The sequence below is a fragment of the Pieris rapae genome, chromosome 13 (assembly GCF_905147795.1).
Source record: "Pieris rapae chromosome 13, ilPieRapa1.1, whole genome shotgun sequence".
Taxonomy (NCBI): domain Eukaryota; kingdom Metazoa; phylum Arthropoda; class Insecta; order Lepidoptera; family Pieridae; genus Pieris; species Pieris rapae.
This window is the reverse complement of record NC_059521.1, coordinates 10,073,666-10,190,506: the sequence shown is the minus strand read 5'-3', so window position 1 is coordinate 10,190,506 and position 116,841 is coordinate 10,073,666. Positions and strand designations below refer to the sequence as shown.

General features: G+C 32.1%; 1 protein-coding gene across 7 annotated transcripts; it reads left to right on the top strand.

Annotated features, from left to right (window-relative positions):
- The first annotated feature begins 3,636 nt into the window (after positions 1-3,636).
- LOC110998317 (fasciclin-2) lies at positions 3,637-100,329 on the top strand. 7 transcript variants are annotated; one of them, XM_045630645.1, is made up of 17 exons: positions 3,637-4,066; positions 89,192-89,354; positions 89,702-89,862; positions 90,152-90,276; positions 90,875-91,015; positions 91,133-91,267; positions 91,457-91,764; positions 92,225-92,346; positions 92,593-92,743; positions 93,028-93,220; positions 93,554-93,828; positions 93,901-94,048; positions 94,155-94,347; positions 96,891-97,086; positions 97,297-97,365; positions 97,824-97,844; positions 98,119-100,329. In XM_045630645.1, the coding sequence occupies exons 1-17, from the start codon at positions 4,000-4,002 to the stop codon at positions 98,246-98,248; spliced, it is 2,598 nt and encodes an 865-aa protein (XP_045486601.1). In that variant the 5' UTR covers positions 3,637-3,999; the 3' UTR covers positions 98,249-100,329. The 7 variants fall into 7 exon arrangements, with proteins under 7 accessions (XP_045486601.1, XP_045486600.1, XP_045486602.1 ...); XM_045630644.1 differs by having other exon boundaries at positions 97,261-97,365; XM_045630646.1 differs by lacking the exon at positions 97,297-97,365.
- Positions 100,330-116,841: the final 16,512 nt, after the last annotated feature.

The following is a 116,841-nucleotide window of genomic DNA, read 5'->3' as shown; positions in this document are numbered from 1 at the left end:
GAGTTATATATATTAAGGTTATATGATTTAGGAAACACACTTATTTTATTTACAAATAAGCATTAATTAATTGAATTACCAAAATGTCAATGTGTGCATTTATAGCCTGCATTTATTATTATTAGACAGTAGAGCTGTTGATTTAATAATTTCCTAAAGTTCAAACCTTACAATGCTCTTAAAACTGAGTTCGAATTACATACCTTGTAACCGATCTATTGATAGTCGGTCAAGGTGTAACTTGTATTGCTATTATTTATACACCATCTATATCAATATCTACAATATATTTTATTCGAAGAAGTTGGCTTCTTGCAAATTAATATTGTATTTTTCAAGGAAAGGAAAAGAAAAAGAAACCTATAAATGAAATACTAAGGTTAAAGTGCAAAAAATGTATAAACATAGCAACAAAAATCTGATAAATGTAACACTGACAAATGTTACAATTGCCAAACTTATTCTAAAATTGATTTGAGAATTCTTGAAAGCTGTCATTAATTCTAGAACCCATTTATTTAGCTCTGCAAGCTATCCTCGTTTCATGCACGAACGATGATGCGTGTAGCTTTATTTAGGATTATAATGCGATACCGTCTACCTTTACGATATTGGTGATTTGAGAAGTCGCCAGCCTGTGAGTAATCCGCCGGGACAGATGGGGGCAAAAATTCATCCCTCCTAATGCCATGGAAACCAAACAAGATGAGATCAAACGATTTATTGCTAATGAAGTATTTTAGCAACAAATTTCTTATATATATCTGTTACATGGAAGCAATGTTTCGTATTTCTTACGCAATATTTCGAAATTGTATAAACAGATAACAAAAAAATAAAATGATATATTAAATGTTATATAATAACGATATTTCTAAAACGTTTTATTAAACTGGGCTGGAGGCTAATCTGGCGACAGTAACACCGCCAAGCACAATTCACAGTGCCGAGCTTTGCACTGAAAGAAAGTTCGATCTTAAATATTGTATACGTGTAACATGATAGTATTCATTTTTTATTGTAAATGTGAAGTATATATTTTTCCCATCAAATTGTCATAAAAAGTTCAAAATACATTGATTTATTTTAAGCTACTAATCATTAATTAAAACGACTTATTTTTTTGGATGTCAATTGTCATTATTTGATTGACATTTTAATAAATGGCACAGTCAAGTAGTAATCTTTCCAATTGCTAAATAGAGCGATTATCAACAAGGGGTAGTTTTTTTAATTCTATTTGAGCGTTCAAAACAAGGGCCGATCCCCTTTCATTAAATTCAGCCGGGGAATAGTTTTGTCCAATTTTCGATAGCAGTTTAATTCTGAACTCGACTTGGTTCACCACTACCAATATCCCACAAAAACTGATTTTAATTACTATCGAACCTTTTAGTCACGTTTTACCGTGTAATTTGTATTGGGCGAACGGCTAATTACATATAATTTAAATGACGATTTTTTTTGTTGACATTGGCTAGAAGTTGTTTTACCTGTTAGGTAACCTGCTTCGAAATCTTTAGTATTTTTTGAGAACATATTTGTTAAGACAGAGACACAAATAATGTAAACTTTGAATTCACTACACTATGATTCACAATGATTTTGTGATGATCCTTGTGATTACGAGATGGTGATGTAAATTATATCAGATATTGGGATCAATCTGTTTTCAGGAACTTGTTTTTTTTTTAAATTATAATCATCAATATGCTCACCGCTAGTGATATATGCAAGATATGAAATTTGAATCAAAAGGTACGTATAGAGGTATATTGCGCCTATAATTATATTAATTATGCATAATAACCGTTACATAAAATAAACAGTGTAACATATAACTATCAATTCTTAATGAAGCTATTGATAATTATATGTACTCATTTCTGTGATGAAATTATCATAGGTATTTGTATTAATTTGTTGTATGGTTATTATAATTAATTGTTTAACCCACTTTTGTTCGGCTTTATTTATATTCAATTAATAACTTTATTATGCCACTATTATTGAAACAAAAAGGTACTACAACAGTATAATTCAAAGTGATATTCTTATTATTCCAAAATGTCTTATTAGTATGTCGCCATCCGTAAGCAATAATATTATCTTTGCGGAGACGGTTCACCTGTTCACATCGAAATTCCATAGATCATCAGCGTCAGGACATGTGACCTGATCGAAAATTCGTAAGACGGATGGAGAGTAGACCGCTGGCGCGGTGTATTTAATCTTAATATATATATTTCTTGTGTGCGTGTGTATGTGACTGAACTCCTCCTAAACGACTGGACCGATTTAGACGAAATTTTTTGTGTGTGTTCAAGGGGACCTGGGAATGGTTTAGATTCACAATTTTGTCCGCTGGACAATGTTTTTTTAATTTATTAGTAGTTGTTGATTTTGGAATGTTTTACATTGGATCCGACAGACGGCGCTTGGTAGCGCAGTGTCAAATTTTTAATAATATTCGAATTTTAATTTTAGTCTGACCCGACAGTTAGCGCTGCGATCAAATTAAAAAAAAGTTTTGTTATCATTGTGTTATTGTAGACCATGTGCTGGATCGTTAGATATTGTCATAACATTTGAATAATAATTTTCATCAAAATGGTCCAGAATATTGTAGCTTATTAAAAAAAGTTTAAAATTTTCAAATTAAAGACGTGTAGACAGGACAACGTCTGTCGGGTCCGCTAGTGTAATATAAATTGTCATGCTTGTGTACGATAGCGCAATAAATAAATATTGTATTCTATCACATAAATGATAGTACTTTTATACTGATAATTAAAGCAATTCGTGCAAAATTATTCCCTAACCATTCCAAAATATCAAAAATGCACAACGTTAATATTCAAGTTTTCACTTCTGCCTGCACTCCCGGAGTGCAAAACGTCGTTTTTTAAACTAAGTCAATCAATCAAATTACATTTGTTTAAGGTTACTAGCTTTATTTAAAAAAAAGAAACATACGAAGAAACGTATCTGCTAAATATTGGGCCAGTAAAAACATTCCAATTGGACTACAGCCGGTAAAAAACTAATAGATGTAATAATTTATTAAAATTAAAAGGATACTTATGTCCATATGAGGAGGTCATTTTATGAATGAACTCAATTAGAAAATTGCTCGGCGCTCGTGACTCATACGATATTGAACTGGATTAGTCACAAATCGACTCTCCCTTTTCACACTACAATACTAAGAGTGAATTCAAGAGTGTGATTCTCTTATCTTGCAAATAACATATACCAATAAATAAACGCAAAAGAATATCATAATAAAAATCCTAATAAAAAATTAAGTTGAACATTTACACACACATTAGATTTTTTAAATTAATAAATTAGGTCATGTATTACACGGAATGGTAACAGATGTACTCTGTTTTAGTAAAAAAAACTTTATTTACTGAACACAATACCTACTTCGATTTAGTGGTTAAATATTTTCAAAATTATATCATATTGTCGCTCTGAAAAGGTAAAAGTTATAAACAAGGATAAACAACGAAATTTAAAAAGCCTTTTGATCCTTGTGTTTCGCAGGCTCGAACCGCCAACGTCTGACGCCATTTAGTTCCCCTTTCTGCCGCTTCCTGCCTAAATGCCGCGCGCGGCGTTCTTCGCCGTTCGCGTCAGTTAGCCTCCGCGCTCGTGGAAGTTGGTTGTGTGCTGCTCCCTACTTCTCGTCGGATTTAACTGTCGAAACAAGTTAAACTGTATGCGATCTTATAAGAACTTTATTTTATAATTAAATCATCGTGATGGACGTACAAATATCATTTGCCTCACCTCATATTGTATTTTTTTCATAATGTTAGAAACTTTTGAAGTGAAGTAGTGTGTTTTATCTTTGCGAACGTTACGCAGGTGTAACAAAAACTTTGTGCATTGTTTTGTCAAGAGACGTTAACTGTTGAAGAGTCAGAATTTTCAAATTTGACTCTTCTCTTGTTTCTATTGTAAACCTGTAACGTGTTGAAAAGAGACAAAATGAGGTCCTCTCGTGGAAGGACGACAGGTGTGGCGGCGCTCGCGCTTATGTTGGCAGCACTAACAGGTAACGTACTTTTATTAAGTATTAAAAAACCTTATTCGAATAAAGTGCTCATTTTATCCCATAATTATTTTCTTGTAAGATACACATTCGTACTATTTCGTACGATACCTAAACCGGTGCGTCATATCTGATAACATGATAACGAGTTTTATGTTGGTGGTACTATATTTGAATGTAACACGTTTATTTATTGACAAGATCTTATGAGTCAGTTCACGCTGTTTGTATGGTAAAGAATTTGTATATTTGTTTAGGTATATTGTTTTCGTTGGAGTTATTTTGATGAATGGATAATTATGTCATAAGTTCGTGGCTTATTATCTGCGTAATCAAAATTTTAAATTAATACACAGTAATGAAAACGGGTTTAAAATCGATTTTAGTTCTTGTAAATCAAAATTTAACACTGTGAATTATTTATATTCAAACAAAACAGTCGGCGAAAATGAGTATAATATCCGTTTCGCAATGACCATGACGATAGGCGGTTCGATTTTCGCGATTTAAAAGAACTCGATATTTAGGCCGTAATAATCATAATTTCTTATTGCAATTGGAATTTAATAGGTACTTGATTAACTACGGATAGATGTTTTGTCGAGTCAATCTGTGCTAAATTACCGTGAAGCGTGCAAGAAACAGTTCATCGGAGTATCTTAGATTTCTCATTACGAATTGCAAACAGTTATCGGCGCTGGGGATTATTGTATATCACGTATTCGGAATTGCGCAAATTGAAAGATATTTTTAATTGATTTATGTTTGAAGTAGTCGCGAAATATAACATTTGAAACCCGAAACAAATATTTATTTTGACCAGGCTTGGAGAAACCTATGTATGTTATTAAATAAATTCCTTCAGTCGCGTCTATGATAGCCATAAATTACCTATGATATTTTTTTTCCTAAGACTTAAATGTAACAATCGTTAAAGAGGTCGTTAAAGACATTGCCAACGGACACGGAAGCCTCGCGGCCGAAACTGCGGGCTGATTTTGGTTGAGCCATTCAATTTTTAAATTTTATCAAAATTTAATGTTCTTTCTTCAATGTCGACTAAAGCCATCATCAACCAACGAATGGCTGAATCTATTATCTATTACTAATAGATTCTCACAGACACATATTTAGAAAGTACAGGAGTAGAGAATTAAAATTATCAAAATCTTAAATGATCCGAGCCTCCTTATTCTTGCTTTACTAATAGACATTGAGGAGCTGTTCCAAGCACTCGAGCAAGTAGAAACATTGGTCCCGCAGAGAACAGAGCAAAAACCTTTGAGCAAAGGCAAAGGATTGATGCCTTGGAAATGTGGTGCTGGATGTGGATGTTAAGAATATAGTGGACCGGTAAAAGCACCAAAGTCTTGATTCTTACTCAGCTCCATATTAAAACCCGTTCATCAACTAAACGCCACCGACGCAGAATGTAACACAATGCGTAGGGACGTCGAAGCTCATCGTTATTGGCAACACCGAAAGCAAAAGATTGAGTGGACGTGCGCCGACAAGATGGACTTATCAAGTCAAAGACACATCGTCTCAGATTATAGACCGTTATAAAAGAAGTGCAGCACCGAAATAGATGGAAGAAAATTTCGCTTCAGATCTTAATATTCAGCTGACCACGGTATTCAGGCACGAGTAATCGACTTAAAGAGAGATTCTTACTTAATATGAAATCATCTGCAATTAATATCTATCCTAAGGAAATCTCTGTTAAAGATAACTGATTAAGTTCACAGAAAACACTACGATATTCTTAAAAGAAAAGTTTAAGCAGCAAACTCGGCAGCTCTAGGCTTTTTTTGACTACATATATAAATAAATAATATACATGGTTAGGTACTAAATAGAAATCCTATACTGTGTCGGTATACTACTAAATGTAACATATCAACTACTAATGTATTGTAGTAGTAGATATGCTACATTTACATAACTACTTTATTTAATGTTAAGTGAGTTCTCATGTTCTTGGGAGCTGTCATTGGGGACATTTCTTGGCATTAATATATTTAATATACAATACGTCAAAAATGTTACAATAAGTTATCTTTATATATATATATAATGAAAATGGTCTTCGTTTGAGGCTCAATCACGCCTAAACCACTGATAGTATCGACATGAAACTACCACCATTCGATGCGAAATTTTTCCTAGATTTTAAACTATAAAATATAATATTGCCAATGTATTCTCCTTTCTCCAAACTAGAAGATCTGATGCGGCATTTAATAAACCGTGCCTAACGATTTGAAGTATGGAGAGTATGTATACAGTAATTGCCACATTTAAGCTGTGAATGTACCACATCCTACATCTACATACATTCCAAACAATTTAGTCGAATTTAACACATCTGTCGTGTCATTAGGCTCGTTGAAGCGCATTACAGAAGTATTAACGGCGAGATTGGCGTAATGGGATATACTGACGGCTCTTCACAAAGTCATGACCATTTCTGATTATGACCTCAAGATTACTAGCATGAAGCTGGTACTTGAAAGTTTCACGGGAGATATACATTATAACGGAGTCTCAAAACATTAACAATAATAATAAACCGTTCCAAGAACTCATTTGAACGTTTACTTGTATATTAATGTTGCTAGGCCTCGTAGCTATTATAATTACAATTGCCTTCTGCATCGGCCTGACTGTGTGGAGAACGATTGGTCAATCCTCTCTGGGTACGGTGAAATTTAACTGATGGGTTGTGGATGTCGGAGGCCAAAGAAGTTAATTATCCCTCAGAAAAATACCCTGGGCTGTTTAAGTATAGCGATTGAATTTATTTTTGTGACGTCTAAACCTATATGTGACCCATATTGTGTACATATTGTGTACTAAACAAATAATTTAAGACAATCGTATAATTAATTTCAGCCTGAATTTAACTGACTTAGTTGGGCCAATTAAAGTAAAACAAAAATTGGGCCCATTTTTAATAGATATATTTTGATAAAGCAATTCTTTTAATTTAATAAACTATTGAATTATCGGTGCGAAGCTTGAGCTATGGTTTATCGCAAAATATATTTCAATATTACCAGGTTGTATGCCATTCATGAAGACATACGTGACGAAGTCGATAATATTTAAAATCGGAAATGACTGCCACCGAATAAGATTAGCAATAATTATTTGAAATAAATTTTAGGTTTACTTTCTAGTTTGAACAATTTCCGTACTACTTATATAATTAATTGATCTTATATAACAATATTTGTTATAACGTGAGAGGTATTATGATTACATTGATTACTAATAGTTTTCCAGTCATATTATTCATGCACCAATGATATGGAAACTTGGGCCGCACGTGATTATTTAGAAAATGTTCTTGCTTAAAATTGCATACAATCACGCCGTTGTGTCAAAAATCTATTAGAACCTTAATAAAAGTTTTTAGTAGTTTTTTTTTCAATGAACAAAATCGGATGATGCGGTTATTCATCAAGTTATCCCACTCACATTTCTTCGTATATAATTATATATTAGATCAATAAGATTAATGCCCAAAGGTAATGGCCATTATTACAGGTCAAAGACCCCGTGATCTATAGATTCATTCGAGTGTAATTCAAATTGTAACAGCTTTCACTCAAGTGCAATCAAAGTTGCTTTATCCAACCGGTTATTTATGTCCAGGAAGTGGCCATCAATAATAGGTATTAGCAGCCTTTGAACACATTGGTAATAACCACTAATGCTAAATGCGGAGTTTAGGAATATCATTATTAATCAATACATGAACAAATTTCATTAATGACCCTGGATATAAATTGTTTGAACTGAAACAAATGAACATCATTTCAATTATGTATGTAATTTCAAAATTAAACTAATTAACCTAAACCCTATATTATTAAGACTAAATTATATTAAATCGAGACAGAGTACGGAGTTGGAAATATTCAATACACTTAAACTTACACAATACAATCGAACGAGTTTCATGAGACACACTGACGCGTTTTATAAAAAAAATATAAACTTCATACGGTTTTAAATTTACTTGAGAAAAGTTCTCAGTTGGCCGTTAATTAGGCAGTCACGTATTTTCAAAGGTCAGGTCATATCTGCAATTTCTATGAGATGTAGGCCGGATGAATCACGTTCCATACATCATCTTAACACGTAGACTACTTCTTACGTGACAATATTACCTGCCTATTCAAGTTTTTTACTAGATTTATTCGTGCGATATTTTCTGAGTAGAATTTTAACTATACTAATTTAGAAATACATGTATTATAAATATGCTTCATGGTTTTTTAGGTACACACAGCCACTCGTGTTGTGTTATTTATTAATATATCAAATGTTAAGTGATTGAAATAAAAAAAAATATTCCGAGAATATATATAGTTTACTGGGTCACTAACATTAGCATTATTTGCTAGATATCGTCATTGATAAGAGATAACAGCGAGTAGTTCCCAAACATGTCATGTTGTGATAAAGCTACTATGAATATCGAGTAACACAGCATACAGCAGCACAAAAATAATAATATACCAAAAGTTAAAATCTCATGAAAAATATCGGACGAGGTAAAGCTGATATTAAAGATTCCATTACTATATTAAAACGCATTGACATTAATAAAAAGTCGATGTATTCTCCTAACTATACAATTTAACTACTATTTCTTGACTCAGTGTGAGTCTAATCATTTCCGTAGGATATTGCATTTCTATAGACAGTTTTTATTAGTTGTTTTTGCTGTCGAACGAGACGGGCGTGGACCGGTTGACAGGAAGTCCTCTGTTGCGAATTTTCTCTGCCATTTCACTGTCAAGGTGCCGGTTTTTGTCTGACAGTGAAATATTGGGACGCGGATCTACTGACAATGAATGCAAATGCCAAGAATACAGAGAACTCTAAAAATCTAATTTTAGAAATAGTAATTGCCTATTTTCATGTTATTTATTTACAATAAATAAATACTTAGAACTAAGAAAGTGTCTGAGCCAATTCAAATAACTCTCGCAATTCCAAACCTGTAATCATTACAAATGCATGTTACAAAACAGACAAAATATAAAAATATATATAATTGTACAAATTTTGCGTTGCACAAACGATTCATTGCATAAATGCAACATTATTTCGTGTTTAAATTCAAACTAGCAGTAGTTGCAGTTGTCCAAATTGAATGAACATTTGTCTGAAACCCACAACATTTATGAAACTTGTGTAAATTATAGTGAATCTATATAGTACATAGTATATGCTAGAGCATACTTTGAGTGCATACTAAGACAAACTCTTTGTTTACGTGAAAGTTTTATGTATATTGGAATTTCAATGTACTAATATGTTTGTAATTAAATTGGCCTCGTATTTATCTAAATTATTGCCATAAACTTTAAAGTATCTTTAGTAATTTTGTGGAGGTTATGGCTAATTTGATTGTAATTCAGTACCTACATAAATACAGATGTAACATTAACATTTGTGTTTAATTTAAAAAGTAAAGTCACTGAGTGGTCACGTGCCTATTGTACAGTCTAAGCCCTTCCAATGTAATGACCATGCACATATGTCAGTCATGGTTGATTTTGATTATGCCTGGACTATGCTTTATTTTTACCCGTCAAGTGGCTTTGGAAGCGGATAACTTGAATGCACGAGCTAAATTTAATATTCATAACGCATTTTATTGTCTCAATAGACTATTCAAGTGGAGTGTATTGTGCGGGCTGAGTAATATTGAGCTATAATAAAATTTGCACCAAAAGCGTTGGCAAAATACTAGGGCTAACTGCCGGATTCCAGAAAACTATGAGTATAAATATATTTTTTCAAAAAAACCTTACGGCCCGCACGTCTTTTTAAAATTGAGTTAAAAGTTTCAACAATATTTCTACTTATAGAAACAAATGTATTTCTGTTTACTCCATACTTTGTAAAAGGCTCCTTGCCGTTCTATTTAAACTATGAAATATAAAGCAAAGAATAATTTTCTGTTAGGTAACGTTTATAGTATTTAACGGAATTGCGGTGAGTCCGGCGCGGTGTGGCAAACAGACTGTGTCGTCTATGTAAACTGGATTGACGACCGCGCCGTGGACCTTGACGAAACTGCGAAAGAACTGGAAAAAGAACTTACATTTTAAATTGCAATCGTTAAAGAGGTTCAATTTTAAGGACGCAGACACTGAGTGATGTTAGTTTATTACTCTTTAATTAATTAATTATTGTAATCCAAATTCTTTTTGTATCTCCACTTTTTTTGTGTATCATTTTTGTTACACATAAAAGGAGAACGAAAGAACTGAACGAGGTTCTACACAGACCATGGCATTTCGCGTGGTAGCAGAAATGGCTCTCGCATCTCCAATTACCACACAATGCAGTTTTCAATAACTGAAAGCAACGAATAAATTAAATTCTCTCATTAACAATGGATCATTATTGATAGAATTAACTTCACATCCAATCAACAAAAATTCTGTCGTTTTATTTACTTTATAGAACATAAAAATATCGTCTTTTAAATGATCACTGTCAGATGGCATCGTCTGTTTATAAAAAAAATGCTTAACGAAATTAGAGATATAAAAATATTTAATAATTGTAAGCATTAATATCCATTACTGTTTTTTTAATAAATAAAGTAATTTAAGATGACCATAAACACGCTCTAACATAGGTCATAATCTTTGGACATACAAACATGTGTGTGTAATATACGTATAGTTAATGACCGTTCTAGACCACATTAATTATTCAAAACTATTGTACTCTATAACAAATGTGTGCATCCCAATTCAACATATTCGAAAACTGTAATCTAGCCATTTACTAAAAAGTTAATACCTAAAGTTGCGGCAATTTTTCAAGCGTCATTTGTCACACGTAAAACCCAGTGACACCAACACATTATACACTTCAAAGTGCTTTTGAAATACGATAGATATTGGTGTTGATATTTTTGAGGCTAAATGATGTACGAGAAAGTTGAAATACTCTTTTCTGCGAATGTGAAAGATTGCATTTCTTCCTTAGTTACCTCTCAGCTTTGCTACGCCATGGTTGTGTAAGAAATGTTTAAAGAAAGAACTTTATTTCTCATTACAAAACAGAAATATTTTAAGAAAACACGCATTAATGCCTAAATGATTATATTAATAATAGATAAAGTAAAATAGCCTGTGTTCGAGTTCTACATAATCAGGATTACATTAAGTCCATGTCATTATGTTTCAATACACGACTGCGTCGGCAGTTTGAAGGCATTTTCCTATTTCCTCCATTTGTCTCTCTCCCTCGCCACCATTTTCTAATCCATCCCCACTATACCTTATTCCATTTTCCCAGGTTTCTGGTGGCGGCCTCTCGTTTTTTATCTTACTGGGCCATTCCAGGTCTTTTTGACCCATATAACATACGCGAGCAATGTGACTGGCTCATTTGCTTTACATATATATCTAATATCTAACTTTCTCGTATCACGGTGTTTGTATTTAAACTCCTTTAAAAATTGCCGACCACGACCGATTTTCGTTAAATTTTGTGTGCATATCGGTTAGTTCTGCGCATCGAACATCTATTTTTCATCCCCCTAAATGTTAAGGCCGGTTCACCTCAAATAGTATTTTTAAGACAATATAATTTTTGTTTTAATTTTTTTACAAAATACATACAACCCTCTTCACCCTTCCTCCTCCTTATTTTTTATTTAAAAACTTAACACTTCTTATCAGGAATTCACAGAAAACCCTAAAAAAATTCATTCCGGAAAACCAAACATTATCTGGGGTAACATGGGGGCAACTTGTCCTAAATAGGTAGACTAGGTATTCAGGAGAAACGAAGTTCGCGGGGGCAGCTAGTTATTATATATAACTATCTTACAAAAAAGTTTTAGATTAATTTATCCAAATTCAACTATTCTCGTTAACGCAAATATCATGAAACCATTCTTAAATACAATTTTGCCCCGCAAATACAGACAGTTAGCAAAAAGACGAGAAACGTAACATTGTTTTTCCCAGGGTGCGATGAATTTCATTGTGGAAGCACTTTCTCACTATTGTTCTTGATGTAATTGTAGTTCGCTAATGATTTTATGCGATGTGTGCACTAGATGTACTTCTTACGGTCATTGTGCTTTTAATTTACCTTATTTTAAAATTTAAAAAGTTTAGTTAAGTGTTTTTAGGAAGTATTTATAGATAAAGACTGATTTCGCGAACTTTGACATTGAACTTACCAATTACCATGAACCTTTTTGCTTGATTTCTTGGGAAATACCCTAAATAGAAACGAAAAAATTAAAGCTTTTATTACAGTTAAGTGTACAATAGAAAATATAATTTTTCAAAGGAGAAACTTTAATAATTTTATTTTTAGATAGATCTAAAAAGTGCGCCTCATCTTGATATAGGAAGCACTGTAAATGTTGCTTATATTTAAATTATGCAACGGTTTTCTGTCCCCATAGACAAAGCTTGTTAACTTACTGCAGTACTTATACGTGAGTAAGCACTTAAAATATTTATGGTGTTCATAAAGTAGCATTTCTCAGGCTGCATTCGTAGAAAGTGCGGCTCAAACTGACTTATCTTTTGATAAGTTAGATAAGCCGTCTTGACCTCCATTTGACGTGAATATACTAAGATAAGCATTTTTACTAACCTTTAACACGTACTTACGGTTATTAAAGTAGCTGTTACCCGTTTTGCTACTATTGCTACTATTTTTCCCTTTTTTTTTATAGAACAGTTGTAAACGGGTAGGAGGCTCACCTGATGTTAAGTACTGTACCGTTACATCGAATGTTAAATGCGCACATAGACAAAAACTCCATTGGTGCTTAACATTTAGGGGGATGAGCTGGGAATAAAAGGTACGTCCTCAAGGATGAGAATTGCACGCTGTAACCACTAGGCCAATACTGCTGCTTTATCATTATTACTGATCAAGTATTTAATAGAAAAAGTAAGAAGTATAACGATTATAAATGGTTTTAAATGATATTTAATATTCTTAATTACATTACCAAATGGAATCTATTAAAATTCGAATGAATCAATTAAAACTGTGTTTGTCATTTAAAAGTAACCGACTCTGTCATTACAATATGCACAATTAATATCATCAACGATTCATTAGCTTGGCGCGTGGGCTATTTTTGTCCATAAGTGGAGCGATAAAGGAAACCGACCACCGATTTCAACTGAAGGATCGTATAATTGAGTTTTAACATTAAGGGTATGACTTCTGTCATGAGCAGAGCGGTAAAAAGTGGTATCGTATAGAAGTATAAAATTTCATAGTCATACTGATTTAAGTTCAGACGTGATAAACTTATTAAAATAAATAAAAATTATACTTGCCTACCGAGTATTTATAAAGCAATATATATTAAGCACTTTCATAGACAAGCTGCTAATATGAGATGATTCCAGTTCAGCTTAGTTTTGTTGCAATGAATTTTTAGGAATGAAAAAAATATGCCATCAAAAACGTTATAAAGTTATGATTAAAATGAAAGAAATATACCGTGTATATACAGGCTTCTAAGTTTATCCACAACATAGGGAGTTAAAAATGGCCTGAACTGCTTCAAGAAAAGGATGATGAGCATACTGCTGTTCCCCCAAAGTACATTACCAATAAATAAGAAATAGTTACGTAAGACATACACTTCAAATAATTTGTTGGTCTCTTGTAGTGTCTGTCGTTTTCTTAATAATGCTGTTCTAAGCGATGACCAGTAAAAACGCGAGATTAATTCAAACAAAAGCAGTAGAAATGATATCTTACCCGCTATCGCTTATATCGTGTCCATCGTTTGCGGTTTGAGCTTTACCGTAGCCGAACATGCTTAAAATAGCTTTTGAATGCACTTATCGGCCAGATACGAAAGATTAAAGGTATTTTGGAAAGGCTATTGCTTCCTTTAGTCATGCATCAAATACTCGTAAATAGCGAGCACACGAATATCCTATATTTTGTACATATAAAGGACTTTTGTGGTCAAGAGAGAATTAATCAAGTATAATGTAGTTTATATAATATGTTGAAGTTTTAAGAGGTTTTTGAGCTTTTTTTTTAGTAGGAATAAATAGCGACAGTTATCTATGTGAATATGATTTGTTCTTCGTTGTATTATAAGTTTCATGTTACCAACGAATAAAATAAAAAGTTGACTGTGTCATATACCCAGTATAGATATTATATTTCACTTGCCTATTTTGATAAAATATGAAGGACCAATTACATTAAAAGATTTACAGATACAAGAAGAAAAAATAGTCGAGCGCTTTAAGTGAATTTTTAAAGAGCTTAAATAATACAATCGATGGCTGATCTGTATGTAAATCGCTGTTAGAGCTTTCAAATAAAAAGCGTGCAAATTGAATTGTAATCACGAGTGTTCATAGTTTAGGTAACTGCAATGCGGCGCTTATGCAAAACAGTCTGAAGTCAATCAAATTTGCTCTTTTGTATAATTGTTCAATAATGGATGATCTAATTTAGAGATTAGCCTATGTTAAAATTAATTATTTAATTACGAATCGAATAAAAAATAAATAAAATACACCTTACAATTCAATTAATAACTTAATTAATTGTAATGCTGCTCTTCCTTACGTTTGCATGCTAACGGCGGTACTCAGAGTCGTCCATTAAAATGTCTAACAGAAGGAAGGAAAGAAGGAAAAACTTCTCTTGTACTTAATTTAAAAAATCGACTGAACCAAAAGATCTAAATGGTTCATGAATGTGGGCTAATTTTTAAGTTATACTGTATGTAAATAAAATGTAAATTAACAAATATTTCTGCAGTAGGATCATTCACGTTTAATGGCACGAAACAAAATGAACACAAAAAGTATGTAACAAAGTGTACAATAATATCTTGTTAAATTATTATAACATGTTACTGCATTTAATTTAAACTTGTAATAACTGTTAAACATAATATCAGAAGGTTGAACTAACTGGCTTCACTCTGGTTATTTTGATAGAAACTGCTTGAACTAAACCATGTTATGCTCGAAACGTTCATTACAAGCCACAAGGTAGTATTAATTAACTAACTTTGCGTTTGTTGCTTGCGTCGCGTTACACTAATCTATATTACATGCATTATTAATATTATGTCATCGACTAACAATTTTCAATAACAGAAATTTGTGAAATCTGTTTTGCTCTGAAAGGATTAAATAACAATACAAAATTCAATTTTCACGGTTGATTATCACGTTAGAGGATTGTTCGCAGTGGTCTGAGTTACGCCATAATCTTTGTGCTGTGGTGGTTTATAACCTTGCTTTGTCTTGTGTTGTACACAAAACGGTCGTCATTGACTAGGTATGGAATGCAGTGGTATCGTTCTGTGAGCATGCCCATCTCCTACGTTCTATTTAGTGTATACTGCACCGGAGGTTTTTGAGTGTGACATGCAGATGAGGTCTCCGTTGTATGCGACAGCGACCCTGGAGCCTTTGTAACGCGGCTTTGTAGGAACCACTCGAACCACCCAGTCTCTGAATAGCAAACTAATTTTAATTATTGGCAGTCAAGCGGCCCAGATCCTGAACGGACCGCAGTATTTGCAGAGCGATAACTCGCAGACAAAACTTGCATAAAACAATCGATACTAGTAGCCCTTGCGCCTGCTACCTGCCACCACTTTACATCATCATAACAAAATATGGCATTGATAAAGCACAGTATGTAAATATTTATTGAAGATTCAGAATGTGCGTCATCCCCCACTTCGCACTTTGCCGGCGCAGTGGAGCGGTGGCTTTTACTTCAAAGTACAAAAAGGCTTAAGTTATCTGACATGACAATAGGTGATGACGATGTTATTAAATTTTAAAGTTGTTGAAAAAGTGTAATTTATTTTATTGACGACAGGTTTAAAAAGGATTGTGGCGATAAACTCGCAACAATTGAAGCGTTGAAAGGTTGTTAGATTTGAAACGGTGTTAGCTGTGAAACGAAGCACGTTCGAAAATCTAGTGGATTGATGAATGGCTTGCCAAACCTTGGTTGGATGGCAGTTTTAATGCTTTTAAAAATGCCTCGTACATGTTTTAACAGGTCAATCAAATGTGTTAAATGTTACACAATGTAAACTCACTAAAATAGTCTTACTCACTAAAATGGCATTAAACAAAAATTTAGATTGTGAGTATGGTTATATTCTGCTCATATAATGTCCCATTCACCCTAAAGCAGAAGAAATATATACAATACATGTACATATTATTTTTTATCATAATGGCGTGTTAGTCTAGTGGTTGAGGGGACTCTTTGGTCGTACGTTTGAACACCACTTGGTAGCACCACTACGTGACGAGGAAAAATGAACAATTAATCGGATAAGGAAATCTGGGACCAATAAGGGGTCGATATTTATGTATATATTATGTTTATAACATTAATCATTTTGTATGAGCGGATAATTTCAAAGGAAAAGTGCTTTAATATCAATAAGTACTTTAATCTGAAAGTGTTTCCAGACTCAATTATTTGCAAACCTTATAGCTCCTTTGACGTCATCAAATAAAGGCCATTCTGGACTCTTGCCAGATGATAAGCTCGACCTAACTCACCCTGAACGAGGTCAATGACCTCTTCGCCGATCTGCGATTTGCAATACTGTAAGGATAATATTTGATCAATACAGTGACTCATGCAGAATGTCTATAATGTTTGATAGTGTTTTGTTTTGTTAATTAAACTGCAAGATTGAAATAGTTCGGTAACGTAATCACGCGTAATATCGTCTAAATACCTAAGTTTTTCAACCATATTACTGTCAACGTTTTGTGAACATCGAAAGATCAAAGGACTCATAAACTTTACATAAATTTTAATAAACTGCTGGCGTAAGGGTTAATTACTGACACCATTCTTTGCATAAGTGTCGACGTTGTACGTTACAAAGTTGTCGTTGTTATTTTGAGGCAGCTCATGATGAACCAGCCAACCAGAATCTACAACCTGAGAGCTGTCATTGGAGTAGTTGGAGCAGCATTACTTGTTTAAATAAACGCACCCTGTAATATTAAATGGCTTAGGAGTTAAGCTTCGACCCAGGGATTTTCAAATACTGTGCAGTGGTTTTTACTATTAGCATTTTACCTTTTTCGGTTCAGGAAAGTATCGTCATTTGACCGGTATGTCTTAGACTTGTTGGTGCGCCTAAGAACTAGAGTTTTAGGCTTTTTTTTTTCAAAAAATGTTAACACAAAGCGGGTTGCCGGTTTTAATTATATTATGTACATACACATAAACTGCCCCATTTATAAGATAATCTCATAACGTAAGCTTAACAAAATAACGTTTAACTGAAAGTAATACAGCTTAAAGCACTTATGGGGACGTCGAGTTACGCACTGCTTAATTAGACCTCGTTAACGATATGCGTTACATCCTTTTGTTATTTACTTCTATAACGGTTTTAACTGTGTTTTATTAATATTTAAGAACAATAGGTATAGAAATACTATAGTTATAAATGTCAATGATCTATGGTTACTTAAAGTATTCGTGAATTAAATCCTGTGTATTTAATTACAATAAAGATTAAACCATTCTTTTGATGTTACTAAGTCTATAATTATTAGACAATAATGTTAATATAAATAATAATTTAGCAGATCTTCAACGATGCTTCTTTGCAACAATGCAACAGCTTTTCTGTAAATCGAAGTTTTAAAAATATTTATATTAAACTTATTTTAATGAATAATTAAAATAAGTTTTGTTTTGATAAATGAGCATTAAAAAAATCAAATTCTTAAAAGGCATAAAATTTATAAACCTGGTACAAAGCCTAACGACACATAATTTGAATTTAATTCAAGCTTCATTCATACAATGCATTGATGCAACTATTTATACATAAAGAAACATTTAAAACGTGAGAATGTACACAGAGTAACAGTATTAAAATGCTTATTAAAACAATGGTCCAACCAAATATTAACAGTGACTCAGCTAATAAGTGGGTATTATTGACATTAACGAGTGCACCATCCGGCGGGAAACGGTGTGGATGACATATCAAGTTACTTCTAAATAAATATAGGGGACAATTGGGGCTGAGGAAGCATTGATTAGGAAACTGATGAAAGAAAGCGAAAGTTTATTATAGTATACTTTTGTACTAAGATATATTCAACGTTGTACGTTGTGATTCCCCAATTTTTAATTCTCTGCGGTAGTCCTAGCGAGTGCGGTAGGCCCGTGTGGTTGTGGAATGTCCTGAATGCGGTTCGTGCCTGGCCACAGACCGCATCTTTAGCTCACATGGCCAAACTACTGCTAACTTTCTGAAACTATTTTGGTTTGCTCGTTATACTTAATCCGACTTATTGTGTGTCGATAGGTAACTTAATAATTAAGATGTAAGTTTTAAATTGTAAAATATTTTCTTAACCCACACACTGCGCTCGCTGGCTAATATTCTTTTAGCGGATTTCAGGACTCTTCTTACGATTTTATCTAATTAAGTGCTATTAAGTCTTAGTGCTTTAGAAATATAGGAGGAGCAGATGTTTCCCTAATTGCAACGATTACACATGCTGCATACTCCAGCTAAGCTGTTAATGAGGCATTTTATTGTTCTATACTGTCCGGCGCCTCTAATAGAACTAATTGCTACAGTAGCTTTTGCGTTGAGCAACTTAATAACGGGATATACCCCGAAACCGTTCATAGTAATAAATTGTTAGTTTAAAAATCCTTTCTCCACGAATGAAATGCCTTTTTAAATCCTAAGCAAATATCGTTTTATTTTGTGATTGTGTTAATATTAAAACTAAACAAAAATACTTGAACGAGCACTGTAGAATTGTTTTTATTTTGTTTCGTGTATCTGTGTATCCAAATTGTTAATATTTTGAAGTCAACAAAATACTCAAAGAAATAAAGACAACAAACAAGTTTTCCTGTAACAACAGAGTCCCCACAAAACACTGTAATTGCTATACCTAATATTATCACGCCTAATCACGCGTCTAAGACAGCAAAGAAAACAAAAGAACTGGCACAAAGGCGGTCCCCTTAAGAAACCTCCATTGATGTATTGTATTCACAGTCGTCCCCATAAGGCTTTGGCTTAGCCAAGGGGAATTTCGTACGCTCCTTTAATTTACCGTTTTTATTCTCTTCATGTGACCATTGTCTTTAACCGCTCGCCATGAATTATGTGCATCAATTTTTGTCTGTTGTTTTGTGAGCGCTTCGATCCATATTCAGCGGTCAGTTTTTGTTGTAACGTGAATCTTGAATCTTGAATTTATGGCACAGTGCTTCCGAAAAACACTTGTGGATTCATGCACGTCAATCGCTCTTTCATTTTGATCTTCCCTGTCTATTCTCTGACCTGGAAATGATGAGAAATGTCGGAATGTATGTTATGTCAGCGCATTCTTATAGCTTCTATGACTTTACCTTTATTATATCGGTTTTAAACGGTTCAACAGAATGGTCATTACACAACAAGTCATTGCCCTCAGTTAATGCCACTACACTTAAGCTTACTCGCCTACAGGGTCAATCTTAAAATAGTAAATTGTGTTTGATATCAGTTTTCATACTTGAGAACTTGACCGTTCGTAACTTGATCTTTATAAGATGCAGCATCTCGTTATACATAACCAACAATTACCCTGTTGTATCGAACTACTTATATGGATGATCAAATGTACATGGAACGAAATTTTCAATTACGCGTCGATTTAAGATCAAATTAATATGTATTTATTGTTTGAGAATCACTTTGTTCGAAATAATAAAACTTTATTTGAATCAAAACCAATTTAAGAAGTATTTAATGAAATCTTTATACGAACTCTCAAGAATTCCCGGTCGTTCATTGCCGTTTATTGTCCCCGTCGACCTCAAAAACTATCCAATAATCTGAGCGAAATGCGGAACGCCATAAATGACGAATGTCAAAGAATGCTTTAGGGCTTCACCTTTGTGCGGTTCCTAACTTTTCATTTAATAAACGTTTCTTACAACTCTTTAATTTTACAAAGAATGTGCGCAGATAAAAATAGACTAGACTTGAATACAAACCTGAGTTATGTTTTATTTTTTTGAAATGCCACAGCTCGCTTTAAATCTGTTTACGGCCAGTATTATAGACTTTTTTTATCTATCTCCGGCATTTTTGTTAACAATTGTTCAAGGCGAGCGTGAAAATTCTAAAGGATTTTAATTTTCAGTTTTAAAATTTCGAGATTTACGTCTGACGAAGTATTCACAGTGTAAGTTTAAAATGTTTCTTTCGATGTGGAGATAGTGGAAGTTGGCTGGCTTCACTCCAAAGTAGTTTTTTTATCTATTTTTTTATGGCTAGTGTATTCCATTCAACACAAGGTATGTTTGAAGTGTTTTAAGTGGTTAATGTTTAAGTGAAAAAAATCTAACTTAACTTTGTTCACGAGCCCTGAGTTTGTTTATAGATTATGAACGGAAAATAATCAATTATAATATTTGTGTATTATTTACAAGAACATTAGTTAAATGAAATAGTTTTAATACCTTACCGGTCATATTACCGACAATAATACTAGAATTTTTATTAAATCTTTTACGATAACAGCGTTCGATTATTGGCATTTTACGAGTGCGATGTTTGACTTTGTATTAGTATTATTTGAAACGGTTAGTGCCACACGCTGTTTGTGAAAGCTAAAAGGTATTTCTCGTGTGTTAGTTCGCATTTAGACTTACAATGAACATACCTATAAACACGAGATCTTTTTAATTTAAGTACACAAAAAAGTACTTTTGTAATGGAAATTAATTACTTAGTAAGTAACTTTCTATGTATATATTTTCTTTTCTTTTTTTGACGTTCGTAAGTGTACATTATGTTACCTATATGAATAAATTATTTTTGACTTTGACTTTGACAATGGAGTTTATTACTATAAAGTAATATAACTTTCAGATAAAATGCGATTTAAAAGTCTGTGAATATTTATTTTAATAAAATTATAGTAATGCAAAGGCCTACTTATTATTTCGGTCCTATTCTACTGCAGAATAATATATGTATTGTTTTTGCTCATGACAGATATTAAAGTGTATTTATTACATTATGTTTTGAGCGCTTTTCATATATTGATTGTACGATCAGAGTTTTTTAAAACTCTCCTTTTTCCGAATAAGTATATATATGGTTATTTATTGGCTAGATGTGTAGACAGAAAATTGCTATCTACCAATACTCGATTTGAAATTTTCATATTTCGTGTAAAAATATTTTCCAGCCAGCTTGCATTTCTCAACGCCATAACGATCTGAGCACGGAAGCGCTCCCAAGTGCCTCTACAGCAGTCAAGCGCCAACTGACCTCAAAATTATTTTGCAGGTGTTCGACATTACATAATTGTCCTTATAAATAGCAATTATGCATCTACAACATGGAAACATCCGAGTAACTCGTTTAATAAAATAATGTATAAATTCGTTATAAAAGAAAAAAGAATAAATTGCGTATTTTCAAATTACTGCGTGATAGAAACGGTTTAATTATTTTAATATAATTTATTATATTATATAAATTAGGTACTGCTTTTTGATTATAAAAACACTGATTAATTTTGAATAATATTTTTCACAATAAATCAGTATCGCTTCCACCTTTTTAGGTTTGGGCCTCAGATTTCTGTATTTTTATGTTCTTGATTGATAATGATGGTTTATCACACAGCCTTCTATGCTTTGACACACGCCGTACAAATTTTGCGTCTAAGGCAAGCCGGTTTCCTCACGATGTTTTCGTTCGAGCGAATGTAAAATGCGCTCTAATAGAAAGGCCATTGGTTCACAACCTAGGTTCGAATCTACGATCTCGGGGATGAGATTCGCACGCTGAAGCTACTAGGCCAACACTGCTCTTTACTTATATTTTTCAAGTCACCACAAGTACCTATTGAATAGTAGTCATTATCAGCCTTGTAGATTTTTTTAACATATTGACACTTTGACGCTGTTGCACTGCACACTAATTACACTTCAAAAAATTTATTAAAATTTGATAAATGTAATTAAAATTGTCGAGCAGTATATACTCGCGTCTTAATAACATATATGTACTCCTAAGTATCAGTTGTCTTAGCCACCCACTGCGCTTATAAATTAATGTAATAAACGACTAGAAGAGTGGAATAATAACACGTCCTTATATTAATTTTATAGCCAGACGGTATTCTTAATTAATCGTTATAACTTTATGAACTTGTTAAACACAAGTCTTGGAATTTATAATTGGATAATTTCGACTTCATATTAACTAATAATAAAAAATAGTGGTTTCGACAATGAACGTGTTGTTCTCGGAATAACTATGAGAGCTATAACTCAAAGTTGAATATAATTATTTCCTGTCTCCACTCTCCGATGGATTCGCTCACAGCTATTGCATTGTTCCTGTGCTTGACACTTTAATTATAAACGGAACTAACGCCGAACCACTAACATCTCGGGTATATCCAGGAACGCTCTTCATTCCATATAAATAATAAGCGCCAGTGGCTTGCTAATATTAATTTATTGAAATAAATTCCGCCTGCGTGGATTCTTCAATTCTGGCTCTTCAAAAATAATTTTTACATTTTAGTCAAAATACTATTTTTTGAAGTTATACTTCTTTAGGCGCGTTATGAAAAAAACTATGATGCGCGCGCACTGCGACACAAAATTAACAGAATGAAGATACAATAAAACCATTAACATATTACTTTTTTGTTACAGGTAAATTGCAGATGTAAACTTTAAAATAACTAGATTTGGAAAACGGACAAAATCTACTAGGCACTACGTAACTGGTAAGAATGTAGAAGAGAAGATGAACATCGAATCAAAGCAGAAAAGTTCTAGCAAGCGGATTTGCCATTTATAGCATTTGTTAGTTCTTGAAGGCATTAAATCGTTAAACCTTAAACAAAGTTTTAAACCAATAATAAGGCACAATCACATTTTCTCTCAAAAGGAAATTTCGCTGACTTTTACTCGAGTGCTTCGAATTTTATAAGTCACTTTATAAATAGCTTCTTTGATGAATGCTTTCCGGCGAAGAGCAAAATTAATTCCTCTATTCGATTTATATTTTCCAAGCATACATGTTTCCTTTTAACATGCATTTAATGGATTTTAAATGAAGCCGTGTAACATAAAAATATATGATTTTATAAATAATTCAGTTGTTTGGAATTACAATTTAAACTTTTGCATCTGCTATATCTAAATTAATGTACCTAAATATATACTATAGATTTTCTCGCATCGTAATTATTTTTAAAATATCAAAATCTATAACTTATAGTTTATGTAAATAACTTCCTCATTTAATCGCATTCTATAAAAGTATTAATATTTCTAAATCTTTAAATATATAAGCACTTTGCTTAATTACACAAAAAGTTCTACATAATTTCCCACGTGATTTCTTTCGCTAATTATTTTCTTATGCAAGTTGAAGTTACGTATTGAGTCTCGCAAAAAGCTAATTAAGCTGAAATTCCATTGTAAGTGATTATCGATCTTAATCATTTCTTTGCCGTTAGCACGATTACATTACTTTAAGATACAATTTTATTTTTTAATTACCTAAATGCTGTCATTTAAATTGCATTCGCATCGCCTAAAATACTAGCTTACACACACAAGCAAACCAAGGATAGTTATATTGTGGCATTGACTTGAACGTTCTTGAGATTCTATTATATCTATACTTCAATAATACTAATTATTTGCTGTATCTTTACTGACTGACATTGGCTATTTTAAATTTAAACTAAAACAATAGGGATCCGAAATGAAAATGCAATATAACATGATGTGACGTATCAATACCTACAAATAAAGAAGAGGGAAGTTCTAAGACACTGAAGAGTGAAGTTCTACAAAAAAATATTTTGTCTAATATTTTAGAAGAGTATTTTGCATTTTGTGTTTTGTTTTTATTTTTAACAATTTATAGTTATCAAGCTAAAAATTCCTGGACTTAATAATTTTTTTTATTACCCACTTGAAATCAAGAATTTTTCAATACCTGTAGGGTATTTTGAAATACCTACTAATGTCGGACATTCTAAAATCTATTCTAGATGTTACGAATTTATGTATTAGAATGTATTAGCTATCCATATTCGTTGTAAAGTAAAATCTGAATATCGATTAGATTATGAATTTAAGTGTTTATGAAATCTGAAAGGACGTAATTAATAATTAAGAAAACTAAGTAAATAAAACTTTTATGATAACTAAAATATATGTGTAGTCCGACTTAGGAAGCTTTCCCCTACCTTCAGTTGCTTATAAATAACTACAATAATAATTGATTGGATCAAATTATTGAACATGGAATATTTGTATTTAAAAAATACCTTCAGCAGGTTTCAAGTATTTCCCATAGTTTCATTGTTTTACAAGTTTAAAACGTGATTATAAAGTGTATATATTTGCAGCCTCACTACCGTATTTAACCTATTTCATAAATTAAGTTTCCAGTTAATCTGGCATACAGCGCATATAAGTGTTCTTGATGTGGAATTTTTATCACAAGTGGCTTGATGGAAGACGGGCCCCGCATGAATTATGCACGTGGAACATTAAAAGCTATTGTCTGGCTGGAGATAGGTCGATCACCTCCTTTTTACCGTTTATTGCACTATATTCTGTAGTTTCTGAAACATTTTACGTCGCGTGCCATCCTGATGACCGCTCTTAACTCTTTCAAGTTTATAAAACTATATTTACATAGGTTTTTCCTTTAATATCAAATTGTTCCTTTACATAATAACTATTGGTTTGGTCATGCGTAGAATACGTAAGCTTCCTAAGCCTAAGATGATGAACACAATCGAGACGTGGAAGTATTATGAAATAACACCAATATAGTAATGTGAAAAGATAGTAAAAACTACCAACCGAGATTTCTATGTATACATTACGCACGCTTCTCTACACTATTATTGTGCCTATGTACTTATATTTCTAAGTAGATACAAAACTCTATTTAAAAAAACGTTTACATTTATTTCAACTAGGTTTATCGTAGAGTACTAACATACAAATATTTATATAACAACAAGCATTATTGTATTCTATTTTAATAGAAATTAATCTATAATAGTGGAAGTTAAGATACTTCGAAGTTCGGATAAAAATCACGCCAAAACCGTATATGCGATCACAACCGTGCACCGGATATCGTTAATATTTATTTCTTGTTAAAGCGATACGAGTATTGCATTAAATATGAAATCCACGTACAAACCGATATTATAAGAATCGATACGTCTACTAATGTAGTTTGTTTACTTTAGATTCTGTCCCGTATTCCGATATTTATGATGCTCATACGGCACTAAAACTTTATTGCCATACGTTAAAATTGTATCACTGTAGATATTTTTAAACTGATATAAAATCCTCCTACATATGTGGCTTTATCAGATATATTTATACATTTCTCTTCTTTTTGATTTAATGCTATATGCTATATATAAATCCATAACAGCCGCTTGAGTGCCAAGCTCTCACGTCGAGCACCAATTAATAGTTTTATTATTGCAGAGTCATGTTCCTTCTTTAATGATCACTCGATGCCCATTTTACGTTGTTTTACAAAGCCTTTCAGCATCGAGCGACCCTAATCCAATCTGAGTACTGACCACATCATTAATTTTCTACAATATCTCACCCTCAAAAAGCGCGAACTATTTATATTTCCCTCCAACAAAGCCTATAAATAAAGGCCTGGTCCCGGGGGATGCCTTGACGAAACGTTTGACTTTAGTTGGAGATCTTAGAGCCTTTTGCTGATTACATAATTTTCTCAATACATTCAGTTTTAATCCAAGCTTTTAAAATTTCTTTCACACCATTTCGACTTGAAACATGTTCAGACACTACGTAAAATGTCCAGAAACGATCGTTGGCAAAGTCTTCTTGTTCAGTTTGATTTCTGTTCTAGTTTGAGGGACTTTAAAAAACTATATATTATATTTCTCAACGATAAGATAGGATTCTTTTCTCAATAATGTTACTAGGTTCAATTGGCGAAAACCATTGAATAAATGATTATGAATCATTTATTTAATGCATCAGCATCCAGGCTGATTTCCTTGTATATGTCATGCTCTCAAAATATAATTTTTTGACAGTTCTTACTTGTCACTTGCTTGATAAAATGTCTGATGTATGTGTCAATTATCTATTGGTTTTAATTTTCACTCTGATTGGTACTTTGTACTTTTTTTTCTTTACTTTTATCTAAGCCCTAGTTCTACAGAGTGACCAAGTATGTATTTTTTAACGTTTATATATTTAATAAAAAAAATCAAAATAAATTAAACCATTTTAACATCTTTCGACAATATATTTTGCTTGGCTCAGAATAGTCTCGCCAATATCTCCGTATCTAGCAAATTGTCTACAATCTACATCTTGAGACGCGACACAACTAATTTAAGTGCAATTTACTCCGGGCCTCATGTCAGTGCGAGTTTGTTAGATGTTCGTATGAATGTTAGGTTGATTTGCATATTAACGAAGTATTAGGCGTATTGAATTTGACTCGAGTTCCAAGTACTCTCCCCTCATTTAGTATGAGTCTAGAAATTCTTTCTAGTCAAATTTCCTGTTTAATATAGTTGTATAAAAATAAGTCCTAGGCTAAATTAATATATGGATTACCTGAACTTAACACCATTTTAATTAAAATATCAGCTCACAAAAGGCTCCACAGACTTGCATCCTGTCAAATGCAGCTTCGTTGAAATATTTCTTTATCAACCAGTAGCTACCACTCTAAAGATGCTTCACTAAAGAACACTTACTATACAGATAGTAATTTTTAAAATAGAACAAGTGGTTTAAGCGTTCGAGAGATTAGAAAAATTGTCTATGAAAAATATGTATATGAAGCAAATATTCACAACTTATAATCGAAAATATATATGTACTCTGTTACTACGACTGTGTAAAGAATATGATCTCAGTAAAATTTAGGACTTTATCTACTTAACGTCATAATATGTCATATTCCCAATGTCCGGATAAGTTCCTAATAAGCAATTTATTACTTATTGGTAGGATAAACAGTATTTTTGCGTTTCACGACTGTCAGATAGCGCTATTCGACATGAAATGCCAATTATATTATTCGGAACTTTTATCTTTCGAATAATTTATGTGTTGCATAGCTATTTGGCACTTTATCCATACATTGTGAAACAGGCCCTTAGTTAAGGGTACACATAGTTAAAATATGAAACAGAATTAAAAAGCTAAGTTGAACACTAAATAAAATGCAGAGTTCGGTCTATATCATTAAATTCAAATGTTTCGAAACAAACATTCAACTATAAAGTTTGTAGATCGCAGTATCGGCCGCAGTGAATCGTTTAACTTATAAAGTGCATTTATTTAAACAACTTGGCTCATTAAGATGTCTATATTTACTTTATTATGTTATAAAAGGGGTTTTTAATTTTCTTGATGGCTTCAGGTGGATTTTTGTGATCACATCTGCTATTGATAGAAGATAAAAGTCGAAATGCGCTTTAAGACGGAAAATCTAATAAAATACAAATTGTATTAAATAGATTAAAATTTCGTTAAGGTAGTTAACACAATTATTAGTAAAGACGTGCAAATGTTTGCTCAGTTACCACCAAATATTTTTATTTATATTTACTTATCAAAAATTAAGTCCATGGGAGAAACTGAACTTTGTAATTTCTTAAAGCCTCTGATCTTTCTATAGGCTGTATGCGGATATATGTATTTGTTGCGGTATGTTTTAAGCTTTCTTCTAAATTGTATATTAGGTACATTAAGTGTTATTTTGTAATTATAATTTTCAAACTAATCTACGATATCAATTTAATTGAAATACATATGTAGGTAATAGAAATACGATATAATAAGTGGTTCAAAATGGCTGGTTTAATTTCAAATATTAAATCGCAAAGATATTGAAAAAAAAAACATTAGTTTAAAAGTAAATTTTCTTTTAATTGACAATTTACTTGTCAGTATTATAATTAAATATGTAATGATAATGAGATGGTTTTAAACGTATAAGAAGTTAATTACGTATCACAGAATAACGCGTTTCTGATACAATTTCTAAGAAACTTCAGGTTACATGTAAGCAGAAACATCCAAATTATACACAAATCTGCGTCAAGTTAATAATTTACGTAAGAAAGCTCTGTCGTTTTACACAGCTAGTGGTTAAATTTCTTGTTTTAATTATCTTTGAAGAGCTTTCAGCTTTTTGTATTTTTTAGAGCTTTATTGTATTTTGTTACTAAAATTTTTAATGTTGGTTGATTGAATTCTTTGAAATTGTATGGTATATCTCGAAATTAAATAGTATACCTACACCTATTTTCTCCAGGACTAAACCGTTTTAATAAATTAAATTTGGTTAAATAAACTATAGTTAATAGAACATTAAAGCGGGTATTTTCACAATAATAATATGAAAATGTAACACTAGACATTGTCTTTGAAAATTACCTTCTTTTCTTCAACCGAAGGCGATCGAGTCTATGAATAAATTATACAAGTAATTTCAAAGAAAAAGGACAATTTATTAATTCATATTTAAGTACCTCATTATGCTTGTTCAAAGAACAGTTATTTACTATAATCAATGCTATAATTAATCCATATTTCAACTATACGTTCTAATAGAGTTGTTACCTATTTTAGAAATTTCATAGTCCTTGCGCGTCTTTATTGATTAACATACAACTGTTTTTTATAAAGTGTAAAACTTAAGAAATACAGTAACGCACTCATTCTCTTTTGATAGAAGCAAAAATTCTGTTAGGTTATATAAATTATATTCAGTAACTTCCAATTTATAACTAATTTATTCAATAAAAAATGTTTCCCAAGGGCATTACCGTAAAATCTTACATAAAACTCAAACAAAATTAACAATAACGAATTGCACATCTCCTAACGTCTGTTTATTAAAAAATAAATTACAGCATACTTTGTACTTGACTATTACAAACTGAATTCTTAAAACTATAATTTAAAAAGCCGGAATTGTAAGTGATATCTTATTGGAATATTATAATTAAACAAAATGATTTAAACAGTATAGTTTACAAATCGGAGACTATATTCGTTGGGATGCAGATTCCGGCCTCGCCTGGCGCCAGTACATTGCAAAGATTATATCTGTGACAGATATGTAAACTGTCCTGTGTCAATTGTCACATTTTAGCAAGTCAAGAGGCATAGCAGCAACCGACCACCCACCGGGCCTGTCACTAACCGATATCATGTCTGGCTGACATGTTTCTCTCATTTACTATTTACGAGCGTACAAAGTGCTTGTTACAATGTCTCTGTAAATTGCGATGTTGGAAATGAATTGTACTTTTGAAAATCAACTCGTGGAAATAGGAAATATTGTCCTCATTGTTTAAGTTGCTATGTGCACTGCTGTTCGAAATTTAAATTGCTCAATTGAAGCGTTTGACGTAAAGGCGATTTTGAGTACTGGCAAACAATTGTCTTATTAAAGAGGTTTTATTACTAAAGTTGCTAATTTGAAAATCAATATGTATATATTATAATGTTGATTTTGGACATAGTTCATCTTCTTACACAGCTAAATTATTTCCTATTGATTTTTTTACTTAAAATATCAACTTTATATAGCATCTTCTTTTTCTTTCCTATTAAACGCTGATTGCAAAAAACAAACTTATCCAAACTACATATATTGAAGACTCAAGTATTAAACACTTGAAGCCGTACGAAATACTACTTGTTCAGGTTAGTTTTTTGCGAATATCAACGTACGGTCGCCATGTGGTACCGAATACCAATTTTTGGGCCACTTTGCGTGCTACTTGACAACATGTGCGCTTTATCACCCTTCAAAGATTACGAATTTTTATGACGCTTTTCATTCACCGTCAATAATTCCCAATTTACGGTTATTTCTACTAGGTAAAATACATACGTATTTGAATGAATATAAAATATGTGTATAAATATTAAGTGCATAGTAACGAATGTAGTAATAAAACACTCTTCATTAAAGTGTTACACGCTTAAGTAACTAGGCCAACACTGGTCTCAAAAAAAAACCAAAATATTTCAGTTAAATAAACGTAATTTTGTTAAAGACCACGTTTTGCCTAAAAATTCAATTAAGTACTTATTTATGACAATTTTTTTCATCTCGAATTAAAATTTAACGTTAAATAAATTGCCTGCAATTCGGCTAGACCGCTTCAAAATTTGACTATAAATCAATTGAAATTGTTCTACAAGTGTATTCGAGTCGGCAGTTCAAAGTGGTCAGCGCAACAATGAAACTCGTAACAGATGGCGCTGTGTGGCACTGCGTAAATCAAACGCGATTTATGCTCTAAAGTTGGACATACTTCATTGTTTTAGCCATATCACAAAATCATATGTTAATTATTTGATTAATGTAATCCTTATTCATTTGCTTGTGACGTGTCACGATGCTCTCCTGAACCTTGGTCGCATTCTATGACACGGAGATGGTAAATTTTATTAACTTATATGTAATTGATTTTTCAACTTCGGTATCTGTCTGTATATATTCTATATATATATATTATATGGAAATTTATCTTTGTATTTAACACCATTCCATAACATCTTAAGCGTATTCGTCAATATTTATGTGAGCTTCGATATTTGAGTATAAATTTATCTCAGATCTACAAATCCTCATGTTAACGCTTAACATGATTCTGAATAAATAAATTATTGGGGCATTCAACTTTATTAATAATGTTTAATATTAGCTACATATTATACGAGATCTACTGTGCCATTTTAAATACAAACGTGGATTAAATATGTTTAATATTATATGTATAGCAGGCATATAATAATATGTAGTATTAATTTATTTTAAATTTTATGGTACAAAAATGTTATTATGGCGCAATCTAAAATACGCATTTTCAGGCACATTATGGCGTGCAATTTTGTCTTAAATAGAATGTTAAATTTCATCACATTATTTAAGTTTATTATTTTGTTTCAAATTAATATCAATAAGTAGAAGATCTTTGAATGTTTTTGGTAAATTATTACATATATTGTAAACCTTGATTGACGCACAAAAGCTGCCTTATACACTTTTAGATAAATGTTTGGCATAGCCCATTCCCGTTGTATTAATATATTTTTGATTCGTTCATAAGTACATTACAAAAATATACATACAAAGAAGAGATAAAATTGTCAAGATAGTTTTTTTTGAGCCCTATATTTTTTCTTTTTTTTAAAAATTTATTTCAACTAAATTTCCCCTAACTATAATTCCATATCTAAGTATAAGCAGAATACCGTATCTTGTTTACAGTTACCCTTAGTCGTTTTACGAATCTGTACGAATCTGTCTACTTTGTTCTGTAATTTTTCAATGTGGGTTCCAGTTACAAAATGTATTCAATGTTATACCAATAAAATACGCACTGGTTCAATATGTTTAGATTTTGTTATGTTTATTTGTAGATTATTTGATTTCATCCAGTTAAGGGCGACGTCTTTTTTTATTAATGCGTAACTTAAAGTTATTTATGTTACGTCGTTTTAATTTCAAATATGCATTCAATTATAACGAATCGATTCTTACATATAGTATAGTTGATTAGTAGGAACCTTCTAGGTAAACTGTATTTTAATTAATTTTTCCGACAAGAAAATTAAAAATAATACAGCTGTGTTTTCGTATTTGCGTTTTTACGTTAATTTTAGAATATTTTTATTAGATAAACCCTTCGGCCGAGTTTATAAAACCTTCACTATATTTTTCATACCACTGAATTTTTCTTAGTAATAATAAATACTTTATATGTTTTGGATTAAATTTGTATTAAATTATAATATGACATCTTTATTATTATTTTCTAAATTATATATTTCATCTTATTAATATGTGATGCGACGATGTTTAAATTTAAAATTATGTACAAATAATTATAAGTTTAAATACAATAATACATAACTATAATCCGTTAAAAAGTGTTTTTCTTTAAATAAGAGTAATTTGTTTATTGAAATTAATATTGACTCTATATTGACTTAAAGCCATATTTTGCCCGCAAGAGGGGCGAAGGACATCCAGCGTAGAGAATCGGTCTAGGGCAGTTCTCATTTTCATTCCACCTAATTTCAGTTTCCTTGGCCCCATGTTTCGGTAAACTGCTAGTTTCAAAGCCTGGCAGGATCTAGCAGGAACGTATATTACATAGGTATGTATATTAATAACGTATATAACATAAGGTACATGCATCTATATACAACGATGCATTTCCCTTAGTTGGAGACAGTAACAAATATTAACACGTGCGCAGAACAAAACAAATTAAACAACAACAAATTGAATTGAATTCCACAACAAAACAATATCACATACATTCGCGTTTACAACGTTTGTTAAGCGTTCTTAAGTAAGTATATTTTAAATCCTTTTAATTAATAAAAATATATTTGGATGAAACAAATTCTTTCGTGTACGGGCTAAGCATTTTTGCAAATATTTCGTAATGAATCATTTGTGACCCATGTTAATCCATTACATCGCTGAATCAGCACGTTGGCTTGAGACCTGAATAGGGCCTGTTTGGGCACGTTCTTAGTAGGGCACATAAAACATTGTTATTGTAGCAAATAGCCAACATCGTTGTTTTGACTTGAAAGAACAAAGAGTTTTTTCACACTACTGTTACTGGGTGTTTATCGTGTACGTGTTGTATCCTTGAGAACTTGCGAAGTAACTTAAAACTATAAATAAAATTTATTGAATAAAAAGTTCAGTATACTTTACTAAGTTATACGTTAAAAATTAAATCATGTAATTATTTAATAAACTCAAACTGCTATATATATTTGTATTTGTAAAATTGGTCAATTATCATTGCTTCCAATCTAATTCACTGCACAAAAATGTCACGGACATTATTTTATTTAATATAAACAGCATTACGAACGTTCGAACAATTATCACCGCTGCCGGAAATATAAACTTTCCGTCTACTCACCCCACTACAGTACAGATTCACAAAGCTCCTATACCTACCCCGCTTGCCCTGGTAGCTTAGGTAATAGTTTCTTCGCCGAAGAGCCTACCTGAAACTATTAGTGAGCATATGAGACAGTATACTTTGGCTTAAAACTTACTGCAGATTATTAATATATTAATTAAAATATTAAAATTATTGTAACTTTTTGTTAAAATTTAATTATTATGCTGTAAATAAATACATTAATGAATGTTGGTTACAGGAAAGAGTAATAAAATGAACACATCTTTAACAGAAAGAACCGGAATCGGTATTTATTTTTGACATGTTTACAAATGGGAATCCTATTAAAATGTGTAGTTCGGTTGTCACGTAATTTGATACTTCTGGTACTATTGGCGGTTATAAAAGGCTTTTGCGAATGGATTTTGAATTGGTAGAATTGATATTTGATATTTGTGTTTCTTATTCAGTGGTCCCGAAAATCTATTTAAACGAAAACAATACGTCTATAATAATACCCCATTTAGACATGGGGCCGAAAAATTTGTTTCTCTGATTTTTTTATTAACTTGACCGTTTATTTGGGATTTTAAAATAAATATAATAAAATTTCACCATGACGTCTGAACTGTGAACTAAGGCTAGTAAAATGAATTGTTGGTTTCTTTTATTCAATCAACTTTTCCGTTGGGGTGGAAATGTATACGGTAGCATGCATTCGGGAATTGTGGTCGGAAGCCTCACCAAGTCACTCCCGGAGCCTACCCTGATAAGGTTTCCTGTAGAACGATTCAGTACCAACAAGCTTTATTTCCATTTAAATAAAACGTTTTGAACATTACAACTTTATAATTGAATTTATAACTTACAATACTAAGAAAGGTTTCATTTATTTTATAGATTTGAATGTTATACCTAATACTTACTTCGCTGTGGTACTGTGTGAACGTTGCTAATTGGCTGTTAATATTTTTTTTTTATATCGTATAAAGTTGCGTAGAACCTTAACAGAAAAGAAGCTTAATATTCTTAGTTAATTTATTAAAATCGCCGAATTATGAACAAGATCATAATTTCCTCTTAAAAATATAAATCGAATTTAGTACTAGTAAAAATTCACAATGCCCTACGAGACGACAATAGCGTAATATGTCCCCGATTTATTGTCAAGATAAACCTTTCTTTAAATCCCTTTCTCGTTGCAAAATTCAATTTGTTGCATTTACCTCGCACCGTTCATAAACTTTATTCCACTTTCTAAAATGTTCGTGCCGTGAAAATAATGAACTTTTCGATACAATCTCATTTAATATTTTGATGGATTCTGTGATTAGCTAAGTACTTTTGATCATTTACTGTTTTACGAGCAAATAATCCACTTTAGTACGTGAAAGCCTGAAATGAGCAAACCACTAGTAAATTTGTGAGAATAGAAATATCTATTAAATAAATTGTAGATTTGGCATTTATTTTGCAAACACATATATTGGGTTTGTGTGTTAATACTGATGCAATTTAATATCACACTAAATGGGTAGTAGGTAACTGCCTGTCAATCGCTATTCTAGTACATATATACAAAAATGAATGAACGCAATTTAAAATCTTAAGCCTTAACCATAGAATCATGCTAAATGTCTGTATGTAGCAGTTTGTTTTACATGATATCATCAGGTTTGAAGGTACATCTTATGTCAAATCTAGGCTACGAGATTGGTATTATTATTCACTTAGACGAATATAAATTGTCGACATGAATTTTAAGTTGATAATTGAATAACCGTAGTTTTAGATTAAATTTTGGGGCCTAGAATCGAGTCAAACGAGGCAAATAGTCGGAATGCAGGCTCACTTACGCATATTTTGTGTTTGACGCATGTTTTGACGATTTTAATTATTGCCATGAATATATAAGTACTTATGAAAATATTTACTTATCAATTTTAGGGCAATATCAAAATATAATAAATTCCAAAGAATTTTGTTGTCGACAGCGACTAGCGAACATTGAGTTATTTCAGCGACCAATCACCCAGAACCCTTTAATTTTCCCAAATGTTAAAATTATTGGTTTTATTGTTTCGATCCCGGGAAATCTTTTAGTTCGTGTATTCAGTGAAAACGGTACGTGATTCGAGTTACACACGTCACAAAGGCCAGCCTTTGTTGGGATTGAGGAAATTGCATCTCTCAAATCCTATTTCAACAGAACATCGCCGAGTTTACGCGCGATCGCCTTCCGCAGTTCATTTGGCTTGAATATTTGGGAATTCTATTGCTTTACGTGCTTCAAATACGTTGGTATATAAATCTCGGACCGACGAAAAACTATAGAATTCAAAACTGCATTCGAGCTTTTGTTGGTATCTGTTTTTTATTGTGTGGTGGATAAATTACGATACGACATTCCAAATGGCTATTAAAATATGTTCGTATGCGACGGTTTGTAACTTAGTGGCGTAGGTTTATTTGAGACATTACCTAAGCGTGAAGAACTAGGCGTCCATGTCAATAAGATAACTTTAGAAAGTTAAAAGTGCTTTTTAATTTATTAAAATTAAAATTTTAATAAATTTATTAAAATCGTTAAAAATCCTTTAGAAATGATCATTATACTAACCACTAGCTTATTATAAGCAAGTATGCATCACAGAGTATCTAAAAGAATATGCGTGTTCACTGTAAACAACTACGACTACTAGCGCATTAAAATGCCTGTTAACATTCAAATTACTACCTATATATCCAAGATGTGCCTGACTTATATTTTCCTAGTATATAACATGATTTGATAGTAAGGAGTTGTTCGTAATAAGCTATTATAGGATGATGTCACTTGCATGCAGCGGATTCCGCTACAATTTGAAAACATGAGGCGTTATTATAAAATTCCACGTCGTGGGTGGTTATATCATGTGCAGTGAATGCAAACCATCTTCCTTATAGAGCCTTCCGTCCCCTAACCCTCGGGTGACACTTGCAGAATTTTGATTACTGCTAGGGAAAGGTGAACTATGGATTCGTTACAATTTAAGGAGATTTTTGGGAAATCAAATTTTTTGATGTTTTCTTGAGACCAATAATATAAGCAAAATTATTAAAAGTAATAACCACGAATGATTTATATGTAATTTGCATGCTCATTGAATAATTTGCCAATGCCAAAGGGCTTGCGAGTGCGTTGCCGGCCTTAATATAAGAATTGGTACGCTCTTTTCTTGAATCCTAAGTCGAATCGGTTCGAAAATACAGCAATATTTAAAAAAAAAATTTTGTTCGTGTTTTAAAATCCCATACTATAGGTATTGCCTATTTATTTACTTAAGTTTGCTAACATTATAACAAAAGTAAGCTATTTCTTCACCAGGGCAAAAGCTACTCTATCCAGTTCTTTAAATCGAAAGTTTTTCAGTAAGCTTAATTATCGTAAATGATGGATTTCTAAAACAATTTATATCGTATGTTAGTTCACTGAAGAGTTTCATGTTGTCTCAAAGATTGTCTAATTACATGCTTCGTTATCCACGAGGACAAATGTCAGCTGAGGTGCTCTCGGTACTGAGATTGCAGCTTCCCACTTGACTCTATGATAATTAGTTTCACTAGGGAATGGAGTACCTGTTCCCGTAGACATGTTTATTCTGCAACTCAACGTTTAATTTAACGCGTTAACGATCGGAAGGTTTACTAAATCTAAACTAAATTCATATTGAAGTCAAATTTCGTTATTAACTATGTGAAAATGATAATGTATGTATAATAATGCAATTATACTTTTTGGAAATAAACACCGTCCATACCTCATTATACACAACGAAAACCTACACATATAAACTAGCCAAAAAACAAAATTATCATTAACGATTCAAATCTTAAACCATTAACTAACAATCTTAAACAACATCTTCTTAACCTGTCCATTAGTGAAAAGAAAAATATTCTTAATGTGCCGCAATAGTTTAATTTCATTACAAAGTGTCATGAAGAAATTATTCTCTAGTACCGTTAACATGGGTGACTATTGCACTATCTATTTAAATATATATATACTTTTTTTTATCATGGAATACCTTTCTTTTAAAAAAATGTACACAAAAGAGAAAGATATATTATTATAAACGAAAACAAACTCCAACTACGTACGTATTTAGCTAAGGACTTTAACGGACGGAATGTATGTATAGGTATGATTGCTAAACATGCAATCGTATTGTGTGACGTAGTACCATATGTAAATAGAAAATTCATATGATGAAGCAAGGATGGAATAAGTTGTTGACCAAAATATGTCACTTCAAAAGCCCTCGTTATGAATTTTCACGTCCTTATTTACAACTCACAAATAGGGGCCTATACCCCATATAGACGAGACACAGTGATCTATATGTAAATTTTATAACCCGCTTATTGTATCCCGAGGAAGTGTTAGGGAAGTAGTGACACTACATCAAAATTTATTTTGTTCGCGCGGTAGAATTTTAGCAAGCTGCCTTCTTCAATATTTCAAAATTATTTTTTTATTGAGTATAAATTCTATATAATTCTAAAATCATTTGATAATTTATTTAACTTTAGTAAATAGTTTTACATAAATATTTTATCGAATAAAATTGTATCTATCATTGGTGTGCTAGCAATAAAAATGCAAAAAATATGTCGAATTTAAACCGTCGAGTCCTTTAACGTTGCGAACCCTCGACTTAGGAAACATTAATTCAATAGCAATCAGTTGAAAACGATATTTATAAATCTTTTCATTTTAAAACTTAAAATTTCAACCTTAAACTTTCTAATTACATTTAATTTAACCAAATACCAAAATAAAGGCCGAAATAAAAACTACTCCACATTGAAGAAAGAATATGTGGTGCCCTTAAGTTATGTGTTAAAACCCAACCCTGGTCCCTCGGCCACTCATGATGTCATATAAAATTAAATAAAAAATGGACGTCTAGTAAGTGACATTTTAATTATAAAAATCCTGCGGGAAACCAAACCCTACGGTGTTTAAAAGTTATTAAACTTGTTCAAAAGAAAAAACCGGGAGTTATGGACGGCTCATAAAGGGACATACTTTTTTCTATAATGTTAGTAGTTTATATATTGTTGTTTTTTAGTATGTTTATGTATTCATCATATTTTAATAACTACAATTTGTTTTACAAAATATAACAGTTATTTATTGTGACAACTTTGTGTTACATGAATGCAATAAAATAGAAGTATTATACATATCTTAAAAAGCTAAATCTTAAATTATTCAAGAAAGAACGGTTGTCCATTTTTTCTATTAAATAATTACCTAAAATACGATCATTCAATGTTGTCAGTGATGTGCGACAAATTAGTGAAGACAGTTTCGTTAATTCACTCCGACTCATTTCCTGGAAGCCGAATTCGGGGATTCCCGGCGGGATACCGACTTCATTTGTGGTATATTAGCCGAGAAAAGTTCAAAGGAATCGTCTCTTTCACATTTGATATGGAATTTTACATAGACATGCTTTTGGCTTTTCCATGGACTTAAATTTGTAAAACATAATTTGTTCAATAATCGTTGTTTAAAAAACAAATTTTAATAATAACAAATATGTACTACGTGTTTAAAAAAATAATAATTTGTTTTTTACCCTCGATTTTGTCTTGATAAAGTAATTTAAACACTATACTCACACGACTCGCTAACGGTGGCATTGGTTTAGGAAGCATTTTTATAGAAAACGTGCATTACGTATTTCGCAGATCATCTCATTATGAGAAAAGTACACGACATTATGTAACAAGTTCTCAGAAATAATAACGCTGACGTATTTAAAAGGAAATTGCTCTCAGCACTTACGGTCCTACAAATGCGAGATAAATGAGAAAAATGTTATTAAAGTAGAATGTTCCCGGAAAATTTCAGTCATACTTCTTATAAGGAGCTTAGCTTTTACGTTAAATGTGAAAGATTTCGGCTGCTTTATATTTTTTGTATACTTTATCAAATAAACATATATAATTTGTTAAACGCTGGAGATTAAACACAGTTTAACATGTTACTTGGACAAAATTAGCTATCAGGACATGTTTTACTCATTGTAACATCAATAGTATTTAAAAAAACTCATTATTAAATATATACACTTAAATGTTTTTACCAATATTGTAATAACAAGGAAGATAAGTCGTTGGACGCATTGAATTAGAATTTAACCATCTATTTAGAGTAATATTATTACTTAAAAATTTTCATTGTGAACAACAAAAACATGCTAACAGTATATTTCGATGATTTCAATTCGTTATCATGATTTATTAAATCAGGTTCAATAAGGATTCTTTCATTAAATATTCTACGGAGCGGAGATTTTTATTAAAAGAGAAAAGCAAATACAAACGAAACCGTTCGGCAAATATTCAATACTTTGTTTTTATTTAAATAAGGTTTTCTAATACGCTTTTACTGCTATGAAATATTTTTATTTTTTTTAACAAAATAAAATAAAAAAGTGTTTATTCACTTTAATTACACTATTTAACTTTATTTATCTTTTTTCAACCGTTATCAACACATCTGAGTGCATGATTAAGTGTGTGGGTGCAAATGTGTAAGTGATTGAATGAGTGAGTCAGTGAGCGAATGAATAATGTGTGTAATTACATATTAGGTCTTAGAAGTAGCTCTAACACTGCATAGGGCTTGTTCATAAGCCAGTCCTTTAGTCGTGTTTTTAGATTTTAGATGGTGAGCGGGTAGATATTAAGCAGCCTAATTTAGTTTAAAAATCATATAATTTATCCATTAAATAGGAAATACAGTTGATAAAAGGGCCTGGGACTAATGCTGGGCAGGCTACCTCTAATTAATTTGATATATTTGTTTTAAATATTGTTTGATGAATTGCTTTTTTAAAAGAGTACCGAGAGTTTTTTACGCCGGCTTTTTCTCTCGGCCTACACCCTCTGTCTTCTTTGCCGATGAGTAGGGGTGCCTACAAGTTCGAATTGATTGACGTGGAATAAGTGATACCTAGATGATCTTATGTTCCAAAATAAACGTATTTTATTTTATTTTTATTTTACATATAACTATCACCTAACTTAAGCTGAATAGTTTTATAAGGTAGTTTTAATAAATATAATAAAATAAAAATAAATATTAATAACTTGCTACTACTCGGTTTTCTCAGTTTTTCTTAATAATAAAGAAATAAATATGACGACCTTAAATTAATTTATCACGGTCAGTATTCCACCCTCCGCCGTGCTTATCTAAATTATCCCCGAATAAATCAACTGGAAAATTGAAATCCATGCTTTGATGCCTGGCTCTCTTCTAATATATTATGTGGGGAGTAGGGCATTCGAAAATATAGTTTAATATCTAACTGTATTCAGAGTTAAGTGAACCGTAGCTCTAGCGTCTAGCCTTTTTTTAAATGCCATACATTGTAATGGGCGGTAAGTAAAACTGTGTAAGTAGGCGTTAAAAATTCACTTTAACGTGTTAGTGAACAAAATATTTTTTGACGTTCATAAGTGTACATTATGTTACCTATATGAATTATAAAGTAAACAATAAAATTAGTAGTAGGGATTCACGGGTTCTGCCTCACTCGCTGCCTCAGTCAACCTAACCCCCCGTGCCGGGTTCTGCCTCACTCGCTGCCTCAGTCAACCTAACCCCCCGTGCCGGGTTCTGCCTCACTCGCTGCCTCAGTCAACCTAACCCCCCGTGCCGGGGACTGCCTCACTCGCTGCCTCAGTCAACCTAACCCCCCGTGTGTTTCTGGCTCAGCGGCAGTCCCCGCCTTAAAAAAAAAAAAAAAAAAAAAGTTTGGTCTCTTTCCCCACTAAACAGACCGTGCTGAGTCGATAGCACTCACTCCCGAAGCGATATTTCTCTCTGTTTCGAAGTTAGGTTTTGCTATACGTTGCAAATTAATCGATTTACTAATCACCTCATAATAAGAATGTAACGTCTCGTCCAAATCCTCATTTACTAATCACCGAGTCAGTTTCGTATCCATAATTAGCAAATTACCATTACGCATACGCATTTACCTGCAAATGCACCAGGACAGATGGGAAAAGGATTTACTGAACATTAAAAATATGATTTCCGTGTTTTATGTGTTTATTTGCATTATGTTACAATACAACTTTACTAGTGTCATGTCATTTCTTGGCGAGTCATACGAAAAATTTCTGAGGTAATCTTCCAAGCTGAAACCCCAGAACTTGTAGTACAAATATACTACACAATACTCCCCACAAAAGGCAGAATAGATGTCCTGAATGCTAGCTGTATTATAGCTCCATACCCGACAATTTCTTCTTAAAAAATCCGCTATTACTCTAATAGGCTTACGTCCAAATGAATCAAAATATTCTCCAACTTTTTCGTGGTTGATATGAATAGCTACCCAATGAGATCCTGGTTGTGAGTCAGGATCGAGATTGCATATAATAAATGTGGGTAAGTGTACGTGCATTGGTAGGCGATTCGAGGGGTACACGGTATACTGGATGCTGGGATGTATTTTATGGAGACTCATTTGCAGGTTTAATGTATTCATTTTTATTCCAACGCGTTTGACCTTCTACTCTTATATATTGCACTAAATACAATTCCAATTCCTATCAATCATCCACCTCAACTAACATCTCGTTGTATTGTCATCCCAATATATGTGATATCTTATATGCATTTATTTAGAAAAGTAGGGAAACTATTAATGAGAAACCATATTTTTATTTATTATATTTCATTCCGTTTATTATTCTCAATTTAATCATAAGTACATAAAAGTCATTTCTTAACTACTATAATCCACACATACATTTCTGTTCTTATCTATTTCTATAATGTTTGAAAACTCTGCATAAACTACACAGTTAATTGTTTCAGTCAATGCGTTCTCGAATCTTACTTCCATTCTCACACTACCATGACGAATGAGATTCCAGTGAATATTAGAGTTAGCTGATAAGTCGGGGGTTAAATCAAAGGCTAGTAAACAGTATCCATCTGAGTATTGCTCCCTCGATATCCCATTACCTTCGTTAAGAAAATGTATACCGGTACCTGAGTACAGTGTGTGGTATGCGCTGGCAAATACATCGTTTGGGAATGATGGTTGTAATGATTTTGATGGTATTTGTTGACCGTCTATATATAAACTAAAGGAGCAAATACCGAAGTTTTCAAAGTTGAATGGGTTTTTATTATAACTACCATTGAAGGCGGTATTATTAACAAAACCAATGATACATCTCTTAGGAACCTGTCCTAAAAATATATTGTCCAGTGTCTTACCCTGCACACCAGATGGTATGGTCAGGACTTTCACTTCGCCTCTTGTTATAGGATATTTAGCTGTAGTAGTGGCAAGAACCTTTTGATGGGCTATTAGTATTGATGGATTAATTTTTGCTCTGCGTATTATTAAAGTTGCATCTGTGATACAGACTTTGTATTCTAAAATTATTACTAAGGCGAAGGGTGTTAACAAATGTGTCACAAAAAATTAACGTTAGACAATTATAAGTCATGTTTATTTAATAAATTTAATATTCAATTTTGTAAAATGTATCGATTTAAATCGTTAAAACATATAATTTTCACCCAAGAAATTAATAAAACATGTTTATCTTTTAATGATACCAAGCGACACATTCTACCAAATAATATAGATACGATACCACTGGGCCATTATAAACTCGTTAGCAATTCCAAGTAAAAAAAATAAAAGAAAAATGTGAACTAAATTATTAATAATATGTTTATGAAATTTAGTTGTAGATAATTTCATTACTCATTATTATTTATTTATGTGTTTTATAATATTTTGTAAGATAATGTTTTCATATTATTGTTTTATTTAGATATTACCTTATTTATATTTTAGAGTAACTTTAATGTATAAATAACATCTTTTAAAGAAAAATATTCAGTTTTATTTGGATACCCAAAGAAGAAAGAAGTATAAAAAAATGATTCATTTTATTCATCCTTTTGCTGCAATCATAGCAGGTCCAACAGGATGTGGAAAATCAAACTTTGTAGCACAATTCATTAAACATAGGGGTAGTGCATGTAATGAGTCTTTTTCTGAAATAACATGGTGTTATGATGAAATGCAGCCACTATATAATATACCTGGAGTGAATTATCATCAAGGGTTGCCTGATTTGCATATGTTCGATGGTAAAAATCCTCATTTGATAATAATAGATGATTTAATGAGAGAATCTGACGGTAGAGTTGTTGATATATTTACAAAAGGAAGTCACCATAGAAATTTAAGTGTTTTTTATATAACACAAAACTTATTTCATCAAGGAAGAGGACAACGTGACATTTCCCTTAATTCAAGTTACATCATTTATTTCAAAAATCCCCGTGATAAAACACAAATTAAATTTCTAGCCAGACAGGTTTCGCCTGAGAACACTAAATTTATCGAAGAATCATATGCAGATGCTACAAAAGTTGCTCACGGATATTTGATGATTGATTTAAAACAAAATACTGATGATACACACCGGATAAAATCAAACATTTTTGAAAACACTCACTATTGTACATTATATATCACCATGAAAGCATATAAATACCTTTGTAATCAACGATTTTGAGTCAGTTTTAAACTATGTATCATCGAGTAACAACACATAAAGATTTATTGTCAGCTCTACACACATTAAAACCAAGACATCGGAAGGTATTACTGAAAACCTGCAATAATCAAGAAATAAACTGTCTTTGTGAGTGTATTTATAACGTTTTGAAAGGAAAAGTACCATTGAAAGGAGCAGAGAAGTCTAAACTTAAAAACCTAAAAAATACCTTACGTAAGCTAGTAAGCAGAGGAAAAAGTTTTGAATATAGAAAAAATATATTAATTCAAAAAGGAGGTTCCTTTCTTCCAATAATATTAGGCACTGTTCTAAGTAGTCTTATAAGTTGTTTTACTAATAAACCACTATGAATACTAAAAAAATGCTGATTATTGAACACGATTTTGTTGATAAAATAACACATCAACAAAATGAAAATAAAGTTACACCACGAAGTCGATTAGACAGTGAAATGGAAAAAATAATGTCAAGCCAATTAGGAGATCGTGAGAAATGGGCCCTTTACCAACAAATTTTACAAAGATACCTTCATTTTTCTATGGTAGAACGTCAACCTCAAGAAATAATATTTACTGAAAAAACAGTAAATAATAAAACTTATGAAGATGGTAAAATTAATTTCACTGATAACGAAAATGAAAATGAAAATGAAAAAGTGGTAGGTGGTGAACAACCGTCGTTGGGTAAAGACGTCTCGTTTCAGTTGTCAACACAGGACATATTAAATTTGATTCCGAAAACTTATATAAAGAAAGGAGAATTATTGATGGAATCCATTCAAAACCATAGTGATAAATTACAATGGAATAAATATGGTACAGTGGTAATTAGTGGAAAAGAAATTCCTGGAAGTAATATTATTGATTTAGTAAATGATGCATTAAGACCCTCAAAGAAAGCAGATCCCATCGGTTGGGAAACATTCTCAGAATTTTTAAATGATATAAATATACCACTGACATACATTGGTAATCTCAAAAGACTTAAATATATTGGCAATCTTAAAAAACATCACACACTACCGATCCAAGAATCAAGCATCGATTACACTTCTCCGACTCAATCAAATCATAACAGTAAAATAAAAAACAAAATTGATTGGGATAAATGGACCCCATATTAAAGCTTCATCAAATATATTATGATATTTCACATCCTGCCGGTTACAGTAATGTGAATACATTAACAAAAGCGATGAATGGAAAACTTTCTAAAACAGATGTAGAGACGTGGTTGCAGTCTCAAGAAACATATACGTTACATAAGCCAGTTCGAAAAAGATTTCTGCGAAATAAGTACATTTTATCAAATTTTAATGAATTGTGGCAAGCTGACTTGAGTGATTTAAGAACTTACGAACAGGATAATGATGGATATAAGTATATTTTATGTGTCATTGATGTTTTTAGCAAATATGCGTATGTTAGAGCAATAAAAAAGAAAGATTCTGTTACAATAAAACAGTGTTTTACTAGCATTTTTGATGAAGCTAAAACTGTTCCTAGACATATACAATCAGATAAAGGTACAGAATTTGTATCTAAAGATGTCCAAAGTTATTTAAAAAATAAAAATATAAATTATTATACTACAAATAATCCAGATATTAAAGCAAGTATAGTAGAAAGATTTCAGAGAACTTTAAAAATGAAAATGTGGCGTTATTTTACATATAAAAATACACATCGCTATATAGATATCTTACAAGATTTAGTTAGTTCATATAATCACAGTGTGCATTCTAGTATAAAAATGAGACCATGTGATGTTAATAACCAAAACATTATGAAAGTTTGGAGGAATCTATATTTTGATGGAATTTCATGTAACTCAAATTTGAAAAAGTTACCCAAGTTTAAAGTCGGTGACCATGTAAGAATTACTAAACAAAAACATACATTTCAAAAAGGTTATGAAAGTAATTGGAGTGATGAAATATTTATTATAACTTCAGTTATAGATCGCTCACCATGTGTTGTATACACTTTGATGGATTTGGAAAATGAATCTATAACAGGCACATTTTATGAGAAAGAATTACAAAAAGTTACATTTTCCCCCACTTCTGATTATAAAATTGATAAAATCTTAAGGTATCGTAACTCTGGACTCAGAAAAGAAGCATTAGTCAAGTGGAAAGGGTACCCAAACAAATTTAATTCTTGGGTATTATTATCTTCTATCAAAACTTTACAATGAAGGAAAGTTTTTATTTAACTTTACTCAGCAATAGTTCCACACAATATTTTCCGGGAAATATGACTTCAAATTTTTCTACAAAACTACCTAAGCCCATTACATTAGAAGGAGAATGGATGGTAGGTATAGTTGAGTTCCAATATCCCTCTACTATGTTCTCCGTGCAAGAGCATGAAAATATTATGTACATAAGTAAAAAAACTACCATCAATAACGAAGAGACCACACTAATGTATAAGAACCATATACCGGCCACCAACTATGATAATATACAAAATATTCTTATAGCTTTAAATTCGAAAGAGAAAGTTAGTTTTCGCCAGGACACCGTGTCAAAGTTTGTCTCTGTTGCAGTAAAGGATCCATCAATAATTTCATTATCTCTATCACCTAATTTGAGTTTTCAACTTGGGTTTGAGCCAGATACCAATCTAGTAAATCAAAATATCAGTAAACGCCCTGCTAATCTACATTTAGGGTTACCATCACAATTATTTGTGTATTGTGATATTATAGAACCACAAATTGTTGGTGATGTCATGACACCCCTGTTGAGAATTATACCCTTAGATCCCGCTAAATACATATATGGTTCAAATAAAATGCATATATTTTCACCACCACATTATTTACCTGTTATGAGAAGAGAATTTGATGTTATTGAGGTAGATATAAGAACAACCACGGGAAATGCGGTACCATTTCAATACGGTACATCGTGTGTGAAACTTCATTTTAAAAAAATATAATCTTTATATCTTTTTTGAAATGTATACACCTCAAGATACTATTATATGTCCTTATGAACATTATTATTCGCAACAAGCTGGATCTGGTATTAATGTAATCTACAAAGGAGCCTTACATCAACGTGGTCATGGTATCGGCAGTTTTCTTGGGGGGTTATTTCGAAGTGTGCTACCTTTACTCACTAGTGGTGCTAAGGTGATTGGAAAAGAAGCACTTAACAGTGGTATTGGGCTTTTGTCAGATGTTGTAGCTAGTCGCCCCATTAAAGAATCAATTAAAAATCGTTTGAAAAGTGCTAGTTCTAACCTTAAACACAAAGTTGATACCAAAATTGATGAACTTATGACTGGATCGGGTGTTAATAAAAGACGAAAATATAGAAATGAGCTCATTCGAGTTTCACCTCTTAAGAAGAAAGACGCTTTAAGGAAAACAAGGAACAAAAATATTAATATTTCCAAAGATATATTTTCAAACTAATCATAATGTCATTTATTCATAATCATTCATGTGAGTGTGTTAAATCTGAATTGGACCTATTTGCTCTTCCTTCCACACAAACAAGTATCGAATATGGGCACTGGATACACTACAAACCAATTTCTTCATTAAGCGATGATGGACCCATCGAATTCCAAGTACCTGGTACAGGAGACGACTACATAGACCTTTCGCATACACTACTCCATCTCAAGGCTCAAATTAAAAATCAAGACGGTTCTGTAGTTAATGCAGCTAATGTAGTGGCACCAGTCAATAATTGGTTACATTCTTTATTTAACCAATTGGATGTTTACCTAAACCAAAAACTTGTGTCACCCCCAAATAATACTTATGCATATCGTGCTTTCATAGAAACTCTATTAAATTATTCATCATCTGCCAAAAAATCACATTTGACATGTGGTTTATGGTACGAGGATACAGCTGGTAAAATGAATGAAACTAATGAGGCAAATAAGGGCTTTTACAAAAGACAACAACTTTCAAAGGATGGTAAGGATGTCGAAATGATTGGACATTTACATGGGGATATATTCAATCAAGATAAATTCCTCATTAACGGGGTCGAACTATCTATAAAATTAGTGAGATCGAGAGAAACATTTAACCTCATGTCACAGAATGCAGATAATAAGTACAAAGTCTGTATCACAGATGCAACTTTAATAATACGCAGAGCAAAAATTAATCCATCAATACTAATAGCCCATCAAAAGGTTCTTGCCACTACTACAGCTAAATATCCTATAACAAGAGGCGAAGTGAAAGTCCTGACCATACCATCTGGTGTGCAGGGTAAGACACTGGACAATATATTTTTAGGACAGGTTCCTAAGAGATGTATCATTGGTTTTGTTAATAATACCGCCTTCAATGGTAGTTATAATAAAAACCCATTCAACTTTGAAAACTTCGGTATTTGCTCCTTTAGTTTATATATAGACGGTCAACAAATACCATCAAAATCATTACAACCATCATTCCCAAACGATGTATTTGCCAGCGCATACCACACACTGTACTCAGGTACCGGTATACATTTTCTTAACGAAGGTAATGGGATATCGAGGGAGCAATACTCAGATGGATACTGTTTACTAGCCTTTGATTTAACCCCCGACTTATCAGCTAACTCTAATATTCACTGGAATCTCATTCGTCATGGTAGTGTGAGAATGGAAGTAAGATTCGAGAACGCATTGACTGAAACAATTAACTGTGTAGTTTATGCAGAGTTTTCAAACATTATAGAAATAGATAAGAACAGAAATGTATGTGTGGATTATAGTAGTTAAGAAATGACTTTTATGTACTTATGATTAAATTGAGAATAATAAACGGAATGAAATATAATAAATAAAAATATGGTTTCTCATTAATAGTTTCCCTACTTTTCTAAATAAATGCATATAAGATATCACATATATTGGGATGACAATACAACGAGATGTTAGTTGAGGTGGATGATTGATAGGAATTGGAATTGTATTTAGTGCAATATATAAGAGTAGAAGGTCAAACGCGTTGGAATAAAAATGAATACATTAAACCTGCAAATGAGTCTCCATAAAATACATCCCAGCATCCAGTATACCGTGTACCCCTCGAATCGCCTACCAATGCACGTACACTTACCCACATTTATTATATGCAATCTCGATCCTGACTCACAACCAGGATCTCATTGGGTAGCTATTCATATCAACCACGAAAAAGTTGGAGAATATTTTGATTCATTTGGACGTAAGCCTATTAGAGTAATAGCGGATTTTTTAAGAAGAAATTGTCGGGTATGGAGCTATAATACAGCTAGCATTCAGGACATCTATTCTGCCTTTTGTGGGGAGTATTGTGTAGTATATTTGTACTACAAGTTCTGGGGTTTCAGCTTGGAAGATTACCTCAGAAATTTTTCGTATGACTCGCCAAGAAATGACATGACACTAGTAAAGTTGTATTGTAACATAATGCAAATAAACACATAAAACACGGAAATCATATTTTTAATGTTCAGTAAATCCTTTTCCCATCTGTCCTGGTGCATTTGCAGGTAAATGCGTATGCGTAATGGTAATTTGCTAATTATGGATACGAAACTGACTCGGTGATTAGTAAATGAGGATTTGGACGAGACGTTACATTCTTATTATGAGGTGATTAGTAAATCGATTAATTTGCAACGTATAGCAAAACCTAACTTCGAAACAGAGAGAAATATCGCTTCGGGAGTGAGTGCTATCGACTCAGCACGGTCTGTTTAGTGGGGAAAGAGACCAAACTTTTTTTTTTTTTTTTTTTTTTTTTTTAGGCGGGGACTGCCGCTGAGCCAGAAACACACGGGGGGTTAGGTTGACTGAGGCAGCGAGTGAGGCAGTCCCCGGCACGGGGGGTTAGGTTGACTGAGGCAGCGAGTGAGGCAGAACCCGGCACGGGGGGTTATGTTGACTGAGGCAGCGAGTGAGGCAGAACCCGGCACGGGGGGTTAGGTTGACTGAGGCAGCGAGTGAGGCAGAACCCGTGAATCCCTACTACTAAAATTTGAAGGGAACAACAATTCCTCCACCGGGCAGAGGTTCTGTATGCTCTCTACTGTATTACGAAAACGAAACCGAACAACTAAAACCCAATTGTTAACGTAGTTAACTTTATTTGAATTAAAAATAGTTCATGCGTTAAAAATACTTTGATACAAATTCCTACTGTGGTTGTCAAAACAATGTTACAGGTATTGTTTTCTTTGATCTCGATAAATTAAGAGCAATCACACTTTTGTACATAAAATATTTTTAAAAGTTGGTAAATACTTCTTAATATTTATTTATATTATTTTTTTCAACTTTTTAAATAGGCTTTAATACCAGCTTACACAAAGTTGTTTTGGTGACGTGCACATATAATCAAATTCCAATTCTTAAAAGGCCGGCAACGCACATCCTGGTTATGGGCGGTATCATTTAACATACCTTTATAAATTTTTTCCTTTTTTTCGTTTTGGTAAATAAAGAAGGCAATAAGGATGAAAAATGCGTAAACTGCAATTGCATTATTTCTCTTATCATCTACAGGATTTCTTTGAGTTTAGATGAAATTAAGATAGCGCAGTGACTGCAAGTAATTGCTAGGGATGGGGCCCTATCTGACAGCCCATCAACATAAAAGTTTTTATCATGTTCGCTTCAATATAATCAATGCATATAATAAAACCATAAACAATTCTATCAACTGTTTCGCTTTATATATATATATATATATATAATTTAAATATACATATATATTGTTCTTGGATAATTTTATGTTGTTTTGGCGGTCACACTTTCCACAAATACAATTTTGTATGTATCCCGTGAAAACTAGTTTTGATAGCACTGTGGTTACATTTTAAACTTCTATTTAACGTATTTATTGTCGTCAGACTATAAATACGTTAAATAGAAGTTAAGAAGAGATATTAATGTGAATAAACTTGTGGCACTGATTAAATTTGTAACTGTATATTTTTAATTACAGGTATGTTCAACTGAGAGTCACATACGTGAAAAGGTATTTTATTTAGAAGTGTAAGAATCATTATTACTACTTCTTAATTCTTCAGGATATTCTTAACTTAACAAATTATTCGGCAAAATAGTTTCGTCAGATAGCCTTCCCTCATAAAGACGTCATCACAGCGAAGCAATAACTATCTTAATTGCCAGCGCAATATAAACAAACTGATCGATACGTTTTTAAACAGATGAGAAGGAAACGGATCCATTTGAAGTGTTCTAAATTTAAATTATTTATAACGTTTTGTTTTGTTTAGCGTAAGAGGCCCACTTATTTAGTTTTTGTCGCAAACACACGAGATAAAGTCCTATGATATTTTTTTATCATACAGGCGAAAACGGGCAAGTGCCTCATCTGCTACTCTGCAGTGATACCGTTGCCCATGGACACTCAATGTCAGAGGCTCACAGGTGCATTGCCGGTCTTATAATAATTGGTATGCACATTTCTTGAAGGACCCGGAATCGAACTGGTTTGGAAATACATCAGTGGGCAGCTTTTTCCACATAGTGGTGGTGCGCGGCTAAAACAAATATTATGTGAATCGTAGAAGAAATCCTGAAATTCAAATATATTTTATTAAATTACTGTCTAATAAAAAGTGTAGTAGGAGGATATTTAACAAAGCGTGCAGGGTCATTGCAGTCGAATTTCAGGAAGCACAATAGCCGTAAAACGCCCTATTTACTAGAAACAATAAAAAGTTATGTCCAATAAGTGTCAAAATTATCGGTCATAAAAACTTTAAGTGTCAATGGCTTTATTATATTTGAAAAAGGAATTTTCGATGGAACAAAGGAGGTTTGATGTTTGAAACAACGGGTTCTATTTTTGAAATTCGAGTCGTTCGATTCGCTTCGGTTACGTCATGTGTCGTACAAAGAATTCCTTTCTTGGACTAATTAAGGGAAACTAAATAATCGAACAGAGCTTTGTCCTATTTGTAAAGCATTATTTTACCTACTAACTGACACGGCGAACTTGTATACCCTCCCCTAACAGTCTATGAATTGATATTTTTTACCTAAAATAAAAAAAAGTCAATGAAGCAAATGTCTATACAGTTATTCTTGTCTATGACGTTGAAATTAAGATGTTTATGCAAATTTAAATTTTTTACGTCTTTTTAAAACTATTTTTGTGATATATACTACAAACGTCGCTTGAATGATCTGAGGCGAATCCAAAAAATAAAATCATATAAATCGGTACAGCCGTTCTTAAATTTTTGATATAGATCGATGAAGCTCATACATACTTGACAACCTTATAAATAATAATATAAATTTCGTTTTAATAAACAACACCAATCAAAAAGGGTTGAACTGATATTTTTTATGAAAATCAGACGGGAAGCTGTAACAATGTCTTCATTGTGGAACTTAATTAACATAATCGGATCGGATCGCTGACTGCAGTAACAGTATACGCATAATAAACAAAAACATGCCGTATGAATGAGCGAAAATTCGGACTTTATATCCCGCGTAAATAGTCTTTTGTTTGGGCCACAGAATTGTTTCGCTTATGCACATTCATTCGTTAAGTAACGCTAAAAATGTAATGGTCGGTTATGTACAAAAAACGAATCGTGAATTATTGTTTTATATACACTTCCTTCGCGCAATGTTTTTTTTATTACAGAGGCCCTTATATCTTTGACCACTTTCTTAAAAACTAAATTTTGAATATTGATTCAAAATATAGTTTAAATAAATATACAATCTTAAGTAACATCTTCTAAACTCATGCTGAAACCAAAAAAAAAAAACTACCTAGTTTGTTTTGATTATAGTTTTTGGGCGCTAATACTAACTAAACAAATAAGTCAGTGTTAATCAGACATTAACCCCAAAAAAACTAATTGCATACCTCTGTGGTTATATGTTTGACAGTTAATGTATTTAGATACGTCTACAAAATTAATAACACAATTGAATCTTTTTTTTATGTACACGTTCGTTTTTATATTTTATCGCTATTAAATGCTTGTACTACTTGTTATTCTATTTCAAAGACGTCCCAACAAAGGGAAATATGTCAAAGAATCGGGGTCATTGGAAACAAATAAGTTCAACATGTGGGATTTTTTCTACATATGCGAGATTACGTAATGGAGCAAATGTTTAAGATACAGTTTTCAGTGACCGAATTAGCAAATGTAACATTGTCAAAAGTAACAAATATTAACGATGGTCTTGATGCCATGAAACGGAATAATTTATTAAAGCAGTAAATTTTTTTCTAATTAGTTGTATTTCAAGTAAGCAGTACCGAAAAAAATCATTACCCGAAACTTTAAGTTCGAATTCACATATGTGTTAGAACCTTCATGTCTACCAATTTATTTACATATTTCGTAATCCTACTTCTAATAAAATATTTACCATAAAATTAAACTAAACATATAGCCAAAGATGGAATATTTAATAAACAGAAAATGGTTCAAACATTTATTTATTAAATGCATAAATACCTAATTCGGCTGTGTTGTGTGATGGGTGTGAGAGCGACGTGTGTGGGGCGTGCTCAGGATAGGTACAGGTGATTTAGCGCTATGTATATTCTTAACACTTATTAAGTAAGTAAGTTTACTAGTTGAGGTGTAAATAGTGGTCGTTATATGTCCGAGTTGCGACTACAGAACTCAGTTTTCTGCATTGATGTTGATTTGAGGAACGTGAAACAAAACAAATTATTTGACGAATACAGATGCAGACATTGTTTGCCTCATGTTACATGACTTCATTGTTTACTTGATACATACATGAATAACAAATATCGAACAAACGTGAAGATCCTCTTTTTAAATAAATTTTTCCATACTTTTTACTTAAGTTATCGTCCACATTTGAATGCTTTCTATTCTCAATTCGTGACGTCAACATAAAGAGGTTTAATACATGAAATCTGGCTCAAAAAAAGCGCGCCACATGAGAACAATTTAGCTTTCGTCACAAAAGCATTCCTTTCGCTTCCGCTATCGGATTTATATGGGACTATTTTTCGATGTCAAGCATTCGCTATTAATATTGTTTATTACTTTTTATTATTTGACAGTTGTTTTGTGACACAGATGTGATACATAAAGTGTTAATGATAATATATAAATTCATTTGCGGTACCTTAAGCCTATATTTATTTCCCATTCTGATATTTGTGGCAATCTTGGATTAGGATAAGGTTTGTGTCATAGGTTTTGTGATAAAAAGATGCAAGTCATTCTATAGGCTCTTCAAAGTGTAAAAATGCGATGTCTGACGCCATGCTTTTCAACCTTCATGGAAGACGAGGCATCGTTTGACGACTGATAACAATGACAAGAGTTTTACAGTGTATCATGCTAAGTGAAAACCTAGAAGGCTGTGTTTGTGAAGGTATTACGGCCCTCTAGTTGCTTAGCAACCATACGTCACATATTATCTACGTAAACTGCTTTTTGTATTAAATTAGGTGCTCTATGGGATTGATTTGTTCTTCGTTCCATAAAGCGATTGTATTTTAACTCGTGTATTCACTTTTGAAAAGCAAAGGTTTTATTTTATTTTTATTTTTTTTATATTTTTTTTTTAATAAAGTACTGAATAAAAAATCGTAAGTGTACAACTACGGTTACAATAGGTCTTTAGAAGTGGGTTTTAGCTTTAGTAGTATTTCGCGTTTGTTTTTGTGACCCCCGTAGCAAGCATTCAGTACATAAACATTTAAAACAAATCATAAATTCAGTGAGGGATAAAAAGTATTTTCTGTTAGGGATAGCAAATGGTTTACTTTGGCAAATAAATAACAATTTACGTGTCGCAAAGTTCAGAGCGCCGCAGGGTGCAGCCACATACGGGGGTCCAACTAATGCATTTTACTCGTGCGGAACGAAAATAATTCATTTAATTCCTTTTACTGGAGGATATTATCTTAGTTTTTATCTGTAATAAACTTCATCGTTCATAAGGTAAAATCGCATCTGAAAGTTTATTTTAAAAGTTTTGATCTTATTAGGAATAGCAACTAACTAGTTTTATGGGGGCAGGGAATAGGGGTGTTCTAGTCATTTGAGAGTTGAAGATTGAGAGTTAGCCTGGTAGGCGAGTATCGCAGCTCTGGCTTACAAACTCAAAGTATAGAAAAAAAAATTGTGAGAAAATCAGCACACCTAAGATATGGCGTGTGTCACATACAGAAGACTGAACTGCTAGTACATGTGTTTATACAGTTTGTAAAGCCTATGAACATTGACTCATCGCCGCTTTGATTGAATAGCTTTTAAAATAATCCTTAGTTGTTTTGGCCTATTAGCGTCAACGTGCAACGTGCTCTCGTTCTTGAGGTTGTCCGTTCGAATGAACCAATGAACGTTCTATGTAAGTATGTATTTAACATTCACTCGAACGGTGAAGGAAACATCGTGAGAAAAGCCTAAAGTCGACAGCGTATGTCAGGCACTGGAGACCGATCACCTACTTGCTTATTAGATTGACAAATTATAACTAACAATAATAAAGGTTGTAGTGACACTGGATTATTAATTCTAATAAAAAATATTTTAGCTGCAGACAAATACCTATGACATCTATACCTATGTGAAAACAGTGTTCAGAATTGCAAAATCAAACTCGGTCAGTGCCCTTATGCTCTGAATATCGCGTACATAATAGCTTATTGATATTGAAATACAGAGCTCGAAGGCGTGTCTATTGAGAAATCAGATCCTTTTCAAAACGCACTTATCTCCACACGGTACCGCGATATTGACTAGAGCTTTGAATTGCAAATTGTGGTCGGAGGCCATTGAAATGACAATTTGTTTTCTTTTGGGGTTTCCTATTGGTTTGGTGATGTTTTTGAATTGTTTTTGTTCTGTCGGGATTTGCGAAAGGTTTCAATTTAAATTTTAGATAAATATTAATTATAATTGTTTGTTTTTTTTCTGTGCGTGTTGTTTCCACGAGAATGTAAAAGCGTGCTCCTATTTCACCATGCCTCCTGCTAATAGAGGACAAATCTTTGTTTTTATTTATTTTATTATTCTTTATTACTCAAGATGGCATATGGAACATGGTGAACATAAACTTAGAAGCATTTTATATACATTTCTGTTTTGACGTTCATATGTGTACATTATGTTAACAATATAAATAAATGATTTTAAATTTGATTTTGTGAAAGTATGTTTTATAAGATTTTGATTTTATATTATTAAAAATGAGAGCAGAACCAATTTATGTTCAAAAAATATGGGCCTATGTGATTTCGTTTCAATCTATTTAAAAACCGTGTTATCAATGTGAAAGCGTAAGAAACGAATTTATCAAGTTTTAGCTTTGAAATTCCATTTGCAGATAATAAATCTTCATGTAGCCTATTGTTTAACATTATGTAGTTCATAGCTTCGTGAATAAAATCTAACAAGTGAAGGCTTTCCTAAAGATATTAATTGCTTCACGAATTTCGTGATGATGCTTTCTCGGGCAATATTTTATCGTCAGTGAATCTCTGCTATTGATGATACAGTCTTTGTAGTGTATATTTTACCTTAATGACACGAACTAGTTGTTATATTGACCGACATAGAAATCTTAATTTGAGTTATGCGTCGATGTAACTTCAAAAAATGTGTGGTAAAATTATAGTACACTTGATGTACAGCAGTGAGAGTGCAAGTACAAGCTAGTGTTAAAATAAACTTTTATTTGAAAGCGCGTCACGATCTAAGCTCACGATAACCACCGGAACATAGAGTTTTGCACTTCACGCTTTGCCGGCGCCAGTTAAGCGTCGACGTTTTTTGTGTTATGTAACTCGACTCTAGTAGAATTTTAATTATTTTATTACGGCTCAACTGGTTTGTGTAAAGCTGTCAGTCTAGGAGAATTCGCTTTTCCATATGGAATTTCAATATGTGACAAAACACAATATTTTGTAGGATTAATATATTCATACTTTAGAAAATTATACATCGTTTGCGTTTATGATATTTTAAGAATCAGATTGATTTAACCAAGGTTTCAACTACATTTAAATTTGTACTCTCTGATACCCCAGGGACATTTGACCAAACTTCACCGATATCCAGATTTGGCATTCTGATACACTGGGTCTGAACTCTGAATAAAGTTTGTTAGTTATTATAATTTATGATTCGATGTATATTTTTTTCTTCGTATTTTTGTTATGTTTGCTATAACGTGAAATATTGAATTTTATTTTTGCCCATTGTTGGCAAGATTTTGTAAATACCTAAATACTATTACTTAAACGGGGTTTAGTATTGTCACTGCTAAATGTAAAATGCTAAAAAAATAAATAAATAAAAACTTCATTTATGACAAAAGGGTTGTGACAAGATTTATATTAGTTTATTTATTCATAAACAAAATAATAATCGTTGATTTACTTCTCAAAGTTTCATAACTACAACCAGAAACGTAAAAAGCACTTCTTCTTTTGCCTGCTACTGCTTCTTACAAATTGTAAAAGCTATTATAAAAAATTAAGAAATAAGAACATTTAGGCAACAAAAACCCAGCTCCTATGTAATTTCACATTACTATCAGGAATACCATAGAGATTTGATGAAGGCCATAGACATAAACTAGCGATCAGTAAAGGTGACGAAGCTTAAAATGTTATAGGTCCTTTTGTTGTGGGATTTTTAAGGGCTTGCGGTCGCATCCGGTGTATATCCGGGTTTTATTAGCACACGATATCGAGTGCTATTGAGCGCTTTGTGATTTTGTATTGGCTTTTGTGTGGGACGTCGTTCGGCTATTGAAATTTTAAGTGCGTATTTATTTTTTAGCGTGGGGCTCGAGTTTCCAATAATCATAAACTGGTTAGAATCTTTTAAGTCTTATGTTGTAAAATTTGTTTGTTTAAACAATTAAAAAACTAGGAACACGGATTTGATAAAGTTAATTTTGTTAACAACACATAACTAATATCCGGGACGAAAATCGCGTTATAGGAGAGAAACTGTAATTAATAAATACAATACAAAAGCTTTAAAATACAAAGAACAGTAGCACTAACAGATATTTTTTTAAATTGTTAAGGTGGAACAATATTCAAGCAGAAACACAAGCAACTTTTAATATCTAAAGAGTACAAAACATCTGTTCAAATCGGTGCGAATTAAAATGTATTTAGAGAAACTTGGTATACAAGCACTATTTGTTCTTGTTTGAGCATTTAGTTACAACGTATAATTTGCAACATCTAGATTTTAATTGCAATTTAATCTAGATCGTTCGAATAAATTTTGTTAGGTATTTCATTTGAATATTTATTTTTTGACGTTTTTATAATTCACACCAACATAACCACAACCAACCAGTTTCACATATTATAAAAGAAGTATGAATAAAAAAAAGTACAAAAATGGCACTAACAATATATATATATATATGGTAAACTCAGTAATAAATACTAAAACAGTATTTAAAATAACTTAAATATACTTAGTTCTCTTTATATCAGTAGCGATAATTTCGCAACCTTGAGGTTGTGATCGCAATCGCTATCGCAAGACCTAGACCAAGACCCTATCTATATGTGTGATATAATTTGTAAATACCTAACTCTTTTTCATACCAGCTATGCTAGCAGCAGTTTAGAAAAGAGTTAAGCTGTCTTGGCGGTTTTAAGCACATAAATAGCAATTATAGTTTTCCAAAAAGTATTAGTACTTCAGTTTACTGTCAGATATTTATTTATTTATTGAAATTTACCACATCATAATTATATATGAAAATTTTATGTAACGTTAATGTTAAAATAAAACAATAAAAATACTACCAATAAGTATTTTTTAAGCAGAAAATAGTTAAATAAAAGAGTTACCAGCAAAACAGCAGATTAGGTATGAGATTGGCACTTAATAACGCTTTCTTCAAAACTGATCAGCACACTACCTAATATATCCAGCTCCGGATAAGTACTCCGTTTAATCCGAGTAGTTTAATCAGTTACACTCGCGAAGAATTCGAAAGAGAGCTGCTGTTGTTTGTTTTTCAGATGGAATTTGGAAAATTATCCCTTATTTTAAAACTATGGATTGAGTAAGACAATATTGATGTTCTGTACTCATCAACGTATCTGACAACGTAACTGATTTAGCAATTTAAATAAGAACGTAACACCGGCAAGACATCTCTGATCATACATTGACATCATATTAGTTTTTTAAAGTCGCTGATGGTCCCGCACCATACCTGAGAAAATCCTGTCCTAAGAATAGTTAGGTGTCGAGTAAATGATCTTAGAATGCTTGCGAATAGATCGCATAAAATGGATTCCATGTAATGCTACCATATTCAATATGACTGCGCACTGAAGCGTTATACAAAATTGTTTTAGTCTTTTAACCAAAACAATCTGCATTCCGTTTAAGAAATCTGAGCCTTCGTGCGGATGTGGCGACTACTTTACTAACTTGAGGGTCAACTTGTTATGATGTGATTGTGCGCAGATTATATTTATTAGCAATTTATTGCAAAAACCGGGTAAAAAATATGATTGAACCGGACATAAAATCGCACTTTCCGAAATAAGCTGTCAAACTCAGGTTGATATAATTTAAGTATTCCCAATTTCCAGATGGAAAAACATAAAATGTCGACGGTGCGCGAAAAAGCTTGTCAAAAACTTTCGACACGTATTTTATGTTCACGCTCAACGAAAATTTGTGTATAAAAATATACGCCAACGTGTCATGTTAAAATATTTCCATTAAAACCTATGCCTCACAATTCCATGTATTTTCGGTTATCAAATGAACTAAAAATGCAATATTTTTCAGTATTTCACGATAAGAAAACAACCATGTTTTCGACAGTTTTAAGTTATATTCCTATCGAACCTGTGTTTGAAAGTCGTATATTATTGAACCTATGTTAGTCTTTAATAAGTCTAACTTAGGTTTTGTGTGTACAACACATATTTTATATTTATTTTATGTTTTCTCCTAATGGCACTTCTATTGACATTGTATTTTTATAACTTTAGTCTATAAATGGGCCATAAAAGCTAGAGAGAATTAAGAATGTTAACAGCTTAAGAATGTTAACACCTGAGAAGACATTTTGTGTGGTTTTCACATAACAGAAATACTCATCTATAATACATTAGTGACGGAACATGCATATTATAACTTAGTTAGGCGAAGTCTCAGGCATGTCTGGGCCCGCAGGTGGTCTTACATTCACACAAATAGTTGAACGATGGAAGGAATAAGTCTGGAAGTGTGCACTATTTACTTGGTTAATGTTAAAACTTGGTATAATATTATTAGTATTACACATACATAATTATGTTTAAATGCTATATTTATAAGTAGTTATTAGCTATAATGCTATTCTAGATGGATGATTACAGAAATTTTAGAATTCTGTCTGATATTTTTGACGTAATTTAAGTTTTGAAACAGAGGGCTATATTTTTAAATAATGCTTGTTGATGAAATTCTTTTTAATTAACAGCTTACAAAAATCACTTATGTAACCTGTCGTGAAGACGAGAGAATGATTAATTCGTAACTGCCTAGGTTTAGTAAACACGGGTCGATTAATCTCTGTAATCTCTCGAGACCGCTAATATAGTTATTTGGATGTCGGAAATAGCAATCGGGCCGGCAATTGGGTTTGGTTTGACTTACAATGTTATTAATGTCATCAAAATTGCCTAACGTTAATTGAACACCTGGGGACGTAATTTTAGGACAGATATAGGTTTTTTCATTCTGAAATGTGACTACCAGCTCTATATTTTATGAGGAAAAGAAAATCGATGCGCAATTATTAAAACCGAAAAATTTTAGTTTTTTATTTAACAAAATTTTAATAATGTGCACCTGAGACCTTTATAATGTTGCTAATAGTCGGTCTGCTAATTGAATACCTATATGTATCCTGATTTGGGGCATAAATCCAAGTTTTCACTTGAGCGTTGTAACCACCTTTTGAACCGAAAGGCTTTACGGGTTCATATAGTATATTAAGCCTATATTATGCTATTGTCGCTGCTCACGCGAGCGTAACATATGAGTTAAAGGGATTAGAATTCTGTACATATATGAAATTAGAGCTTGGTCTTCGCTATTGTTATTGTAATTTTATAATTGAATGATTTTCAAAGCTTTATAATTGTGTTCGAATGCCACCTAAATCTTATTAACTAATTTGCTATTTAATTCATTTGTGTTCAATCAGTTATATTTTCACCATGCTAGAAAACGTCGGTAAAGTTCTGTAATTTCATTTAACTTCTTTTGAGATTGATTTAAGATCAATTAAAACGGCTGTGGGTCAAAATATTTATTTCATCTAAAATGCAATTATATCCCTTTAACCCTACGTTTAAGTACTCGGATCGACGTAAAGGACGTTAACGTCAAACTGTCAACTGTCACTTCCGGAAAAGCCTCATTTCGAAATTCAAACCAAATACTAAGTACTACATCATTAAAATTAAATTGTCCAGAATGTTATTTCTAATTGTGCACAGTGAATGCTTGTGGATTTAGTTCTTATTTAAATATGCACCGGTCCAACTCCACAACAGTTGTGGAGTGAATTATTGAACGAACAATGTATGCCTAATGGATTTCCTAATAGTTTTGTTGGCGGGAAATACTGCATTTGCTATGTACACTAGTATATAAGTGTGGTTCGGCTCAGATTATCAATATAAACTAAGTTAAGATTGATTTTTGATTAACATGTTTCGTTATACCCGCTTAATAGTAACAAAAATGTAGGTGACATATAGATTAATGTGCATATTTTAAACAACTTAAAATGAAGAATAACGAGATTTACAGTTGTACTCAGTCGTAAATACGGAAATAAGTCGTTTTGCTCCGTGTTCTATAAAAAAAGTGAATTTAGATCTGATTAAAAAGTTGACTATAGATTAAATTGTACGCTCAAAACGGTATTTAAATACATATTTAATCAATATGCCATTGACCCCAAAATACTCAAGAGGCGATTGTTTCGTGAAACGGCTCTATTCTATGAAAGACAAAGAAATAAAAAATCTAATTAATACAGTAATATTCCTTCCTATGAATGTGAAAATCGAAATGGCTATCTAAAATTAAACAACTGCAACACTTCATATGAATTTCGTTTGACCTAATAAAATATCGTAATTAAACGTGGTTTAAACAAGCTGAAAACATCCCTCGATATTTCAACTGATGTATTAATTCGACATTGCACAAAATCAATTAAACCTTTGTTCTGCTGTTATGTTGTGTTATTTCGATATACTTAATTCAAGTACGAGTATTTTCCCTAGGTATAAAATAATAAAACTGTTGTGTACATTCTGACGTTTAGTGTCACACGTCAAATTCAGTATTCTTTTTAAACAAATTCAAATTCAAAATTTATTTATTCATGTGGGTAACAATGTACACTTATGAACGTCAAAAAAAGAAATATTAAATGAATTTAATTTTACATTTACTGCCAGTTCTCAAATCAAGGGCGTAGAACGGAAGAGAAGAACTGGCAATAAACTCTCCGCCACTCTTTTTAATCGCCAAGTTTTTTTTTACACAATGCTTGTAAGGAGCTGCAACCACTACACCATGTTCCATATGACATATTGAGTAATAAAGAATAAAAAAAAAATTAAAAACAAAGATTTGTCCTCTATCAGCAGGAGGCATGGTGAAATAGGAGCACGCACTTACGTACTCGTGAGAACAACACGCAAAGACGTAGTATAAACAACTAATATCACCGCAAACACGAATTCAAGTACGACCAGTCACCACAAGTAGCACCCGTTCACGAGTATGACGCATGGCCAGCCATTGGCCCCCTCGCCATATTTTAGGGAGAGAGACAACCCGACGCATGGACGCCGCCACAAGCAATGACATTTGAGTGAGCATGACGATCCTTGAAATGTGCACTTGGCTACACAAGAAAATAGTAATAATACTAATTATACTGAAATAATTTGATACCACATGAATCACGGTTTGTTCCCACTTTACATTTAAAAAAAGTCGTAGATGTCGACGATCGCCCCATAGTCTGAAAATGCAGCCGAGAGATTCTGTCGCGTTACCTATTTATACTGAAGCAATTCATATCCAAGCACTATGATCGTTTAAGTATTCATTTATATTATAAAAGGCCTTAGCAAGCAGTTTTACTTTAGTGTACGATTTAAATTTATTTATTGACAATATTTGTATCTCACTAGGGATTTTGTTGAAAAAACGTATGCAATTGCCTTGGAAAGAATTACTCGTTTTATGCAGCCTTGTGGTTGGTGCGCTAATTTTGTCTTTATTACGAGTACTATAATTATGGAAGCTACTATTCTTTTTAAAGATATCTATATTTTTCCGCACATACAAAATATTCTCATAAATGTATTGACTTGCCAAAGTTAAAATATTTAATTCCTTAAACTTTGCGATGGTAGTAAGGTTTCAACGCCACGGCATTTTGATGAGTGCCTTATGTAATCAAGAGACACACTATCAGATATTCTATATTATATAGTAATAGTATTTGATTTTACTTGTCCACACGATGAACGGTCATGTTTAACTTGCGTCATAATTTTAATCCACAATATTTACGTTTCGTTAATATTTTTCCATCTTCTAGTTAAGGCTCTTTTATCGCTGTAATTAAAAAAGTAATTCCAGTCTGGAATTTATCAAAAATCATCAATTTATTTTAGTGATACGCGCCATTTAAGACGCTCGTCAAGAATAAGAAAATGTCTGTTTCACCCTTCGAATGACTTACACAAATTGCGCAGCTCCGTCAAGCTGGAACCCGCTTTAGAAAAAACTTGATTTTTCTAAATTTACTTTTATCTACAAACGATGCTAGTAAATGTAGTAAACTTTATTTTTTTGTAGTATCATTAATTTCGCCGAAAAAATAATTAATACCGCGCAAAGCAGGAAATATTACAAATAATTCGGTCAAAAACTTTGAAACGGGTGCTAAATTGTTTGTAGTTTATTGTAGTGACAAAAAAAAATTTTTTTTTACCCCACTTTATTAAAAACTACAGAATAGATGCTAAAATAACGGAACTATGCAAAAGAAAGACACCGACTCAAAAACTACAAACGATGCTCATAACTGTAGTATACTTTATTTTTTTGTAGTATCATTAATTGCGCCGAAAAAATAATTCATACCGCGCAAACCAGGAAATATTACAAATAATTCGATAAAAAACTTTGAAACGGGTGCTAAATTGTTTGTAGTTTATTGTAGTGACAAAAAAAAATTTTTTTTACCCCACTTTATTAAAAACTACGGAATAGATACTAAAATAACGGAACTATGCAAAAAAAAGACACCGACTCAAAAACTACAAACGATGCTAGTAAATGTAGTAAACTTTATTTTTTTGTAGTATCATTAATTGCGCCGAAAAAATAATTAATACCGCGCAAACAGAAAATATTACAAATAATTCGATAAAAAACTTTGAAACGGGTGCTAAATTGTTTGTAGTTTATTGTAGTGACAAAAAAAAATTTTTATTTACCCCACTTTATTAAAAACTACGGAATAGATGCTAAAATAACGGAACTATGCAAAAAAAAAGACACCGACTCAAAAACTACAAACGATGCTAGTAAATGTAGTAAACTTTATTTTTTTGTAGTATCATTAATTGCGCCGAAAAAATAATTAATACTGCGCAAAGCAGGAAATATTACAAATAATTCGGTAAACAACTTTGAAACGGGTGCTAAATTGTTTGTAGTTTATTGTAGTAACAAAAAAAATTTACTTTGTTTTATATTATTTTAAAGAATCGCAAGAATTTTACAGTTTTAGAGAGAGATTTTAAATCATTAAATAACACTTATTCCGAAACTACAAACGATACAGATGATTGTAGCTGAAATCAGTTGTTTGTAGTGACTGTCGAGCTCTTATTAGTGACGAGAGGCAAACAGAATCAAATGTTCAATAAGTCAATACACCTAGGACAATAATGAGCCTTAGATTCTATATCATTTGTAATTTAAAATAAAATAAAAATATTCACAAATAATGCGTTAAATTGCAATCATAATGATACGGTTCACAATCTATCGATAGTTTACAATCTTACTGGATAGATTGTAATATAACGATGTTTACAATCTTACGGTGACATATATATATATATATATATATGTGTGTGAATATTTTTATTTTATTTTAAATTACAAATGATATAGAATCTAAGGCTCATTATTGTCCTAGGTGTATTGACTTATTGAACATTTGATTCTGTTTGCCTCTCGTCACTAATAAGAGCTCGACAGTCACTACAAACAACTGATTTCAGCTACAATCATCTGTATCGTTTGTAGTTTCGGAATAAGTGTTATTTAATGATTTAAAATCTCTCTCTAAAACTGTAAAATTCTTGCGATTCTTTAAAATAATATAAAACAAAGTAAAATTTTTTTGTTACTACAATAAACTACAAACAATTTAGCACCCGTTTCAAAGTTTTTTACCGAATTATTTGTAATATTTCCTGCTTTGCGCGGTATTAATTATTTTTTCGGCGAAATTAATGATACTACAAAAAAATAAAGTTTACTACATTTACTAGCATCGTTTGTAGTTTTTGAGTCGGTGTCTTTTTTTTTGCATAGTTCCGTTATTTTAGCATCTATTCCGTAGTTTTTAATAAAGTGGGGTAAATAAAAATTTTTTTTGTCACTACAATAAACTACAAACAATTTAGCACCCGTTTCAAAGTTTTTTATCGAATTATTTGTAATATTTCCTGCTTTGCGCGGTATTAATTATTTTTTCGGCGCAATTAATGATACTACAAAAAAATAAAGTATACTACATTTATGAGCATCGTTTGTAGTTTTTGAGTCGGTGTCTTTCTTTTGCATAGTTCCGTTATTTTAGCATCTATTCTGTAGTTTTTAATAAAATGGGGTAAAAAAAAAAATTTTTTGTCACTACAATAAACTACAAACAATTTAGCACCCGTTTCAAAGTTTTTTATCGAATTATTTGTAATATTTCCTGCTTTGCGCGGTATGAATTATTTTTTCGGCGCAATTAATGATACTACAAAAAAATAAAGTATACTACAGTTATGAGCATCGTTTGTAGTTTTTGAGTCGGTGTCTCTTTTTTTGCATAGTTCCGTTATTTTAGCATCTATTCCGTAGTTTTTAATAAAGTGGGGTAAAAAAAATTTTTTTTTGTCACTACAATAAACTACAAACAATTTAGCACCCGTTTCAAAGTTTTTTATCCAATTATTTGTAATATTTCCTGCTTTGCGCGGTATGAATTATTTTTTCGGCGCAATTAATGATACTACAAAAAAATAAAGTTTACTACATTTACTAGCATCGTTTGTAGATAAAAGTAAATTTAGAAAAATCAAGTTTTTTCTAAAGCGGGTTCCAGATTGACGGAGCTAAATTGCGCTTTAACTTTGCAAGCCCATGGGGTCTCTTTGTCAAAATACACCCCCATATTGAGAGCAAATAGTCTTCGAATTCGTCACGCTTGAAATGACTTAGATTAAGTGTATTGGCGACCTTTAGTTGTTAGAAGTCTATGTAGAAGCGGTCGTAAATTCGGTTTCGACGATATTTACTTACAAAGTAAAATGTGGCGTAAGAATCCTTGAAGCTTACAAGTATATATATGTATAAAATCAGAGATTCTAATTTACTATGTCAAGTCACAATTATTTGGACCAGCAAATTTAAATATATATTCAAGTCAGTTTCAATTCTGAAAAACAACTACAGTAATACCCAAAATTGTATCTAGCTCCTATATAAATCAGCTAATTCATTATATTTATGTTAAAATATTCGTCTTAGCCAACTTCAAAAAAACCGCATTTTTTTTTTATGATATAGATATATATTCATGAACATTTATGATTGAAATGATCAAAATAACAACTTTGTATTTTTTAAACGGTATAACGTAGCCTTTATGTCATCACATCATCATTGATGCTATTAAAATAATAATGCATAAGGAAAGATTAGTCTGCTCTCTACTCATCAATCATAGTATAAAACATAATGTATATTGCATATAACAAGTCATAACTATCCATAATTGTCTACTAGCTAACTTCTAAGTTGTTTCAAAGTCACCTTTTTTATAAGTGTTAAAGCCTCAGATTTCTGAATCTGTTTCATGATCATTTGTCAATGGAATATACGTAGGCAAGTAGGTGATCAGATTTCTGTTAAGGGTCTAAGCCCTAGGATTGGGTTTCCTCCTCCTGGGAAAGAAAGTTCATTGTTACACAGCCGGGGATCGAAACAAGGATCACAGGGAAGTGCTAGCGAACTCTGCTCATTTTGTCACCTTAATGTGACTTATTGACAAATAACGGAAATTTTATTGGCTTATTAAAATATCTAAACAAAACTTGCATCAATAATTTATAAAAAAAATACAAAATTTAATACTTTAACAGTTATACTGTAAACCGACATGTTAAACATAACAATTTTAGCACCCGTAATAAGAATGTTGAAATAAGTCTCTGGAGGAATATTTCTTGGCATTTATTATCTCGTGATGTATCTGCGGGGAAATGGATTAGATTTTTCTTTTCCGTACCATTTCTTTTCTTTATCCCGTTTCTTTAATAGCAATACAATGTTCAATATTCAGATATATGTTTATAAATGTCATCTCCGTAGGAAGAAAAATAATTTTTCGCGCTTTTTTGTAGACTAGACACAACTTTACTAAAATTTCAGTTTAAAACTAAAACGGAATGACTTAAAGTACAATGATGCAATATTGCATTAAATCCAGAAATACGTAATCAATAAAAACCAATTACGCATCGAGTAATAAAAAAATCTACGAACAGTATGGAGCTTGACCCTATAATCCGAACGATTTTAAAATCCCCTTGTTGAATTGCAGCGATAATTGTCATGAAACGCGGCTATCATTAAGAGATTGAGAGATTACTTGTTCCCCATTTCGGGGTTAAAAATTGAGAATAAGATTTATATCATTAGTTTAATGGTGCGTCTTGAAGCCGGGGTAGATTTAGACCAAGAATATACGTTCTTGAAAATATCCGGAGTTCTGCAATATTACTTTGAAATTTGCTATCCAAGTACGTATACAATGTTTGTAGATAGCGATATTTTAAAATTATTTATATTTCTTTTTTTATACAATTTGTTTCTAATCTGTTTTCTAATTCTGAAGTGTTAATCATATTTATCTGTCCTCAATGTTTCAATTTAAATTAAACTTTTGTTAATATAAATTGTTTCTACATCATTTAACATTAAGATCTAGGCTAACTTAAGACTAATAAGTTATGTAATTGACTAAAAAGGATATTTAATATAAGAAACTGTATTTATAGTATTAATGGGAAGACACTGTTTTTGTGTACTTTTTTTTCCACTTACAAATTATTCATTCATTCGAATGGTTTTTTCCCTTTTAATCTTCTCACTAGGAATTTGTACTTAAATAATATTATTTTAAAGATATCTTTAATCTTAATAAAAATTGAAAAAAGCACGTATGTATTCATCCCATCTTTGCCAATCAAACAGGTCTTAGCTAATTCGGATGTTCATTTTCCATTTCGTTTTTCCAAGGAATGCATGGGGGAGGCTTATTGGAAAAGTTTTAACTGGATTACATTTGATTAGACGAGACGAACTCGGATGAGACAACTTTATGCCTGGAGAGTTTATGTTCAGAACTTATTTATTTGTCATTTTAAATTACACTTTTGTGATGTAAATTAGCTTATCTCATATACAGTAAATTATAACATGTATCTATTTGAATAAAACTTCTTTATTCGAGTGCCTTTCAGCAGTCGTGGTTAGTGAGAGATATTAATTGCTTAAGAAATTTATTTTGAATATGCAGCACTAGCAAAAGCCAAGATGAACATTAGATCATTATATTGAATCACTCCATTAAGACATTCGTCCGTCTGTTTAAATTATTGTACTGTATAAGTATAAAATTGTGTTAGATGTAACAATCTAATTACTATTAAGTATATATACAGAAAATATTTTTTTAATAATCACAAGCATTAAGTATGTAATATAAATTTGTAATCTCAAATATTAATAAAAGAGAGTTTTCTTGAAAATACCAACTCCACAGCACTTCAATTACGATGAAAAATCAGTTTTCCTTACTCAGTGACTTGAGAAAAAACAGATTTCGTAATGAAATAATAACAATAGTCATTCAACTTAAGTCAAATGGCAGCGTTTCTTGAAACTCTTTTCTAGTGCTTTTTATCTGTCTTTTGTTCTATTTTAAATTCGCTACACATTAATTTATTGGTTAAATATTTGTTTAATCTAAATTGAGTGTTTATTATTCTAATTCAAAACTGTATAAATTATCTATTTGTTATCTCGGTGGCCTCCGATTTCTGTATTTGTTTTCTAAATCATTTCACTTTATAGACAAGCTGATGATTGTGTGCCTGACATGTTGATATAAACATGGTTCACGTTTTCCTTCGCCATACGAACAAGAGTACTTACTCTAACTAATTATGAATAGAAAGAAAAAAATAATTCGTGTTTAGCTAAGATGCCATCTCACAACTTCAGGCCTTGCATAGCCACAGTGCAAACACGGCATCAATTAGTTACTATATAGTACATTCATACACTAGTCCAATTTATCAGCCTAGTCTTATCCCATCCTTGTTCGATACTTATCTCGAAATAACATCCAAATTTCGTGCAAATCGGCACGAGGGGCCACTAAATATATAATTTCATTCTTTCCTTATAACTTCTAAGGGCAATATTTTTGTAATACGCAGGTGTAAAGGTCTATCATTAATGGCGGATCACCCCTGTCTGCTTCTCACTCACACCTCCCACTAGTGTATACTAATATCTCTTTCTGTGCACAGATGTTTTTAAGATTCATAGCAGTTAGATATAATTTACTTTTCATACTGTGGGGAAGATTTCATAAGTTTTGCTCCCCTTAATTTTATATATAGCAAGCTCACCAGTAAATGTGAACAAATATTTAATACAATTTCTGTCAAACCAAACAAATATAACATTGGGTCAACAGTGGAACTTTTTAATAGTCCAAAAATATTAGATGGAAGTACTGAATCTGAAAGAACAATGCAGAAATCAGAAAATAGTTTCATTGGCGCGAATTTAGTAGTCCAAAACGGGTGTAATTCAAAAGTAGGAGCGTAACCTTTTTATAACCCTCTCTAACGCTATTATGAGATAAATTTGTTTGGTTTAAACCAAACAAATGTATGATTTGTTAACACAAAACCCATACATTCATTCTCTATAACACAATAGCTATCCTCTATTACGACAAAATATTTTCATTTTTAGACAACAACAAAATACTTAAGTGTAATTGTATTTATAATCAGCTTACAAAATTAATCTTTTTGAGGTGCTGAAATTTCTAAGAAAGATACCTCAGGTCATAAACGACCATGTCGCCTTTGGTATTGTTAATTGATATTGACAAAATTGCAATAACACGTACGCCATTATTCTGTGATTACATTGCGTGTAGGAAATTCTGGTCTCAGTTACTAAACGTACCATCGTCAGCTGTCGTGTATTATCATTCGTAAACAAACTTTGAAACTGTCAAGGCTAGTAAAAGAAAAGCGTTATATATTAACGAAAAATTTTTTTCAACGTGCGATAGAAAAGGGAGAAAAAAAAGTGACGTTGGAATACGTTTAAACAAATCGGTCCCTTGAAATTCGTTATAAAGGGATTACACTATATTTCAGAAAGATAAATAAAATAAAAATATACTGGGTTTCACTGGACATATGCGTTATGAAAATGTTTGACAAAAAAAGTATAATAAGTAAGTTTGCATTTCACCCAAATACCCACTCGCTAGTCACGTAGCGCTTGTATTACGTTTTTTAAAGTAGGGTAACTTCGTTAATTTACACCAGCCAGAGATAATGTCGCCGGACGGCTTAATTAACTTTATTAGAATTTATTTCACGAAACGTTAACGTTTAGGGGTTTTTAATCTACGAAAATCCGTTGTCTCGTTAATATGAAATTTCGGAAATGTATTTCCGGTAATCTTTTTAAATTCGGACGTGAAATTTGAAAAAGGAATAACGATGTTTTGCTTAATCTGATGACGCTGTAATGAAGTTCGAACGTTTTTTTTAATTATTTTAATGAAATAAATGTTCAATGTAATGTAAATAAAATATGTGTTCAAATGTACTTATTACGTACAACGTTACGTTGTTAAATGTACGTAATTATATACTTAATTATTGATAGCTAAGGCCATGTACACGTATTTAAGAGTAAAAACCTCAATCTTGCTGCGGACGCTGCACATTAGGTTAGTTTTTTTTACAAAATTACGAAATCTAATCGAAATACCTAACATTTTTATCAGGAGCTTCTCGACAAAATTAATTGTTTATTTGGCTACATTTTTTGTGAAGCAGTATCATATCTGAGTTTGATAATCGCGTAAATTAATTCGCGCGTGGGGCTGTAAAACGTTTTGAAAAGGAAAATTGAAAATTGTACCTCAATAGAAATTATGTTAAAACAAATAACATGGGCCTACTTATACGAGTTATTTGAATTCGTCTTTTGATTGTTTAATAGAATATTGTTTGACAAGTCGAGTTATGACACTTCGTCATTGATGCTGTATTTATTTATAACTGTGAATCGATTTGCTGACATTAGTTTAAACGATTTTTAAGAAACACCGTTAAATTTAAAATGCCCACACACACCCACACACACTAATAAATGACACATTTCCACGCACACATAAACAGATAAATTATTAGTAAATTTGTCTTTTTTAGTACTTAATGTTCTTCGTATAACATGGTTTAGCCTGTTTTCTAATTTTCTAATTGTTAATATTATATTTCAAACAACGCTATGGATTATTAATAAACTGTTAAATAAAATAAATAAATTACTTAAAAGATTCAATAAAAATAGGTCCAATTGGCAATAACTGTTTTTATTTGTACACGTTGATTCAACTAATTGTTCGTAGGTGAGTTATCCATTTATAATTAAAAGTATACATGTGATTGTCTGCGAAAGGAGACATTATTTGATGGTAAACAAGACTGATGTGTCCAAAGGGTTGGACAAAGCCTATGATTTAATATGGTCTATGATATTTACGCCGGGCCATCGCTCATGCCCTGAGCCGCAGTTAGTCACTTGTCACTTGACAGCCGTGTTATTTGACCGCCATTTTGAATTCGTGACGCATGACTTGACATTTGTTTTACAAACTTTCCATAGCTAATTTGTTTACCTGAAAATCTTTATGACAAATCTATTTCGTAATCATGGACATTTATATAATTTGGTTTAACAGTAACTTAGTCAAAAGATTATTCAATATAATGATTTTGTTTTAAATTAGTTAAGTAAAAATGACTTGTTGTACCATACCCATTTCATTACGTAGGAACATATACCTAACGATTTATTTGCTTATAAAGTATAAAACATCATGGCAAAAGTAACAAGTGCGGCTACATGACCGCAAGTTTGCATTACTGAACTGTGCATGGCCTATTTTTTTAATTAAAACGGTGGTTTTGTTCAAGTATTAATTGTTTAAAGAGTTATTATTAGGTCATTATTTTAATAACAATGTTAATATGTGTACTCAATGTTATTTTCTTTTCGCAGGTAAATTATAACGAAGAAAATCTCATTGTAATGACGTACAAGCAAAATCTTAGGTAAGCTCTTCATTAAGTCAAGCACAAGGTTGTTGGTACAATTAGACAATTGTACTTAAATCTTAAAGAATATTGAACTACTGCGGTTTTGAATAATTGTTTTGTTGGGTTAATTTACATTACATCAGCCAAACCACCATAATAATATAGGTATATTGCGGCCATTGACCCAAAATTATGGTTTCTTGAAAGCAAAATGTTAAGAAGGCTTCTTCAATGCTGTCGTAATATTAACTAGCGTTGAAGAATTAATGTAACTTATAGGTACCTACCCCTATAAGCTTGAGGCAGAATTTTAAATGATCACAATTTTCTAAGATTCTCAAGACATTATTTATAATGTGCTCCTAAATGAACAGAAAAGACTCCAAAAGACTGTACAAAGGACACTTTACGGTCTTTAGAAAAATGTTTGAAGGACGTGGATATTTGAGAGGGTTTAAATTAAGCCAGTCCCGTTAACCTTTAGCTTAATGTCGCTTCAATTTTTGGAAGCTTAAGTTACACAAAGTAACATTACTTGTTATCTGTGATTCAGAATATTTGAATAACATTTGACTTTAATAAACCCGGATTGCAGTATGAGGCGGGGTTTTTTAATAATATGGTAATACTAATTAAGTTGTAAAATGACTTTGAAAACACAGTCTACAAAAAATATATCTACTGTAGATCACAATGTACATTTTCAACAAAAATCGGTTTCTACGAGAACTAAGCAGTTTTTAAGGTATTACAAAATTATGACTGTATAATTTATATTAAAACTATGAAAAAAATAAGAAATTTTCTGATGGCGAGAAGATATGGGCAAATTACGTTTTTATATTATCTCACTCACTGCTTTTTAAAACCTATTGTCAAAAAGTAAGTCTTAACAAACAATAAAATCTCATGTTTTATTCAAATTTTTGTGGATTATTCACGCTTGACCTAGTTCAATATCTAGATACATTTACAAATCTAGGTTAGTTAACTGTAGCTTTGCAAATTTGACGCAATTCAATCATTTGATGACAAATATACGATTCTTCAAATTTAATGACGTGGAGTACGTGATACCTTGATGATCTTATGTTCCAAAATAAACGTATTTTACTTTTATTTTTTATTTTCTTTAAACACGTTCTGAAGATAAATTAGCAAATAATAATAAAAAAAGAACCAAATATGTTTATAAACTATTTAAGAACTAGGCACTTTATATTATCATCAGGCGATCTAATCAGCAAAGCCGTAAACAAATATGAAACATTAACAAGTCCATAATTAGTTCAAAATTGAAACAGCAAAAGTAATCGAATAAATCGTTGCAAATCACTCGATTCACAATAAAACAATTAAAAACTCTATCGTTAACAAGACTAATTAATTCCGTTTCACACGTCCATAAACTATGGGTCGATTATTCTAACGAACGTGTTAATCAGGATTATGGGACTCGATATTCACTACGCAGTAGTGATGGGCTCCCATTAGAATTCGATTATGAACTTATTATCACTTAATTAGATCTGTCGAATGCCTTTAGCTTTACATTACACTGATTGAGGGAAATACGTCGATTACTAAATCGCAAATTAACTGAAACATTAATTAGATGTTCTTATTAGCGAATCGAGCAAAAGGCGTTGTGAATTCAAGTTTAATATCGCTTTGCAGTCTCTCAGCAATGACTCATTTTTCTCGATACGAAACGACATAAACTCTTTAACATAAATGGGCTCTATTCTGATTTTTATTTTATTTGTTTTAAGGAATACAACGGGCCTTATTTGTAAAAAGCGATAATTTCGACACAATACCCCGACAAAAAAGAAATGGCTGACCAAATTAACAAAAATTAACAAGTAACACTGAGAAAATTTACAATAACCAACCACTATATTTAATCTATAATAAAATTGTTATCTTATATAGAAAAAAAAATAAACCAAACTTGGCAGCCATAGTAAATTTGTTGTGTCAAATTCCAATTTAGACACAAGAAATTTTAAGTCTTATTAAGGCAGAATTCAATTAGTCAATAAAAAATAGTCTCTACGAAAAACCTGGATTTTTTTCAATATCTAAATTAGTGGAATCAAATTTGAGGTGATTTATTAGTATTCTATAAGCGTTTCTAGCACTTACCAGACGATCAAATATTGATAAACTTTAGCGAAGTTTAAGCTCAAACCGGCCGTGGTTCTTGTAAGTTAATATAGAAATTTTCGGAGCAGCCAGGCGTAAATCTTTCGTTCACGGTAAAGGCTCGGACTCCGTAAAATTAGTGTTTTATTAAACTTTTATTTAACGGCTTTATATCAACATTTTTTCTAGCAAAAGATGTTCTATCCCTTCATAATTATTAAATATATTGAATTATTATAAATGGTAACGGTATTAAAATATAGGCTCGTTTTTATTATAATTACGTATCTTAGACTATCGTAGTATCGTATATTGGTCCAGATATCTTAAAAAAAACGGTGATTTAATAAAGGCGGTATACTTTTACCCTTTTTAAATTCCGATTCCATTTTTCGTTTAAAATATTGCTTGAGAGTTATGTTTTGTTAGAGAAACCTGAAAACATTTCATGTACCTATGAAGAATGAAACTGATAATGTCCTTTGAAGTAACTTATGAAAATAATAAATAATTGAAATTGGAAATTTTATTCGTATAAACAAATAATGCAAAATTGGAATATATTGATATATGTTGCAGACTGATGATCTATAGCGACTTTATCACTGACAATTTGTTGATGTACAAGTTTGCAGCTTTGGTGGCTGCATTTCTTATGATAGTGATTTTCAATTTATGTATCTTTTAAGTAGAGGAAGTATTCCTGGTCTTGGCAAAGACCTCCAAATCCCGCCATTCCTGTCTGCACTCTGCCGTGTACCACCTGCTGTTTCCTTAATTTGGTCAATCCACCTTCTAAACGGTCTTCCTCTTTTTCGTTTATTGGGCACCAATTCCGTACTTTCTTGCTCCACATTTCACACAATAATTACGGTACAAAATATACCCGAGTCATTTCTGTGAATTAGAAAAGTAAATTACAATTTGTCGTAAGTTATAATTTTAGCTTGTGGAGAATTTAGAAAGTGCACTAAATCTTAGCAATATTTCCGAATAATTGAAAAAAGTTTCACCTTTCTATTCGTTCGATTTAAGTGCGATATGGCGTTATGGTAGGAAGTGGGGCAAAAAACTGTGTAACAGGCGGTTTCCGTGGGAATTCGTAGGGTTTCCGTCGAGGGCACAATATTATTTATATTCTATATGATGTGTTATTATACAATGCTATGGATCATATTAAAACAAGTAATTTTTATGTGTTCTTACAGCTACACAGATTCATGTTATAACAGAAAACACTTAGATAATATATATAAAACTGCAGATAACACATAATAAATAAAAAATAATTTAAATACTATAATCTATCTAAGAAATATTATTATTTCTTAACTTATTTAAATATGTATCGTTGCAGATGTTTAGTACATATGAGAAAAGAATCTCGCCATACAATACAATATTGATTAAGCTAAATAAGCTACAAAACTAAACAGCTGGAGTAGTGTATGTAGTCAATTTTATGCACTCGTGTGATAATCTTGGGCCCTCGGGGGTTCATGTGACAAATTGGAAATAGCAGGTACGTTAGGATAAGATAACTCAGACAAGCTAACTTTCTGCACCGTGTAAGATAATCCGCCTAATATTATAAATACGACTTTCACATCGTTTACTGTTATTTGCTTCCATACTCTCAGCATAATTCCAATAGAAAAATCTTGACGTATACGGAATAATTTACATCAGCCATCCGTTTATCACCTGAAACTATAACCCATATACATAATATAGTTGGAAAACTATTTACTCGGTTCACTCTAGTATGACTCTAGGAATAATGTAGGAGTTGTCTTATAAATAATTTAAAACTCAAGATATCGCGAACACATGGGAATTAAATTAATTTAATTTAAAAGGACTAGAACTTCACTTAGTTATAACTGAAATGTCAGAAAAGGTCTTCTATTTAAAACTATGGAATAATTCACCCCAAACGGTCAATCCTAATAAAGAATTATGTCATTTTACTTACGGTTGGTGTAACAGTTACCACAGGTTACTAATACGTTGTGAAGGGTGCACCCCGGAGGTTTCAGGTGACAAATTACAAGAGATGTGCCCACCTCAGGTGGGTGCACCGAAATTCCGCTTTAATTAATAAATTACACGTGACATTCGAATACCTCCGTAATTGCTGTAGTTGTTGCATCCTAATCCTAATATATGTATATGAAAATGGATTCTGTTTACTTAGAGAAATATGATATTTATTTCTGTGATTATATAAATACTACTATAAGAACAGTGTTGGCCTAGTGGATCCAGCGTGCGACACTCATACCTGAGGTCGTAAGTTCGATCTCCGGCTGTGCACCAATGTAGTTTCTTTCTATGTGCGCATTTAACATTTGTTCGAACGGTGAAGGAAAACATCGCGAGGAAACCGACATGTCTTAGACCCAAAAAGTCGACGGCGTGTGTCAAGCACTGGAGGCTGATCACCCACTTGCCTATTAGATTTAAAACAGATCATGTAACAGATTCAGAAATCTGAGGCCAAGAACTAAAGAGGTTGTAGCGCCACTGATTAATTTTATTTTATATAAATACTACTTTTTTATTATCATAAATACCGAACAAAATTAATAGAGACGAGTCCAGTTTCTGGCGTTTAATTAATTTCCTAACTTTTTTAATTACTTAAAAAACTCAAAACATCAAATGATTATTTCCAGTTTACGCTCGTTTCCAGTTGCTTTGTTCTTTGACGTGCCTTAAAAAGACAACTTAAGATTTTTTTTATCTAATTGAATTAGTAAACAATTAAATCGGTGACCCACTTCGACGAGTAATAAAGAGTAGGGTTTCGCGGATAAATTAAAAAAGGGGCTCCGGTACTTCCATTTGCGATTAACTTTATTAGAATTCATTTGAAAGAACGCTCGGGGCTTACTAATGAGCTTCTATAACCTTTTGTTGATCGAGAATCCGAGCCAGAGAGGGCTTTATTTAAATCATCTCAGGTCATATGATCTTTTTTGGGGTACATATGTGGGCTGTGTACAATATATATCAATTCAAATCAGTACTTAAATATAATATTATTGTTCCTGTATGTTAATATTTTTTTGTTTAAATCGACATGGATTTTTATCCATGTCTGTTTATCATTTAATGCGTAGTCAAAAGCAAAAATAATAATGTATATTGTATATCGCCTTATTGTCATTGATTTTCTTTATATATTTAAGTTTGTTTCGTAATCGTGAAATTTATTATTTATTCGATTATTCTCAATACAATCTTGGCATGAATCACATCCATTCACACAAAATATGAGTTCGAGATGGTTCGAATTCTTATCTGCACATATTTTAGTATTCTTTTGTATTCGCTTTGAATGCGCTGAAAAATGAATATTGTAAAGAAATACGATAATATCGTTCTCTAGTACAATATGTGAAAATATTTTAGTACGGGTTTTTATACTAATTTAAATTTTGAAGATATTTAAAAATTTTAAGTGTCATTTTAAGTATTGAAGTTTTTTTGCTGTGGTTAAAATAGGCATAATAGAACATTATTTGTGGAACAGTTTTTTTTTTAATTTTATTTCCTCGTAGTGAATAATATATTCCTCGTAGTTCCTATAGGTTTTTATATAATAAGTAGATATGTACTAATTTAGATTTCACTGGAGCCGTTAAATTATAATTAAAAAATTCTAATAAAGTTCATCAGTCATTCGAAATTTTGAAATCGGATATCAATACTTAAACTTATTGCAAATTAAATTTTATTCTGATTTCCGGTAAGAACCAATCGTGTTATTATAACGCGGGGCTGCGTTTGACGAGTGCCGCAAGCGACACCTTGGAAAATTGGAAGGGAAATATAATTGGAAAATTATTCGGCTTCGCCACTTTTCAGTTACCCCACGCATTAGGGCATTAGATGAACTGCCTCGAGGAAGATCGTTGCATTTTCAAATTAAAATAACCTAAAAGCTGTAACTGTTATAAACTTACGGGCTTATGTCTATAAGATCAGTTTATTGTAGCATTTTAACGGCTAAAATCAATGTTTGTACCATACCATATGTAAGTTAAATTATTTTCCAATCACTACAGCAGTGACTTACATAGGTTAAATACGTAAAGCGTAGATTCTAAATACAGATGTTTCAACTTAACCCAAAAATTTGTGATATTGACAAATTGCTTTCAAGTTTATTCGACGGATTCATCTCAAAACAGTGACAAGTTGATAAGTCTCGCCTTGTGTTGTCAAGGGTTTATTCGGTCCAGTTTTATTCCTCAGGGTGATTGTAATACAATTGTACCCCGAAGTGGTATTTCATGGACTTAAAGTATCACCTTCTAACTGATAATGTTCTTTGTTGTCTCTGGAGGTCGCTAATTCTTTCGTCCTAACAAATGATTTAAGTTAAGATTGATTGTACATTAAAAATGATATCGGCCATGACATGATAAGAACCTTAATTGAGGAATGATATAATAGTTGAAATTCCCTATATATACCTGGTTTAAGGCTGGGACAGTACATGCCTTGCACATTAGTAACGTAAAGTTTTTATATATATAAATTTCCCAATATCCCCGACTCTTGTGATGCGCGACATTATTTTATACATATAGAGAAACTAGGGTTACAATGATCGCATTGCACAAAGTGGGTATGGAGCCTTCGGTCATAGTTCAGACACTTCAAAAGCTTGGTATCAGCCGTATGATCGTTTATCGTACTACTTACAGATATTGTCGAAGACCAGAAAAGATCTAAAAATATACATTTTCATGTGTAACAGAATTCAGCTAGTTATAAAACATTTATATTGTTATCTGATTTTTAATACAAATATGTATTTCAAACTTCAATTACAATCGTATTCTATCTGGTTCAATTCTTTTATTCCTAATATCGGAGTTTTGGTGACTGGTACATTATCTAAGCACACAGCAGCTATTGACAGTTGAGATAGATAACTTTTGTTTCATTAGCAAAGTAACGCATTTGAGTCCCTCGTGTCACGTTCGTCACCCCACCACTCGACAAACAACGCGTGACGAGAGGTGAGCGCGTAGGCTTTTGCTCTGCTGTTTGCTTTGCTGAGATAACAATAAGAAAAACTTTATGTAGCTTAAATACACGTACGCTTTTGGTTCGTTTCTTGAGACTATTGGTTAATCGCGTTAATCTTTATAAACGAAATTTAAGTCCCCATTCAATTCGTATCCTATGTTTTTATACTAATGGAGAGAAAAAAATAGCAGTACTGGCATAAAGAAGTTCCTAAAATCTGTATACATTATGAATTTTAATAACCCAGAAATGTCGAAATTGTTTCTCTCTATAGATATTGAAATTATAACAGCTTAAAAAACTTAATTACGAAAATAGATTATATAGCATATACCAAGTTCATTACGTCTGTTGTAAAATGAAATAATGAGCCTAGTCCTCGGTTAAAATTAACAAGAGTATATAACCCGAAATGTAACATAATTAGGCCGTGTATTTCCAAAGCTCCGAGATTTATACTGTAAACTCAGCGACTTATTGGCAAACATAGGGGATGCTGGCTGATAATTAATCTGCGCAGACAGATCCAACGTCATGCTTTGAATACAAATCATTGCTGTGATTTTACGATGATAGGAAATGTTTGAATGCTTTCTTTGTGTTGGTAATGTTAGTTTTTACGAGACTTTAGTGTTGTACTATTAGGCTTGAAGTTGATTTTATTAAATTAAAGTTGAGTTTATAAGTAGAATAAACATTTTCATATATAAAAATTGGTGTAAAAAAATACAATATTTTAGAGATATTGTCTGTTAATCTAATTAGCATAACACTTTAACACGTTTAAATCAGGTTTCGATTAGAAGCAAACTTTTAGCATGAAAAATATGTTTTGTAAGTACTGTTAGCGATATCGTTCGTGTATCTTTTTGGTGTAGACGGTAACAGATATTTCATAGATTTAAGTGTGAATCAACTTGTTAACGTATGTACTACTTAACTGTCGAAAAGTCAGAACGAAAGATAAATAAACAAAGACTTGACGAATTGGTCACATTATTTACTCGACTTTACCCGTCTCTTTTTGCAATTTGTCAATCATCGGTACTGTTGAGTTTTATTAATAAAAGTTATCAAAAAATCGTATAAATGTTCAATTAGCTTTAAATTTCTAAAAAAAGAATTTGAATTTGTTACAAATATTTAGTGATAGTGCAGACGTTTCTTAAACGACGTTAATATCTCGTAGGCACTGTGCCAACCACTAACCTAATCGCTTTTTCTACAACTAAATCCCCTTTTACTGTTATTATCAATATAACTGTACAACTTACCAAATTTATAAACTTTAAGTGACGTGTTATTATGCATTAGATGATAGGTATTTAAATGTTAGAATATTAAAAACAAAACTAATTCACAAGTTCAAAGTGACTTTGTCTTACATTGCCATTTATGTTAATTAATTAGTTTATTTTTATTTATTAACACTTCGTTACATTAGAATATAAAAATTTAACATAATTAAATGAAAAGGAGAGCAACTGGCGGCCTTATCGCTTTCGATCGATTTCTTCCAGGCATTAGTTAATCTAATATACATTACATTCATCGTATTGAAGTATATTGGCGAATACTCACTGATGCTTTTCGAACGATAGCATCAGTAGTATTATAGCAATTTCAGTTTTAATATAAAACAATAACTTGTATTTTATTGTATCAATGTTTCATTTTATTGTATGCTTTTATGTATATGTGCATTGAACATACTACTTGTCATACATAGTTCTAGGAGTCTCCGGTTTCATTAAATTGCTAGAATAGACAAGCAAAATCGGCTGGCGCCTCATCAAATGATTTTTTATTGAAACCATGTGACCTATTGAAATGCACCCAGCAAGTACGATATACTTTAGCGAATTGAGTGTAATTTGCGTAGGATGTTTTATAGAGATGACCTTGGCTTCGATTTGCGTTGAATCATCTCGAGCACTTGTTTCCTGGCGTTTTCGTTTGTCATATAATACATGTCAAGTAGATAAATCTTCACTTCTATATACTGGTATGGGTAATATTTCTATTACTTCGAAATTAAAGCTTTCGTTTCGAAATATGTAATCGCAATTATAAGCTTTAACATTTGTTAATTAAAAATTTTAATTTTTATGCAACAATTTTTTTTATTTTGTTATGACTTAGAATAAAAAAATTCATATGACCCTGAAATTTTCACTCCTCTACGAACAATACAATCGATTATATACTCGTTTTAAAGCATTTGCATAGGAAGCTAAAATTGTAACGTTCAGCAATTTCAGCTAGGTGCGAAGTAATTTACAATGCAATGATGTCGGTTTGTTTGTGGGCTATAAACCAAGTCAGAGGCACAGGGGCAGAGCCGGCATCACACTGTAATTAATGGACGGCAAGACAGGGGTGAAATTGGATCAATTGGACCCCCCTTCCCAATTTTAAAAGGACCTATTGGTAAACAAAACTAATTAACGACGATCGTTGATTGGGTTAATGCTTTTTTGGATTAAATTCAAATTGGCTTAATCATTTATTTCTCTCAGCCTTCTTTGAATTTTCTTTTAAATACTTTAGCATGTTTATTTTTGCTATCCTTGAGATAACAAATAAAACAGTTGTTTTACGGAAGCGAAATCAGCGTCTGTATTACGATTAGTAGATTAAAAGAGTACACTAATTGTACCTATGTTTTTTTTTGATGCCATATCTACTAAGTCTGCCATAATATTTAAGTTCATAACTAAAACAAATATTGAAATATATAAATTTGTATGAAATAACTTGCTTTACTTAGAATTTTTTTTATACAAAGTGTAAAGGCGACCTAATAAACTTTCTTGAGCGTGCTCAACAAAACACTTAGCTTATCCGCAAACCCCAAGTCAGCTTTATAAGCACTCGAATGAGACTTGAGAAATTTAAAATTAACCTGTGCTAAAACTCAATTCAGCACATATAAAGGACCCTCGCAGGTCCTTCAGCCGAGTGCGATGTCCTGCCCCACGTATTTAGCTATTGTTTTAAGTGTCCTACACTTCGTTACGCCCCTCTACTCAACTGAATTTTAAGGTCTTTTTTGTTTTCTTTATGGAGAACCCTTGTGCTAAACTGATAATGAAGGTGGGGCTAGGAAAAATTTATTACTGCGAAGGTTCTCGTTGGCGTAATTGCGTCTTTACGGCGCAATCAGAACGAATGCTGTGTTTGGGTTTCGTCCTTGTGTTTTGTTGTGAGAGAACATTTTGTGTATTCGTTGTGTTAATTTTACAAATAGCAAAACGCTAATTAAACAATAAATGTCTATGAATTTGTTAATTGGACATTCTGGGATGAACGAAGGGTCAAAGTACAAGAAGCAATGTTTACGCGATGCATAGATACGGCTAACCGAAGCTACATTTTAAAATGGTTGCTAATGATTTTAACTATTATATTACACTTATTTATTTATTACAAGTATTAATTATCTCATTTTGAAGCAAACACAAGAGTAATAAACTAAGATTTTCTCTGATCGCACGGCATCTTAGAATGGTGTGGTGTGAATGATGTGATGTGGTGAAAAAATGTACAAATAATTGAAAAGTATTAATAACTGTCTTGTATTGTGATATAGGGATTCCTTAATGTATGTAATAAAAATATTACTATATAAATAAAAGATTTTAAGTTGCGTTGTACATATGTATAGCATGGGCTATAAGTAAAATATAACGCAGTATTTATGTGAAATGCGTACAGGTAATATGAAAAATAAAACACGTCGTTCCCTTTGAGCCGAGTTTCTTGATTTCAGTTCCGTATATTTCCCGTAAACAGAATACACAACGTCATTCCTCTTATTTCCCTCAATTACGGTCTTTTCAGTGAAGATTAGGGTTGCTCACTAAAAAACATTACCTCACTCCTGTAGTAGATTATTTGTGAATGGAGTTTTAAGTTAGAAATGCTTAACACATTAGACTCAATATTTATTGTCAATATAGCTATTTTGATCGCACTATCTATTCGTTTTAAAAATAAATAAATGAATGTCTCTTTGGTCTGGTGGTAAGTTTGTTTAACTGCTGATGAAGCAGTTTTGGGTTAGAATTACGGGTGCAGCCAAATACTTTGTCCAGCCAGCCAGCTAATATCGTCTGAAACTGCAACATCTGTTTACCTAGTTTTTTTAACTTTATAAAATTTGTGCGGAGTTTTGGCGCAGTTCATTGAAAACCCTCTGAGATCTCATATCAAGTGTAGATGTCTGTCGTTTGTATGTTTTATGTGGTCGGAAAGTAAATTACCGTTCTTGGAGTGCGAGTGTGGGGTGATTTATTAGGTTACTTCGCAGGTAAAATGGTAATGTGTTTGAAAAAGTTTTCATTCACGGTACTCTCGTTAAATATTAGTAGGTACATAGGATTACGTCAATTTTCAACCATTCTTGATAATACATATATTGTTTATTTGTTCCATTGTTTCATTTCGATGCATTTGATGGTATAGTTTTAATTACGCCCACGGGCTAAGCAGATCTTGCTTAAGTTTGATTGTGTACGTATTGTTCTAGCTAATTGTAAAACGGTATGTTTGAATTTATTAATTGAATCTGCAATAATTTTCAAATGTGCTAATGTTATACATCAATCACGTTATAAATATCTTAACCTCACTAATTCACTAACGTTTATCGGAAATAAACTGAACACCTGGAAACCCAGAGCCCGGCCTTATCAAAGGAAACCGCAGAGAGTGGCTTTCCCAAACATCTTCAGAGGACTAATTGTAATACTCGACGTGTCCTACGCCTGAGACATTTCTAGGATATGCTTTAACTGATACCACGGTATACGATACATGTTATACAGAAACATTAATTAATTACCCGGTGACGTAGGATATTACTACGTAAAGCTTCATTTTATTTATAATTAATTCACATATGAAGGATAAAACTACTACTACTACCTATTAAAGATCTAAGGAGATTTATATGTGATTATTAATTTTCTTATACTAGTAGGTAGCCTGCCTGGCACACGCCATCACCTGTTTAGGTCTAAGGCACTCTTAACGATTATTTCCTTCAAGGGCGTGTTATATTCGCAGACAAACAATCAAATCAATTGGTTCCCAGCCATGATTTGAACGTTGAGACGGTAACACGCTCAAACCTCTAGGCAACTGCTTTTTACTATTAAAGGCATTAATTATACATTTTTATTTTAAATCCTATTAATGTATAGATAAGACATTGTGATAGTGTAGTTCTTGTTCACTAGCCCAGCTTTTTTGAGTGCTTAAGTATCGCCAATGCTAAACTATTATCATAGTTACATAACTTGCGCGGTGTTACCATTTTAATAAAACAATTAACATTGTGTTTTCTTATTTATCTCGTGCATATACTTAATGGTACCTTTTCATTTATATTTCATTTGTTTTCGTAATTATTTTAGTTTTATATATATTTCGGAAGAATTGTTTATTTTGGTTTTGTAATTGTGTAAGTCTTCATTAATATAGACTATCCGTTGCAATTTTTAATTTGAATATAGTACCGAATATGTAAACTAAATGTTGTTAATTCTAAAACAAAGTTTATGTTTAGTCCATTTGTAACATAGGTTTAGAATATCTTATTACCAAAGTGTATAGAAGTTATCTGTGTGTGAAGTATCGCGTGACGACGCTCGATTCTCACGGTGGCATTCTGTTTGCATTGAATTATCTTCGCTTAGTGAGCAAGTAAGTAATTCGAATTCACAAAGCTGGCTTAGTATGACATGGGAGGTATTCATTTTCGTCAAATCGCGGATTACGGACGTTACAGGAACAAAGGTTTTCACTAATCCACAACTGCCTTAACACATTTAGGGTTGTCTACTAGTTTATTGTGAATGTACGATGCGAAACACAGATTAGATTACCATTGAAGTACTGGTATTACTAATGTATCTACAGATTCAAATCAAAACTTCGATACAAATATTTTCGTGCCTAGGGCACGATTAATGAAAAAATAAATGAAATTTTAAAATCTGGCCATCTGTGTGTTGAGTACTACTTTACTATACAGCTCTGATAATCTAACATACCGTTCCTCGAATTTTATATTTTATTATTAATTGTATGTTTAGAAAATACTTTTTTATTCCGATGTAAGCGAATAAAGGGATATAGAATAAAATTATACAAATAAAAATGGCTTCTTAATATTATTTAAAATTATAATACAAATTTTACTGTATAGGTATTTCACAAAAAAAATGTATAGTGAAATAGACAACCCTATCTATTCGAGTAAATGCTGCAGATTCTCCAGGTTTTCTTCCAAGGGGAAATTCTTCCCTCCGGCGTGTCGACGACTCCGCTGGGGTAGGTGGGCTTAATTGGGAAATAATGCCGAAACGATTAATCACAATACCCCATGTTTAATTCGGGCCTGTTTCTACAAGAGAACACTTTGATGTTAATCTTAAAAACATTTAATTCCATCTACGCAGCTATTGAAAACGCTTTGTTATTTGTTGAGAGATTCACACAAATTTAGCTTAATACTGTTTCATCCAAAGAGAAAATGTGGCCAATATTATATTATGCTTTCTGTAAAGTTTTGTTATTTTTTGTCTATGTGTCATATCAGTGAGTCATGTCACTATGAAATACAAATAATTGTGAGTACCGTGAATACCGTTTAAAATTCTGACACCACATAAGTAAATAATATATTTTAAATAAAACTAAAAAGCACGTTTACAGCAAAACCTGCTGTGTATTTCATACGACTACCTGTATAACAACGTGTTTGTCGGGGTTTTACTGATTTCCAATGGGACCCGGGACTGCAGTAGACCTGAAACTGTCTCGGTTCGTTTCACTTCACGTGCGATTGGCCTATTGTTGGAAACTCGGAGGTGACTTGAAGACCGGCAGGGGTCGAACCGCACAGGATTAATCGAAATGAAAAGTTTTATTTTATGGGAATCGCATTGTTTGGAATTGTTTGAAGTACCGTCCCATATGAAAATGTGTTATCTTTGCTATTATTTTTGAGATAATAACGATGCACGTTGGAACCGACGTTAAACACAATTAAAAAGTTATTTCTTACCAATTTCAGTTTCGAGACTGCATGAGTATAGAATCCCTTAGGTTATATTTTTTCAAACCTACTCTTCTTTTGTTATATTTATGGTTTGTAAGAATTACATTATTAAGCAATAGTCATTAAGGATAAAGCATCCTGTGATTGCCTGTTAAATAGTTATACAGACAATCAGTATTAATTGTTATTTATTTGTGTTCCTAGATTTTGGCTTTTATTGTAGTTGGCCAATCTTCTTTTAAATAAATTAGCAGGCGTAAATTAAATAGTACAATTAAAATTTGCGTTATTATAATGAGTTATTAGTGTCGCTTGAAGTAATAGTTGAAAGAGGATTGACGTAAATTTTATTACATAATTTCACGTTTCGAGTGCTGTGTTTGTTTGTATGTACTTGCCTTGTAAATTAATTGTCTATATTTACAATTTTTACCAGTTCTAGGATCAAAAGCGTATTAGAATATTGTGACACTATGCTTATCGTTGAGTATAATGTTTCTCAAGACATATTGAAACAAATTTGAATAATAATGATATTTCAACATTTCACATAAAGACAAAAGGATTTTGGAGTCAAATTAACAATATAATAACACCTCATTCGTATCAGAATGTGTATACAAATCCTTGTTAGAACATAATTGGTAATAGGAAACCACGTCGGGTTACAATGACTACGTTATGAGGCAACGCCGCAAACCCTTTAATCCATTGCTCGCTTAATTCACTTGTCCCCTCATTTGAGAATTTGTCCACAACCCCCTAAACCTCATTGATGTCGTTTCAAACGAATATTGCAAATTCCTGTTTATTTATAAAGCAATTTTATTCGGCGGATTTTAATTGGGTTGTTATAGCTTTGTTTTCTATGTCGCTTTAAAATTGGTCAATAATTATATTGTGACTATACTTGTATTTACACTTGTAGCATCTACAGAAAAAAATCAAATAGTTTTCTTAACATAATTACTACGTTGAACCCCTTAAAACCTCAATAGTATATTTTTCTGTGGTGTACAGTATCTCAAAATCGAAAATAATATTATCGATAATGCATAATTCAATCCCCGCCCCGTATCGGAACGACTGAACACCTACTTGCCGTCATGAAACAGATACAGAAACCTGAGGCCCAGACTAAAAGGTTAGAGTGCCATTGGTTTCTGTTGTATCTAAAATACGACTTACATGAATCTAGAATACTATTTTAGTATATTAACCCTCCGCAGTAATACCGACAAAATCTAGATTACCAGTAGGTAATCTATAATAACTATTTAAAATTTTATTTCTGAAATTAAATAAACAGGAATCTCTAAAGTAATATCGTTAGTATTGAGCTAATCCACTAAACGTGAATTAAATATTGAAAGTTGTAAGTTTGTTGGGAAAATCAAAAGAAAATGGTTGGTTAAGACGAATGTAGCGTAAAAAATAAAATTCGTTGGAAACGAAGGGACGTCGGCTGGACGTGGTCTGCATACATAAAACGTAAAAAATTCTCCTCTCCCCCATTGATTATATACCTATATCTTTGTTGGAACAGCTGCCGTTTTTTATGATATTTACGAAATATCGTGGAAAATCCTCAACAATATATGATTTCGGTAAGCTGATGTGAGAGATTTTATCTATAAACAAAAAAATTAGAATGTGTCCAACCCATAACCCCAGGCTTGATTCCATGCATTTATTAATGAAACTTATACATACATAATATATGCACACAAGTTTTCAACCATTCTTGAAATACCAACAAATATTTAAACATTGTTTGCCCGTAAAGCACAGTGAGAAATTAAGCTACATTAAAACTTATAATCTATGTAAAAATGCATTTGTTAAAAGACATAAATTACCAGCCTTCTCGTCATATGGGCCCGAAACTTTGGCTCGCGTTGTTCAAGTAACTGTGTCACGTGCTTGGGAATAAATTGTTCCGAACTTAATTAAAGAGTTCTATACACCCTCCGGTATTTTATGCGCCACAAATATTCGGTATGGTATGTTAACAAGGGCCTATTCTTAAATTTAGTATCGACAATTAAATGAAACGATATCCATGAAATTGTAGGGAAGCGTAAATTTTAAGTCTTTTTTAATAAAAATTTTAGCATCTTTAAAGTACGTATACACCTATACCTATACGTAGTTTGTTAGTATTTTATTGCACCCACTTTTATCTACTTCTTTTCACCCTCACCGTCGCTAACACACACACATATATATATACATATATATAACGCCGTTGGATGGGCTTGATTTCAGTGAAATGAATATGTACTTTGAAATCTAATATTAATTTTTGTTTGTGGTATATATTTGCCACCTACCATGTAGATTATAAAAGCCACTTAGTGTATGAACTAAATAATTACAAAAAATGAATTGAAGCATTATTTTTTACATATATATTTTCTTTTAAAGGATGTTCAGCTCAGAATCTGAGGATATTCCCGATGCAAAAGCAGCAAACGGTGGCTGTTGGGAAGTCTGTTGTGCTTACGTGCCAGGCTGATGCGTCAGACCCCGCCCTAGTGTCACAGCCACAGTGGAGGGATCCTAAAGGCCAGATCATAAATGAGGCTGCGTAAGTATAGCAAGAAAGATTAACTTACATCTAGCAATTCTACTAATTAATAAAAAATAAAAATAGCCTATTATCTAGTTCTACATAATAAGGATTACATTAAAGTTCAATTTTCTGAGTGATTTCCTGTGCATAATGTCTAATTTTCCATCATATAAATAATTACAGTCAAGTAATTCAGTTGTGGGATTGGGTACTAATTAGATATTAGACTAAATTTTTATAATATCCTCTAAAAATTATTCCACACAATCAAGTTAAAGTCATCTAGAAACCCATGAAACTCATCAGGCGCATCTCTCGACAGAGGAATGGAGCTTGACGATTTACACTATACGTTTGTGCAGGTCTGGCACGCGACCCGAAATCTACACCGAGCCAATGCCCGCAAAACAACTTCAGCTATTATACATATCGTCAATCACGCCGGCGATGGCAGGCAATTACACTTGTGAAGCAACCTTTACCAACATGCCGCTCAGTGCTAGCGTTATTTTGGACACTTTTGGTACGCAAATTTAATTGTATTTAGTCTTAATAGAATATAAGCCAATATTTTTTATCTTAAAGCTTAGTCTTATTACGATTTTAGTATATTATTACGCACAGGTTGTCTCTATTTTTCTATAGTTTTTTTTCGTTTTAAGAAACGTTAAAAATGTCTGGGTGCGTTTCGTCAACTTTTTTGTGCAAGTCATGAAAGCCTGGAAATAATCAGAGACGCAGAAATGTCTGTTCCATACTCATGTTATTCTAAACAACATTTTCTGCTTTTATTTAGAAACTTTTTATTTTAGTGGCAATTACATGGACAAACGCGAATGAAAATCAGTATGCGACAAAAGGAAAAGACTTTAAAGTAATGTGCGAAGTCACTGCCGAGCCCGCACCTTCAGTGGATTGGTTTAAAGAAGGCACTCCCGTATGTATCATTTCTATTAATATTTATTTTATTGAATGTAACTTGGTTAGAAGTACAATATTATCAATATATAAGATATTACGACTGGATATATTTTAGTTATAAAAGCTTATTTATATGCAACATATACGTCAACACACAACTATCATGTTATGTCACATTCAAATTGTCAATCTACTGTGCGTTAAATATTCACACACATAGACAATGATCCTTTGAAGGATTTAGTGGGCTTACGCAGGTCAAACATGTGGAAGCCTCAGGACTAATAATCCAATTTGAACGTTACGGGATGCCATACATGTTATAAATGACTAACAATGGTGATTGTTTAATCATTTTTCTTACGTAACATTCAACATAGTTAGTTTTCTTAATCCTAGATCTGCCCAGACATCTATGTGTGTTTTTAAATATATTATGTGTTAATCTATCTTTTATACATTATAGATTTATTTCCGATTCTAAAGGTTGGTTATCGTATTCATTAAAATATTTCAGTTTGTCAACATATTTTCACTTGTATTTTATTTCTAAACAGTTACTGTAAAAAATTTAACTACTTACATAGTATTAATAATAGAATGTATTGTTCTAGATTTTGACAGGTGATCGATACGTCATTGATGTAAACGGCCTATTAATTAAAAGTATTGAGGAAAGTGACGACGGAACATATACATGCAGGGCTGTTGTCATTCAAACAGGAGAACTGGCTGAAAGGAATATAAAACTCGAGGTATGGATTAAATGTCTAAAATTACATACCAGTGGCACTAGAACTTTCCATGACTCAGCGACTTTATGTATTGAAATGTATTTAAAAATAAATTTTAACTTTAATTACATTTGCCAGGTATACACAGCTCCAGAAATGGAAGAAAGAGAAACAAGAGTAGTGATTAAAGAAGGAGAGTCTGCGTCAATCACCTGCAAAGCAAGAGGAAAGCCACCACCAACTTATTCATGGATTAAAGCTTCAACACGAGAGGTAACGTTTTTTTTACAATCTTATGAGATTTCTTTAATCATTTTAAACATGATTTGGTCTTGCCCGCTTTACCTGTATGTAAATGTTTAAGTATAAACTATATTGCAATTTATTTATAGTTTTAATTAAGATGCAGGCATCAAATAGTAAAAAATAATGTAATTTTGGAAAATTAATTTTTTTTTTCAGAATTTGGGAACTGCTTCTCGGTTCAGCGTGAACGAAATTAAAGGTCTACTTACATTTGACCGCGTGGAGGCTGGTGACTACGGAAAATATATTTGCAGTGCTGTCAATCAGGCGGGTCATAACGAGACGGAAATCGAAGTAGAGGTTTTAGTTCCACCAAAAATATTTGAACTATATAACACTACGGCTGCCGAGAAAACCGAAGGCAGATTAGAATGTAAAGCCTCAGGTAGACCTGCACCCAGGATTAGCTTTAGGAAATTAAGCAGCTCTGAGCGGCTTCTAAACGGTCCTAATGATGATGGAAGGTAATCAATATTTATTTTCTAGTTTGGTCCCTAATTTAACTTCTTTAAAATCTCGATGTTGTAAAAACCCTCAAATTAGTAGTCAATGTATTATTCAAATGATGTTCATTGAATATTTAGAAGTTGTATGATTCATTGGCTACTACATTTGGCAGTGACCAAAGCAACTATAACATTTAACTATAGACAGACAAAATTAAATACAAGAAATCACATAGGAAAAATTCTATAATTTTATAATAGTTATACCAGGTGGATATAACTATTATTTTCCTCTCGAATATAAATAAATTATGCCGCGTAAGATTAGGTTACTTAACAAAGATTTTGTATGACTTTTTTATCAACGCTCTTACATACATAAATCTATTTAATTATAGCTGTATTTTTGGAATTATCTCTCGGTGTGATTTTCAATGAAACTGTCACTTATATTAACATTAATTAATATTCTTTTTAGGATCATAATCGAAACCAGTAATCGCCAAACGGGTGACCAGATGCAGTCAAGTGCGGTGATTACTATTACATCATTGAATAGAACAGACGATGGCTTATATGAATGTGTCGCTGAAAACGAAGGTAAAAAAAGAGATTGACTTCACGAAACGAATTTTTTTCAATCAAGATGATGTCTTCATTAATTTTATTTTCTGATTCTGTCTCTAAACTAGTTTTACAAGTAGATATATTTCTGTCTGTGAATTTTTGGTATGTATAGGCATAAAATTCTTTTGTATTGTTGTATGACTGATAATTTTAAATTGTATAGGGTTGTACTGAAATAACGGATTGTCCGAGGACGTTGAGGAATATGTATATTTTCAGGTGGTGAAGCAAGAAAGAACGGACATCTAACTGTTCAATTTAAGCCAACATTTGAACATATGTCGAATGTACCGATCTGGAGTTGGAATTCACAACCTGTGAACATCAGTTGCATCGCCGAAAGTATTCCCAACGCAACTATCAAATGGAAGTAAGTTTTCCCACAAGTTCATATTAGGCGTAAAAAGGAATTATGTTTGCTTCCCAGTAGACTGCAGATATTTGTATATGTAGTGTATGTATTAGCATGCTGGACTAGATAACTAATTATATTATAAGGTGAGACCTAAGAACCTAAAACAACATCAGATTGCAAAAAGATTTAATATAACGTTGGAAAGTTTAATTAATAATAAAATAGAAAAATTAAGCTTTCAGTTTTTACTTTAGTTATTTATATAACAGATAATGTTAAAATTGACATAATATTTCTAGGTTCCACGATGTCGATCTAATCGAGTCTCCACAAGTGAGAATATACGGATCGGGCCCCATTAGCTACGTCACAGTCACGCCCACCGATAGAAGCCTTTACGGCGTTTACAAATGTATAGCGACCAACTCATTGGGAGAAGCCGAGCATATCAACCATTTAAGGGAAGCTTTCCCTCCAGGCACTGTTATTCAAGTAAGATTTTATTCATGCAATTGTCTACAAGTATAAAGCAATTAAAAATTATTTTATGAAAATTTTCATATATTGCATATAAATCGTGTTTAAAAGGTACTTGTTACATCACGGGAAATGATAATTATTTGATTTTCCTTTCCGAGTTTTTCGTATTAACAGGCTAATTAACGAATTAACGGTTATTCGAATTAAATAGCTTTTAGATAATATTCGTGTTAAGAAAATATTATAATAACTTCTTTTTGGTTAAAAGTAAACTGCAATAGAGGCAAGTATGGATATAAAAACGTCTTTTAAATTAATTATTTTAATGCATTCTTATTATTCCAGGCTAAACAAGAGACTATCACAGCCACTTCCGTATCATTCAGTATAGTTGGGCCCCCAGAAGAGATGGGCCCTCCGATCCTAGCCTACACCACTCAATACAAGGAAAACGGCAACTACGATTGGAATTTAGCTATGAATAGAACGTGGTCTGCTAACTCCCCTTACATCGTTGAGAACTTGAGACCTATGTTCTCCTATGACTTTAGATTTGCGGCAGTAAATCGAGTTGGCGTTGGAAGTTGGGGCGCTCCAATCACTGTTATTATGCCTAGGAGGTTTGTGTTGTGTCGGGAATAAATTGATCTTTGAATGCAAATTCATATTTCATCACGATGTAATCATTACAGGTCTCCTCCGGAACAACCTAAGTGGAGAGAAGCAGTGAGTTCTGAATCGCTGATTCATGGAAAGTTTGCCGATAGATACGAATTGCAATGGAAAGTTCCGGCTCACAACGGTGAACCAATCGATATGTATGAAATAAGCTATTGTCCAGTAAGTGTGCTACATTTTTTGTGATTATCTTACATTCTTCTTAAGAAAATATACTGTACTGTTAATCCACTTTCGAAATTGGGCGTCAAATTAATTTACGTTTTAGGTCATGAAAGTTAGCGGTGAATGGCGCATATCGGGAGAAGCAGATTGTTTGACGGAAGAGCTAAAGTCATACGAAGCTATTAACTACGAGGTCCGAGGTCTACAGCCAGACACTAGATACAGAATGCACGTCAGAGCTCACAATATACTGGGCTACTCCTTGCCAGCCCAGCTCTACGTACAGACGGCCCTCGGTGAGTACCAAGATAACGAAATCCCTCATCGAGCTGGTTTCTACGATGTTTATACCGCACCCGATCCGAACACTTCTGCGGCGTCCACCTTCACATGTTACGTTTCAGTTTTATTTGTCACTCTAGTTAGTGTTTTGTGAGATGTGAACATTTTCATTTTCGCTTTCATCTAGTAGATAGTTTACTTCTGTAATTCTGGCTATGTTTATTGAGTACAATGTTGGAATAAGTTTGAATAAGTATTGTTATTTCTGAATCATTTTTGTATATTTTAGTTTTAAGTTTTATTCTATAACAATTGTTTGACATCTTCATCTTGCCTTAGCTTACCTGAATGCTATATTTGTGACAGTGTTTAAGGAATCGTATTTTAATTTTCTATAATTTTAACTATCATTTATATTATTGTAAAACGTAAATACTTTTGCGCTTGTGTTAATTTTCTCTAACTGACCATACGCATGGGGTTCAACTAAAACGTTTTATTAGAATTTAACCATCCCATTCCCATTGTGTTTGTTTAAAACGAAGTAGATATTTCTGTATTGGTAAGTTTCATTTTCATATTTAGAATATTATTTCAACGATGTGTTTTCAATTAGTTTTTGGTCTTCGCAGTCCTAATGTATTTACCATATTAATATTTTTTAGGTAATCCCAATGGAAGTCCTCGCAATTTCCAATGGGCTCACAGTATAATGGATACTCTTTTTGCAATATTAGTAATTAATCTCAATTGAAAGATTTTAAACTAGTGAAAATTTAAATGAGTCCAAAGATGACTGTTATTTAGATTTTTGTGATAAATTGATTTATTAAGTGTAAAATAGCTATATAGATCTTACTGTCTAATATTTTGAACAAATCGTCATTAAATGATACGATATGTGTTTACTAAAATTTATGCTTTAACTATTGGATTTGTTTCTTTTGATATATTAAATGAATTATACTGAAGTTATCAAAGGGATAATTATTCTAAACTTGTGTAGAGTAGATAGTTAATGGATAATAAATAATGCACTGCCGATTGCTAACAGTATTTACGTTTATAAAGTTGATACCTACTTAAAATTTTGCATGTTGTAGGGTAAGTCATAATGTACGAATTTTCGATGACTATTGTATTCCTTTTAATAAGACTTAGATTATCTCAATTAGTATTAAAGACAATCGTCCATCTCAAATTATGTGTGAAAATGAAGAGCGGCTTAGATAGGTTGAATTCTTCGGTGAAGGACATGGTTATGATGCAAACTGAAAATGACCAATGTGCAAAGAATAAATGTTTCCAAAATAAATGTTATACATATTTTTATTTTAAATGAAAATGAATGAATGATGATGATGAATCCATTCATTCGTTCATTTTTGTTGTTTGTTGCGTTTGCGGCATCCCAAAGCGAGTTAAATTCCCAGCAAAAAGCTGTCAAGATGCTCAAGATAAAATTACCCCTTGAATATTGTTCGATTGCAAAGTGTGTTTGTGGCCCTGACTGATGAATGGGTAAATATATTTTGTATTCATATTAATATAGTTAATATTTGCTATACAATTTATTTTGGAATGTACTAATTACCCTTCATATGTGTATTGCATGAACATGCTATTAAATTCACTTTCTTGATATCTTTCCGAAACGGCATAGCATGTACCTTCCTAACCAGCATAAAAGGTATCTTCTCTAGGATTATAATTATATAGAAATTTATTTGATTAGTCTCTCACTAGATTAGTCGTTTAGATTGTGTTAATCCAGAGTTTATTTTAGTATTTTATATCTGATCAGATTATACAGGTTAGCATGAGTGAAATAATTAAATTGTTTTATATGGTTTTAAGGTATTCGGTATTTAACTGAACTATTTTAGAGTTCTTTTTCGTTCTTTGATGTTTGTAGTTTGAATCTTTTATTGCTGTTATTAATTTTTATAATAAAACTACAAATATTGAATTCTAGTATAAGTATTTATATAGTTTAATCCAATTACTTATTATTGTGGTGATGGAATAGAAAATTGTATTTATTTTATGAATTTAGTAGCAAGATTCGCTTATAGACTCGACAGATTTGTCATGGGGTTTGAAACTTTATTTTGCGTCAAGTTCTATGGAATGTTTGCATCTTGACAACTTTTCTTTCTCGTTGTTTAATTAGGGCTCTATTTTATGCATCATTATCTTCTGCTGTCATCATCAGTTAGGTTAATTCAAACCCCATTTCATCACACAGAGAGCTTTCTCTTTCAAAAAATATAGAATTTGTTTGTCAATTCGGTGATTGGGTGCACGTTGTCTTCTTCGAAAGCACTCTGTTTAGACTTGACTGTAACCAATGAATTATTTACATCACATTTGTTACAGTCATTTAATATCACATAACATCATCAGCTTACTTGATATGATGCATAAAACTAACAATTGAGCACAGTAAAGTCTTTGGTTTTGATAAATTAAATTCTTTCAAATGTTTATAATAGACTTTGCTGTCTCTGTTCCCTTCCTGTGCGATAGTTAGTCTTAAATGATTCTATTTTAACAGGTGTCGAACGTTCAGGATTTGCACCACCTCAACTGCTTTCAAGCGGAGCCATAGTTGGAATAGCGTTGGCCGGTGTCCTGATCTGCCTTCTCATAGTGGATCTCCTCCTCTTCTGCTTCCGAAGGCAAGGTGTCATCGCAACGATCTGTGGTAAACGCGTTAAGACCCACAAGGATGACGAAACAAAATTAGGAAGGTAATGAATTTTTAGTGTTTTAAATTTCATTCATTTGATCATTTTATTACTATCATCGACATCCCTTTTTTGTTACCCTTTTCTACTTCCTCGAACTGTTTTATGATTTGACTTTCGTCCTGGTTCCCCTCTTCATAAGTGTTAGTGTCGATGAGAGATGTTTCTGCCCGCTAGTCTGTACGGTTGGCGCTTCCCGCTCCCTTATTGCAGCACGAAGCCGCGAGCCCCGCCCTCCCCCGCGCCGCTGCCGCCTCCGGTCAAGCTCGTGCCGACACCAACGTAAGGCGCTCACAATTGCATGCTTTCTCTGTGCGATTGCTACACGGATGTCACAAGTCTTGATTAATCTATTTTATTGGGCATTGTACAGTTTCAGCGCCAGCTTAGCGTTTTGCATTTGGAAATTAAACCATTAGTCGCAAGTGTACATTTTTGCTGGTTTGGTAGACATGTAGATGTTATTACAAAATCGTTGAACTAGATAATAACTTTTTAAAGTAATCTCTAGTTGGAGTTTGCTTGGAACATCTCTTACGACAGTGTTTAGTAACGTTTGCTTTTTATTTCACATAGTTTATTTTGACGATATTGTTCACCTCGCTATTTTTATTGACAGTCAATTTATATTCCTAATTATACTGATTATCAATGAAAATACTTTCTATAAATAATATGAATCGTTGACTCTAACAAATTATATTTTCATGTCCTTCACGCTGCTATTTGGTCACTCATAGTTATATTCCAACGACACCAGTGTAAGATATATTCTATTTTGTATTAACTACAGCACTTTTGTTGGCATTTGTATTGCAAAGCTAACTTGCGTATAAATATGCTTATTTATTATGTTAACATTAATTTTCAGATGTAGTCGTGTGGTTTGCGTTTCTTTAGCTTTTGTACAGGATTGTTTAGTAATATAGTGTACTTTTGCTTGTTTAGTTCTGGTAATCGCCGTAATTAGAAATATTGTACATATATTAATATTTTACTAAAATACAAATGCACTTAGATTATTTTTATTCTTAGGGATGAAAAGGAGCCGCTGAAGGAGACGGGCGACGATGCTATCAAAAGAAATTCTTCGGTAGAGTTTGACGGCCGCAGAGTTTACGCTACAAGTGGAGGACCTATTATCGGAAAAAATTCGGCGGTTTAAAGAGAAAATTACTATTCGTAAATGAGTAGCTATTTTGTTGTACTAAATCAAATATTTGCAGCGCTTAGAGCCTGAAACTTGCCTGAAATAAAACACAATTTTATACTTTACACAACTTGTACTGTGGTTTCTTACTTATACATTCGTGGGTTTTGACAGCACGCAATATATTTCAGATGCGGTAAAGATAAAATTTGTTTTCGATATTGGTACAAGATTATGGTTCGGATATGGAAAATGAGATTGTTAGCGAGATGCTTGTGTATTTGTGATGAGCGCGACCAGTATTTATAACTGCCAAAAGACGAATTATTGTATTTGTTATGGTAGCTTTTTGATTATGTTACAACTTTGAGATTAGGCACTGACGTTTTATCGTAGGAGGATATTTTTCTACTTTTAATACTCTAACACGTAATAATAAAACAGATTTAGACACGATTTTATATAATTATTTTGTACTTATTAAATCGCTCCGAAGGTACAAAATGTGCCTTTTACGGTTTACCTACATATGTATAAGGTAATGCGTAGATGGATTCATATGTAAATAATTATAAGTCTTAGAATGTAAGTTTTTTTTAATGTTTGGCTATGCTGAAATATGTAATCCTTATACCAGTGACCTTTTGCTTATTTATTTAATCCCTAGAGGGTTAATCACAAAATATATTTATAAGTCATGCATTTAATGTACTTTAAGATGTGTAAATATTTAGCAATAGTGTTATGTAAATATTATGTGTACACACACTGTTAATTCTTTAATTTTTCAATATCATAGTTTCCCAATTATTATCTTAGATATAGACGTGGGTATTAATTGTCTTAAACGTGTTTTGTTAAGTAGGTTATTCACTTTTCATTCTTCATATACATAGAACGAATTAATTTTAAACTCACTTTACTGATAATAACATCTTAGTTATATTATTGCTCTCTTTTACATAAATCAGTAGATTTAAAAGTATATTCTAAGTTTTAGTATCTGGCGCGCTTTAACTGTGTGATCATTACTAAAGTTACGCGAAAGGCAAGTACAATGACACTTGGTAACAGATTTAAGTATATAATCACATATATAAGTGGCGTAGTCTTTTTAATTTTAGTCCTTGAATGATTTTTACATTGGATTTAGTCTCCAATTTTGCTTTTTTTAAAGCTCAATATATTCCATATGCCATGTTATTGGTTAATGTTTATAAAGTTTGTTGTTGTCTTGTATCGCTCTTTAGACGGTAGTACATGTCTGCGACTTGGTCAGCAAGGAAATCTACAACAGACAATCTGTTTCCACAGGTTTCTATCCAGTGCCACTCTTATAACAGTGTATATTTTTGAGGACGATGAGTCTTTCACATGATCGGACCATCTGGTTGGTGAACGGCCTTGTGATCTGTTGCCATCTGTCTTACCAACCACGATTAGCTTCTCCAAGTTCTCATCGCATATACAATGTGTACCCATATGCGATGCGATGTCTTGGTTTAGAGGGCAATAAAACACTGCCGTCTGCCGTCTTTATTAGGTACTACTCAAATAATATGATTGCTGGTTCATACATTACTTAGTCACTTTAAGTTATAACAATACTATGTATTGTCAGCTCTTAGAATATACATATATATTTATAAAAGCAGGCGCCGTTGCAATTTTACTTCAAAATGTAGTAATTATCTAGATTATGAATATCACGTAATTTGTCTGCATTGGTCAACATTGATCAGGCTATCGCTATCTGTGGTAAGATCGCATCACATTATCTATGCACCCGTCCTAAACTGGCGGTAAGGTGCCGAGATAAAGTGATCGAAGTGTAGGTATCTAATATATTACAAAAATATGGAGCTTTTAAACTTAAAATGTATTGTCTTTAGAAAAGTCAAACAAATGGAAGAGCTACTAAAATAGACATTTCGGTTGCTAAGCGTAGTCTTGATATTTAGTGGCTCTTATATTTGAGTGGCCTTATGTTGGGCTAAATTCATCAAGGGCTTCATAGTATCTAAGATTTGTGTAAGCGGCTTTTTGTAAGACGTTATACGTGAAGCATTTTTATAAAATAAATGTATTTCAAACTGTTCTCTGCTTTTATTTAGGACATTGATAGAATCAAATTATTCACTGCACCTAAATAATGGGCTATGAGCCCTCTATAATTTAAATACTTACTCTATTATAGTTACACGTTAGTTTTGACTCTAAATATACAGTGGCATCATCATGGGATACGTACAACTCAACACAATCTCAGACTACATATGTATCAAAAGCTATAACGACTTGCGCGATGATTGTCTTTTTTTAAGCGATAGGCTCACTTGATTCCGCCGCCCATGGACAGTCAAATTGCCAGAAGCCTGGCATATATTGTGTTGCCAGCCTTTTGAGAATTGGTACGCTCTTATCTTGAAGGAAGTCGAATTGGTTCGGAAATACTTAAGGGGGCAGCTGGTTCCACATAGTGATGGTGCGAGGCAAAGCTGCCTTGTAAGCTGTTGTGGAAAGACAGACTTCGAGTTGAGACGGATGGAGTTTTGTATGCCTTGACGTCAAATGTACAGAAATATTCGGCCAACACCTGTACAGGGTTGACTATGGATCTAAGGTACCTTTACACCACGCAATAAAAATTCGTTAATGTTTCGTGCATTTATTTTTATTAACCACGGACTTAGGGAAGGGTAGAAAAGCTTAATTTATCCTTGTTAGTGATACAAAGCGAGACATCACAATGCACGCTTTTTAATCGCGGCTCCTATTACATTGTAATCTGCACTAAGGGTTGCGCGTGAGCAGACGGGACCCGTATTTGTAGCAATATCCTAAATGTTACACAACACTTACCGACTTTAAAGTTTAGTGATGTGAAATTTATACAATCGATAACTTTAACATTTGGTACGTCTATTAGTATTCAATATCCTGAGTCTTTACCACCCAAAACAGGCCAAGATGCCTAATTAAATACCTACCTGGTACTTCTTTAAAAATCGTGAGAAAATTTAATTTATCTTTAAAATAAATAATTATAACTTTCACCTTTTACCGATAATCGTAATAAGTGCAATTCTTTTGTCTTAAAGAGAAAGTTAGATTACTATCGGCGGACCAGAGAACATTTTATAAGTTGTAACAATAAAAACTTAGTTGGTTTAAAAATTACGCCTTAAATTATAAACTGATTTGATCTACTTACACAATAGTAACTATGCACCAATATGTCGTTTTTTCACAACTGTGTCCGTTAAAAATTCGAAAGAAACAGACTGGTTATGAAAAAAAAAAACGATTTGTGATTATACGTTACAAATTAGTTTGGCAATTTGTTTACCTGTTTGAAATGTACCTGTTTTGTTATAAGGTAATGTATTTATTTGTAGACAAAAAGAAAACGGCTGGGTGGCATTATATATCGTCTTTTAACGATTTAAACAATTCAATATTTATTCATAATGCAATGTCGGGGGTCATAAGGGGACTTAAAATACAATAATTAGTTTTATACACAATATAGTTAAATGAATAAGACACAACTGCCACTATAGAGTATTCTGCCGATTACTGACTACAGGGATTCTGTAATTATAACTGGAAAGGTAAACAATGTATACAATTAAGACTAAAACAAAGTCTTTATGTTTAACAAATTTATTAATTTACAAATATGTTTAGGGGTATTACAAAATTATCGATATATTGCTAAGCAACACTATTAGGCGTCACGCGTAACGCTGGTATAGTTCGTTGCGGTTTAATACATTTGAGGTTCACACAATGACACACCCCGCTGAAGATAATTTATGTATTGTCCTTAACTATAGGGGCACTGTGATATATCTAGTAAGATAAATGGACGTGCTTAAACAATTTGCCAACGCAGATTTTGTTTTACTTTCATGGATTGACAGTGCAATAGACGAATAATACACTATGATAATACTCAATCTGCTAAAAAGTAGTGTTGGACTTGTGACTTCAGCGTGGACTCTCAACCCTGAGGTCGTAGGTTCGAACCCTGGTGGACCAATGGACTGTATGTCACAAGAGGCTGATCACCTTGCCTATTAAATTGACAAATTATAATGAAATAGATACAGAAATCTGATGCTCAGACCTAATGATTTATTTTAATACGAATAATCTCTAAAGTATAGTATACTCATCTCATGTATATAATGTTAATGAGAATAAATTAAAACTCTTTAGAACCCTGTGAACTGAACCAACATAATACTTTTAGAACATTCGCAACTGATTCAACTGACTCCCCACATGAAGTTGTTATTGGTTATCGAGCGCAACAATTAGGGCAAGCCACGCGCAGGAGCTTACTTCCCTTCAAATAATTACCTCGGCAGCAGATGATACGGATTACTTATAAAAGTAAAATGTGGGCCTTATTGAAATTTGCTAAGCCGAAATTAGTTGTTGCATGTTTATAATTTGTTTACGAAATATTGTATGAAATGATGAAGGCTTTAAATTAAATCAGATTTAGACAACACTTAGTTAACCCTGACTTCGTGTATTGGTCTCACCAATGGGTTTTTATCACGCTTGACGCTTGCTTGTGCGGTGAGGAAACCAGTATTTTATTTAACAAGAGCTTTAGATCCAAAAAACGACGGAGTATGTCAAATACGAGGCTTTGTTTTACTCGTAATCTAAAAGTTAAACCTTTATAAAATATATATCATCATTATATACATAACTCGACGTTTGGAGTGCTTTGCTGCTTTTATTTAGGTAATTTCCATTTCCGATTACAAGGTAATGTGCGCGTTATTTAAGTATATTTTATTTATTTGTTGAAGTGTACCACATCATACACAATACAATATTTACAGTATATCTTTCTAGCTATATTTTTATAATATTCATAAGAAATAAATTCTTCAACTAAAACAATGTTTTGGTGTTTAAACACTGTTATATTAACACAAGAGTTTTAAGGATAAATATCTTTTTTGTCTTATACTACAGAAATGGTGGAATACCTATCTTTTAAGTTTTATTATAACATGTTCAACATTTCAAATGATTGTACAAAAATATTGCACTAAATACTCACATAATGTTGAGAAGGTATCCCTACAATGTTATATCAGTCTTCTGCAGTTATTGACTAAAAGCAAAGTGTTATCCATCAATGTGTCAAAATCCCATCTGAGGGTGTTACAAAAGATGCAAAATATAATAAATATTGCACCCGTTTGAGTAATGGCGTAAAGTATTGTAAATTTCACGGATGATAGATAGCTAGTAGTATCACAATATTTAGAAATTGTTAGTAAATAAATAAAATTAGACAAAGATGATTAAAGATGTTTTGAAGAATTATATACATTACTAGCGGATCCGACAGACGTTGTCCTGTCTACACGTCTTTAATTTCAAAATTTCAATTTTTAATAAGCCATTTTGATGAAAATTATAATTCAAATGTTATGACAATATCTAACGATCCAGCACATGGTCACACACGATATAACACAATGATAAATTTCGGGACAGACTAAAATTAAAATTCGAATATTATTTAAAATTTGACACTGCGATGGTAGCGCCGTCTGTCGGATCCAATGTAAAACATTCCAAAATCAACAACAACTAATAAATTGAAAATTAATTAAAAAAAACATTGTCCAGCGGACAAAATTGTGAATCTAAACCATTCCCAGATCCCCTTGAACACAGACAAAAAATTTCGTCTAAATCGGTCTAGTCGTTTAGGAGGAGTTCAGTCACATACACACGCACACAAGAAATATATATATTAAGATATACGTGGTGCGCAATGTATTTTTATGGTTATTGATATAATTTGTGTGTTATTCTTCAAATGAGCTTTCAGAATTTCGTTCTTCAATAAAAGGATCTGGAAATGTTCCGAAAGAAAAAATGGAGAAGTGATATTATGCAAATCCCTGTCTTGCTTTGACGATCTCAATTCTCAATACCCTAACCGTGTTTTTCTTGCTTTTTTCCACGGATAGAGAGAACTTTTTGAAACATGTATATATTGAAGTATGTGTTTATTGGGCAGCCTTTCCTTAGTCCTAATACCATAACCAAACTATAAATGAATGTAGCTATACCTAAGCAAACAAAGGGCAGAGGATTATGACATTGTCATAATTGACATATATTTAGTAAACCCCTTGTTTCATGTTGATGCATTTTGATTAAGGGTTCTTAATCCTTAAAGCCTCGCGTAGGTTGAATACTAAATTTATCCTGAAATTAGATTTGGAGTAGGATTTTCGGACCTTGTGTTAGCGATGTAAATGTGCTCGCATTTAGCTGAAAGGTTTTGGATTGAAAATTTCGTATTGTGCATTTGGTGTTACACAAATAATGAGGTTAAAATTTTTTACAGCGACGCTATTCTCGCCTCAGCTATTCATTGGTTCTACGTTTTACATGTAACATTTTAAGGTAATTCCTGTGTGTCTGTTAAAGCAATAACCTCAGTATTAGAAAAATTGTCATCTGTTAAAAGCGTAGTCTACGTTCCAGACAAGAATTTACAAAATATACATACTTAAGATCTTTCTGATTTCGCTTTTTATCTCATGTTTCAGTCTTCTTGTTTCACAAAGTTGAAATCACTCACTATTGAACTATAATTACTCGTTATTTTTAGGAGCTTTGTCGACCTAGTGAACGTCTCTAGGATAACGGCATGTTTTAGATGAGATGACGTGTGTCAGCCACAGAACGTTTATCACATATTACAGCATTAAAATACATAATGGAGGAACCAGTAATGATATATTTTAATAATGTGACAATGTAGTTATAAAATAATATATGAATATAATTTGATGAAATGTCATATGATTATACCTTTTATTTATGTAAGATATATTTGCACGCATGTATGGCACAATATTTATCACTATAATATTTTTGTACCATATTCTTGCAAATAAATTATTATTAAAATAAAAAAATAAAAATATTGTTCGTATAATCATCTGTTGTATTCGAAACAAGAGCTCAGTTAAAAGCAATGGGAAATATCTACAGTAATACCATTACAGGTATATATTTAGTACATTGCCGATCGTGGATAATGGTATTAGCTAAAAGGTTAGCAACCTTATTGTATTTATCCCCGACGCTTTATCGTTTGTGTTTCTTCTGTACCTTTGCTTAAATTACTTTGTATCTAATATCAAATAAATATATAAACTCATGAGGTCGTTTGTATTTATCCTTCAAATCTGCTATATATAGCCATATGCTAACTATTTATTTATATATTACAATACTTATTTTTTTATTAACAATTGTTAAAAAAACACAAAACAACAGAGTATAATAAAGCAAAAGTAGGGAATTGTAGACTTGAAACTTCTCGAAGCTTCTAATACATTTTATTTTCCAATTCATGAGAACAGGGCTTTTTATAATTAGAGTGGTTATTAAGGATACAGGTAAAATTAAATCTTATCTATATAGTAATAATATAGATTCAGAATAGTGACGGCTTTAGCGTCTGATGCCCAGACCAAAAAACCTGATTTATTTGATTTACTAAGCTTTCATCATAATCAATCAAAATTAGACTGAAAATTTGTCTAAGACAAATTTTCGATTCTGTTGCTAATTAATAAGTCTGATATTGTTACTTTTTCTAGAAATAAAGTCAATTTTTTTAATTAGTTCTTATAAGCCTATGTGCCCATTTTGTGTTTAGTGGGCGTTGTGCGTTCCAAATTTAAATTTCGACACCTATTGGGGTACTAAACCTTTGTTTATTTTATAGCTCTAAAAACCATTTGGACACAGAGCAGATGGTCAAGCGACAAAAGTTATTGATACTTTTCCAAACCCAACTAATACCCGTATAGTAACAGATGTTCTGTGGCTATTTGAATTTGGGTGTTAATTTGATTTATTTTGAGGTCAGATATATTGTTTGTAGCAGGTATATATCACGATTATTAATCTATATGTAGTAGTAACAATTATATTTATTTTTAATATTAATTTGGTCTTTCAAAACATATCAAGACGTCGGACTGTCAAACCCTGAATCTTGCATTCTGCTTGAACTTTAATTGATTTTATTTCCATACAGATGAATTCCTACATTTAATTGTAGATAGTTTGGGGGTTTATCACCTATGTATTACAATGATCTATGGCACGGATATAGAATAGTGTCTACCACAAACACGTTAAAAGAAGTAGCAGCGCGTCTTCATCAACAATGCTCAATCAATGGTTATGTTTATAATCAATTTTTGGTTGAAATAATTTAAAAATAATTAACATACAAACTGTCCCTTTCATATTGACACAAACACTCCATAATCTTCTTCATAAAACGTTAGATTACAACGAAGTTTCTAAAGCATTTTCATCTTATAAAAGTGTAATCTCAAAGCCGGTAATAAAACAGGGACATCTCCATGGAATAGAGGCTCGCCCGCCTTTGGGACGCTGTGATGTGGTCACGTACGGGCTTTTACTATTTAGCCAGGGAGCTTTGTAAGAACCTGAAATTGAATTGTTCATAGTTGACAGACGTGGACAATTGTAGCCGAAAATAACAATTTAAGTCTTAGAATTTTACCCTTTACCGACATATTTTTTTAATTACATCTGTCTTTTTCCCTCACATCTTCTACGTACTACATAAAACAGAAACATAAGCAGTGTCACCGTTTTTAATAAATGGTTCTTTCTATTAACACTTGCTTGAAGGAATACATCGCGATAAACGTATCTTGACCAGAAAATCGTCTGCGTGTCAGCCATCTGTGGCCGGATATCCTAGAATGAAAAAATACTAATGAATGTATCAATGTGACGTTTATGAGAAACTTTGAAACCTCTCTCGATAACACGACACTACGAGTGAAATTACAATTTCTATAAAACATTAAGTGACACCGCCGCCCAAGGACACTTTCAATGCCAGTGGGCACGCGAGTGCGTTGCCGGCATTTTAAGAATTGATACGCTCTTTTCTTGGGCGAAAACACTTAGTGAGCAGCTCCACGTAGTCGTACAAGAGCTATTAAATGTTTATGACTAAACCTCCATTACAGCAATCGTAATTCAAATTAATTTAATAATAACAAACATGACAGTTTTTTTAATAGTTCGTGGAGTCCTTATATATAAAGAAAATACTGTACGTATGGACCCCTTATTAAATCAAATAAATAGTATTGCTACAATAGAAACTTGTTCTATTATACATGAAAAGCTAGTCTATTTACGAGGATCTCTGAAACGTCTCTAAATGATGATAAAATGCCGTCCTTATCCCTGGCCATTTTCTCATAACCGAAAATTCTTTAACGTTTGTGCGATTTTCTTATGAATAAATGTTGTATTCTTATAAGGAAGAAAAAGGAATGGAGTAAAAAGTAATTTTTTTCAAGTCCTCAATTCAAGTTTATAAATAAATTTTGGTCTGGGCCTCAGATTAAAAGAGTAGCGGAGAGTTTACTGCCAGTTCTTCTCTTGCATTCTTCGCCCTTGATTTGAGTACTGGCACTAAATGTAAAGAAGTAGTTTGCAGTGTGCATGAACCTTTATTTCCATTTTGACATACATAATTTTCATCACTGTTTATAGAAATTGATTGAAGAAGAGGATTGGTATCGCAAGAATATGTATATTTTCTTGCGATATTAATATAAGAAAAACAAGTAATTAAGAGATAGACTTTTGAACACAACTGTATAAAATAATTTTTTCCTTCATAACCAAAAACGAATACAAACGAAAGGTATTCAAAAACCAACCATTATTTAACCAATTAACTTTGTACTTTTACAATCTTAGTGCGTCGATATAACTCACCCCTTTATAAGGCATTGTAAAGTTTTATGATATACTAAGAGCAGTTATTGTTATAACCAAGTTGACCCACCGTAACCCGACGTAAAACTTTATAATTTAATTATAACACCCAAAGGTGTCGTTAGGTTTGTGCCCGCAACCCCCACTTTACACATAGTGCAAACGGTAAAGTGTGTGTATCCGACACAACTGTATGTGTATCTCTGTTCTTCCTGAGCAAATCACGATAAAACTTATACATTTAGGGGGAAACAAAACAAGAAGTTTTGGATGTACCAGACCTGTAGTATTTAGATAAAGGTATATTTTATAGCAGTAATAAAGTATATTTTAAATAATATAGCGATCGTGGCTGATGATTTGGAGTGATACACAAGAATTCAAGTGTGGCTTTGAAACTAACGAAAACATTATATGAATTATATTAGATGTTTATATCGAAAAAGGCGATGCCAACATTGCATTTAAGATTGAATTCCCAACCTTTCAACTAAATTTAAATTGTGGGGGTACACACTCTTGTATTTTGTCTCTCCTTTCCGAAGAACGCGTTGTGGCCAAAACTCACTGATATCCAGATTGAGCATTCTGATTACGAGCTAGAACTGGATTTTCAAATAGTATTGTCTTTTATTAATATAACTTTTACACATTTAAAGAAGACACTTTCTCACGCGAAACGAAGGATAAAAAAATTTAAAATTATGAAAATAATTATAGGTTTACATATTCAATCCATTAAATAAAGTTTTCTTTAAATGGATTTCCATAGTTGCTCCACTCATACATTGAAATCAACTTTCCTTTAGTTTTATAATGGATTTAAAAAAAAAATCGATATTTATTAAAAAAATAGCTATCTATGTCTGTAAGAGCTGGTCACATTAAGCCTCTTTTCACCTGTATTTTAATTTTTCTCCAATAAATGGTTCACTTATAAACGTAGCTACTGAACGACTTATAAAAGTCTCTTACAACAAATTTCTTTATTTTTTTGTTAGATCCATTTACAACAAGGCCATAAATGCACAATAAAACAGATAACATTACAAAAATTAAATCAACAATTTCAACGTCATACACTCCGTCGATTCCTTAATAAAAGCCACGAGTTTTGTTGAAATTGAATCTTGGAAATGTTAAGAAATTCTCTTATTCTGAGTAAATTCTCTAATTCTAAGTAAACTAGTTAGTACAGTTCGCGGTCCGTTTGTTTGCCAGCGCTCACCGCTTTAAGCGCTCTTTTAAATTTAATTTTGCCTCAGACGAGATTCAAAAAGACAATTTTCCGAAGAGGGATTTAAATTCCTAAGTCGGTGTATTTATTTGACATCTTTAATTTAAGAAATATATAATTTTCCACTGAAAATAAAGAATTTGGTACTACATTATTTTCCTTGTTTACGAATAATCCTCAAAATATCGATATAACTCCTTAATCCATATCTATAACAGTTTAGCGTCTATAAACATATGTGAACATAAAGAACAAAAATAAACAGTGGCCATAAACCCCTGGTGAACCTAGTTTCCAGCTCTTGATCATCTTCTTGCAAGGTAAAGTTATACCCTTTGTGTCTCACACAAGACGTTGTTCTTCTTCGTACCACCGCAACAGTAGTTAGCCGGGATACGAACGCACAACCCCAAGGTCAAAAGTAAGACCTACTTCCTACTAAAGTGCCTGTGTATATATTGTCTTAAAACCATTCATGTATTTAAATTTATATCGAATATCGACCTAATACTGTTTAACTTTATCGCCTAATTTTAATTTTAATTTAAATCATAATTAAATATAACATAATAATTGTCATTCGTATAAGTCGCTTTGTACGAACAAGTTTTGTTTCCAAGTATTAAGATAACATGAGAATAGGCGACGTCGTCGTCTCCCCTAATTACTAAAGTTAGCGCAAACTTTGCCGCTACTATTGAAGAAAAAGTTTTAAGAATACGACTTTAGCTAATATAAGATGCCTGTTCTAAACAGTACATATGTCCATGCTAATAATAAAATAGAAGCGAGGAAATGCACCACAGGAACTGAGCTTTTTAAATTTATTTTCTATTTACCCAATTTAATTATTATTACTATTAAGTAGGTTAAGAATATTGTCAGTACCCAATATTTGTTTGTTAACTAAGGGCTTCTTTTTTTTATTAAAAACAATACATAAGTTTTTTGTTTTGTGTAAAGTCCTATCCACTTTAATGGTGCACAGACATATTTTCGTGTGATTACTGCTAATAATTCCTCTTAAAGCTAATGGGAAATCTGTGAGCTAGCGTTATTTGCACATGAACACACAATCTCAGGATTGAGGATTTAATGTCTTACAGCTAATTCATAAATCGTTCTCCTCGTCCATTCTACGCGCTTAATTTGAGAACCGGCAGTAAATGTAAAATTTGAAGCATTTAATATTAAGTAAGTTAAGTATTTTTTATAAACGTTCATAAGTGAACATTGTTACCTAAATAAATAATTTTTTTTCTATTTAAATACAAAAACGTTTTGTGCCATCTTTGAACCAACTAAAATTTTCTTAATTTCTTACCTTACCTTGATACTTCGAAGCATCTCTACAAAACTCTTGCTTAAATAAATTTCGATTAAAGAATTTCCTTATTGTTTGGAGAACAATTTGCGAATTAAAAGCAATTCCATTAACCTGTGAAGTCCGATATAAATAATTAGAAGGATAAATTATAGGAATGCCTTCATCTAATGGTCGAATACACTTTCGGCAAGGCTTCGCAGCTGAGACCCAAACTTAGCTAAGTACCTGGGGGACAGGCTACCGACCATAAATGATACTTCATAACCCCCGTGAACGTTTAAATTTAAGTAATATATTTCCACTCTAATGTTTCACTTCAATGCTTGTGTTTCCAGTTTCTAGGACCTTGTATGAAAAAGACGTGGATTAGCGTTAAATAACATCACACATCCGTATAGCCAGGAAATCCTCGACTCGATTCCCGACCAACAATAATTGATTCGAGACATAGAGGCTGAACACCACATAAATAAAACGTGAAAAACACTGAGATAACTGTTATTAAATTAATAAAAGTAATTTTGAGTGTTAAAGTTGAGTTATTTATTAATTGACTTTCGTTATTTGATATATTTAAAATATTGTTTTCCAAACCGCCATTGATATCCCAGAAAAAAGAACTAATTTGAAGATTAAATGCACGGGATTTGTACGTAAGTAATATATTATTTGTATATGTAACAATTCCTGTTAAACTTATTTCATGAATCATTAGTCATTTAAACGTCATTAAAATGAGAAATCAGTTAGAGTTAAGTTAGAGCTCAATTACAATTTTAACTCAATTTGAAAATTCCAGTTAAACCAATTACGGCGAAATCAATGTTAGTTGGTTGTTATGTCTACAAGAATTAATTAAGTTAGGCAGTTCTAGACTAAAATATTTGATTGGAACTCCATTCTGTTTCATAGTTCTAAGATCTATTCGAGATATTATTCCTGTGTAAAGTTCCTGTTAAAACTGCTAACAAAAAGTTCTAATTGTGACCTATTAGAACTTTTTGTTAGCAGTTTTCATATACAAACTTTTAACTAAACAATTTTTACTTTGGCACTGGGGTCTTAAGTCATGAACTATAGTTAAAAATTCTAAGACATCCTTAGACCTAGCTAGTGGGATAATCTTAATAAAAGGAAGAAAAGCTTAGACAGAATTAGAGTTAGGATTTATTATTTACCCAAATATTTTTTACCCGAAGCTTATTATACACATTATTTATTAGGCTGTACTCTTTAAATTACCATTAACAATCTTATAACTAATAGTCAATATATTTCGTTCATTAACTAAAAAATACTGTGTAGAATTCATGTTTAAATATACATCAAAGACAATAAGGAACCAACAATCCTAGTTAATCCAGTTTTGCGAGTCAAAAAACGCTTCAACCACTTCACATACAATTCATAATCGTGATGTTTGACTCCCCTATGTAAAATCCATTGCTTTATTGACATATAATCCCACTAACCACAAAGTCTCGAATCTCCTCTCAACACTGTACATAAGTTTCAGCTAATAGACACTTGTGTACCACCGTAAACTTAGTCCAAACGTAGACAACTAAATTTAGGAACATCGTTTGTTTAAGGTAGAGCAACTTTGAACACTTATCCATTAAAAGATGATATCGTCGGTCGGTGCGGGAAATAGACTTCAGAACGCCTAATGGAAACCATAGCGATGCATACATTTGAGATTGCCTTTAGTAATAGCGCAGGATATAATAATTAGCAGGATTATACTTCGCGGTTTAGAAAATGTATGTTAAGGTATATAGAATATATGTTAAGGTATATTAAAGTGATTCGATCAGATAGACGAAGCCCCAAAAATAACAAATTTATTTCTTGATATTATCAGACAGACTAGTAATGGCTGACTGACTATACAATTAATTGATATTAGTTAAAAAAGCTGTATTGGGGCGATAGCCCACACATATCACCACTCAAACAGTAGCAGAAAGTTTGATACATTTTCCTATTTGTTTATGTATAACAATGCAAAAGCGTGATGGAGAGTATATTGCCAGTTCTACACCCTTTTTTATTTATTTATTTATTTATTTATTAACACTTCGTTGCATTACATAAAAGGTAAAAAAAGATACTCCTTTATTTGAGAATTAGAAGTTTTAGTGCACATAGTGTAAATATTATGTGATATTTTATGTTTTTAATATCAATGATCAATTTTATGTCCTTCATTATTATATTTTCTGCCTGTATTATTAAAACCAAAACGAATTTTAAACTTCATATCAGGCGCTTATATTTAAAATAATTTAATTTTAATGAATATTTAACGTTACTCAAACTATCAGAATCAGTCCAGAAAATAAACGGATTGTTCGTTACTGAAAAATAAGCATTTTTGTTCAGACATAGTCAAAAAAGCAATAAAATTCTCCATTAAAATGAAACAGCTTAGGTAATTCGTATGAAATGCTCGTAATAAAATTATATTTCGAGGCGCAATATTTAATTTTATGGAGTGGAAAACGAGAGGGTAGGACAGGACAATGGTATGATTTGTTACGGTGACAGATAATATCTAAGAAAAATCTCCATCCATGTCGCTAAGAAAATATTCATTTATTTTTTGTTCGTTTCATTATTCGAGGGTACTTTATTAGCTTGGTTTACGAGGTTTAACATTTAAGTGCGTTTGTTTGTTGAAATCTAATAAAAGTGATTCATTTTAAAAAAAAATTGGTTTTTTAAATTTTTGCACAAAATTTCTGATTTGTGACCACTGCTTTGGGCATATGATTTGTGCCTTGAAACTATGACAAGTAGTGGGGTTTGATGATGCTGGAGGCAGTTCAGGAACTTCCTTTCAAGTGATGCATGCTCGCGTAGTAGCTTTCCCAAGCATTCCTCACTTCACTCCACGGTGTAATTCATATAATTTTCACAGGATTAAGAGTCCTAATCATAGCAACTAAATCGGACAAGTATGACTCAAAATAATTTTGACTGTAAACTCAATAATAGATTCTTCGTCCCCGTTTCATATCATGCATGTGTATTGTATATGATAGAAAGTATTTAAAAGTAATCAATTCAATACATGTGTAAAATATAAAAATGTATGCGAATTTTCTTTTGAAACCAATAAATGTGCTGTTTACATATTGTAACTAATAGATATGGAATATAAATACTGTCGTAAATATAATACTTTTATTGTAATTTCACTGCTTAATGACTTATGGCTTATTATTATGGGGTCATGCTGCTGATATCGAAACTATTTTCATCCTGCAGAAGATGGCTATTCGTGCAATCTATAATTTAAAATGTTCCCTACATTATTCCCATAATCTGAGAGATATAACAATGTAATTAATATATTCTCCCTCGCGATATATTTATGAAAACATTATGTATGTATACAAAAATAGTGATAAGTATACTAGAATAGAACATACGCACAATGCCAATACTCGGAACAAACGCAGGCTGCAATTTCCCCGTACAAGACTGTCTAAAGTTAGTAATTCTTTTTTAGGAAAAGGGATTCTCTTCTTTAATAAAATCCCAGAGGCTCTTTTATCTCTGCCTTTTAATAAATTTAAGAAATGTATAAAAGTAAAGCTGTGTAAAAAGGTTACTATAAAGTTAACGATTATCTAGTTGATAAAAGGGCCTGGGACTACTGTTAGGCAGGTTTCTTCTAATTAATTTGCGATATCTGTTTTAAAATAAGTGTTGTTTGATGATTTGCCATTTTAAAAGAGTGTGGAGAGTTTTTTACGCTGGCTTTTTCTCTCGGCCTACACCCTCTGTCTTCTTTGCCAATGCTTAGGGATGCCTACAGACTCAAATTTAATGGCGTGGAATAAGTGATACCTGTATTATATATATCAAATGAACATATTTTATTTTAAAAATACTAGAAAGTAAAATGACACTCACTTTAGTTAAATGAAAATGACCCCTGCATTTAGGATACAGATATGAATTCAAAGAAGCGGGGTCCTCATTACTATAAAGGGCTTAGTTTTATGAAACGTAGATTTTGAAATGTACTAAATTGGTATGAAATTTAACCGTATAGCGGGAATATACTTGAAGTATAAATGTATTCTTCGATATTCGGCGTGTATTTAATTATTGCTATTAATAATGTTATGTTTTAACCTTGAATATTATTCCGTATTACACAAAAAAATAGTAATCCATTCTTAATAACACTAACTAACGTATCAATATGTGTTATGATAAGCAATTTTAAATACATAATAATACTAAGTAAGCCGAAAAAATAGTCATTTTGATGAGGAATATTTTCAAGTATTATTGACACTTTGTGTCACTCAATACTTCGTTAGCAGACAATGCGTAATTTGGTAGTTTTACCAAGGCTATTTAGCCTGTTAATAAATCCGTATCTGTTTCAACCCTCGAGGTGTGAGCTCTTTTGTTGTCAATTAATTAATTATCTACCGATAGCGGATTCCCGACGAAAGTTATTACTAATATTAATGGACTTTCATTTAGACAGATTGATTACTGTTGTACATCGACAGTATTTATTCCAGTGTTCTGATTTCTACTTACATCTACATTTTTAAAGTTCTATCTCAAAAACCAATATTACAAAAACAGAAAATTAGGCGGTTTGCAAGGGATTAAGTTGCCTTCTTTTTGGGCTGTGTTATAACATTCATACATTTAAGAATCATGACATATATGAATGAATAGCGTCCAGGTACTGCTGAGATAATCCTATGTAGAAAATAGACTGCTTGAAAAAAGTTGTAAATAATTGCTCTGGGATAATATTGTATAATGGAACGGGTGTAAGAATTTTTAAGATTGGTCCTGTAGTTTTATAATTTTATTCGTTACCAATCATACATAAATACATACGTTTTCTCTTTACATTATTAGCAAATATTACAAAAATATATATTCCATAAATTCTTAAATTCTACTATTATATTTTTGTGGAATAATACAAGTTATAAATGCCCTTTAGATAAAAAGTTCTCTCGTCTAAAGCATCATGTAATCGAAGGTTTACGGGATATCAGCATTAGAACTTTTCCGTCCTTTGGGAAAACCTTCCTTTGTTTATATAACATTTGTATGAGCTTAAATATATATTATTGGTTTTACATTTAGACGGCTTCCCTCTCAATTGTACTTCAACTCACTCTAGAGAATATTAATGGGGCCTTAAAGTAATGTTATTCTAATTAAGCTCTTAATGTCACTTATGTTATTTTTATCAGTTATTTTAAGGTTTACGTTGAGAATATTTGACACAATATTACAAGAGCATTTAATTTTTTTTAACCTTTTTTAGGAGCTAATAACAGAAATATTGTAATAAAAAGGAATTAATATATTTGAACTTCATTACCAACCAGTTCTTTTTGTTTAAAATCGATTCTGTGATAAGCTTAGTGTCTTTCCTTCAGTAATCAATATTAATAGAAAGTTGGGACCAATAAAGCTTACACAAGCTGTAACCGAGGTGAACGACCCCGCCCCATGGGACCAGCTGATGTTATTGACAACCATGTTGTTTCTTTTATTCTCTCCATAGGGGAAGACAAAGATTCGTGTACAGGTGTGTTTATAGAAGTGCATTCAAAGATATCAATATTATGCTTTTAATTATTGACCAATTATATAAAGATGCTTTTTCAGTGAAGATTATATGTAAAGATAATTCCGTTCATCTTACTTAAGGACCGAACATGTAACGAGGTTTTATTGCGTTTTAATTATTTCTGTGTATAACCTTTGATAAAGGTCAAAGGTGATTTTTGAATCCTTGATTTTGCGCTAAATACGAGCGCATTTCATAGGAAAGTACACACGTTCTTTATTTATATTCTATAGAAAGAGCCAAAATAAGGTTTAATAAGAAATATACGAGGTAATCTATTTGATAATTTAAAAAGCTTTAGCAATCTTTATCTTTTATTCAATTTAATGTTAAGCTCATCCCGGAACGATTCCAAAGGGATTCGAGTATAACCTCAACGCACTTACTTTTGGGTCGCTGGGACCATAAACTATTCATAGACAAGAGTTTTGAAGAAAACTTATTTGTCGCTTCCGTTTCCTATTTGAAAATAATGTCTTGTTTGCATTCCTTATTGCCTTTATATGTCTCTGGGAAGGCGTGAATGATAAAATTGAATTTCGAATGTTTTAATGTGGACCGGTGAAATG

What these genes read in the sequence shown, in the direction of transcription:
- LOC110998317 (XM_045630644.1), top strand. Translation starts at nt 4,000, where the DNA reads ATGAGGTCCTCTCGTGGAAGGACGACAGGTGTGGCGGCGCTCGCGCTT. An exon ending in CAGATCATAAATGAGGCTGC is followed by an intron (nt 89,355 to 89,701) that starts GTAAGTATAGCA and finishes ACGTTTGTGCAG; the next exon opens with GTCTGGCACGCGACCCGAAA. An exon ending in AAGCTCGTGCCGACACCAAC is followed by an intron (nt 97,366 to 97,823) that starts GTAAGGCGCTCA and finishes GGTCACTCATAG; the next exon opens with TTATATTCCAACGACACCAG.